Source organism: Mauremys reevesii, linkage group 3 (assembly GCF_016161935.1).
Source record: "Mauremys reevesii isolate NIE-2019 linkage group 3, ASM1616193v1, whole genome shotgun sequence".
NCBI classification, from domain to species: Eukaryota; Metazoa; Chordata; order Testudines; family Geoemydidae; genus Mauremys; species Mauremys reevesii.
Genome location: NC_052625.1, coordinates 15,654,369 through 15,798,547, shown reverse-complemented (window position 1 = coordinate 15,798,547; position 144,179 = coordinate 15,654,369). Strand labels below are relative to the sequence as shown.

The window sequence follows — 144,179 nt, the reverse complement described above, 5'->3', positions numbered from 1 at the left end:
AGCTGGGTTTTCGTCATATGCAGCTTTTGGGCTCACTTCAGCTGAGATTTTGGTTGTTAGGACCTGGTAAACATCTGTATTGGCAGTAGTTGGAGAAAACGCCAGTGTTTTCTGTGTGGTTATTTGCCAGTCTCGTTAGAGTTTCCCCTTTAGAATCAACAAACTCAAGATGATTTAGGAGACTCATTAGCATAGGCGCCGACTCTGTGGGTGCTCTGTGGCTGGAGAACCCAGGGGGAAAAATTAGTGGGTGTTCTCCATCCACTAACAGCCAAGGTCCCCTCACTCCTTGCCCCACCTCCTCCATCTCCCCTGAGTGCACCATATCCCTGCTCCTCCACCTACCTCCCAGCACTTCCCACCCGGCCCCCACCAAACAGCTGTTTGGCAGCGTTAGCACACTCCGGGAGGGAGGGGGAAGAGCGGGAACGTGGCGTGCTCAGGGGAGGAGGCAAGGAAGAGGCGGGACTGGGGTGGGGATTTGGGAAAGGAATTGGAATAGGGGCGGGGGGGTGGAGTTGTGGCGGGGACTTTGGGGAAGGGGTTGGAATGAGGGCAGGGAAGGGATGGGAAGGGATGGGGAAGGGCCTCATGCAAGGGGTGGACTGGAGGCGGGGCTGGGAGGGGGTCGAGCACCCACGGGAAAGTCAGCACCTGTGGGCATTAGCACAGTCCACACATTATTTATATGACATGCAGTGAAGTACACGCTCATTCACCGATGTGGCACAACAGGGATTGGTAATCGGCAGTCGGCTCTGCACTTTTCTCGCACTATGTAAAACAAAGACTTCGACTTGTTCACATGCTTGAAAATGGCCCCAAATCCAATGACGTAAGATTTCACATCTTTCATTTCTTCTGTAGCAGTAGCTGCTGAGAGCGGAACGTTAATCAGATGAGCAGGACAGGTAATACGTAGCAGCTCCTGTTTCTGGTTGAGCTTAATCTTCAGTGCAAACTTAGTCATGTAGGAAGCATAATCTGTGTTAGTTGTGGGTAGAGGGGGCTGGGCAGGGTCACCCCCCCCTCCCCAGATTTGCTGCTGAAGCTGGCTGCCCTCACTCTGCCCCCTCGCTATCAGCAGTCAAGGGTCACCTCCGGTTGTGGCCACATTTTCCCAAGTTAGTTGGTACATCTCAGACATGTCAGTTACTGTTGACTCAACAAAACGTACATCAGCAAAGGGGACGAATGTCACATCAGCACAAAACAATGGGGGTTTATTTGCTTTGAAATAAAAAAATGAAAACAAAAAGCCAACAGTCGGATGGTCCAAAGCATCAGGAGACTGTCAAAAATCAGACTAGCCACCACGTTCAGTTCAGATACTAAAGCAGTGCCATTTTCTTTCAGATACCCATGAGTGAGGTTATCTGCATTAGGAAGGTTTTTTGCTGCTGGACAGTATTGTCACACAAAGTCACCAATTAACAGTGGTTGTCCAGTGAAACAAAGAGTGGGCACAAATTCATTGACAATCATAGAATATCAGGGTTGGAGGGACCTCAGGAGGTCATCTAGTCCAACCCCCTACTCAAAGCAGGACCAATCCCCAAATAAATCATACCAGCCAGGACTTTGTCAAGCCTGACCTAAAAAACCCTAAGGAAGGAGATTCCACCACCTCCCTAGATAACCCATTCCAGTGCTTCACCACCCTCCTACTGAAAAAGTTTTTCCTAATATCCAACCTAAACCTCATCCACTGCAACTTGAGACCATTACTCCTTGTTCTGTCATCTGCCACCACTGAGAACAGTCTAGATCCATCCAGTGCCCTGTCTTCCAGTAAAGCCCTGCTGAAAGCTCCCAGTATTGACTGTTTATCCTGAAGCTCACTTTCTTCTTAGGTTCTTCTGTTGCTTGCTTTTGACATGCTCCTTTATTCTATCAGCACGAGCACCCACCTCAGTGTTGCAGTACTTGCAGTGCAATGCATCCTCCTCGCTCCTGTCTTTACTTTTCTTGAAAATTTCTAAGGGCTGGTTTTTCTGTTGGTATTCAGGCATAGATTTGCCTTTTTGCCCCAGGTTTACCTTATCTTTATCTGCCAAGGGCTGATTGCTTAAATTCAGCGCTGCACTAAACGGACACAAAGAAACAGGTGGGCAGCGTCTCCTTGTGAGCCAATCATAGCGCGATATTAACATTGTTTGATTTTCTGACCGGCACCATATGTGTATTCTACACTGTGGAACTGCTTCAATCATAGAGCTGCTGGATACAACTATCATGTAAAGTGTTAGTGTTTAAATAGAGAGAGAGAGAGAGAGAGAGAGAGAACTGATAAACGGGTGTAAATCAGTAAAAACTGAACTCCTTTAATAAAAAAGCCTGGTAATTTATCAGTAATAATCAGTAAAAACTGAAAACACAGAACACTAATAGGAAGTTAACATGGTTATTGGGAACATAGCTATGTGTGCTATTTCCTCGTATTCTTAATGTCATGCGGAGAGCTAACATTTTTGAAGAGGTAGAAGAATATTGGCCTGATCCTGAACTTTCATCACCTTCAATGGGAGCTCTTTGTGCAGAATCCTTGCAAGATGGGCCTTCTGACTGTAGCTAGCAAAACTTTTTGTTCGTCTAACTATTCTAATGGTGTCTGGTTTCTTTCACCATCTTAGAAAATGATTAGTTTCCCAAGGGGCATTGGCAGGTTAAAAATCCTGGGCCTAAGCCTGCTATCATTGACATAAATGAGCACTGATTTCCATGAGGATATGGCAGGACCCTATTTCTTAGAATTCTCACTTCAGTTTGTGTGTTACAATGGCTTGAGCTAACCGGAATGGACTCTTTTGCTCAGTTAAAAGCAAACTAAACAGAAATAGGATTTTTTTTTAACATGTAAAAATCCAAATTCATCATTCCTTTTCTCAAGTGATGCTTAGCTTACTTTTTACATTCAGCCAATGGACAGTGAAACGCCAGTGAGAGTTGGCTGGCCTGTTCTGTCAGTTGCTCCAAACCGGCCCCTCCTCCCCCGCACGCCGCGCTGCTTCTCTCCTCAAGCCTCTTCCTTCCACCTCTCTTCAAGCAAACACTAGCTGTGCATGTTCCAAAGGGAGCCCCCCTGCCTCTGCTCATTCACAGCAAACAGTAGCTGTGTTTGTTTTTTTGATAACCAGCTCCAGAGCCCGGAGTTCACAACAAAACAAAGAGAGTAACCTTCACTTAAAAGGATTATGGGAAGTTTCCAGAGGTCAGTCACAGCGTAGTAAGATTATTCCCTGTTTACACTGGCACCCCAGCGCTGCAGCAGCAGCGCTATACTCTATTCCTCTCGTGGAGGTGGAGTACAAGCAGCGCTGTAGCCAGGGAGATACAGCGCTGTATGTGCCTTGCCAGTGTGAACGGGGAGTGAGTTACAGCGCTATAAAGCCACCAACAGCGCTGTAACTCTCAAGTGTAGCCAAGGCCTGAGTGCTGGTGTTACTCCAGACTTACACCTCGGTAACTGAAGGCAAGATGTGGTCATTAAGGGCATGGCTACACTTGCAGATGTAGAGCGCTTTGAATTACACCAGCCTTTGGAGAGCGCAGTAGGGAAAGCGCTGCAGTCTGTCCACACTGACCGCTGCAAGCGCACTGGCGTGGCTGCATTCATGGCACTTGCAGCAGCATTGGGAGTGATGCATTATGGGAAACTATCCCACAGAGCACCTCTTCCCATTCTGGCACTGTGGCTTGTGGTAAGGGGTGGGGGTGCGGGGCATTCTGGGTCCTGTCCCAATGCCCCATGATGCATCGGTTCACATCCCAGCAATCCCTGTGCTTCCGTCCACATTTGGTGCCATCTTTCAACATTTTTTGTACTGCGCACTCTGTCTTCCCTTTCGGTCTGCAGGAATGGAGCCAAAACTGCTGAGGAATATGCTGATGAGTCTCACCAGCACATCATGTTTGGCAGTCAAGTTATTCCTTAAGATCCAAATTGACAGTAAGGACTCTGATGATGATATCGACTTGAGTAATGCATACAACACAAGATTGCTTGTGGCATTCACAGACATGCTCACCACCATGGAACGGCGCTTTTGGGCTCAGGAAACAAGCACTGAGTGGTGGGATCACATTGTCATGCAAGTCTGGGATGATGAGCAGTGGCTGCAGAACTTTCGGATGAGAAAAGCCACTTTCATGGGACTGTGTGATGAGCTCGCCCCCACCCTGCAGTGCAAGGACGTGAGATTGAGAGCTGCCCTGACGGTGGAGAAGTGGGTGGCTATTGCAATCTGGAAGCTGGCAACTCCAGACAGCTACCAACCGGTCGCTAACCAGTTTGGAGTGGGGAAGTCAACGGTTGGAATCGTGTTGATGGAAATTTGCAGGGCCATTAATCGCATCCTGCTTGGAAGAACCGTGACTCTGGGTAACGTGCAGGACATTGTGGCTGGCTTTGCACAAATGGGTTTCCCTAACTGCAGAGGGGCAATAGATGGGATGCATATTCCAATTCTAGCACCAGCCCACCTAGCCACTGAGTACGTTAATCTGAAGAGGTATTTCTCTATGGTCTTCTAGGCACTTGTGGATCACCCTGGGTGTTTCACTGACATTAACACAGGCTGGCCCGGAAAGGTGCATGACGCACGCATCTTTCGGAACACTGGCCTGTTCAGGAAGCTGCAAGCTGGGACTTCTTTCCCAGACCAGAAGATCACCGTAGGGGAAGTCGAAATGCCCATTGTGATCCTTGGAGACCCTGTTTACCCTTTAATGCCGTGGCTCATGAAACCCTACACAGGGAGCCTTGACAGCAGCAAGGAGCGGCTCAACAATAGGCTGAGCCAGTGCAGAATGACTGTGGAGTGTGCTTTTGGCTGTTTAAAGGGCCACTGGCGTTCTCTGTATGGGAAGCTGGATCTAGCCGATGACAGCATCCCTGCGGTTATATCCACGTGCTGTACCCTCCATAAACATTTGTGAAGAGAAGAGCGGAAGATTCACTCAGGCATGGAACTCAGAGGTTCAACACCTGGAGGCTGAATTTGAACAGCCAGAGTGCAGGGCTATTAGAGGGGCCCAGCGCGGGGCTGCAAGGATTAGGGATGCCTTGAGGGAGCAATTTGAGGCTGAAAGCCACCAGTAATGTGTGGTGCCCTGCACAGGAGTGAAGTGCAGTGGTTCTAATGTTAGTAGGAATCTGTGTTTGCTATGCTGACATGCAGTGCCTGTTGCTTTCCTGGGCTAAGGTATCTTTTACTTTATGCAATAATAAAGAATGTTTTCAAAGCCTAAAAATCCATTTATTGAAAAGAAACACAACTGCTTGGGAAAGAGGAAAGGCAATGGGGTGGGGAGGGGAATGGTACAATCACGGATTTGCATATGTCCTGTTATCATACTCAGCTGTCCTGTCTGGAGTGCTGTGCAATGAGCGCTGCACTTCAGGATGGCTATACTGCATGGTGATGGGGGTTGAGTGCAGCGGGTAAGGGTCGTAGTTTTCAGGGCTGGGTGGTGAAGCTACAGGTGTTGGAGGCAGCTGGTGGTGATAAAAACCCGGATGTTGGGGAAAGTGGGTTGGAGGTGACATGGGGACACAATGGAAAGTTTTGGGACAAGGGCTGCAGGGGGGCGGAGAGGGGGCGGGGTAGTGCTCCACGTGCATGTCTACGAGCACCTGAATCAAGTCTGCTTGGTGCTCCATGATGCTTATCAGCCGATCCGCACTTTGCTGCTGGAGCCTCCTTTCACTCTCCTGCCACTCCTGCACTTTTTGATTTTCATTAAGAGAGTGCTGCACGACTTCATGCAGCATGTCCTCTTTGCTTCTCCGTGGCCTCTTCCTGATTCTTTGCAGCCTCTCAACCGGTGATAACACAGACGGCGGAGATCTCAAGGTTGCATCTGTAAAGGCAAAATGCAACACTTAACAGAGGCAGCATTGTTCACACCAGACAGAGCAATTATTCCCCCGTACTTAAGGAGGCCAAGCACAGTCTACACAATAGCATAATTTGCCCATCCCAAAGCAAGCACACATAACCCACCAGAGCCTCAAAATGGTGAGTCAGCACAGGGTCAAGGGGGACTGATTTTTTCATGGCTGTACTGTCCTCTGGGTTTCTGTGCCTTGGGGAGAGCCAACAGCTGCAGGGGGCCCCTATACTGAACACTGTCCCCACATTTTCCACAGGCGTTCATCCTGGAAGATATCTCGCTGCTGAGGGTGACCTGGGAAGCAAGGGAGGGTCATCTACTACAATGCGGCTTCTGCCCTGGCCCATATGCAGCTTGCCTGTGTGCAGCAATGGTCCCCCCATCCCTCACGGCACAGTGGCGTGGACATGTTAGCCTGACTGGGACAAGGACCACAGTGACTCTCCCACGAAACCCGCGCAAGTGCACTGCCCAAGTTCTGGATGAGACCTTTGAAGAGATCACCGAGACCAATTACCTCAATGTGAGAGAGCACATCAATGCCCTATTCCACATCTAGGCATGCATGCAGCTCTAAGCCGCCTCACCCCAAGATCCAAAATAAAATAAATTAAATTTAAATTAAATAAAATCCGCTTACTGGGCACCTCCTCTGGTGTTGGTCCTTCCCCAAGCACTGGCTGCCGCGACTGGCTACCTTCCTCCTGGCTTGAGAACAGCTCCTGGCTGCATGCATCTAGGGATTCTGGGGTATCTTCCTCCTCCTCAGCACCCTCGCTCCCACTTTGCTCCTCCTCTTGCCTTGTTGAACTGGGCTCTGAAGTGTCCATGGTGGTACTCAGAGTGGAGGTGGGGTCACCCAAGTATCGCATCCAGCTCTTTGTAGAAACAGCAGGTCGCGGGCAGGGCTGGCTTTAAGCCGATTCACCCGATTCCCCCGAATCGAGCCCTGCACCGAAGAGGGCTCCGTGCCCAGACCTAAAGGGGCCCCGCTCTGGGGGTCTTCGGCGGCATTTCGGTGTGTGTGTGGGGGGGTCCTTCGGTGCTGCGGAAAACCCAGAGCAGACGCCCCGCCGCCCAGTATTCTAATCGAGCCCCACAGGTCATAAAGCCGGCCCTGGTCACGGGGGCAGCACGGTAGCAGCGGTTTGCCTCGCAGGCTTTGCGGTAGGCATTCTGCAGCTTCTTCACTTTAACCCTGCACTGCAATGCATCCCGGTCATGGCCCCTTTCCATCATGTCCCTTGATATCTGCCCGAAGGTATCGTAATTCCTATGGCTGGAGCGCAGCTGAGACTGGACAGCTTCCTCCCTCCAGACACTGATGAGGTCCAGCACCTCACCATTGCTCCATACTGGGGATCGCCTGGCACGTGGAGGCATGGTCACCTGGAAAGATTCGTAGAGAGCGCTCCACGCCTGGCTGAGCAAACAGGAAGGGGATTTTCAAAATTCCCAGAGAATTTAAAGGGTGGGTCTGACGGTTGGTCACCTGAGGGCAGGGCAGTAGAGTTCAAACTGATGACAGAGTGGCTAGAACAGGCATTGTGGGACACTTCTGGAGGCCGATCAGAGCGCATTTACAGACCAGGGCATCCACATTGGTGCCGCGGTGCTCCCGCGGGGGCGCATCAAACGTTATTCCACTAGCCGAGGTGGAGTACCAGGAGCGCTCTAGCCGCGGAGTCAGAGCGCTCTACGTGCCTTGCCAGTGTGGATGTGTTGTGAGTTAGAGCACACTGGGCTGCTTTAATGTGCTCTAACTCGCAAGCATAGCCATGCCTTAAGTAGCTGGGAATCAAGCTACTTTGGGTTGGGTTATATTCTGATTTGACATCAGGGAATTAAGAGTTGATCCTTTGAGATTTAGAGCTGGTCTACACTACAAAGTTAGGTCAGCTTAACTACATCGCTCAGGGCTGAGAATAATTTCATGCACTGTGTGATCTAGTTAAACCAACCTACACCCCAGTGTAGACACTGCTAGGTCAATGGTAGAATTCTTCTGTTGACCTACCACTGCCTCTTGGGCTGTCTCTACAGTGGCACAGCTGTTCCGCTAAAGCCTTGCTGCTGTAAGGCAGGCAGTGTAGCCGCTCTTTGCCGGAGGAGAAAGCTTTCCTGCCTAGAAAATGAAACCACTCCCAACAAGGGGCAGTGGCTTTGGTGGAAGATGCCCACTGACAAGCAGTAATGTACTTGTCCTGGATTTAGGATTTTTTGGCCACATACTCAAATCCTTTGTTAATAAAAGGAAAATTTTGACAAGCAATATGACATTTATTTAAACTTTAATCCCTGGAAAAGCATAAATTAAAAAAAGAACAGGAGTCCTTGTGGCACCTTAGAGACTAACAAATTTATTTGAGCATAAGCTTTCATGGGCTTATGCTTACGAAAAGCTTATGCTCAAATAAATTTGTTAGTCTCTAAGGTGCCACAAGGACTCCTGTTCTTTCTGGGGATACAGACTAACACAGCTGCTACTCTGAAACCTGTCAAATTAAAAAGAAAAAAAAGTTACCAGGCCTGATTCTGCTCTCACTTTCACCAGTGCGTCAGCCATTACTCCACTGACCTCTTTGAAAATTAGTCTGATAGTGACTGAACCACAGGATGGCAGATAAAGACAGTCAGCCGGATGTTAGCTGCAGGAGCAGGATGTAGAAGCTGCCCTGCAAGTACTTCAGACCTATTATCATTAACAAACAAGATCTGATTGTATCTGTCGTTCTGATGGCAGCAGCCGGTGCAGTTCAAACACAGATGCCACCGATCCCCATTCCTTTATACAAAGGAGCAGGGGAATAAATGCCTTTTGCAATTGCTGGAGCTTTAGAAGCAAGGTGAAGGGAAGACCAGGAAGGACTAAATTAAAATAATCTAGACAGGAGTTAACTATCCACTAATGTCCTTTTAAAGATGGCTAATAACTGAAGCAACATTTAGCAAAAGTACAGAAAGATCAGATAGACGGTAGCATCCAATCCTGTAAACACTTACACACTGCGTGCACCTCCAAAAGTAACGGAAGTCAAAGTACATGGACTTTTTGTCTGTAAGACAGTGAAGCAACTACTGTACGTTGCCTCCTTTCTAAAAGCCAGTGAAAATCAATTCCAACAATAGTTTACAGCTGACAGACTGAAATGTCAACTTGATTTTGGATGGCATGAAAGTTTCTGCATCCACCCACCCCTGCAAAAGGAGCATCATTCTTAAAGCTTAGAAACTGGGGATTTACTCAGCCTTAAGTTTTATTTAAACAGTTTTACAACAGCTTTGGCAACAAAGGTGCATGTCAGAAGCTGATAATAAAACAACCTAAAGTGGATTGAAAGGGATTAGATTGCAGCCAGATCCACCCAGCTGAGAGTTTCCTGCCTGTGTGTGGGGAGCTCTCAGATGGCAGAGCCAGCATACCCAGCTCTTGTGTCACCTTGTTCACCTGGTGTTGGGGGAGAGGGAGAGAAGCGGGAGGTTAACATCACATTCTGGCTAGATCCAGCTGGCATTCTGTCCCTTGGAAACCATTGCCAGCTGGCACAGGTTAGAGCACTCTCTGCTCTAGAGTATAGATCTGCTCTTAGAATCACACATTTAAGTGTCCCCATCTCCAGCTACTGTGCCAAGAGGAAACAGCTCAGCAGAGAATCTGGCCATTGTGCTTCTCATGAGCTTTTATACCACAGCTCCCTAACCCTAAACACCAAGAGATCTGTTTGCATGCACTGAACAATAGCAGGCTTATCAGGCACATCTTACATTCAGAGGCTTTATTTTGTCATGAAAGAGATCATCTTCCCTTCCTTAACATAATGTGAAGAAACGTGCACCAAGTGTGTCAGACAGCAAATAACTAGCAATTCACTCTTAAAGAGGTGATAAAAATCAAGCCAGTGGCACTCTTCAGGCAGCTAAAATGGAGGCAAAATCCTGCTCTCAGTGCAGCACTGACAACCGTATTTGCTCCAATCCCTCAGACAGAGATAAACACCTACAAGCATTCTTAAAACTACAATACCCACCTGCTGAAGTGAAAAAACAGATTGACAGAGCCAGAAGAGTACCCAGAAGCCACCTACTACAGGACAGGCCTAAAAAAGAAAATAACAGAACGCCACTAGCCATCACCTACAGCCCCCAACTAAAACCTCTCCAGCGCATCATCAAAGATCTACAACCTATCCTTAAAGATGATCCCTCACTCTCACAGATCTTGGGAGGCAGGCCAGTCCTCGCTTATAGACAGCCTCCCAACCTGAAGCTAATACTCACCAGCAACCGCACACCATACAACATAAACACTAACCCAGGAACCTATCCTTGCAACAAAGCCTGATGCCAGCTCTGTCCACATATCCATTCAAGTGACACCATCATAGGACCTAATCACATCAGACACGCCATCAGGGGTTCGTACACCTGCACATCTACGAACGTGATATATGCCATCATGTGCCAGCAATGCCCCTCTGCCATGTACATTGGCCAAACCGGACAGTCTCTACACAAAAGAATAAATGGACACAAATCTGACATCAGGAATCATAACATTCAAAAACCAGTGGGAGAACACTTCAACCTCTCTAACCACTCAGTGACAGACTTGAAGGTGGCAATTTTGCAACAAAAAAACTTCAAAAACAGACTCCAAAGAGAAACTGCTGAACTCGAATTAATATGCAAATTAGATACAATTAACTCTGACCTAAACAGAGACTGGGAATGGTTGGGTCATTACACCAATTGAATCTATTTCCCTATGTTAAGTTCTCATCACACCTTCTATGGGCCATCTTAATTATCACTTCAAAAAGTTTTTTTTCCTCCTGCTGATGATAGCTCATCTCAGTTGATTAGACTTTTCCTGTTGTTATGCATACTTCCACCTTTTCATGTTCTCTGTATGTATAAATATCTCCTGTCTGTGTGTTCCATTCTATGCATCCGAAGAAGTGAGCTGTAGCTCACGAAAGCTCATGCTTAAATAAATTTGTTAGTCTTTAAGGTGCCACAAGTACTCCTGTTCTTTTTGTAGCCATGAGATAAAGCTGCCTCCCTCACATTGCCACTGTGCCATATTCTGTAGGGGGCACCCAAGCAATTGCGTTCAGATCAGACACCTACAACGTGGCTTCTAATTAGCCAACACAGAATTGATTTCACTTGTCATTTAACTGGAGTTGGGCCAGGTCTTGAAAGCCTAGGGCTTGATTTTCAGAGGTGCTGAACGGTCAAGAGGCATTTCTGAAAACCAGGCCACCAGGACTTTAACATTTTCTGCCACCTGAACCTCACGTGCTCTCTCTCTCTCCTTTACTTTCTGGGCAATCCAGCACTTGGGTCAGATAGGAAGATCCCTCTATGATCCAGAGAGAGGTAGATACACACACTGTACTAAAGGACAAACCTCTAGTTTAGTCGTCAGGAGACCTAGTTTCCATTACCGGCTCTGCTACAGAGATGCATGTCGTTCTGGGGAAGTCACTTTGCCTCTCCATGTCTCACTTTTCCTGTCCGTACACTGTCTTCCACCCCATTGTACACACCACCCATAGCGCCCTCTTGTGTCAAGGGGTAACACTGCAAGGAGTCCTCATCTCCAGTGCCTCCCGTTGGCCATCTGCCTCTGACCAGGTCTTCCATAGCTCAGCCCCCTGAGCACCTCCCATGAAGTTCAGTCCCCTTCCAAGGCAACAAGAAGGTCCCACTGAAAGTTCATAAAAAGCTCAACGCAAGAGAGCCTTCAACATCCCCAGCTATTCCTCAGTCTATGCTTTGGGGTCAATCTTCAGCCACACCCTGGGCTTGATATTCCTTACAGCAGTCTTCCTCAGGGGCTAGTGGGGGAAATCCAGCCTATGCTCTACGCTGGGTTACAGACCAGGTGCCCTGTGTTAAGCAGCTAGATCTACTTCTTTGGACCTACTGGATTGTTTCTTCCAAGCCCCCTGGTGCTGCTTCCCCGCAACTTATGCTTAACACAGTCTCACTTTGGTTCCCAGACGTGTGCCCAGATCCTCCCGGCTACTCTTCTCTCTGATGGACTAACCACTCGTCCACGCTCCACTGAAGTGCTTTCACAGATCCTATTGTGGGGCCTTCCCCACAGCAGCCTAGCCCTACTCCCTGGGAAGCCTCCTACCTGGTTTCTTGCCATTTAAGCCCTATTTCAGGACTTCCCCCACCCAGCTGAGCCTGTGATCTCTAGGATCTCTTCACAGATAATTCCTGCCTCCTCCAGCTTCCTTATGAGGCCCAGGTACCTAATGAGCCTTACCTTGCTTCACCCCCTCTGGCTAAGGGGTAGTCCGCCAATCACAAGTGCACTAATTGACATTAACCCCTTGTCTAACAGGTGATGGGAGTAAGCCCCAACACATGGAGGTAACAATACCACCCCCAACCATGTAGAACACTTGGAGATCTATATACAAGAGCTAACTATTATGGGACTATGTTCATGTCCTTTTAGTGCCTTTCTATTTTGCATTTAAAATTAGTCGGTCTGAATAGTTTTACCACACTCACTGTGCTTCCCTCACTGCCTTTGGAAAGATTTTACTTTGGGTAAAAGGCCCTTGATAACATTTGTTTCTTATTACTCAGGTGGCAGCAGTTTGCATGCTCAGAGTTCTGTTTTCAATGTTCTGTGATGCTGTCAGAATCTGTCTATGTCAGAAAACAACCTCTTGGTGGTTTTAAATTCAGAAAATATAGCCTTTTCCCATATATATGCAATAAGCACTTCAAAGAATGAGAAGCAGCCTAGCTTTTACACATATGCAAATGAAAGACAAGCCAAAAGGAGCCCTCTGACAATATTTCACTAGCTGCTAGGGTTGTGCAAATGAGAAGGACCCTACTTCTTTTCATCAACATTGAGATCAGCAACACCTGCTTCAGGAACCACGTAGACCACATTAAATTATGTTCCATATTATTTCTGTTGTGTTGTATATGTGAACAAAATGAGAAAAGAAGGAAGTCATTCTGGATGGACTCTGAGCAGAAAAGCTTGCGCCATCTGTTACTCTTATCTTCCAGGGTACACGAGAGCAATTATGGTTGTGCAGAAAAGACATTCACCATTGGGATAAATTATATAAAATGCCTGGGGGGCAGGGGATTCCTTCACATAATAAGCCAGTGGGGGTATACTTCTGGGAGCGACATTCACTAACGAGAGAACTCTAGAAGCAATTGATGAGGTAAGACAAAGTCATCAAATAGCGATGAACAAGAGCTTTCCAATACTGTGGTCAGGGCTTCTTGTGAAATCTGGAAGTTAACTTTGCAAGCAGAGCTACTATCATTCCAGTTCCTTCATAAGTCAAAACTCCAGCAGGCAACATATTACTGATACCCCCAGAGGCAAGACTTCTGTGAGAAGAAATAATGAGAGAAGATTTTCTGAATGGCAAGGCTTTTCGCTGACACACTTGCAGTCTGAGGGCTTGTCAACACTACCAAGTTTTGTTGACAAAACTTATGTCAACACCCAAAAGTTGACAAAACAAAAATGGCCAAAGGGTGTTCACCCTTGCTCCCTCTGTTGACAGATCATGTCCACATTGGGGACGCCATCATAGATAGGGTGAGCAAAGCACCATGGGTATGTATCCCAGAGTGCAGTGTTGTGGGAAGGAAGAGCTGATCCTGCAGCCCCCTCAGCTGCAGGGAGCAGCATCAGGAGTTCTCTGCGAGCTCTCCGTGCTGAGGAATGGCAAAGCAGCACAGCGGTCTGCCCCCTGCAGCAGCAGTCTGCCTGCTGCTGTGTTCCTAGTGCCGGACAGAACAGGAGCATCCCAATGATTTGCTTCACGGATACTTCCCGGAGCTTTGAAAGGGGAGGGGCGCATGCCTGCAGGGCAGCAGAGATCAAAACACTGAGCAGAGCAATCAGGGCAGGCATTGTGGGATACTGGCGGAAGCCAGTCCTGGCGACAAAATAATCAGCAGTGTCTACACTGGCTCTTCGTCGACAATAAAGGGAGGGGGAAAGACAAAAGTCTCTCCTAGGGGTGGAAGTTTTTTGTTGCCAAAACTGGGCGTTTTTCACGACAAAAGTCCCATGGCAGTGCGTACGCTCTTGCTGGTTTGTCAACAAAGGCAGTTTCTGGCGACAAAACTTGCCAGTGTAGACAAGCCCTCAAGTGCTCTGTATTTCTTTGAGCCAATGGAGTCCATCTCAAGTGCTAGCTGATCACATGGCTTTCCACCATCCTTGCTTGCGCTTATTGAACTTCCAGAAGTGGGCAGGCGCCATCCTTGCTTGCAACTGAGACTCCTAGGCCACAGGATCCACTGCAGCCCATCAGAGAGTCAAAGATTTTAAGGCGAATTGGGGCTATTGGGACAATCTAGTCCAGGAGTGGGCAAACTTTTTGGCCCGAGGGCCACATCTGGGTGGGGAAATTGCAAGCAGGGCCATGAATGTAGGGCTGGGGCAGGGGGTTGGGGTGTGGGAGGGAGTGCGGGGTGTGCGGGAAGGGGCTCAGGGCAGGGGGTTGGGGCACAGGAGGGGGGCGGGGCGTATGAGGGGGCTCAGGGCAAGGGGTTGGGGCTCAGGCCGGGGAGCTGGGGTGCGAGGTGCGGCAGGGGGTTGGAGTGCAGGATGGGTGCGGCAGGGGGTTGGGATGCAGAAGGGGTGTAGGGTGCGGCAGGGGGCTCAGGGCAGGGGGTTGGGGTGTGGCAGGGATTTGGGGTGCAGGAAGGGTGCGGCAGGGGGCTCAGGGCAGGGTGTTAGGGGGCTCAGGGCAGGGGGTTGGGGTGTAGGGGGTGCAGAGTGCAGCAGGGGGCTCAGGGCCGGGGGTTGTGGTGCAGGGTGCAGGAGGGGTTTGGGATGCAGGCTCCGACCCAGTGCTGCTTACTTCAAGTGGCTCCGGGGTGGCAGCAGCGTGCAGCGTGCAGCGGGGCTCAGGCAGGCTCCCTGCCTGCCCTGGCCCCGCACCACTCCCAGAAGCGGCTGGCACCATGTCCCTGCAGCCCCTGGGGGAGGGGCAGGGAAGAGGGCTCTGTGTGCTGCCCTCGCCTGTGGGTATCTCCCCCAAAGCTCCCATTGGCCACAGTTTCCCATTCCTGGGCAATGGGAGCTGTGGAGGGCGGTGCCTGCAGGCAAGGGCAGTGCACGGAGCCCTCTGGCCCCCGGCCCCCTCCCTTCCGTAGGGGCTGCAGGGGTGTGGTGTCAGACCTGCCTTAGCTCAGGTAGTGGCAATCCCATGGGCTGGATCCAAAGCCCTTCTGGGCTGATCTAGTCTAACCTCTGTCATAAGACAGAGCAGAGATTTTCACCCAGTAATTCCTGTATCAAGCCCATAACACCTCGGTGACCTAGAGCGTAACTTTTAGAGAGCTAGCCAGTCTTTATCTCAATGATCCACCACATCTCTCCCCAGGGTTAATTACCTTCATGGCTAGACTGAAGAGCTCTCTACTCTCAGATATATTCTCACTGTGTAGGTACTTCTAGATGGTGATCTCACGACCTCTTACCCTTCACTTCAATAAGCAAAACAGACTGAGCTCTCTTAAATGCATTAATGCAGCTGCAAAATACCATTTAAACCCCCCACCCTCTCACCCAGCAATTTGACATATGTACTGTCAAAGAAAAACTCAGTTCTCACTTTTTGTTTGGATGCAGCAAAATCAAATACTTTATCATTTCTCCAGTAATTACCATGGAGGGAGAGAGTGCCATAGGACACAGGGTCCTGGACAGGTCTCTCAACTGGTAAACAATCACAGCAAGCCTTTATACCTTTTACAGACAATTTCTAGCAATAATACAGACAGTAAAAGCAACAAATACATTTTGTTTATACATAGCAAAAAGGCTTATCTTATTTGTCTCAATCCTAAGAAAAGCAAGCCTGCATTTTGGTTAGTGATTGCAAGGTCATAATAACTTTGTACACAGTTCCTGTCCTGTCGCCTCGCACTATCTTTGCTCCTACAAGTCTTACGTCATTAAGGTTACAGTATGGCCTGACTCTTGCTAACTAACATTCATTAAGATCTCTTCAAATCCTTGTTAATTATTTACTGGCTTCCACAGTACAAAAAGGCATCTGCAGCCACATGCTTCTATTCCAGGGATCGGCAACCTCTGGCACGCGGCTTGCCAGGGTAAGCACCCTGGCAGGCCGGGCCAGTTTGTTTTCCTGCTGCGTCGGCAGGTTCAGCCGACCGCAGCTCCCACTGGCCGCGGTTCGCCATCCCAGGCCAATGGGGGCGGCAGGAAGCAGCACGGGCGAGGGATGTGCTGGCCACGGCTTCCCGCCACCCACATTGGGAGCCACAATCGGCCAAACCTGCTGACACGGCAGGTAAACAAACTGGCCCGGCCTGCCAGGGTGCTTGCCCTGGTAAACTGCGTGCCAGAGGTTGCCGACCCCGTTCTACACAGTCATGCATTCTATTCAGTTTAATGGGAAGGACGAGAATCTCAGAGCTACAGTCATGCTTCTGTCTCACCCCTATGTATAACGGAAAGGCCTTGCATTGCTTTGATAACAATGGAATTTCCAAAGGACCAAGGATATGGCCGGGGGGAAATGGCTTCTTTTAATATAGAGAAGATTTGCTGGTGTCAAAAGGTTTTTTGATTGGTTTTATACTTCAGACATTATCTGAACTGATAGCTCAGGTGATTAGCGGTAGGAAGAAGACTCAAACCAGTCACCTCTTGGTCACTGATCTGAGTTCAGTGGGAGTTTTGAGTTCCTAAGAAATGCAAGACTGGACTCAATATTTAGGCCCTGTCTACACTGGCAAGTTTGTGAACAGTAAAGCAGCTTTGAGTGCTGTAACTCCTGAGGTGTACATGCTGCCAAGCCACTTGGTGCACAGAAACTGCGCAGATGCAGTGTTCTTAAAAAGAACACCCCGTTGAGAGGCGTACAGCTTTCTGTGCCTTGGCTACAGCGCCGCAGTGCCAGTGTAGACACCGTGGTGATTACAGCACTGCGACTGGCCTCCAGGAGGTGTCCCACAATGCCTGTTCTCACCTCTCTGGCCATCAGTTTGAACTCTACTGCCCTGCCCTCTGGTGCCCAACCGTCAGTCCCACCCCATACATTTCTTTGCAAATTTGAAAGTCCCCTTCCTGTTTGCTCGGTGATGAATGCAGGGGTCTCAGCGTATCTTTCTAGGTGCCCAGGCCTGCTCCACGCACCAGGCGATCCCCCACTTGGAGCAATGCTGAGCTGCTGGACCTCATCAGCATTTGGGAAGAGGAGGCAGTGCAGTCACAGCTGCACTCCAGCCATTGGAATTATGATACCTATGGACAGATTTCACAATGCATGACAGAAAGGGGCTATGACCAGGACACATTGCAGTGCAGGGTCAAAGTGAAGGAGCTGCAGAACACCTACCACAAGGCACGGGAGGCAAACAGCTATTCTGGTGCTGGGCCCATGAGCTGCTGGTTCTACACAGAGCTGGACGCAATACTCAGTGGTGACCCCACCTCCACTGCGAAGTCCCCTGTGGAGACTTTGTTGGCTCCATTGCCAGTTGAGAGTGGACCGAGCCAGGAGAAGGTAATCTTGGATGAAGAGGGATAGGGGGAACCAGATACAGAGGATGACTCAGAGACCAGAGATGCATGCAGTCAGGAGCTCTTTTCTACCCCAGAGGAGCTTAGCCAGCCACAGCAGTCAGATCTTGGCAAGAGGAGGCCCCTGGTAAGTGGATCTGATTTTGAGAATTGCTGAAGTGAGTTGTAGGGGGCAGGAGGGTTGCAGAAAGCAGACTTGTCTTCCACCTCATGCCTAGTTTCAGCAGCAGAACAGGCTGTTGATACACTCCCTCACTTCACGTGAATCTCCCTCAGAGAACTCCAGGAAACTCTCATGGAGATACTGGGCAATCTGCTCCCGCAGGTTCCTCGGCAGAGCTGCTTTGTTTCTTGTCCTATTAACGGTAACTTTCCATTCCCCCATCGCCCTCCCTGCTGATGAATTTTTTCGTTTGACTCTCTCCTCAGGTTGTTGTCTTTCAATAAAAGAATTGTGTCGGTTTGAAAACAATCTTTATTCTATTAAGTAAAAACAAAAAGAGCACTACCAAACAACATACAATTATGTTAAGACCCCTTCTTGCATCATGTGCACCAATCACCTCCTGGCATTACAAGCAATCTCGAGCATAGCAACAAATATTAGTGGCTTTGAGCTTCAAATTGCTGCCTCAAAGCATCCCTGATCCGTATGTGCCCCTCTAGTATCCCTTGTCTCCTGCTGTTCAGGCTCAGCCTCCAGGCACTGAGTCTCTGCGGTCCAGGCCTGAGTGAAGCTTTCACCCTTCCCTTCACAAATATTATGGAGCATACAGCACGTGGCTATAAACATAGGAATATTGTCATCGGCCATGTCCAGCTTCCCATACAGACATCGCCAGCGGGCTTTTAAACAGCCGAATGCACACTCCACAGTCATTCTGCACTTGCTCAGCCTGTTGTTGAACTGCTCCTTGTGGCTGTCAAGTTGCCCTGTGTATGACTTCATAAGCTGTGACGGAGCGATTCTGGCGGGACCCAACTGAGAGTGCCAAATCAGGACCAATTGCTTAAACTGGGCAGTTACAGCCCTAGGCTGGGGTTTTTCCACCTCTAAGGCAAACCAAACCAGCCAGACAAAAAGGACTTTGGTCTCACCCCACTGGCTAACCACAAGTCACACAAGCAATTTCCTTAGACACTCCAGTCTCCCAGCATCACCACCAGTGCACTCGTCCTGGGGATAAATGATTATGAAAACCAACACCCCAATAAAAGAAAAAGGTCCTCCCGATCGCAAAGGACCAAGCCCCAGACCCAGGTCAATATACACATCAGATCTTACCCACAAATCACGCTGTTGCCAATCCTTTAGAATCTAAAATCTAAAGGTTTATTTACAAAGGGAAAAAGGTAGAGAAGAGAGGTAGAATTGGTTAAATGGAATCAATTACATACAGTAATGGCAAAGTTCTTAGTTCAGGCTTGCAGCAGTCATGGCATAAACTGCAGGTTCAAGTTTAGTCTCTGGAACATCCCCCGCTGGGATGGGTCATTCAGTCCTTCGTGCAGAGCTTCAGTTTGTAGCAAAGTCCCTCCAGAGGTCAGAAGCAGGATTGAAGACCAAATGGAGATGAGGCATTAGCCTTATATAGACTTTTCCAGGTGTAAGAATCTCTTTGTCCTCACTGTGGAAAATTACAGCAAAATGGAGTCTGCAGTCACATGGACAAGTCTCTGCATACTTTGCTGAGTCACAAGGCGTGTCTGCCTTCTCTCCATGGGTCAATTGTGTAGCTGATGGTCCTTAATGGGCCATCAAGCCAGCTAGGCAGGGCTAACACCAGCTTGTCTGGGATATTTCCCAGAAGCCGAGCATAATACAAAATACAGACAGTACAGAGCCAATACTTACAGAGCCAATACTTAGAGACCATGTACGGACTTTGGAGGCCAGGGTGGCGGAACTGGAGGAGCTGAGAGAGGCAGAGAGGTATGTTGATGAGGCTTTCCGGGACACTGTAGAATTGTCCCACCTCCGCTTAGACAGCTCCTGTGCTGTTGAGGAGGAAGAAGGGCCCAGGGAAGTAGAGCAGTCAATGGGAGCAGAGGGAAACCTTCCCGTAGTTGGGACCCTCCTTCCAGATGGTGCTGGGGTTGCCTCTCGCACTGAGGTTGCCTCTCCGGGGGAGGGAACTCCAGTTTCTAGGAAAAGGCAGGTGTTAGTAATGGGAGATTCGATTATTAGAAATGTAGATAGCTGGGTCTGTGATGACCGGGAGAACCGTATGGTGACTTGCCTGCCTGGTGCGAAGGTTGCGGATCTCTCGAGGCATCTAGATAGACTTATGTGTAGTGCTGGGGAGGAGCCGGTGGTCGTGGTACACGTAGGTACCAATGACATAGGGAAGGGTAGGAGAGATGTCCTGGAAGCCAAATTTAGGCTGCTAGGGAAGAGACTGAAATCCAGGACCTCTATGGTGGCATTTTCAGAAATGCTCCCAGTTCCACGCGCAGGGCCAGGTAGGCAGGCAGAGCTTCAGAGTCTCAATGCGTGGATGAGACGATGGTGTAGAGAGGAGGGGTTCACGTTCATTAGGAACTGGGGAAACTTCTGGGATGGGAGGGGCCTATACAGGAGAGATGGGCTCCACCTAAACCAAAGTGGAACCAGACTGCTGGCACTAAACATTAAAAAGGTTGTAGAGCAGTTTTTAAACTAGGAGATGGGGGAAAGCCGACTGCTGCAGAGGAGCGTGTGGATCGGACACAGACTTCTCTTAGGGGAGAGTCTGATGATAGAGAATCTCCAGGTTATAGTCAGGAGCAGAGGAATGAGAAGTATAATGTAAGGGCTGGATCAGATGATAAACAGTCACATAAAAAAGAATCTGGCACATCAGAAAAAGGCAGGCTAAAAAACAGGGACAAGTTTTTAAAGTGCTTGTACACAAATGCCAGAAGTCTAAATAATAAGATGGGTGAACTAGAGTGCCTTGTGATAAAGGAGGATATAGATATAATAGGCATCACAGAAACCTGGTGGACTGAGAGCAATCAATGGGACACAATCATTCCGGGGTACAAAATATATCGGAAGGACAGGACAGGCCGTGCAGGGGGAGGAGTGGCACTATATGTTAAAGAAAGTGTAGATTCAAATGAAATAAAAATCTTAAGCGAATCCACAGGTTCCATAGAGTCTCTATGGATAGAAATTTCATGCTCTAGTAAAAATATAACAGTAGGGATCTATTATCGACCACCTGACCAGGACAGTAATAGTGATGATGAAATGCTAAGGGAAATTAGAGAGGCTATCAAAATTAAGAACCCAATAATAGTGGGGGATTTCAATTATCCCCATATTGACTGGGAACATTTCACTTCAGGACGAAATGCAGAGATAAAATTTCTTGATACTTTAAATGACTGCTTCATGGAGCAGCTGGTACGAACCCACAAGGGGAGAGGCGACTCTAGATTTAATCCTGAGTGGAGCGCAGGAGCTGGTCCAAGAGGTAACTATAGCAGGACCGCTTGGAAATAGTGACCATAATACAATAGCATTCAACATCCCTGTGGTGGGAAGAACATCTCAACTGCCCAACACTGTGGCCTTTAATTTCAAAAGGGGGAACTATACAAAAATGAGGGGGTTAGTTAGACACAAGTTACAAGGTACAGTGACTAAAGTGAAATCCCTGCAAGTTGCGTGGGCCCTTTTAAAGACACCATAATAGAGGCCCAATTTCAATGTATACCCCAAATTAAGAAAAACAGTAAAAGAACTAAAAAGAGCCACCGTGGCTTAACAACCATGTAAAAGAAGCAGTGAGAGATAAAAGACTTCCTTTAAAAAGTGGAAGTCAAATCCTAGTGAGGCAAATAGAAAGGAGCACAAACACTGCCAACTTAAGTGCAAGAGTGTAATAAGAAAAGCCAAAGAGGAGTTTGAAGAACGGCTAGCCAAAAACTCCAAAGGTAATAACAAAATGTTTTTTAAGTACATCAGAAGCAGGAAGCCTGCTAAACAACCAGTGGGGCCCTTGACGATGAAAATACAAAAGGAGCGCTTAAAGACGATAAAGTCATTGCGGAGAAACTAAATGGATTCTTTGCTTCAGTCTTCACGGCTGAGGATGTTAGGGAGATTCCCAAACCTGAGCTGGCTTTTGTAGGTGACAAATCTGAGGAACTGTCACAGATTGAAGTATCACTAGAGGAGGTTTTGGAATTAATTGATAAACTCAACATTAACAAGTCACCGGGACCAGATGGCATTCACCCAAGAGTTCTGAAAGAACTCAAATGTGAAGTTGCGGAACTATTAACCAACGTTTGTAACCTGTCCTTTAAATCGGCTTCGGTACCCAATGACTGGAAGTTAGCTAATGTAACGCCAATATTTAAAAAGGGCTCTAGGGGTGATCCCGGCAATTACAGACCGGTAAGTCTAACGTCGGTACCGGGCAAATTAGTTGAAACAATAGTAAAGAATAAAATTGTCAGACACATAGGAAAACATAAACTCTTGAGCAATAGTCAACATGGTTTCTGTAAAGGGAAATCGTGTCTTACTAATCTATTAGAGTTCTTTGAAGGGGTCAACAAACATGTGGACAAGGGGGATCCGGTGGACATAGTGTACTTAGATTTCCAGAAAGCCTTTGACAAGGTCCCTCACCAAAGTCTCTTACGTAAATTAAGCTGTCATGGGATAAAAGGAAAGGTCCTTTCATGGATTGAGAACTGGTTAAAGGACAGGGAACAAAGGGTAGGAAATAAATGGTAAATTCTCAGAATGGAGAGGGGTAACTAGTGGTGTTCCCCAAGGTTCAGTCCTGGGACCAATCCTATTCAATTTATTCATAAATGATCTGGAGAAAGGGGTAAACAGTGAGGTGGCAAAGTTTGCAGATGATACTAAACTACTCAAGATAGTTAAGACCAAAGCAGATTGTGAAGAACTTCAAAAAGATCTCACAAAACTAAGTGATTGGGCAACAAAATGGCAAATGAAATTTAATGTGGATAAATGTAAAGTAATGCACATTGGAAAAAATAACCCCAACTATACATACAACATGATGGGGGCAAATTTAGCTACAACGAGTCAGGAAAAAGATCTTGGAGTTATCGTGGATAGTTCTCTGAAGATGTCACGCAGTGTGCAGAGGCGGTCAAAAAGCAAACAGGATGTTAGGAATCATTAAAAAGGGGATAGAGAATAAGACTGAGACTATAGTAGTGCCCTTATATAAATCCATGGTCCGCCCACATCTCGACTACTGTGTACAGATGTGGTCTCTCACCTCAAAAAGATATTCTAGCACTAGAAAAGGTTCAGAAAAGAGCAACTAAAATGATTAGGGGTTTAGAGAGGGTCCCATATGAGGAAAGACTAAAGAGGCTAGGACTCTTCAGTTTGGAAAAGAGAAGACTAAGGGGGGACATGATAGAGGTATATAAAATCATGAGTGATGTTGAGAAAGTGGATAAGGAAAAGTTATTTACTTATTCCCATAATACAAGAACTAGGGGTCACCAAATGAAATTAATAGGCAGCAGGTTTAAAACAAATAAAAGGAAGTTCTTCTTCACGCAGCGCACAGTCAACTTGTGGAACTCCTTACCTGAGGAGGTTGTGAAGGCTAGGACTATAACAATGTTTAAAAGGGGACTGGATAAATTCATGGTGGCTAAGTCCATAAATGGCTATTAGCCAGGATGGGTAAGAATGGTGTCCCTAGCCTCTGTTCGTCAGAGGATGGAGATGGATGGCAGGAGAGAGATCACTTGATCATTGCCTGTTAGGTTCACTCCCTCAGGGGCACCTGGCATTGGCCACTGTCGGTAGACAGATACTGGGCTAGATGGACCTTTGGTCTGACCCGGTACGGCCTTTCTTATGTTCTTATGTTCTTATGTTATAACTTCAACTACAAAATGATACACAGACATACAGACAGCATAATCATAACCAGCAACCCCTAACCTGGTCTTAGACACCTTAGATGACCCCCTTTACCTAAGGTTTGGTGCCACTACAGGACCTTGGTTGCAACCCATGTTCTATATGGTCCCCATTTATATCAATAACGTCACATAAGCCACGGCATTAAGGGGTAGGCAGGGTCTCCCAGGATCACAATGGGCATTTCGACTTCCCCTATGGTGATCTTCTGGTCCGGGAAGAAAGTCCCGGCTTGCAGCTTCTTGAACAGGCCAGTGTTCCGAAAGATGCATGTGTCATGCACCTTTCTGGACCAGCCTGCATTAATGTCTGTGAAATGCCCTTGGTGATCCACAAGTGCCTGGAGAACCATTGAGAAATACCCCTTGCAATTAACGTACTCGGTGGCTGGTGCCAGAATTGGAATGTGCATACCATCTATCACCCCTCCGCAGTTAGGGAAGCCCATTTGTGCAAGGCCATCCACAATCTCACACCCAGAGTCACGGTCTTTCGGAGCAGGATGCGATTAATGGCCCTGCACACTTCCGTCAACATGAGTCCCAAATGTTTCCCACTCCAAACTGGTTAGTGACCAATTGGTGGCAGTCTGGAGTAGCCAGCGTCCACACTGCAATCGCCATGTGCTTCTCCAGCGATAGGGCAGCTCTCATTCTCGTGTCCTTGCGCCGCAGGGCTGGGTGAGCTCATCACACAGTCCCGTGAATGTGGCTTTCCTCATGCGAAAGTGCTGCAGCCACTGCTCATCATCCCAGATGTGCATCACGATGTGATCCCACCACTCAGTGCTTGTTTCCCGAGTCCAAAAGCAGCGTTCCACTGTGGTCAGTGAGCATTCTCATGTCATAGCTACTACGTGTGGCAAGATCAATGTCGCACTCCTCTTGCCTTTGTAGTTTAAGGAATAACTCCACTGCCATGTGTGACGTGTTGGTCAGTGTAAGCAGCATTCTTGTCAGCATACAGTCTGCCACTGCAACTAAATCAAATTTCTGTGAATGGGTTACATTCCTTAAAATAGGGGCCCAGTGAAAACATCGGCACAAACTTTTCTAACAGTATGTACACTACAAAGGGCCTTAAAGAATGTGTAAAGGAGGTTTTGCTTTATCCTCTCACTACACACAGCATCATGTAAGATCACATTGCAAACAACTGCCCAGACAGAGACTGCATTATTTATTAGAACAGGCTTCTGATCTTAAACAGGAGAAAAAACAAGGAAGATAGAAAGCAATGTTACTTAATTGTCAGAATAAAAGGACACAAGAAACAGGGAACAAACAATACCTCTAGAGAATTTACGCCTACAGGAAAGTCATAAGCTATAATTTGTTTTAAACACTTCCCTACTTTTTGATGGGGACGGGGGGAACCTTAGGCACACTGTTATTTAACATTTTATTTGTGAGTTAGAAATTTACGTAACCTACGTTTCATACATCCCGATATACAGATCACATAGAACCAGGAGCTCTGACAGCTGCTTTTTTTGGTGGGAGGGGAGAGGAGGAGAAGTGAGGGGGGGAGAAGGAAGCAATTGATTCTCTGCTTCCTCCCTTTTTTCAGATGCACAGGTCTGGATGCTGAGGGCTTTAGCTCGATTCTCCAGCATTTTTACTTGCTTCTTGTGCACTATACTTTGACTCACTCCATTATTAGATCCAGACACAGCCTGGTGCTTTATGAGACATTCCCTTCAAAATTCCAGTGATGGGCAAATTTGAAGAGGTTTGGAGATTCATTCCGGATGAACAGCAGAAAGTTTACAACCTTACTTACATCTAACTAAAATAGATTTGTTATCCTGAGGTTTCCTTAGGAGATAGTATGGTCTAATGCAGAGGTCCCCAAAGTCTGGGGCGCGCCCCTTGGGGGGCCTGGAGGAATGTCCAGGGAGGCGCAGCGGGTGCAGGGTGTGCCACCCAGCTCCTCCCTGCCCCCAGCTCTACTCTGATCCCACCCCCAGCCCTGTCCCCAGCTCCCAGCTCTGTGCCTGGCCCCGTCCCCAGCCTCAGTACAGCTCCACTCCTGGCCCCAGTCCCCGTCCCACCCCCAGCTGAGGCAGGGCCATCCTTAGCCATAGGCAGAACAGGCAGCCGCCTAGGGCACCACTAGGTCTGGGGGCACCAGCTCTGCTGGGAGCCCGGACAGACGGGAAGCAGTGGAGAATGTAAGAGCAGGGCTGCTGGGTCCTAGAGAGAGCCGAATGCAGCACAGTCTGAGGGAGGGGATTGGCTGCTGGGGTCTCTGGGAAGGGGTGGGGGAAGGAACTCACCTGTAGGGTGACCAGATGTCCCGATTTTATAGGGACAGTCCCGATTTTTGGGTCTTTTTCTTATATAGGCTCCTATTCCCCCCCACCCCGTCCCGATTTTTCACATTTGCTGTCTGGTCACCCTAGGTGGGGGTAATCGGTACCTATATAAGAAAAAGCCCCAAATAAATCGGAACTGGCCCTATACAATTAGGACATCTGGATCTGGTCACCCTAGATGGGGAGCGCGTCTCTCCCCCGGGCTGGCAGCGATCCATCTCATCCGGGGGGAGCTGCACAGGGCAGGATGAGCTGCAGTGGTTCCATGGGTGCCCCATCCCTGAGATCAGATGCTGTGCTAACTTCACCATGGTCGTTGCGCTGGCGGTGGTGCCCATTGGCGTGTGATCGGAGATGAGGGTTTGCTGCTGCTGTTGCCACTCTGCACCCCAAGAGGTGGATTTTGGGGTCCTGCAGTTTTCCACCTATCTCCTCCTCTACTGCAGCTGTTGGACCAGCAGGCTGGGGGGTGAGCCAAGCATGAAAGCAGTACTGAGTTGCCATTTAGATTGTCATTTAACAACTTGGTTTGCCAAAAGAGCTTGCTAACAATTCTGAATTAAATTTCAATTTAAAAAAAAAATCAATATCTTAGCCAAAAACAGAAAATTAAGTTGTTGACAATTATTTGTGACAAGTTTGGTATGGGGAAGGGAGTGGGCCAGTTTTCATCAGAGAAACAAAAAATGTTGACTGACTTTCCTATAGCCCTGTTACTCCTAAATAGAGCCCTCCAATAACTGTAATATGCTCATCTCCTTACTAATGTATAGCGCAGGGGTCGGCAACCTATGGCACACGTGCCAAAGGTGCCACGCTAGCTGATTTTCGATGGCACGCAGCGGCGGGCTGAGCGGCTCAGCCTGCCGCTGCTCTGGGGTTCTGGCTGCTGCCCCATTGCCACCCAGGGTCCCAGCCGCCGGTCCCACTCAGCACCCACTGCTGGCCTGGGGACCCCCAAGGAACCCCAGGCTGGCAGCGGGCTGAGCAGGCCGGCAGCTGAGACCCTGGCTGAGCCACTCAACCCGCTGTCGGCCTGGGGTTCCATTCACTTAGCTGGTAGTGGGCTGAGCAGGACTAAATTCAACGAAATAGGAAAACAAGAGCAACTAATGACAAAGTGCAAGAACCTAGAGCAGTGGTCCCCAACCTTTTACCGTGGCAGTGGACGAGCATCCGCTGAAATTCGGCGGCATTTCAGCGGCGACGCCTCTGGATGACGCTGCTTATCGGCGGCAAGCAGCGTCATCCAGAGGTGTCGCTGCCGAAATGCCGCCAAATTTTGGCGGCATTTCGGCGGATGCTCGTCTGCCAGCCAGTATGCAGGTGCACTGAGAGGCCCCTGCGGGCGCCATGGCACCCGCAGGCACCGCATTGTGGACCCCTGACCTAGAGAGCCTCCTGAAGCACGGCGATCGTTTTGATTTAAATGGACTTGAACTGTACGAAGAATTGAGTACACGGTCATCAATGTTGCCACATGCAAAATTGATAATGGACATTGTACAGTTTACTCATACCAGCAAACTTGTTGACATATATCCTAATGTGTACATTGCCACTCGTATTCTACTGACAATTCCTGTAACAGTAGCATCAGGAGAACGGAGTTTCTCAAAACTAAAGCTCATTAAAAACTATCTCCGCTCTACAAGGAGTCAGGAACACTTGACTGGTCTTGCAATTCTTGCAATCAAACAAGACAACACTTTGTCTTTGTCATACAATGACATCATTACTGATTTTGCAGCCAAAAAAGCCAGAAAGGTTGCTTTTAATTAAAAACTAATCCTTGTTTCAATACCTCGTCATATAAATTTCAAATAAAATGTTGACAAATTTAAAAAATTACATTATTTGCATCATTCTGTCAAATCAGAATTTTTTCTATAGTACTACTTCTTTAGTGCTAGTCCATCAGCACTACAGTGTGCTTCATTAAGTTAAACTGGTTTTAATAACATGCATGTGGCAAGTTTTCCAATAGTGTAAGCTTATGTTTGTGTTGCTAAGAGCAAGACAGGCACAGGGGCACCAGTTTAATAATCCTGCCTAGGGCACCATAAATCCTAAGGACGGCCCTGAGCTGAGGCACAAGCTTCGGCCCCCTTACCCCGTCCATGTTCCTCCAGCCCTCCCAACCCCCGGAGTCACGGCCCCACTCCCAGCCTCGGCTTCAGGGGTTGTGGGGGGGGCATGGGTAAGGGGGGCGCGCAAACATCAAAAGTTTGGGCATAGCTGGTCTATTTCAGTGGCTCTCAACCTTTCCAGACTACTGTACCCCTTTCAGGAGTCTGATTTGTATTGCGTACCCCAAGTTTCACTTCATTTAAATGTATCTGGAGGTAGATTGTGGGGAGTGGAAGGGAAAGTTTCAAGTATTAGCATTAGCATTTCAGTTATTTCAGTTATTTGCATAGCATTAGCTCCCACCCCATGGAAGCGCATAGGAGCTGATGGAGCCAGTTATTTTTGTAATTAGTTATTTTCGTTGTTATTGGGGCAGGGGGCAGGAGTTGTGAAATGTTTGGGTGGGTAAGGAACTACAAAATTGTCTTCTTGTGGGGTGGTGGGGTTGTCCATGTAGGGCTGAGGGCAAGGGGGTAAAAGCTGACATAGAAAGGAGAAGAAGGAGGAGAGATGGACAGATATCTGTACTTGGAGGTGAGCCAGTCTTGTGTGTTCCACAGAAGCCCCTCTCCACCCATGCCTCTCTCACCTGTGAATGTCAGAGTTAATTTTAGATGCTTTAAGAATCTAGATGCAGGTTACTGAGCTACTTGACTGGTGCTGGGGCTCCCTACTGACTATGAGCTCAGAGAAGGCTGAAGAAATCTGCTGGAGAGCTGCTCTGCTGAGCTGCAGCACTGTAATGAGTGGAGCTGAGGGAAATCATGCTGGAGCTGCTGAGCACTGCTTGAGCACTGTGCTAAGTGGGGGGCCTGGAAGAGCCTGTGCTGGAGCGGCAGTGAGCAGTTTGTGCAGCCACTGGGTGAGTGGCAGGAGCTGAGCCTGAGGATGGCCTGGAGTGGATCACAGGACAGCTGGTGGACCAGAGCAGAGTGGCAGAGTGAGCAGCCCAGCAAGAGCAGCTGAGGGAGAGCTGAGCTGTTGGGAAGCAGACCCCACAAAGAGGCAGGGCAGGCAGCAGGGTTGTTACGAAACACCCCCCTTGTGCCCCTGCCTAGGCTGGGCTGGGGACCTCTCTGCAAGAAAGACTCTTGAACTCTGGGGCTGCACTGAGACGGGACAGATTTGACTTTGGGGTGGTGGGACTGGGGGGGTTGATGGGGGGGCTGGGCCAAGGGGCCACAGAAGAAGAGAGAAGAACACAGCCTTGGTGGGTCTTGCTCACATTTTTGACCTATGAACTCTCTATGAGTATTTTGGTATTTTAATGCTTGTTGTTTGTTGTTTTATCTTATGTGATTAAACCTTACTAAGAGTCTGTCTGTGAGAGGAAGTATTGCCCCCCCTTTGAGCGCCAGTGTGTGTGTAAGATTTTTTCCTAGGTCACTGGGGGGGCTGAGCTGGTTTGCATTTACGTGTGGGGGAAGGGACCCTATTGAACCCCTGCCCTTTTGCTGCTATCATTTCAGCCTAGCAGAGGGGTTACATAAAAACAACTTGCTTACAAAATCAGGCATAAAAATACAACAGTGTCACAGCACGTTATTTCTGAAAAACTGCTTATTTCTCATTTTACCATATAATTACAAAATAAATCAACTGGAATATAAATATTGTACTAACATTTCCGTGTATAGAGCAAGTCATTGTCTGTAGGAAATTTTAGTTTGTACTGACTTTGCTAGGGCTTTTTATGTAGCCTGATGTAAAACTAGGCAAATATCCAGATGAGTTGATGTACCCCCTGGAAGATCTCTGAATACCCCCAGGGGTACACGTACCCCCTGGTTTTGAACCCCTGGTCTAGTGAGTAGAGAAAGGTGCTGGGAATTGGGAGACCTGGCTTATGGTGCTACAGCTCTGCTGCTGACATGCTGTTTGACTTTGAACAAGTTGCTGAACTGTTTTGGTTCCTTCACCAGGAAAACAGAAATAATGTCTATGGCCCCGTCCTACAAAGCATTTAAGCAGATGCTTCACTTTAAGCGCATGAGCTGTCCCACTGAAGACTTCTCACATGGTTAGAGGTAAACACATTGCTGGATTGGGGCCAACTTTGTAAAGTACTTTGATGAAAAGTGTTATGTAAGTGAAAACTCTTATTTGTATTAGGTGTTTACAAATTAAAGTCAATACATGATATTCAGTGAAACACAAGTATTCAGAACAAATACTCTGCCAGCAGAGGGGGTCATCTCCTGGCTGTGCTTAAAGCTCAGCCGTCCTCTGCAAACTCAGCTGATGGAGATTCTAGAACAGGGCTGAAAGATGCAATTTCCAGATTCCATCAATTCCTGACAGAATTCTGACAGCTTCAAAGTTTCATGGTGAATAGCACTGGCACTTTGCCCTGCATTGCGGCCACCTCTAGTGAGCAAAACAAATTTGGAGTTTCTAGACCAAAGTATTGTTTTCAATATGGCCACACATACGTGGAAAGGAAAACTTAAAAAAGTGAAAAATAATGGTCCCATATCTGAAAAGTGTCTTACACTATGGATCTCAAACTTCCCCTGAAAATTCTTCTCTGGTTAGAGAATACACAAGCAACATTTCAGCTACTTGGAGACACACAAGAAACATTTCAGCCGGACAGGAGGTTTTTAAAGCAAATTTGGGGAATAGATTTTAAAATCAAGCTTATAAGAGAAAATGAATTACCATCTTAATTACGGATTTGCTACTTCTGATGTTAGTGATTCATTAGATGGTATTATTCAGTTCAAGTCAGATCTGAACCAGTGGTCCAGCATTGTGCGTAAGGAGCGCTATGCAATTAGAGGTGCCTGATTCACATGAGAAAATGAAGTGAGTTTTTGGCCGCCTGTCAGCATTAAAGATCCCATAGCACTTTTGTCCTAGCCCCATTCCAGTTTGAGTAATTACATTCTGGCTGCCTATGTTTCCCCTGGAATTTCAATTGGATATCCTGGATGAAATCCTGTCCCCGTTGAAGTCAATGGGAGTTTTGCCATTGACTTGAATGGGACCACGATTTCAGCCCATATTGCCATCCTATATTGGTGTGTTTTATTTAAGTATCAGTAAGGTGCCAATCAACATAGCATTTAGGGCTTGATTCAACTTCCACAGAAGCCAATGGAAAGTTTTCTGTTGACTTCAGTGAGAGATGGATTAGGCCCTTAGACACCACTTTGGTACTCGTTTCTTGTTCTGAACTGTTCATTTTTGTTGCTGTGTGCTGCTAAAACAGCTGCCCATTCCACCCCAGAAGTGGCTGCCATTCGGTGATATGTGTGAAGAAGTTGCTATACCCACAATTTAAAAAGCCTTTGGGGATCCATCTGGATGCAAGGTATTATGCAACTGTAAGATGACATGAGTCTTAGATATTTTCTCACTTATTATGACTAAAACTTATTTAACCGGGGCCTGTCTTGTTTCAGAGGAGAATTTTCTATTTTTTCCCCTGTTGCACAGCAGATGTTATTGTCATACTGTTGTTTGTGTTGCTATGGGATTTGTATATGTGTGTGTGTGTCTGTGTGAGAATTCAACTGGTTAGTAACTATTATATTGTGCTATACATACTCATACCAGCAACTACAGGCATGTTACTATGGTGAATCATATAGTAATTTCATTTGATTGGTGGATTTCAGAAATAGGCCATGTGGTGGAGTTAATTATGATCAGATAAGTAAAGGGGAGATGGTAGGGGGAAAAGAACAGAAAAATAAACATAGGCATTTCATGCCATACCATTGTTATGACAGCAGCTGTAAAGATATTTTGAAAATGACAGCAAGGTCATGTTTTTTAAAATAACATACAAAATATATTAACTTGGCATGGGTATGTCTAAAATACATGATAGTGAACAGTGTGATATTTCATAACTCATTAATGTCAGAGTTGTGGTGTATAATGGGAAAAACCTTATGGACTGACAAAAATAACCAACAGTGAACTAGGATTGTTTCATGGTTAAATCACAGGCTTAGGAGCCAGAAGATCTGGAGTGTGTTCTTAGCTCTGACACAGACAAGTTACTTGTTTTCTCTGTTCCTCAGTTTCCATGTCTGTAAAATGGGGATAATTATACAGGCCTCACAGAAGTATTGCATCATCAGTTGGTTTCTTTCTTGGGTTTGTCTTGCAAGTTATACTGCAAGTTATACTGCAAGACAAACCCAAGAAAGAAACCAACAGGACTCCACTGGCCATCACATACAGTCCCCAGCTAAAACCCCTCCAGCGCATCATCAGGGATCTACAACCCATCCTGGAGAATGATCCCACACTTTCACAGGCCTTGGGTGGCAGGCCAGTCCTCGCCCACAGACAACCTGCCAACCTGAAGCATATTCTCACCAGTAACTGCACACCGCACCATAGTAACTCTAGCTCAGGAACCAACCCATGCAACAAACCTCGATGCCAACTCTGCCCACATATCTACACAAGCAACACCATCACAGGACCTAACCAGATCAGCCACACCATCACCGGTTCATTCACCTGCACGTCCACCAATGTAATATATGCCATCATATGCCAGCAATGCCCTCTGCTATGTACATCGCCAAACTGGACAGTCTCTAAGGAAAAGGATAAATGGACACAAATCAGATATTAGGAATGGCAATATACAAAAACCTGTAGGAGAACACTTCAACCTCCCTGGCCACACAATAGCAGATCTTAAGGTGGCCATCCTGCAGCAAAAAAACTTCAGGACCAGACTTCAAAGAGAAACTGCTGAGCTCCAGTTCATCTGCAAATTTGACACCATCAGCTCAGGATTAAACAAAGACTGTGAATGGCTTGCCAATTACAGAACCAGTTTCTCCTCCCTTGGTTTTCACACCTCAACTGCTAGAACAGAGCTTCATCCTCCTTGATTGAACTAACCTCGTTATCTCTAGCTTGCTTCTTGCTTGCATATATAAACCTGCCCCTGGAAATTTCCACCACTTGCATCCGAAGAAGTGGGTATTCACCCACGAAAGCTCATGCTGCAAAACGTCTATTAGTCTATAAGGTGCCACAGGATTCTTCGTTGCTTTTACAGGTCCAGACTAACACGGCTACCCCTCTGATATTATCTACTGGGCCACCTTCATCTCTAGGCTAATTCTGATCCATCCCTGGAGTTGAGTTCAGTGGGGTTACAACAGGGATGAGTCTGATCCAACTAGGGGGATAATAGTGTGAAACTATTTAGCTCATAGAACGTTGTGTGTAATAAATGTTTTTTTCTCTTTCCCGATAAGACGTACATTCATGAGAATCATTTTTCTTCCAGGGGATATTCATGTTTATTCCTTTTTCTCTTTACCTGGCTCCATTGACTCTGTCACAAGGTGACACTGGCCCTTTAAGAAGAGCAGGGGCAAGTGCATCTCTGCCTCATGAGCTCATTCCATTTGGACTTAAAAGAGGGCACTTGGGTACTGGACTTATTCCCTTTTAAAGGGCCGGGCTCCCTCTTAACGTGGCTTCTGAAAAGCGAGGAGGAGAGTCACAGTGTGACCCAGGGCCGGTTTATTATCAAACATAGTGCCAATCAGTCAGTAACCAAAAGTCACCAACATAGTCCATTTATGACCCCTATGCATGTAGTCCTTCAAACCCCACTCTTCCCAGCACTCTGCTGGGAGCGCATCCTGACCATACTCGGGTGTTCTCCTGCACACCGAGGCTCTGTCTCAGTCCTCTTCTGTCCCTCAGCCAGGACAGCCACCCCAGCCCTTCCAGCTGGAGCGAAATGCTGCTGTTTTGTCCAGTGGGAACTCCCACAGCCTCGCTGCTGCTGGGAGAGCATCCTCACCATGTTCTGACTTTGGAAAAGCCTCTGCTCCAAACTTTGGTTTACATTATCTGGGGATAATAATACCCGGCCCTTTTGTAAAGTGCTCTGAGAACTACAAATGATGTGCTACGTAGTACCAGCAGAGGCTACGTCCTGGTATCTAGGCACTGCCCAGAGTGGAGGCAAAGAGGAGTTCCACTGCCCCAGGAAGCACTCATGGAAGAATTGGGCCTGGTCCTGTCTGCTTTGTGGGCTGATGGGGAGCAATTGAGCAGAGCCATGGCCCCCTGTTCCTCCCTTCCCACTTTGGGATGACGTGTGCTCTTGGAGAAGCATGGAAGGAGAAGTCTCTGCTTCTACCTGAGGGCAGGGACTGCCCCTGGTCCTTGTGCTGGGGATGCACTGAGGGAGAGGCTGCGTGCTCTCATCTGAGCAAGTGCCCTGCACAATCTGACTCTTATTGTCAGACTGGTGCTGTCTGTATCTCTGAGTTTTGGCCCATTTGTGTCTGTTGGTGTGTAGCCAATAATAGAGATATGGTAGGTGTAAGTCTGTGACATGTGGAAAGAAATACCTTCCTACACTATGAACTTCCACCTTTCTTAAAGCTTGTTGGGGAAAATACCATAAACACTACTTGGGTTTGGTTGGGGTTCCTCCTTCCCCCCACCCCCCAGCCAGAAAATTATTCTCACTTCTGCACATCAGTTTGACTTTCAAATGGTGCTTGGTAAAAGCAGGTGCTCTCTGCACTGATCTCACTGCAAAGGTTTTTATATTTATGGTTTGTGTTACTTAGCATTTCAGATGCTTTGTCTCCGTTAGCGAGGGCTGAGTGCAGAAGGCAATGTGTGAATGAGTCGTGCAGGCGGGCAATTCTGAGCAGGCACCACCACTGGCTGTACCTTTTGTTACATGTAGGAGGTGATTCTCTAGACCAGCAACACCTCATGTGGGCGTGCTGAAGTTGTGACTGTCAAAAAAAAAAAATCCTCTGTATCTCAAAAAAGACATTAACAACAAGGAGTCCGGTGGCACCTTAAAGACTAACAGATTTCTTTTGTGGGTAAAAAACCTCACTTCTGAGAGCCAGATTTCATAGGGGGGAAATGGGCAAACATTCTGGTGAACAATGAGAAGTGGCCTGAACCTCCACTCAGATCTCTAACCAAACTGAACCCAAGATATTTTAGATTTGGGGGAGAAGGGGTGCTCAAAAGAGAGCCCTTCCATTGCTTCCTGACCCCGTACAGGCTGAATTCCATCTCAGGGCTGCTTATTTTTGTTTTGCTGGCTGCTCTCCTCAAATCTCATGAGTTTCAGGTTTTCAGAGACAGAGGGAGTGAGGTATAATGCATTTTGGAGCACCCCTAACTAAGGGAAGCCCTGGAGCAGATGAGGTTTGACTGAAGCAACTAGAGTTCAAAAGAGTAAATGCCAGAACTGAGACCCCTCTCCAAACCCTGCTGGATTCTCACCAAAGGTAGGGAGCTTGCAAGGACTGGGGAGAAGGAGATGGGAGTCAAGAAACAGGATGTTGGGAACTGGTCTGTAGAGGGGTCACTCCAGGAGCTGTTAGACAGCAGGAAGGGAGAACCTTGAGTTAAGGACAAGGAGAAAGTTCTTGGTGAGTTGGAAGGAAAGAGAGAAAATAAAACTGGATGTCGTGAGAGGAGAGGGAGCAGGGTAAAGAAAGGACCTCAGAAAATTTGGCAAGACTTAGGATGGGAGCAGAGGGGCAAGGAACCCAGCACGTGAACCTTTTTGAAGTCAGAAAAAACTTGTACCTAATGAACTGGGATGGAGGCATTCAACCTCCCACCCTAAGCAGGTGTTGGCATGTCCCCTCTTCGCTCACTCAGAATCCAGATCCCATCCTATCACTCCTAATATATAGCCACTCACACAACACAACTAATATTTACACCTCATCGCCAAGGATTCCAAGGAGTCACAACCCTTAACTAATCCCCACAACACTCCTGGGCAGGCGGTAAGTGTGATTATCTTCACATCACAAATAAGGAAACCAAGACACAGCAACTAAGCAGCGTGTTTAAAGTCACCCAGAAGATCAGGAGTGCTTGGTGTCCTGGCTGGTGCACTAAGAATACAGACACTTTCACCCAAGGACCTGATACCATTTTAAAAACAGTCAAACCTCAAACCACTTCACTGAGGTTACGGTAAGTAGGAGCCCCGAAACATTTCCCTGCTCTAACTACTACAGCATACTCCCTACTCGTGCAGAAGAAACTGAATAGGTGACATTCTACTTACCGTGGCATAAGGTGTCAGAGTTATCAGCCTGGTACACAAAACAGATGGATTACGCTGCTGACAAGTTCTCTGTCAAGAGAGAAATTGGGACAGAGGTATCATTCCACTGTTTGGGCAACAGAGAAGCTGAGAGCCTGTTGCATCCCCTACTTCAGTGAATATCAGAGCCTGAGACCCTGCCAACTTTCTGTCCTCAATTTCCCTTTCTCCTGCATTCTATTTGTGCCACAGCGAAGTCTGCACTTCTGATGTAAAGATGCCCACGCACATTCAAAGAGTTCTTTTTATGAGACTGTATTATAGAGTTATCTCTGCATCTATTAAGGACTAGACAAGTCTGTTGCCTTAACACCTGGAAAACAAGTCTTTAAGATCTAATTAACCAAATCATGAAAACTCTGCTTTAAGGATTTAGTAATCTGTAAAAGCAAACCGGATTCTGAAATCAAATGGCAAAAAATTAATCAGAGTCAGAACCTAAATGTTCTATTGAATGTGTTAGAATTTTTTTCTTAAATATCCTCCCCACTCTCAACAATATATTTGAGTCCTCAGGGCTTAAACTCACAAACAAACCATTAAATGGAAACAGCATTATTGATGGTTAGAAATGGAAGCTGGCAGTAAGGAGATGTAATGTACAGGAATTAATAAATTCATAGAGTCTAAGACCAGAAGGGACCATTGTGATAATCTAGTCTGACCTCCAGTATAACACAGGCTATAGAACTTCCCCAAAATAATAGAACATATTGTTTAGAAAAACATCTAATCCTGATTTTAAAATGGTCCATGATGGAGAATCCACCACAACCTTTGATAAATTGTTCCAATGATTAGTTACTCTCATCATTACAAATTTACAACTTATTTAGAATCTAAATTTGTCTAGCATAAGCTTCCAGCCATTAGATTGTGTTATACCTTTTCTACTAGATTGACCAGCCCATTGTTAAATATTTGTTCCCCATGTACGTACTCTTGCCTGTAATCACCCCTTAACCTTCTCTTTGTTAAGTAGAATAGATTGAGCTCATTCATTGAGTCTATCACTATAATAGGCATGTTTTCTAAATCACTTAATTTTTCTCAGAGCTCTTTGAACACTCTCAACGTCTTTCCAGAGCTGTGGACACCAGAACTGGACACAATATTCCAGCAGCGGTCACCCCAGCACCACATACAGAGGTAAAATAACCTCTCTGCTACTCAAGATTCTCCTGTGTATGCATCCCAGGATTGCATTAGCATTTTTGGCCACAGCATCACACTGGGAGCTCATGTTCAGCTGATTATCCACCATGACTCCCAAATCTTTTTCAGGGTCATTACTTCCCAGGATAGAGTCCCCCATCCTGTAAGTATGGCCTACAGTCTTTGTTCTCAGATGTATGCATTCATATGTAGCCGTATTAAAAGGCATATTGTTTGCTTGCACCCAGTTTACCAAGTGATCCAGATCGCTCTGAATCAATGACCTACCCTCTTCATTATTTACTACTCTCAATTTTGTGTTATCTGCAAACTTTATAAGTGATGATTTTATGTTTTCTTCCAGGTCATTGATAAAGATATTGTATAGCACAGGGCCAAGAACCACTCCCTGTAGTACCCCACTGGAAACGGAGCTGCTTGATGACAATTCCCCATTTACAGTTACATTTTAAGACCTATCAGTTGGGTAAATAGTTTTGGAACTCTCTAATGGCCCTCACTAGCTATGTTTACACTGCGCATTAAGCTGTCTGTCTGTGGGATCCAGGCTTGTGGATTTGGTGTTTCCAAGCTCATGCTTGAGCGTCCACACTGCATTGTAAACCTGGGTTTACAAGTGCTGGACCCAGGTCTCACAGTTGTGCTAATACATCCATACTGCACTACGCAGCCCTTCTGACTTGGGTCTGCAGCTTCAGCTGCGTCCACACTGCAAATTGACAGGGCTTGGACCCGAGTCTCAGTGGAACTTGGGCTCTGACCCCTCCCACCCAGCAGGTCCTAGTACCAGGCTCCTGAGTTCAGCTGACCCAAGACTGATTTGTATGTGGATGGAAGGGGAGCTTGGACTCAAACCTGATTCAGAGCCTGGGGCTTAGTGAGCAGTGTAGACGTATCCACCGTCTTCTTAGTTTTGGAAGCCATCAGAACCCTGCCCGAGCAGCAGTGTATACATGGAGCTAGGCTTCACATGGTTATTTGGATCCCACCATGCCTTTGTGATTCCTTTGTCTGATACAAGACACAACAGGAGACCTAGGTTCTATTTCCAGGTCTGTCCCAACGTACTCTGCGTTGTTAGGTCAAATAGAACCTGATTTTACAAAGATGCTGACCACATACAACCTTCATTGTAATTGGAGTTGTGGGTGCTGCTCAACTCTGAAAATCAGGCTCTTTGGCTCTCTAAGCCTAAGTTTTCAGATAGGTGCTTTTTTTAATGTAACAGCTCTCTTATTAATCAGTCATACATACGTTTACTAATGACTGAGGAATTAGTTCTGCCATCCCACTATAATTACATATATAAAAATCAAACTATCTACTCTTATGAGGGATTAAGCAGGCAATTTTTTTCCCCCTGAACATAGACTTTTCTAACTCTATTAAGATCTACATCCAGCAAAATGTAAACTGAACATTTTTGACACTTAAAATTGCACTGTAAAAAGCCTTTGGAGATCAAAGGTTTTTGAAGTTCCTTGAAGTTGTACTTGAAATAAACAACTTTAAAAAAAAATCCTGCATCTTATTTGAGGATCAATGGTAGCTGATAGACTGTTTATTCTTAGTTGCAATGTGGGGTGTTGTATGTGGGTTTTTTTTTATAATAAAAACAAGGTTCTTCTTAACCCCTTCACAGGCAGTTCTTGAGCAGCCTCGATGCAGCATTAGGATGGAACAAGATAGCTACCCAGGGCAGCACCAATGCTGTATGTTGCTCCCTGTCCCAGACACACGAGACAGCACTGAAATATAGGGTTGCCAACCCTCCAGGGTTGGCCTGGGGCCTCCTGGAATCAGCATTGATCTCCTGGTGACTAATGAAAGCAATCCAGGAGATTTTAATAGGATATGTTAAGAAAATGACATTATGTCATGTTGGGGAAAAAAAATCTCCCAGAATAGCTTCAGTCAGAGTTGGAAACCCTACTGAAATAGTCAATAAAAATACTCTACTATGCTTTTTTATGATTTATTTCCTTACGCTCTGAGGGCTACTCCCTCTCATGGCAGTCATTAACCTCAGTTTCTTTCAGTAGCTCATCCTCAGACTGTAGACTGGAAGCCCTTTGGGGCAGGGACTGTCACTTACTATAGGTCTGGACAGCACCTAGCCCAGTGGGGCTGCAACTTGCTTGGTCTCTAGGCACTACTGCAATATAAATGTAAAAGAACATTGTTAAGGTTGTAAAGTCAAGCACTCAAAAGTTAGGAAATGCCAGAAGTAAGGTTGCCACCATGCAACTTTAGTTTGGCCTCCTTTGTGTGTAAGCATTATTTTACAGTCTTTAATTACATGATCACATACTATTTTTTTCCATCCAACCCCTGTTGCAGACACTGCCAGGGGAAATTTCACCCCAAATGGTTTAAATTTGGCAAAGTTATAAGCAACTGAAAATAGCATATTGTTCTGAGAAGTACCAGACAACTTTAACCAAGGCAGCACTCTCAGCTCTGCCTATAACAATGATGATAAAAGTATATGGACAACATCATTTTCCAGGGACTTCTGATATGTACATGAACAGACACCTGTTTGTGTGTACCAGACCTCAGCTCCTGCAGACTCTTCAGCAAAGGGCACAATTTGCACATTCAAATATGGGTGTTTACCTGCACACAACATGGAGATTGTCTGTTTGAAAATTGGTGAAAACAAACCCTGCAAAGACAGAGCATACAATCTCTGCAGTACTCTACCACAGCAGGAGGCTATGACTGGCCGACAAACCTACCAGTGGGTTTCCTGCATGGTAGTACCGAGCACTAATAGGTCACTGAAATTCATTTAATAGCAGGGTGTCTTTCCTGGGTCATAAACGAGTGCTGGGGTTAAAATGACATCAAACCACCTGCAAAAAAATATGCCATGTTTACTGGATGTTGTTTGCAGTGTTTTAGGCACGTTGGTCCCAGAATATGAGAGAGGTGGGTGAGGTAATATCTTTTATTGGACCAACTTCTGTTGGTGGAAGGGACAAGTTTTTGAGCTTCACGGAGCTTCAGGTCTTGTCCATTCCACCAACAACAGTTGGTCAATAAAAGATATTACATCACCTACCTTGTCTCTCTCTTTGTTATTGAATGGCCAAGGAAGTGGCTTCACTGAGCTAACTGTAGGTTTCATTAATCCTTTGGCATCTTCCATTATCTTTTTGCCATCATTAGAGTTTCAAAGTGAAGAAGGGTTGGATCTGTCCCGCAGTTTGCCAGTGTTTACATAACAGTATTCTAAAATGTGAGCTTTGCCTTTTAGTATAGATTTTTCCATTTAGGGAAGAATCCATTAAAGTAATTATGTGATACTTTCTAAACCTCCATCTGCAAAGTCAAATAGTTAAGTGAGTGACATTTCTTAATACAATATATAATTACAATACCTATTTTTAAAATCATACATCCGGTGATACAGGAGGAATGGATCTTTAGAAAATATTCACACAGCTGGGAATTGAATGATTTCCTTCACTCTTGATAGGGACAGACACAGTTGTTTAGAAGCCGTAAGAACCTAAAAGCCATAAGAACAGTAAAAAACAATACCACTGCGGCCAAGACTACTATCCTACCTGAACTGCTAAGATTCTCAGGTGCTCCATTTTGGCTATTGCTAGGTTGGGCTACAATAGCACAATGCTGGCTGCTCTGTGGGGTTTGAAATCTAGCCACCAAAGCAGTTTCATGCTTCATTTTTAGCTGCAATTTTTTCTGTACTAAATATATTGAACATTTTTAAAAAGGCTTATTGTTTTCCTCTCGCTTCTCTCTTTCGTCACTATTCTCTTTGGCCTGATCTACTCACAGCTTTTGCCGCGGCATAGTTATTTCATTTAGGGGTTGTGGGTTTTCAATCAATATATTTACACTGGTACAACCCCGGTGTGGATGCCGTAACACCGGTATCAGCACTTTTATGCCAGTGTCACTGGTCCACCCAGCCGGAGTATACTGCTTTAATCAGATGGGTATAGTTAAAATGGTACAACTTTTGTGTGTAGGCAAGATCTTAGAAATTGTTCCTCCCATGAATCTGTTTTCCTTTGGAGTTTCTTATTGGTTCCCTCCCACCCCGCGCTTCTCTCCCCTTCCCATTCCCCATCCTGCCCCAACTCCTCCTCTTAGTGTTTTCATTTTAGCTCTTAATGAGAGATGAACTTGATCAAAACCCTCATTTCATCCCACTGGGAATTTGAACATGGAGCCATTCCATGTTTCACCTCTGACCCCTATCTGTATCATGGGCCAAACCGAAACCCAGGAGTCAAAAAAACCTCTCAATCTAGCTCTGGCCATCACAGACTGACTTCATCCTTACTCTGAATTGTATTGCTTGGCTGGTATACACAATATCTCAGTTCTAGACTGAGAGAGCAACATAGAAGGTTTGTGTTGGCGTCTGATGAACAAATGTGGTTTTGGTGGCTCTGAGGTGGTTGGTTTGAGCAGCTGGATAACCTAATGGGGCAGAAACAGTATGTCCCCAAAGGTGAGGTGGAAAAAAGCAAGATTAGCGGTGGGTGACTTCTGGCTAAGGTGATCACAGAGCAGGGAGTAAAGAGTGTGGAAAGGTGACCAGACTGGTCACTCCTGCAGTGAATGGTGCAGTGTGCGATAGCAGTGGGACAGCGCTGGTTCTGTTACCTCAGAGCTGGCTATCACCTCAGTGTGGCTTTGCTGCCACTGTGCAACCGTGAGGTGAAGATTCCTTCCCTCCCTGCCCCACCTTCTGGGAATGTCCCTGTGCCAAACCTGGGCTTGGCATGTGGGGCAGGATTTCGTCCTGAGGCCCTGACCCTCCACTCTGTATTACAATGTGAGTTTTGCTTGAACACAGAAGGGCCCACACACTTTGGCCCTTATCTGAACCAAACCTGAATTCCTTCCTTTTGAGGTTTGCCTTTCGCTAATTCTTAGCAATCCCGACTACCACAAAACACACTCTCCCAGAGTCCCACCCTGTTTGGGGTCAGTCAAGTCGACTGGTGTTGCAGATGTTCAGCCTCTCAGGCTTTAGCCCTACATAGACTATCTGGCTGCTGACACACACACACACATACACCCGCATTGTGGCTAGTGGAGGAAGAATACAGAGGCTGGTCTAGTTATTTTAAAGTGGGGAAGGGGGTGCTGATGGGGACCTGAAAGCTACATGGGGAGCTGCTTTTCTTGGAGGCCTTGGTGTCTCTGAGGTATCACCTCTATGAAACAGAGATGATTTGGTATGGGTCAGTAATTCATAGTGCACATAAAATAGGTGTAATGATATGGGGGAATGATGGGGGGACCATATCCTCTCTCTCTTTAAGGGGTCAATAGCAAGTTGGTTTCATTAAGACAATCACACAAAAGGAGCAAAAGATGCAAATGTGGGTTGAAAATGTTTTCTAATTCTCTCCTTTAAAATATCTGGGCGGGGTGGGGGGTGGCGGGAGAGGGAAAGAAGGGAGCTTGGATTGTGGCACTGGGGAAATTCTCATACACCAATCCAAAGGCAGAAAAACCCCCTTGGCAGGTAGGGTGTCTACTGCTTTTCCTCACTTGGGTTCTCAGCAGAAGGGCCTGGAAAAATGAACTCCTCTGCTAGAAGGCATGCACTAGTGGGGCTGCGGTTCTGGTGGGCAGCCGTGAGACTTCTCAGAGCCACACAGGAGAGACAAATAGGAGAGGTGACAGGCTATTAACAGAAAATATAATTAGCTCAGAATATATTAATAGTCATAGTTAAAGTTATTTGTTACTCAAAAATAACATGGTCTAGAGAAGACCATCAACCAGAAAAGGCAGTTTGGAATGTTCTGCAGTTGTAGGTTGGTTTAATAGCTCAGGGGGTCGTTCGTTCACCTGCACATCTACCAATATGATATATGCCATCATGTGCCAGCAATGCCCCTCTGCCATGTACATTGGCCAAACTGGACAGTCTCTATGCAAAAGAATAAATGGAATCAAATCTGCCATCAGGAATCATAACATTCAAAAACCAGTAGGAGAACACTTCAACCTCTCTGGCCACTCAGTAACAGATTTAAAGGTGACAATTTTGCAACAGAAAAGCTTCAAAAACAGACTCCAACGAGAAACTGTTGAACTTGAATTAATATGCAAACTAGATACTATCAATTTAGGCTTAAATAAAGACTGGGAATGGCTGAGCCATCACACATTGAATCTATTTCCCCATGTTAAGTATCCTCACACCTTCTTGTCAAACTGTCTGAAATGGGCTACCTTGATTATCACTACAAAAGGTTTTTTTCTCCTGCTGACAATAGCTCATCTTAATTAATTAGCCTCTTAGCGTTGGTAGGGGAACTCCCACCTTTTCATGTTCTCTGTAGGTATATATATCTCCTCACTATATGTTCCATTCTATGCTTCCGATTAAGTGGGCTGTAGCCCACGAAAGCTTATGCTCAAAAAAATTTGTTAGTTTCTAAGGTGCCACAAGTACTCCTGTTCTTTTTGCAGATACAGACTAACACGGCTGTTACTCTGAAACCTTTAATAGTATTGTGTCCCTAGCCTCTGTTTGTCAGTAACTGGGAATGATCGACAGGAAATGGATCATTTGATGATTACCTGTTCTGTTCATTCCCTCTGGGGCACTTGGCATTGGCCACTGTCAGAAAACAGAATACTGGGCTAGATGGACCTTTGCTCTGACCCAGTATAGCCATTCTTATATTCTTATTGCTTTGCTTTTTCAGGTAGAACTGTTGTGAAACAGTCTGTGGAGGGATAGAAATATTCATCTCCATTATGATTTCTACACATAAAGAGCAACTGTATTCTTTCAGCCTGGCTGACCAATTCTTTTCAGTAAACCAACAACAAAACAAGAAAGAACAAAAGTAGAGTCTCCATGACAGAGCATGCAGTGTTTGCATCTCCAGCATCTCTGTCAGCTACCACAGTAGCAGTGATGGAGCCCTCTCTCCATTTAAAGGTACAGGACCCAGAAAACAAGTCCTTATAGATACAAGATCGATGCATGAACAAAAATCCAAGAACAATTAGCTACTCACAGGACTGTGGGAGTCTCCTTCTGCAGCCTTGCTAGCCCAGAGGGTTAGTTTCAGATGGTGTTGAGGTGTATGCTAGGATGTGAAAACATGATCAGATTTGCCATCTGAGAAACCAAAATGCTAATTTCCTAAAGTGCTTAGTCACTTCTAACCACTTATTCATCAACTGTGCTGTGTGTTTATTAGTGAGTCATGCGAGGGGCACTATAGAAATGCTGAAGAAAAGAGCAGGGTGTTAAACAAAACTCAGATTTGCTGGCTAAATGAAGTTGGCACCTAGTAGGAGCCTGTGGTATGTAATAATTGCATTATATTTTAAATGATACGATATAATGATAACTGTTGGTGTAAAAGGCCAGTAAATGCTCATTCCTGCACCTCCTCAGCCTAACTAATGGCTCTGTCATTTTGTTAGAGTCCAGAATTTAATCAGCAGGTGAGTCGTCCTCGTCTTACTTTCCAGCCCACAGAAAACAGTCCTGTATAAGAAAGATGTGACTCCCAGCGGAGTGTAGTTCCAGCTCCCACAGACCCAGCCAAAGGGATGCTGCTTTGAGGCACTCTAGACCTAAATTAGACAGCAAGCCCCTCGATTTATGTGAGGGAGCTGCACTGAATTGTGTTGCGAGCTGGGAATTAGAAGGCAGCGTGAGCTAATCACAAAATCGTTTGGTAAGCTACAGTCTTAAGCAGTGTCAGATTAACACACAGGCCCATAGGGCCCATGTGCAGGGGTCCCGGCCAGTTTGGGGGGTCCTGCAGGAGCGCCGGAACCGGTGTAGAAGTGGGGAAGGGCACTGGTGCTGAACACTGGCCCTGCCCCCTGGCCAGGCCGGAAGCTGGAGCCCGGCCGCGGTAAGAGCCACCCAGGGAGCCTGGGCTGCTGTGGGGAGCACGGGACCCTCCACTTCCTCTGGGCCGGGGGGCCTGAGAGCAGCTCCCAACCCATGTCCCTGCCCCCCAGGATGTGCTGCTCAGAGCAGGTAGAGGCTCTGTGAAGAGGCTGATCAGCTTATCAGTTCTCCCCTCCCACCCCCGCCATGAAGTGCAGCCCTTGCCTTCGCCACTCTGTGCCCGCCTGAGGCTACGACATCCATGTTAAAACAGGGGCAGGCATGGCCCTCCTGCCTCCCCCTCTCCCCACCCCGAATGCCGGCACCCTTGGGCCCCTGGGGTGTGAGGGACCCAAATGTTCTTTGTGCCCAGAGCCTCTGATCTTAATCCCCACATAGGGGGCCTCCTAGGTAACACAGCCACATGAGCGTGTACACACTAGCGTTCTCTGTGCCGACATAGCATACCTAGGTTTCCAGAGAGTGCCATGAATGGGCTGGGACCTATGGGAGCTGCTCAGGGAGGATCTACGTTCACACAGCAGGCATTGCAATGGATGCAACTGGCATGCATGAGACTGTAAACATCTGACTAGAATACACAGCACCAATCCCATATCTACAGCATGCACAAGGCTATAGCCCACTTAAAGGACATGGCTCAGGTTGCAGCCCAAATTGCAAATTGGAATCATGTTGTAAGTGGGTCTTTGATTTCGTTGCAACTGTAGAATAGATGGGGCGGGGGGAAGGAGGGAGTCTTCATTAAAGAAGGATCACTTCACCAACCACTGAAATGCCACTACCTCTGAAAAGAAAACAAGTAGCTACCTATCCAAGCTCAGCAACACTACAGAATGGTTTGCGGAAGGAAGAGTGTTTCATGGAATAGAAAACATGGAGGGGAAAGTAGATAATGATTCAGTTTGAAGTTTGGCCAAAGCAGTGGGATTAAGACACCTTTATTGCTTTGTATTACTGTGTAGTAAAATAATACAACGGAGTGGGAAAAAAATCCTCAACTATTTGTTTGCTTTTTAAAATATGCAAGTGCTTCGCCGTGCTCATGGCCATCGTGTGTTCACTTTCTGCAAACGTTTTAGCAGGGCCGCCTTGGGGGGGAAGTCAAGTGGGGCAATTTGTCCCAGGCCCCACAGGGGCCCCGCGAGCCCTGGCCTGGCAGCGGTCCAGGTCTTTGGCCGGCATTTCGGTGGCAGGAGGCCCTTCAGTGCTGCCGAATATGCAGAGTGACTGAAGGGCCCCCCGCCACTGAAATGCCCCGTGAGCCCTGGCCTGGCAGCATTTCGGCGGCAGGGGGCCCTTCAGTGCTGCTGAAGATGCAGAGCGACTGAAGGGCCCCCCGCTGCCAAAATGCCGCTGAAGACCCGGACCGCTGCCAGGTGAGTACAAGCGCCGCAGCTCCCCCACTTTGCCCCAGGCCCCCTGAATCCTCTGGGTGCCCCTGTGTTTGAGTGAGTGTTTTACTGCAAGGAATATTTGAGAGAAGTGAGACACATGCACGAGTGATTGATGAAATCAAATTTTAAATTCACACAAGCAAGTATTTGTGCCAAAGGGCTTATATACTCCTCCACTCAAAAACCAGAAACAATAACCATGTGATTTCTCTGACCAGTATCAGCTAAACAAAAAGCTTTAATTTCACGTCAGCAACTGATCCAGAAGGTAAAAGGAAAAGATAGTTGAACACTGAGTATATGTGAGCAGCTGCAATCTGTTTGGAGATCTCCAAGCAGAAAGAGGCTAAAATTGACCAGCTTTTCATTGGGAATTATTTGTTCAGCTCTAAATGTTCATAATTTCAGATTCAGATTTTTTTTAGGCTTAGTTTATTTTATTCTTACAGTGCTCTTGGGAACTGTCTTAATCCCTACTGCTTTAGAATGGCATGTATCACTTTCCCCAAAAAAGATAGTTTCCACTGTCCCACTGCCTGAGAACCTGTGCATATTCCAGCATCCAGATTCTCCCACCTTGTATTTTTTCAGCGGAGGGAAGTGCAGCAATTGCATTTGAAGCTCAGTAGGATGGTCTGCACGTCTGCAGTCATCCTGAAGCTTGTTACCATATAATCTTGTATCTTTGAGAAGTTATGTAATGTGAAGGAATACATTGGGGAAAAACAGTCTGTACACCTGCTTGCCTGGTCTGTATACTGGGCAGGATGTTTGAAACTCTAAACAAAACAGAAACAAGGGTACACAGTTAACAGAGAAAGGAGGAGAGTTAGCACGAAGCTGGAGCGCAGCATGTAGGGTGAGGAGCATCATGTGTTGCACTCTATTTACCCCTCTGGCTGACTTCAAAACCATACAAATTGGCCCACCCCAACCTAACGCTTTTAGGAAGAGGGAAAATTAAAGGGCTGATTCGAATCCTCTGCACTGCAAGAAGAGAATACCCCAAGTTAGGGCAGGAATCTGTTGGCCTCCATAAATATTTGTGTGTTCAATACAAGGAATATCCACCATTTGATCATTTTTTACCCCTTCCCAGAGGTACAGCCCTCTCAGTCTGTACATGACACTGTTCTTGGGATTTTTGGAGGATCCCACTGTCATGACTCTAAGGTCACGGAGCTCTGCCCCTTTTAAGAATAGTTGAGGGTGAGAGATGTGATGGAAATTTATTATCCATTGTGACCATCGTTGCTGGCAGGGGGCCACACAGACTGCTCACTCGGGGCAAACTGCAAAGAGTGGAGCAGACAATCCCCAAAACAGAGGGTTTCTTCTTATAATTAGGTTCACCAATCTTCTCACAAAATAGCTTCTGTAATACCTTACTGGCTACCCCAAAACCCCCCAAATACAGTTTCCCTTAAGCAATCCAGCCTCAGGCTCCCACCCAGACAGCCAAGTCAAATATGGTGAGGATTACCTACAATTGTATTCACCATATATAAAGCTCTACCAATCCCAAGAGATCGGACACATAACCCACCAGGCCAATGACTATTTCAGATTTTACCCAAACACAGCCAATTCTTATTAACTAATCTAAGATTTATTTTAAAAGAAAAGGAAGCGTTACTGCAGTTAAAAGATCATTCTGCGTACAGATATAAATCAAGTTCTTAGATCAGTTTCATAGCAGAAATAATAAGCTGCTTTTTTTTTTTAAACTCTAGCTTTACCGACACAAAGGCAAGACAACAAACAAGTAGCTCAGAGGAATCATCATCTCCCACACTGGCCCAGTGATGCCACTGACTACAGCACAAAGGGAGAGACAAAAAGGAAGTGCAAAAAGTAAGTCGTGTAAATGATAGACCGTAATTGTAGATTTTTCCACAGTTGTTTCAATTGCTGTATTCAAGAGGTAGTAACAAAGTTACTAATATCTTTCTTTGAGACGATAACTGATTTTTTCAGACAAAAGAAGTGCAGTAGATCTAATCTACCTGGATTTCATAAGGCATTTGATGTAGTTCCACATGAGAAATTATTAGTTAATTGGAAGATGGGGATTAATATGAGACCTAAAGGATGGATAAGGAACTGATTAAAGGGGAGACTGCAACAGGTCACACTGAAAGGTGAACTGTCAGGCTGGAGGGAAGTTACTAGTGGAGTTCCTCAGGGATCAGTTTTGGGACTAATCTTATTGAACATTTTTATTACTGACCTTGGCACAAAAAGTGGGAGTGTGCTAATAAAATTTGCAGATGACACAAAGTTGGTAGGTATTGCCAATATGGAGGAGGACCAGAATATCATACAAGACGATCTGGATGACCTTGTAAACCGGAGTAATAGAAATAGATTAAATGTAATAATTCACCGTGCAAGGTCATGCATTTAGGAACTAACAAGAAGAATTTTTTCTATAAACTGGGGACTTATCAGTTGGAAGTGACAGAGAAGGAGAAAGACCTGGGTGTGTTGGTTGATCACAGGATGACTATGATGCGGCTGTGAAAAAGGCTAATGTGGTCCTGGGGTGCCTCAGGTGAAGTATTTCCAGTAGAGGCAGGGAAGTGTTAGTATTATTATACCAGGCACTGGTGAGACCTCATCTGGAACACTGTGTGCAGTTCTGGTCTCCCATGTTTAAGAAAGATGAATTCAAACTGGAACAGGTTGCAGAGAAAGGCTACTAGGATGATCCTCCTTATGAGAGGAGAGTCAAGGAGCTTGGCTTGTTTAGTCTAACCAAAAGAAGGCTGAAGAGAGATAGGGTTGCTCTCTATAAATACATCATTGGGCTAAATACCAGGGACCTACGTTCCCCCTAAGTTGCGTGGCTGCGCAGCTGCCTATTAAGCCCCGTGCAGGAGCTCAGTGCTGCGGCGGAGACAGATGCCTCTCCCCCAGCACAGACCGGCTGCGGCCAGGGGAGAGGAGCCCCTCGCCCAGCCCAGGCCTGTTGGAGCTGCTGGAGAGGGGAGCCCCTCCTCCTGCCCAGCCCCGCTGGAGCCCAGGGAGAGGCTCCCCGCCCCCGGCACCAAGCTGCTGCTGTGAGAGAAAGCTGGGAGGAGTCCTCTCTCCCCACCAGAGCCCCGAGGCAGCCTGCACCCCAAACCCCTAATCCCTGGCCCTACCCCAGAGTTTGCACCCCAAACCTCTGCCCCAGCCCCTTCCCGCACCCTGAACCCCTCATCCCCGGCCTCACCCCAGAGCCTTCACCCCTAGCTGGTGCCCTCACCCATAGGCGCTGACTTCTGCTGGTGCCGGTGGGTGCTCGACCCCCCCTCTGCCCCCGGCCCCACCCCAACTCCGCCCCTGAGCAGACTCGTTTTTTTATCTCTCTCTTTAAATGCTCTTGGTGCCACTAGATGAGACAGCACACCACAGCCAGAAGGTGTGTGGGTTACACAAGGTCATGGCTATCCCATGAGCAGGTGTGCCTGGTAGAAGAGAAGGCTACTTACACCTTGTCCCCCGCCACTCCCTTCCCTGCCTTGCCTAGCTAGCCATAATCTAGTGCATTGTATGCAGAAGCACTCTGAGATACCATCTCACCAACAGGATTCCTTGAGCTGCATTATTCGTGTGTGGCAAGAGCAGTGCCAGTTACCTTTGGAGCTAGCTCCTCCTTATAACCGTGCTTTTCAATGGTGCGCCTTTCCCACAACCACCACCCTTCCCCAAAACGAAACCTAGGCCCCTGCAATTGCACGTGTCTCATCTGAGGGCAGATTTCTGTTTTGCTTTTGTGTTTTGATAAGGCTGGAGGTGGGAGAGGAACTCAGAAAGAGTTGAAGTTATGGTGTAATTAAAATCAAGCACATAAATCAGCTGCCTGCCCTTGACTCTGAAAATGTTCCTCGTTTTTCTTTGGTGGAGGATGGGGGTGACTTTTCAAAGAAAATGCTTGTGACTGGGCATCTGGCCCTCACATTAAGTTTTGCAGACAGTGAGTTAAGTAGGAGATCCAGTGGGGTGGGAATTGAGGAGACCCTAGGTATTCTTTCTCTGTCCTGCCCAGGCCTGTTCAGCAAGGAAAAGGAGTCAGCAGCTCCTTTGACAGGCAGCTAGGAAGAAGTAGAACACCGACTCATCTTCTGTAGGTGCCTCTATATGGATTAAGATGCTTAACTCTAGGCACTCCAGTTTGAAAAGCCTACCCATTATGGTTAGACAATGTGAGCTGATGGGATATCCCTATAGGCCCAAGGTGGATGCAAGTGGCTAGTGCCGAGGGAAGAGTTCTGAATAAGACATTCCAATAATGTAGAATTTATGGCATGAGTGAAAGAGATGAAAAAATCTGGCTTTCAGCTGCCTCCATCTCCAACACTGCCTGTAATTTGCTAATCTAGCCTTCAATAAGCACTCTGGTGTCCAATAAAATCTGTTTAATATCTTAGGTTGGGGAAGGGGAGTGGAGTTTACAAGATGTTTCTATTTTCTAAGCAAGATTCTCAACTGCTCCTGTCTCACTCATTTACTCAAATATGAAAGCACTTAACATCTAGACACATCACCGCAACTTTTTCTAAACTAGAGAGCCCCAGGAAGCTGAGAGGTCCTAACTTAATAAATGTAATAATCAAAAACACTGGGCAGTGACTTTAATGCAAATAAGCTGCTTGACTTTGCCCTTGAAAGTTTATGGTGTTTAAAACAATTGTAAACATGTCAGTATACATGGATACCGTTTCCATAGCAGCATAGCAACAGTTAGGGGCTTGCTCCCAAACATATCCAAAAGAAAACTAAAAATAGTTTGTTGCATCAAAATATGTATATGTCTTCAGACAGTCCTACATGAAACAGGAGTGTGTGGACCGCCATCAACTTTCCTAAAAGGGCATCTGCAAATGGCTATTTTTATTAAATGCAACAACTTCAGAAGTAATGGGCCTGATTCTCTGCTGCCCAGTATTCCATGCAGTCATTTCAACCAGTGCAAAGGGTGGGTGTCAAATGCTACCAGGTCAGAGTGGGAGTGAGATTACACCCACTTTGCACTGGTGTAAATGACTTACGTAAAGTGCAAGGCAATGGAGAATCAGGCCCAATGTGTGCTGAATGCCTCCGAGGTCCAGGCCAAGAGGCGATTCCAATACATTATTAGCTTAAAACTACTCTTCCTCCATCCCTCCCCCTTACTTTGTCTCACAGTTTCTAATCTAAACCCACCATGGAACACTGGTTCCCACCTCAATTGACATTGTTATATGCTCTCCGTTGGTGACACCACATCAACCACAGACCTGAGCTGCAGACTAGAGCCAAACCAGAGGTAAAAACCGTGGGAGTTTTGCTCCTCTTCCGTGTGTGTGTGTGTTTTGGGGTGTGTGTGTGTGTGTATATATATGAGAAAAGCAAGGGGATGGGTTAAGGTTGTACGATTTTTTAAAATTTAAAATCGCTCGGTATTTGATACCCTTTGGATCAGAAATTAATTTGAAATGTTTTATTATTAGTAAAGTGCTTTATTGACATGGGATGACAGAAACAAAAAGATTCTAAGAGCTTTGTTACGCAGGATCTGATCCTGCTCTCATTGGCCAAATGCCCATTGACTCCAATGAGTCAGGCCTGACATGATTTTTTATAGTTATATATATAGTTGCTAAAGTTTATATATAGTGTGTGTGTGTGTGTGTGTGTGTGTGTGTGTGTGTGTGTGTGTGTGTGTGTGTGTGTAAAAACTCTTAAATTACAGAGGGCCTTGTGGTCTCCTCTTCCACATATAGCAGTGGGAGCAAAATAGAACAGCAAATTCTCCAGGTATACAGTGGAGGAAAGTGGGGCCAGCCGTGCTTCTGCAGTGTGTCCTCTCTAGCTCCAGAGGTTGTGCAAGCCCGTGTTTGTGGGAATTGTGCTGTCAGGGCTCTGTGGTTCTGGAGGGATTAGGGAATGGGCTGAGGCAGGAGGAGGTGAGACAAAGGAGACAGTCATTCTGCACTGCATCATCCCCATGAACTGAGCAGATGTTCCCCACTAAGATTATAATGACAAGGTCAGCATTAACTTGTCTCGGTTGTTTCTGCTGTGGTAAGAACTTCTCAGAAGGTGCTGCTGGTTGTGTTCAGAGGCAACTACAAATGAGTAGGCGGTGTTAGCCATGATGCTGAAGGTATGGGCTGGCAACTAATTACGAGGCATTATGGCCTCTGAATGGATAGCTGTTGACTGTTTTCTGTTCCCAAAATAACTGGCTGGTTGCCCTGTGGGTGGCAGGTGTGTGTGTGGGGGGGAGCTGGGAAAGTTCTCTCCTACCTTTGAAGCATCACTCAGACAATTTTCAGAAGCAGGTTATTGGATTAGTCAGTGCTGTGCAGGCACTCCCTTTGCTCCTACGCAATTTGTCCCACTGTACTAAGTTGCACAGCCAATTTCTAGAATAGGTTCCCTATCTGCCCCCCCAATGAGGTCACCACAATTGCCTGGGAGCCATGAGCCATCTTACACTCCCAAAACCAAGACATCCTTTGAAGCAGAGGGAACGGGATTAATGTGGTATTAAAGCAGGATAAAGGTCTGGGAATGTGACATGTGCTTACCAAGAGATCCTTTTTTAGACAAAAAAAATTCTGGGATTAAATAAAGGGTTTTGCAGTGACAACATCTTTTTGGCAACTGTACAAAGTCTGTTGCATTGGACAGTCATTCCTAAGAGATAACGTGTTGCATGATGTCACAATAAATAAATCACGCACGGCAATGGAGCAATGCAGCATGCACAATAGGCGATTTTTTGAACCTGTCACAAATAAAAGCATGGAGTTGTGGTGACAAGTTGGGTGAGGTAATATCTTCCTAGACTTGAAGAAGACCTCTGTATAAGCCTGAAAACTTGTGTCTCTCACTAACAGAAGTTGGTCCAATAATAGATATTACCTCACCCACTTTGGCTTTCAATATCCTGGGACCAATATGGCTACAACACTGCACATAATGGATGATATCAAATTTTGACTTGAGTCATATTGTTCATTTTTCATGCACATTCAGGGAACTGCTTGGTATTCAGGAAAATCTGTGGGAATGTTATAAATTCTAGGAAGAATTAAATCAGAAAATGTATACCTGAAGTGTTGTATTTATTCAGGATTTCCTTTTTAAAAAGTGTCAGTCCTCTGATCACAAAGCAGAAAAGATACAGTGAGACGTAAGTAACCAACTATTTTACCATGAATAATGGATAGCAAATGGTCAAAGTGCCATTCACAAACAAAGCTAAATCTGATAATAATTCATCTGAACTCCTTGGTAAATACTGAAATGACAATAAATACAGTCAAAGAAAATGAGGATCTATTCACAAAATATTCACTTGCTCCAATAAGGGGCTACATGCACCAGGGCCGCCCCCCCCCCGGGGGCGGGGCGGCAAGTGGGGCAGTTTGCCCCAGGCCCCCAGGAGAATATAGTATTCTATAATATTGCAACTTTTTTTGGAAGGGCCCCCCAGAATTGCTTTGCCCCAGGCCCCCTGAATCCTCTGGGTGGCCCTGACATGCACAAGCCATTATTCATAAAAAGTATCTCAACCAGCTCTACTTAGGCTAAAGATTTGCCACTTTGACTATGTAAAAATGCATTGTGGGGTAGGAATGAGTAAAAATCATATACATCTCCACCTATATTTTAGTCAGTGACATACTGCTGTAGTTAGAGAATAAATGGTCTCTGTTAGCAAAATCTGCACAGTGGATTTATTGTGGAAATTCATTTACAAAACAATATATAGTAAAGTAACATGTGAGGAAAAGATTTTCAATCATAACCAGTATTTGGGAAAATTGCTCACTAGTCAAGCTGAAATTATAGTACAATGTTCTTTCAAGCCTGTAGAGGATGATGATTGGGATCTCCCAGATAAGATTAACAAACATTACTTATTGTTGTGGCATCTTTAACTACAAATCAGCATCCGCCTACTTGTCCTGTCTTCTGCTTTTATTTGCAGTGTTAGCCCAGTATTCTGCTTTAACAAATATAATTGAAAGATTTATTTCCATGTTTTCTGCATAACAGTGTAACTAGTAAAATGAGAGTAGCAGCTTGTAAACAATAAAATAAACCATGAACGGGGTGGGAAGGAACCCTGAATCATAATATCTTACTATCTTTGTGTCTGTGATCTTACTGGAAATTTTTTCATAGTCTCCTTTTGTTGAGAGTAAATTGGATGGTAATGGGCCAGCTGGTCGTTCCTCTGGGCTAATCCATAGCCTGAGTAGGCTCATTACTATCCAGTATAAAGCTTCATTGGCTAACAGACAATGGGCTTGATTCTTCTCACACCAATTTCATGCCAATGTAACTCCATTAGCATTACTCCTAATTTACCGTCCTTTAGTTATTTGTTGTAATGTGGGTGCATGGAGCTCATGACTTGAATAACTACTTGGAGTTTCCAAATAAATCTTGGTTCATTTCTTTAAAAAATCAGGTCCCTAAATTAATTGGCAATAGGCAAACAACCAGCAAGCAGACCCTGCTCTGGGCTGTGTCCACTTAAAAAACCTTGTTGGCAGACATCCATGCAGGAATGGCCCTAGGCATTTTTTCTGCAGCCTCCCTGGAATGGTTGAGGCTGAAAAACAAAAGGCCCTGTAGCCATGGAAGGATCAGCCCAGACCAGATCCTCTGATGGCATAGAACTGGAGTAGAGGCGCCTGGGACACCATCTTCCTAGCTGCTGCTGTGGTCAGAGGTGAGGCTGGGGAAAGGGTGTGTTCTCATGCTTTCTGGCAATCCTCCATTCCTAAATCAGGCCCTCGGGGAGTAGGGACACTTGGCAGCTGGCCCTGGGTGGTGTCCAGAAAGAGATCTCTTCCTCCCTGAAGCTGACATTAACTACAGTGCTTACCATCAGACTTGGATCTGCTGCTTAAGTCTCTTTGGAAGATCCTGCCTGAAAAGAGCACAGTTTACTCAGAGATTATTTAAAGAAGATGGTTCTATATCTGACATCTAGGAGTCACAGTTTTAATGAAGGTTGATGTTAGACGTCAGCATCAAAGTGATTAATATAATCAATAGGGCAGAGAAATGGCAACATTGTGGTGTAAACAGGACACACACACAGCCAGAGAGGAGAGAGAGTCAGAGAGAGAGGGGGCCCTCCTCCCTATCAATCAGCAACAAGCAAGGTCAAGCAAGTTCAGCTGCTGAAAAACAGGTAGCAAAAATTAGAATCAGCTGAGCAGAGGGAGGAGGCTGAGGGTTAGGATCAGCAGCTTACTGACAACTTGCTGCTGCCTTTTTTTTTCCTTTAAGGGGGGAAGGGGAGGAAGGGAAAGAGAGAAGAGAGAGAAAGGCCAGGCTACCCAGAGAGCAAAGAGCAGCAGCCCAGGCAGCAGAGCAGGACACTCCTACACAACAGGTAAAAAAAATACTTTAATTAAGACTGGTGAGAAGACAGGGGACAGACTTCCCCTGAGTCCTAAGGGGGACTGCATTACCCTAGCCAGTCTCACCAGAGCTAAAAACAGCAGAGGCTGGGGAGACTGAGACGGGACTTTGCCACAATAGCTGTGACCCAGCAGTCCCATGGCAAAGGGTCCCCTTTTCTGTACAAACAAATCTCACCACAGACCTGACAAACTCACTACACCAAACACATATCTTGAAGGGTATTTATGCATAAGAGGTGAGCTTTCTGTAAATACCTTATAATCAGTGTGAAATGTATATATGGGTAATATTTAAGGAATAATGTGACTATTGAAAGTGTGCTTTATGGTCTTAGAATAAAAGTTGGTCACCAGGGAATAATAGGTCTCTGTGATGACCCATTCAAGCAGAAGGGAGTTGTCACCCCTCCCTGGTTATCTGGTCATGCAATACAAGGCTCAGTTGCATGGGTGGCGGGTGGATCCCCCCTTCGGGGAGGCTAGCCCCCCAGCTCCACCCCTTCCACCTGCGACCCACTGCTCCCCCTGCAGCTGGAATTCTGAGACCCCCCTCCCCCACAGCCAGAACCACAAGCCCTGCCCCGCCCTCCCCCACTGCCTGGAGAAGCCACAAGTGCCCCCCACACTTGGCCAGAGGAGCCCCAGGATGGCCGAAGCCCTGAGCCCCGCCCCTACCTGCCTGGAGGAGCCCGGGCCAGCTGCAGCCGCACTGCCCATCCCCTCCCCAGACCCCAAGCCACCCTGGGGGAAAGCATCTCTTCCTGAAGATGCCTTTGATATGCTCCATGCAGGTTCCAGGGTGGCTGAGGAGGCGGTATTTGCTACTCAGCTTCCTGGGTTCACCAGTAATCTCTCTGGAGTTTTCAAGGAGATTACTGATGTACCCAAGAAGCTGAATAGCACATACCGCCTCCTCAGACACCCCAGAACCTTCATGGAGCATAATAAATCCAAAACTTCACTGCCAAACCCCTCAACCGGGAGTCTGGCGGCTGCCAATATTATACCCACCATCCATGCTTAGTTGTCTAGCTTTGCTTCATCCCAAGATTATTAATAGAAAGCCATTGGAGACAACTGCAAACAGTAAAAACCATTTGTATGTAAAAAGGGAACACTACAGCAGACAGGAGATCGTCCTGTCTGTGAACAGAGAAAATAGAGTGTTTCAGTATAACAAGAGGGAGAAGCAGTCTTTATACATTCACTGAGGAAACATCTTGTGGAATGGGGGTGTTTTCATAGAAGTTTGGCTCCTGGTTCCTGCGAAGCCAGCCAGCTCTGCAACAGACTTATCTTTTTTTGTGGGTTGGGTGGGGTGCGGGGGAGAGATACTTTGTTAGACAAGAAAGATAACTCTTAATAACAGTAGGCCCTAGTTCATGACTTGTGATTTTCGTTTGATATTGTAGCCATTTGTTTCCATCACTCTTATTTCTAGTAGAATCTCTATTCTTTCTTAAATAAACCTACTTTTGTTTTATTGTAAATGCTCTGTGTTACACAGGAGCAGTGATTGAAGGTAAAACTGGTGAACTGGGACACACTGATCATTTGGGAACAGAGGAGCTGGGATTTCTATGAGTAGCCCATGTCAAGGGCTGGATATCACAGGGGATCACTTCCAGGAGATTATGGTGCACCTCTTGTTAACCTGCAAGGCAAACACAGGATTGGCTCAACCCAGAGAAGAGTGCATGAGTGGCTAAAAGGCTGCTGGTGGTAGGGAGCTAACACCTAGCTACCGCAGGCAAGGCTCCCTCTCACAAGAGGCAGGAAGTAACATGGTAACTCACAGTCCTTATCCCAAGAACTGTCACAACGGCCAATAGAAAAATCCCTCTGACCTGGGGAACAACTGAGGTATTTTCAGTGGACTGGACTGGGAACAGGCTACTTCCTTACAGTCTCTGCATGTCTTGATTCACTGGTTGGTTGGTTGTTTTTTCTTGCATGAATGCTCTTCTCTGGTGCCGTCTCTGAGGGTGTAAGGCTGGGGCCTTTTCCTGCAGCCATATTGTGAAGTCTGAGGCCCTTTTCTGCAGCCATATTAGGAGAGCAGCAGCCATGAGCCAAGAAGAAGGAAGTCGCATCCTCATATTCCATCTAAATTGCATTAAAACAATGTAATATCGGGCTGTTCAGAGGGTGATCCTATTGTAATACCAGATAAAGAAACAGATCTTAAGATGGTTAAAGAAAACTTAGTTTGATAGCATTCTGTCTGGCAAGAAACCATTGATCAACAGTTATGGTTGTGAAATCCCTGCTTCTTTCTTGTTTTCTATTTATGGTCCCCACTTCTCTATTGTTTATCTGTAGGGTCTCTGTGGTTCTGTCATTGTTTCTGTCTGTTACATAATTAATTTTGCTAGGTGTAAATCAACTATGGTGGTGGGATCTGATTGGTTAAAGAACTGTTTCATAATGAGCTAGAATGGGTGAAAAATACTGGTTTGTAGGACTTTAGTTTACAATGATTGGTTAAGGCACAGCTAAGCAGGACTCAAGTTTCACTATATAAACTGGGGTCCAAAAGGAAGTTCTTTGGAACCAACTCCAGGACACAGCCCCAAGATCAGAGCTGCCAGAGCTCAACACCCTGCCAATCATTCCAGGCAGAAGCTGGAGTCCCTGCATGACCTGATCCTGACTGGCCAGCAGGAAAAGTTCATCTGCCTTATTGGGAGTGGTGAGAATTGTATGCTTAGCACGTGCATTCTGTTTTGGTGATTGCTAATAAATAGAGGTTAAGTAGGATATTACTGTGTAAGGCTCTTTCACTGGTAAAAGACCCCCATAAACCTGCAGAAGATTACACCCTGAGCCCTTGGAACTAGGTATGGGTGTTATATCCTGAGCCCACAGAGGAGTAAACCCCTGAGCCCACAGTGGAGTAGAGCCCGGTGCCCACAGAGGAGTAAAGTTGGGTGCCTTATACCCATATCCCTAGGAACTGGGAACGGGTGGGGGTGCCTAAATTAACAGGGTTATGGCTTAAGCTCACAGAAAGGTAAAGGTGGGTGCCCTAGGGAGTGTGCAGGTAACAAGCGCTGCTTTTCAGTGTTTTGGCAATCGCTCTTCCAAGGCGGGGTTATTTGCTTCTTTTCTGGTGCTACTGGGGCGGGGATGTGTTTTCCATGAGGTGAAATGGGTTCACTTAACAGGAACAGCGAATAACAAGGATTTCCTGAGGAGAAAAGTTCACAGATGCTACATGAGGTTTCTCTCTTCCCTCACCCCCCTTCTTTTATGACTACAGTAAGATTTCTCAACTCTACTAATTATACTGTCATCCTGATAGACTCCCGCCTCCCCCCCAAAATCCTGGCAGCAGAGCTATACATCTTTCAGTGTGAATTAGTTTGTACACATTTTCTATCTTGAATGTATGATAAAAATCAGCTAAAAGACTTCATATCAGTGCTTTTCTGGGGCCTCCTAAAGCCCACAGAAATATGTGGGAGATTTTCAGTGAGTTTTGAATCAGCCTCCCAAGGCCTTTTATTATGGCCGTGCAGTGGGACAATGTGAGAGAAGCTTGACTTGTATGCTGGGTGAGAGAAAGAGAAGGAAAAAATGGCCTGAACGCACAGCTAGGAACCAGGAGTTTTGGCTTCTGAATCCTAATTCTGATGCTGTGACCTTGAACAAGTCACTTTATCTCACTTTTTTCCAATCCATAAAATGAGAATGAAAACATTTAGCTTTCTCCCTGACGGGGTGTTGTGAAGATTAATATTTCTCACGTGCTTTGAAAACAGCCAAGTATTGTTGTTATTACATAACAACTGTTGCTAGGTAGGGAAAACTTATGCTGACCAGATTCTGACTCAGAGACTGGGCCTACGTTTGATGTCTTTTGACAGGTCAAAGTGATTCTAGCACTGATATAGAAAGATCCCAATTTTGCATTCTCTGCCTCTTTATTTATATGCATTTTTTATTTTCCTGTACAACCATTTGTATGGTAGGACATAGCATGCAGCCAGCTGTACATACAAGATACGCAGTGTACCAGCTAGAATGTGGCCATCTGTGTGCTTGAGTGCAGATTTCAAATAGGAGAATCCTCCCAATGCCCAGCACTTGCTGTCTGTAATCATCTTCAAAGCACTGTACAGACATTAACTAATTAGTTCTCAAAACACCCCTTTGAAGTTAGTAAGTGTTCTCTTTCTTCAAGAGCTCCTACTCCAATCCCGTGTGCAGGTCGCCACCCACACACCTCACTTTTTTGGGAACATGTCAGTTCAGACTCCTTCAGGCTGCTAAGCAACCGAAGTGACAGCTTCCACCAGTGGTAGTGCCCGGGAAGTAGCTAGTTTCACTGTATAGGAGGCCTGCTTCAGCAGTTTGTAGATGCTGATATTCCCTGTGAGGCCACTTCATGGGCCGTGAAAGAGGCCCCATCTGCACTGGGAAGTTTGGCTGTATTCAGAAACTGTTTTCGACATCCAGTCTTGAAGACTTTTTCAGCTCATATAGTTGAGCCAGAAAGGGCAAATCAACCTAATCTAGATAGTTTCTTTTGCCATCTGAATGCCTCACAAACAGCTCATGGGTGGGGTGGGAGGGCGGTTAATTTCTCTCCCCCCTTTCCTCACAGTTGGGACTATGGTTTTTTAAAAAATGATAATTTTTCCCTCTGTTTTTGTCTGTTTCCTTCAGTTTTGTCTTCTCCATCTCTCTTCACTCTTGGCTTCATCCCTTTCTCTATTTCTAAGGGTTATGGATTAAGATGAGCATTTAACAGAGGCAGATTTTGCTACATGTGCTGCCTTGCACCTCCCTTGGAAGCATCTGGTGTTGGCAACTATCCTGGTGGAGACAGGACATTAGACTAGCTGGCTCCTGGATCTGGTCCAGTATGGCAATACCTCTGTTCCCATGGCTATGTCTACACTGCAGAATTTTGTCGCCAAAAGTTATGCCCCTTTAATTAAAGCATTTTAATTAAACTGCTGTTGTATGTCCACACTATGCGAATCTCTTGTACAATTTCGAATTTAATATCTCAATTTGTTTGTGGATCTAAATACAATAATCGAAATTTGTGTATCCATTCTAAATATTACAAAATCGAACTACTGAATGCGTCGAATTTGGGGGACATTACTCCGCATTGCTGCGCAGAAGGAAATTGTTTCCCCATTGCACTTCCCAATCCCGCTGGGGGGATGATGTCCTGATCATGCTGGCTGGCTTCTCCCCGCTGGCTTCTGGAATCATGGTCGCGCCCGCCCGCCTCCCTTTGCCCCTCGCGCGCCCGCCCGCCGCGCTTCGCTGTCTGTTCGCTGGAGTCTACAGCATCGCACCCCGCTCACGCTTCAGCGCCTGTGCGCTGGCACCGCGGCCCACAGTCACTCCTCGAGACGTCGCGGCGACCTAGGCACAGTCAGCTGCGCTGAGATGCTGGCATGGCTCTCGAGGAAGCACACAATGCGAGGGTGTGGACAGGCAGACAGGGAGTGCACAGCGGAGGTGAGGGCAGTGGTGATCATGGTGGGCAGCATGGTGCAGTGCACAGACTGGGTGGGAGCAGAGCAGGATGACTGCAGGTGCTGGATGAGTGGGGTGCTGTGGGATGCCTGAGACACAGGTGCTGACTTGCTGGATGCAGCCCGGGCACTTTCCACAGACTGTGTGACGCCAGGACACCAGGATGCGAGCAGCCCTGAGTGTCCAGGAAACTGGCCGAGCGTGAGCCCTCTGGCGTGGCCCCTGCAGCACTTGCTGAATTGAGCCAAGATGCGTGCAGCGTGGAGTTGACTACCGTGGCGTGGAGGTGTCATCGATGTCAGCCGGTGATGAGCTCAGAAAACCCCCATCGACAGCTGCTGCTGGCCAACGAGGGACCGAGGCCCATCTGGTCATGGCTGAGGTGGAGCTATAGTCCAGGCCACCATACCATGAACACCAAATTGCCAGCCAGTACATGGACTCCTCAGTCGTTTGCATCAAGCCAACAGCCCTGGCGGCAGGGATGGGCCAGCTGTGGTGACCTGGATGGGTGGCCAGCACCGTGTGGGGCTGCCCAGGAGGCAAGGGGCGCTCCCTTCACAAGCGAGGGGTGTTCAGGGCACTCTGTTCTGTGGTTGGGGAGCTGGGGGGGCGCTTGCAGATGCCGGGTGGCTGACTGTTCAGGGATGCCTCGCGTCTGGGACTGCCTGCCAGTACAGCCCCTGCTGGGGCAACAGTGTGCCCAATGGTGGCTCACAGTGAATGAAGACTGGTGGAGGCGTGTGAGGTGCCTCGGCAGGCAAGCTCATGAGGCCAGGCTGCTCCTCTGATTCTCAAGGTGGTGTGTGACAGCAGACTCTGTGAGGCTGAGGTGGCGAGCTGCTTGGACCGCGTGCCTGTTGCTTGTGGCTGCTGTTGCAATCAGTGATTGCTGCTTGCTGTGCTCAGCCAATATCAGCTGAGAGCAGGCGGGCCCCTGCACCTTGTGTGCGATCACAGGCAAGAGCGAGCTGAGAGCAGGGTAGCGCTGAAAGATCAGTCCAGAGAAGATGATTTCCCCCACACAGCAGGCTGAGCTTGTCCAGAAGACGCAATTTAGTCGATTTTACTAAATCTTTGTGTTTCCACTGCTGATTTCTTTTTAAAAAATTTTTTCTAAAAAAGTAATTAATCTTAACTGGTTTTGCATTTCTCTTAAGGACGTTTTTTAATAATTAATATCTTCAGTTGCTTTGATGTTGCATTTCTGCAGGTGTTGGTGTTGTGCTGGTGGGAAGAGGAGGGTGGGGGATGGGGGATGAGTAGGGGTTGGGGAGGGGTTGTGGGGAGGGGTGAGGGAGGGGGGAAGAAGGTGAGGGGAAGGGATGGTGAAGTCTCTTGGGGAAGCCCAGAGGGGAGAGGCGTGGGGGAGGTCCAGGTCTGCGGATGGAGAAGCCTGCCCAAGCCTGGGGATGGCAGGGGAGGCCAGCTGACTGACAGACAACTACACAAAGCACCCTGCACCTGACCTGCAATACAGCACCACCCCAGTCAGTTGTGACTGCAGCCTGCAGCCCTGGTGCAGTGTGTCAGCTGCCTCAGTAAACTCTGTGCAGCCAACTGGCTAGCTAGTGACAGCAGAACCTGCCCCACCCACCACAGAAACACAGTAAAACACAGAAAGAAGTGAAACAGTCAGAAACACAAAACACAGAAAACTAAACACTAAACATGTAGTACAGAGGGGACTGAAACTTGGGTTGACAAAACTGGAGTTTTGACTAAGGAAAGAGCTTGGTTTGGTTGTGCTTGTAGTCTTTTTCCTCCTCACGGTGTGCTTGCGGGCGGTCAGTGCAGTTGGGTCAGCCCACTCTTCTTGGCACTGGTTGTGAGGCAGCAGGACTTCTCTGCGGGGAGGCGGTTGCAGATGCACTGCAGTTCTCTCTCACATCTTGCTCCTCTCTCAGATCATCTGGGCTCTCTCCGGAAGCGGTGCGTCCCTCCTCGTGTCCTGCTGCTCCTCATTAGACCCTGGCTCTGACTGCGCTGCTCTTCCCTCCCTCTGCCCTCCCTCTGCGCTCCTGGTGTGTGCTGCTCTGCTGACCTCTGCTCTCTCTGCCGCGCTCCTCCTGCTCTGCTCTGTGCCTCTCTGCCTTAGCCTTCCTCTTGTCTTTTTTCCTTTGTCTTCTCTGTCTAAGCCTTCTGCTGGATGGCGCGAGGCGGGCGGGCGAAAAGGAGCCGTGAAGTGATGAACAAAAGTAAGAGATTTCCTTGAACAAATACATGTTTGCCAACAGTACACACAGTCTAGTCAGTTTCAGAGAAGAAGAAGTAGTCCAGGAAAAGTCTCAAGATAGTCTCAGGAGAGGAGAGAGACAACTAGTTGCTCATTGCGCGCGAGCCTAGCGCTGCGCGCTGGCTCTGCAGAGAGCGGCCAAGCAGTACACAGAGCAGTACCTATCTGACTTTACAGAGTGCAGTACTCTTACTGATCAGCTGTGCTGCTGCTGAGCTCTGTGCTGGCAATGCGAGGCAGCAGAAGAGATGCGCAAATCCTCCCGCCCAGCGTGCTCCTGCAAGTCATGCTGGCCTCTGTCCTCCTCAGCCTGCAACTGTTTATGCAAAGCAGCAAGTCAAATTAAAAAAAAAAAATTCTTATGCAAGTCAAAATCATCTTTATGCAAGTAAAACTCTGCAAACATTAGTATGCAATGCAGTGTAGTAACAGTACAGTAACTATATTACTAAATATCACTAATACTATTACCAACAGCACTACACACACATCACCCTGACCTTGTCAGGCACACAGCAGAACAGCAGCAGAACACAAGCTGACCACACAGATGCCATGACCGCGATGACCGCTGGGTAGGAGCCTGAGCCTTGGCCTGGCCTGGGATGGATGGCCTGAAAGAGGACCCAATTCAACGGCACACCCAGCCTCTCTCCCAAGAAACAGCTGCTCTCTGCTTTTGAGGCTTTTTTCAGCTTTGCTCTGAGCTACTTTTGCTCCATTGTTGCTGACTTGCTGTTGCTGCTGTGTATAGTTATTGTTTGTTATATAGTATATATATATATATTATTATATAATATATATATTTTTGTTAAAAATAAAAATTTATGTGTTCCTGTTGCCTGATCCTTCCTGATTCCTTCTCTGGTCCGAGTCGCGGGGCGGGGGCCGGGGGCGGGGGTGATGATGAGATAGAAGAGATGAAGAGATGGAGAGTGCGGGGGAGTGTTCGTGGGGTCGTCCTCGCCGCGCCCTCAACCCCCCCTTCCTCTTCCTCCTCCCCACAGAGGGAGAAGGAGGGAACTGTGACTGTCCTTCCCGTCACTCAGGTCACCGTCACTGGGTCCACACCACCTATGGCACTGTGCAGTGCCTGTGCAGTGGGCATGGGGTGGGGCTGTGGGGGGGCTGGTCCAGGCGTCGCGCTTTTGACTCCGCTTTGACTTTGTGCTCTGGGTCTTCACTTCACACTCGGCACTGCATCGCGGCTCCTCTGTATCCTATGTCTTTCATCTTGAGAGACCTTCGAAGGTCTCTTAGCTTCGCTTGTTGCGCTGCGCTTGAGAGACGCTCCACAGAGCACCACACGATCAGATCTCAGGCGATTCACTTCCGGTCACCCATGCTGGATTCTGGGATTCTCTTCGGATTGCCCTGACTCTGACTGGAGGCTCTGTCTGTGCAGGTGCTGGGTGCTGCGAGCGGTGCACAACAGACCGTCGAATTCAAACGATTCAACAAAAAAATGAAAAAAATGAAAAAAAATTTTTCTGGTCATTGCTGTGTCTGTGGCAAGGAGAAGAATGCTGCCAATGCTCGTCAGAGCAGCAAACTGAGTGTGAAACTCCGGGCTAGCTCCCGGAGCTGCTTAGCATCACCACACCAAATTCGAGAGAGCAAGTGCGAATTTGGCGTTACTCTCCTGCCGGGGTGGGTGGGAAACCGAATTCAAGAGCCCTCTAGTTTCGAATTAAATGGCTTCTTGTGTGGACGGTTGGTTGGTTAGTTAGAATTACGCGCTGAAAATCGAATTAAAGTCCTAGTGTAGACCAGGCCTATGTTCCTTGTGTCAGCAGAGCACATCCACACTAGCAGCTTTTGCATCAACACAGAGACCAATGCACTGTGGGTAGCTATCCCACTGAGCAACTGGCCACAGAGTGCTTTGGGAAGGGTTTGCAATGCTTTGTGGGGCAGGTACAGCGTCACATGATGCAGGTTTCTCAATCCCATCGTTAGATGGGCATCCTATTAGATTGCCAGCCACTTTTCAACTGAAGTGGGGGCGGGAAGAGTGTGACAGGGAGCATGTGTAGGGGGGAGAGATAAAGTGTGTGTTGGGGGAGCGTGAGAGTGTTGGCATGCTGTCTCTAAGTTCAGACAGTGTCCAAAAGAAGCCAGTCCTGAGGCAGGGCAGAGGAAGGGGAACACACTAACATCAGCCCCTGGCTCCGCACAGCAAAGCAATCTCTCTCATAGACACACATTCACCCCTGCCTGCCTCTGTGTGTTCCTAGTGCGGAGAGAGTGGGAGCATTCTACACTGATGATTTGCTCTTGGTTTCCTGAGCAGAGCCACATGCACAGCTGTTGGAGCTTTGAAAGGGGAGAGGCGCATGCCTGCATGGCAGCCGAGTTCAAAACAGTGAGCAGAGTGGTCATGGCGGGCATTGTGGGATATTGCGGGAGGCCAGTTCTGGCGATATAACGAATGGAAATGTCTACACCAGGGGTCGGCAACCTTTCAGAAGTGGTGTGCCGAGTCTTCATTTATTCACTCTGATTTAAGGTTTCGCGTGCCAGTAATACATTTTAACATTTTTAGAAGGTCTCTTTCTATACGTCTATAATATATAACTAAACTATTGTTGTATGTAAAGTAAATAAGGTTTTTTAAAAGTTTAAGAAGCTTCATTTAAAATTAAATTCAAATGTAGAGCCCTACAGACCGGTGGCCAGGACCCGGGCAGTGTGAGTGCCACTGAAAATCAGCTTGCGTGCCGCCTTTGACATGCATGCCATAGGTTGCCTATCCCTGGTCTATACTGACGCTTTGTCATTTTAACTTTGCTGCAAAAAGCCCTATGTCTCTTGTTGAGGTGGTTTTATTTTCTCGCCAAACCTGAAGAGTTTTGTTGCCAAAAATGGCATTGCAGAGTGTACATTTCAACTGTTTTGCCGCCATAAGCTGCCTTTTGCAAAACTCTGCAGTGTAGACAAGGCCTATATCACTTCATTTTACCCAGTTTCAGTGTCTGCCTGCTGTCCTTCATCCAAGTGGCGATCTCAGACAAGCTGGGAGATGGCATTGCTTGCATTAGAAGTACAGGAGAGGTAGAGCTGGGTGCCATCTGTGTACAGCTGACATTTGAGGCCCTGGCGTCCCACAATCCATACCCCCAAAAGTCTCATGCTTAAAAAATTAGCATGATAAACAATTAACATGGCACCCATTAAATGAACTTAAGACAGGGTAACTGATAGGTCTCAAAATGTAATTGGAACTGGGGAATTGTCATTTAGCAGGAGTATTTCCAATGCGGTCCCACAGGGATCGGTTTTTGGCCCTATGCTATTTTTATTTTTATCAATGACCTGGAAGAAAAAATAAAATCATCACTGATAAAAGTTTGCAGATGACACACAAACTGGGGGGAGTGGTGAATCATGAAGAGGACTGGTCACTGATTCAGAATGATCTGGATTGCTTTGTAAACTGGGTGGAAGCACACAATATGCATTTTAATATGGCTAAATGTAAATACATCTAGGGACAAAGAATGTAAACCATACATACAGAATGAGGGATTCTATCCTGGGAAGCAGAGACTCTGAAAAAGATTTGGGGGTAATTGTAGATAATCAGCTGAACATGAGTTCCCAATACAATGCTGTGGCCAAAAGAGCTAATGCAATCCTGGGATGCATAAACAGGGGAACCTTGAGTATTTTACCTCTGTATTTGGCACTGGTGTGAGTGCTGCTGGAATATTGCATCCAGTTCTGGTGCCCACAGTTCAAGAAGGATGTTGATAGATTGGAGAGGGTTCAGAGAAGAGCCACGAGAATGATTATGGGATTAGAAAACATGCCTTATAGCAGGGGTTGGCAACCTATGGCACACGTGCCAAAGGCGGCCTGCGAGCTGATTTTCAGTGGCACTCTGCAGCTGGCCTGGGGTTCCGTCCACCGGCCCAGCTCAGCCTGCTGCCAGTCTGAGCAGGGCTGGCAGCGGGAACCCCAGGTTGGCAGGGGCCGGCGGATGAGCCGCTCAGCCCTCTGCCGGTCTGGGATTCCGTCCACCGGCCCCCACTGCCAGTCTGGGATCCCATTCACCGGCCCCGCTCAGCCCACTGCCAGTCTGGGGTTCTGTCCACCGGCCCCTGTAAATGTAAAATCTATTACTGGCACACGAAACCTCAAATTACAGTGACTTGGCACACCACTTCTGAAAGGTTGCTGACCCCTGCCTTATAGTGATAGACTGAAGGAGCTCGATCTATTTAACTTAACAAAGAGAAGGTTAAGGGGTGACTTGATTATTGTCTCTAAGTATCTACATGAGGAAACAAATATTTAATAATGGGCTCGTCAGTGTAGCAGGGAAAGGTATAACACTATCCAATGGCTAGAAGTTGAAGCTAGACATATTCAGGCTGGAAATAAGGTGTACATTTTTGACAATGAGGGTAATTAACCTTTGGAAGATGGGTAATGGTGGATTCTCCATCATTGAACATTTTAAATCAAGATTGCGTATTTTGCTAAAATATCTGCTCTAGGATTTATTTGGGTGAAATTCTATGGCCTGTTTTATACAGGAATTCAGACTAGATGATCACAATGGTCCCTTCTGGACTTAAAATCTGTGTATGTAGATAGGTGTTAAAATGTTGGTGAGAGAATCAAGCCTTGTGGTATCCCACAAGCAAAGGCGCAGCTAGTTACCCATCACCAGTCACTGAAAGCATCCTGAGAGAAAGGACTGAACCAATTTCAGAGCTTTCTCATTAGTCCCTGCTACAAGTATTATTATTCTTTATTTGTATTTCAGTAGCACCTGGAGGTCTTGATTGCAATCAGGGCCTGATTGTGTTAGGCACTGTACAAATACTTAGTAACATTCCTTGACATAAAGAGCTTCCAATGTACACAGATCAGACTTACATAGGATGGAAGGGGAAAGAAAGGCAGAGAGAAAGGAAATAACTTGCCCAGGGTCACAGAGCAGGTTAGTTCATAGCTGGAGATTGACTTGGTTTTCTTAAATCTAAAGCTTGCATTTGCAAATTGGTGCAAACTCCTCATTTAGGGCCTGATCCAAAGCCTATCGAAGTCAATGGGAATCTTTCCATTCTGCTCTAAATTACACCTGTGTAACTCTGTCAAAACACCCCAACCACATGTAAGCCAACTCGTGGAATCATTGAACCTCAATGAAAAGCTATGGAACTCAATCCCAAGTGGGACTGCACAGGTTTGACTGAGGGCAGAATTTGTCCATTATGGTATAATCCCATAGGCCTGATCTAAAGCCTATTGAAGTCAATGGAAGCTCCTCACATAGAACTGCAAGATCAGTCCAGTACTTGAAGTCATTCCTATTTTCCTTCGAGCTGTTCACATGCCACCAGTGTCATCCCAACCAAATAAGCACTAAGAGCCTGATCCGAAAACCAGGGAAGTCAATTATTTCATTGGGCTTTGAATCAGGGACAAAGTGGAAAAACTCCCGTGACTCTTGATTTTATGTTTTTGGCAAGAGAGCCCATTTTTGCTGGAAAAGGAGAAATGCATCCTTATTGGGACATAGATTCTATAGAACAGAGCCCTACGTCTTTGAGGCATTAAGGTTTAGCTGTCTTATCAGAGCAACCTTCTTCAGGACACTTAAACATGAGTATTTTAAATGCTTTCCCTTCCCTCCCACCAATCCACCCTATTGCCTTTGCTCTGACAAGAAAAAGAGAGCTCTGAAGGCTCCCAGCCCCCTCAGCTGAACTAAACTTGCAGTATTTGGTGGGAATTTGAAAGCCCCATTTTCTGAAGTAACATGATCAGTTAAGACTCTCAGCTTTCTTTCTTTCTTTTTTTTTTTTTAAAGTATATTTTTAGCCTCCATGGTTCAGAGAAAAGTTTGGAAATGTGAACTCTCCCACCTCAAGAACCAGAAGACAAAAAAAAAAAAGAAAGAAAAAGAAATGAAGCCAACATGTATTATTTTCAAATCTCATGATTGTTAAGCAAATCTCTTAAGTTTTAGGGCCTGCTCATGATTTATGAACCTTTGGCAAAGCTGTCAAATGAGCACTAAAAAGCCATGGGATGTGATGTAGTCAGCTGCTGATACCCTTCTCAGTTTACCACAAGCCAGAATTTCAACCAAGCAGCTAGCTCATTCCTTTTCTGCTTTGCCAACCAAAGAAATGCAATGATTCTGTTTATCCGGATTTAAGTAAACTAATTCTTTTTTGAGAAACCCATTATTGGCCTCCTTGTCTTTAACTACTTTCATTGCGATAGCACCTCCTTCCCCTTTGTAAATTCAACCAGCCAGAGGATGCCGTGTTAGTCATATTTTTGAGTGAAAAAAGAGTATCACTCTGTTACTGTTCAGCGAACTCACATGGCTTAAATCATAGTTTTAATAGGCCTTCTGCCATATGAGGTCTCAGGCTGAGTGTACAAGGTTTTTTCCAAAACATGAAGAAAAAAATATCGTTGGCAGCTTGTAAATTGAATGCAAACAAAAAACATGTAGAACTCTGATTTCATGTTCTTTCTTGGGATTCTAGAACTCAAAAGCAGCTTTGTTTCTTTAACTTTGCACAGAGTGGGCTCCATTATTGTGACACTCTGTACCTCCAAGTAGCACCCTGGAACCTCCATTTTCACCACTGTGATATGATTATGATATGTTTTGTCAGGAGCGGCGCCAGAGCTTCTGGCGCCCTAGGCAGAATTCGGGGGGTGGCATTTTGTGCGCGCCCCACGGGGCGCGCGGGAGCTTCCAGTTCTGCTCCCATTGCGCCGCCGAAGAAGGACCCTCCACCGAAATGCCGCAGGCGACAGCGGCAGTCATTGAGCTGCTCAATTGCCTGCCGCTGTTTTCCGCGGCACGTCGGCAGAAGGTCCTTCTTCAGCGGCGCAATGGGAGCAGAACTGGAAGCTCCCGCACGCCCCGTGGGGAGCGCACAAAATGCCGCCCCCCTGAATTCTGCCGCCCTAGGCGACCGCCTAGGGTTGCCTAATGGAAGCGCCAGCCCTGTGTTTTGTACAAAGTATGCCCTGTGAAGTAACATTTTGTAAATCTTGATCTATTGAACAATAATCTGTTGGATTGTATGTGCTATCACTGTATGGGAAGTTATGAAGTATTGCTATACGTGTTACTGAAATATGTTGTGAGTTTAGGAACAATCCAGAACCAGCCTTTCAGATACAACAAAGGAGTAGCCATCTATAGCAGGACAATCATTAATGGCTCATCAACAAACAATCCACTATCCCAGAGGCTTCTTGGAAAAGGCACGTACACAATGGAGACTGCTTGACCAATGGGGACTGCCTGACCTCCACCTCACAGCAAGGATCTTTCTAGCAGCTGGAAGAAGGTATCAAAAGGCCAAGTGATGATTTCACTGTCTCTCTATCTTCGCCCCCACCCCAATCTTAACACCTGGAAGAAGGTCTGGAAGAAAAAGACTTTGAACTGAGGGAGTTTGGTCCCAGGCTGGAAAAGGGTTCAATCTGTGTACTGAAGAACTGTAAGCTTCTTGTACCATCTGTTGGGGTGAAGAAACTGTTTGATTCAGCTCTTGCTTAGTCTAAAAGTTTAGGATTTAGAATGTGTGGTTATTTTTTATTTTCTTAAGGTAACCTTTATGCCTACCACTTATAATCACTTAAAATCTATCTTTCTGTAGTTGTTAAACTTATTTTAATGTTTTGTCCTTACCAGTGAGTTTGTCTAAAGTGCTCAGGAAATCTGTGACGGTTACAAAGGCTGGTGCATGTCCACTTTCCTTTGACGAAGTGGCGAACTAGGTAATGAACTTACACTGGCCAGGCTTCTGGGGTGCAAGACTGGGGAGCCAAGGGGAATTGGCTGGAGCCTCCCTATTGATGGTTCATGAGTGGCTGGGAGTTCATTCATGCGACTCAGTTGGGTGTGTCCCTGCCTGTGGATGTCTGTGTGAGTGCAGTGCCTGTCAAGGCTTGTCGCTTGACATCGGCATCACAGTGTGAGAGGCAGCCCAGGTGGGTGAGTTTGGAGGGCTCAGCTGTCCGACAGTCCAGGTTGCACCCCAGGGATGCTGTCACCATTATATTAACAATGGACCAGTGTCTCAGCTTAAATTCATATGGCTTCCTCAACTTCAATGAAGCTACTGCAATTTATATCAGGTGAAGATCAGTCCCCCCTCCACCGCCTTTTATTTTGCTATTTTCAAAAACTGAAGGATAAGCAGAATGAAGATTAAAAATCATCCATACTGTGTACACAGCCCAAATGTCTTCATTAATTTTCATAACATTTTAAAATACAGATAATACACAGCCTCATGACTAATTCATGACAGAGGCATGCCTAGTCATCTGAACAGAGGAATAGGATCCAGGATCTCCTATATTCTTATCACTCACTGTGTGGTATTGGGCTAAGTCATTTCACTTCTGTGTGCCTCGGTTTTCCCATCTCTGAAAAAGAGAGAATTCTTGCTGAATGTATACTTCATATAGGTATGGTGAGGATTCATTAGGTAATGTTTATGAAGTGACGATTATAAGTGCTAACTATTATTACATAACACAGCAGGCTGATATGGTAACTCAAAGGCATAATATGTGGCTTTTATTTCACCTATTATACTTTTTAAGTATGACTTATTGAAGTCACATCTGCCCCTTCCACTCTGCCTGGGGTGAGTGAGAACAGTATCAGCATGTCCTCATCTCCTGTGGCTCATTCTCTGAGGGAGGATGTGTGGGAGTGCAGTAAGCCAACTCCGCACATTCAAAAGTCATGAGTCAGGCCACCCAGAAACCTAAGACTGGCTTAAAAATTAACAAAATTTAAAAGAAATAACCACCCCTGCCCCCATTTATTATTTGCTTTCAGGTATTTTGAACCTTTAGTGTTTACATTTTCAAGCTTTTCTCTGCAATCTTGAGGACTAGAAACGTACTTTTAAAAAAACGCTGTCTCTCCTGGAATCACATGACTCCAGGAGCTGGGTCCTTAGAAAAACACCAAATCTGGCAGGACTCTCAATAAAATCATGAGTTGGCAACACTGTTTGGTCTGTCTCTAAAGACATGTTCTGTTCCTAGGCCTGCCTTTGAGACTCTTACAACACAAAAGTTCCTTCTCTTGAACTCTGAGATGTACCTAAGATATGTTCATCAGTGGATTCCTCTGCTCTTGCTGTATGTACATGATGCTCACCTACTATTCACATGCAAATTATCCCTCCTGGCAGCTAGGTGTTATAGAATCTACACTAGGCATTACGTCACCCAGGTGACTTGCATACTGACACTCTAACTGGGGAGGCTAATTGTGGCTTGTCATGGCCTGCGGCACACGTGCAGTTCGCCCAGCGCATGCCAGTGAGGTGATTGATGGCTAAGCTCCACCCCATTCTGAATCATTTTTATATTGTAATGAGTGTAACATACAGATGGTATGAGGCATGCTGACTGTGTGTGATGAGACAGCTGGTTAGGGATAAGATGCAGTCCGTTGCAAGAAAGTGTGACCCTTGAATAAACTTTAGATCTGTGCCCACGTGCTGAGAAGACAATGAAATGTACACACAGGCCTTTGAGGGCATACTGCCTGTGGCAGCGAGCCTCCCAACCCAGACTGGGGCTTGTGTTTTTGTACTAAAAAGAGCTGTGTAGACAGCACTTTTCGGTTGCGGCTCGGGCTGAGACTCAGACGCTGAAGCTCACCTCCACCTTCCCAGGTGTCAGAGCCCGAGCTGCAACATCGACACAGCAATTTTTAGCATGAGCAATGTGAGCCTGAGTCTGTGGACCCAGGCGCGGCGGCTCACTGCCATGGGCTGTGTAAATATACTGCAGTCTGCAAAGGGGCAACCAACATGCCCATTTTTCTATGCACTCCCAGGTGAAATTCATCTCTCTGCACAACGCCGAATAACCATTTACGCCCTACTTGGCCCCTATTTCGAAGTGGAAGAAGGCAGCCACTGCGTAGCTGCACAGAGTCACAATTATTCCTGGGAACTTGTCTCTACTTGGAGTAAACTCAGCTGGTACAAATTGCGGCTTTCCAGGACTATGGTTGAGTGTGCATCAGTACACAGACACTGTTTGCTGGCCACCAAGGACTGAATCCCAGGTATAGGCAAAGGCTTAATTCAACCTGCTGTGACACCCAGGAAGATTTCAAAATAAAAATCCACCCCCACCCGAAGGGAGCAAGGTGTGGGAAGTGTGGCCCCCAACTCTTCTTTGCGGCTCTGTCCCTACCTCCTTCCCTTTCCTCTGGATGTGAAGCCTTGAGTACAGAGCGGAGCTTCCAGGGTGCCTGGGCTGAGTGAAGGGAACACAGAGGAGCCACAGCACTCCACACTCAACGGTTTTGGGGAAGCATCTACCTCAGTTTGCTCCCTCCCCATCACACGGAGTGTAGGCCTTCATGTGTGTGTTTTTGTGAGTGGTTTATGACATTGCCCAGTACTGTGAGAGCCCAGGCTAGAGGCTCCAATGTGTTGCAAAATTAACCCACTCACTGTACTTTGCAACTGTGTGTGAGTTACAGCCAAAGGCCAGTCTTGGTGTTTTTCAAGGAAAAAGATGAGTATTTGACTTATCCAGTGTGGGTAACATTTTCAAGAGCACCTAAGTCCCATTTTCAAAAGTGATTTAGGCAGTCAGGAGCCTAAGGCTAATTGAAAATCAATACGACTTAGATGCCGAAGTACCTAAGGGCCAAATATTTAAAGGTATTTAGGCACCTAGTGGGATTTTTAAAAGCTCCTAGGTTCCTAACTCCCTTTGATTTCAGTGGGGGTTAGGTGCCCGAGAAAATCCCAATAGGAATCTCTTACAGGCTGGTGTGGCCAGCTAACCCTGCTCTATGGCACGGCCCCTTTAAGGAATAGGTGTTTAGGAGAGCAACAGACAAGTTGGTGAATGGGGTCAGGCGTTAAGCACTGAGCTAGCTCCTGAACGGGGTAAAAACTCTGAGGAGAGAGAAGGGAGGCTCTGTGAAGCAGGGCTGGAACGTGGCTACTGCTGGGCTGGAAAAGCTGGCTTCAAGCAGTACACAGCCCCAAAAGGGAAGGCTGTGAAATATCTTGACCGGGTGAAGGGTCTGGGCCTGAGAGGCCACAGGAGACTGCATTGTTGTAGAGAGTTTAATAAATGGGACCCCAGGCAGGGGAATATTACTTTGGGCTGGGAACAAATCAGTTGAGAGAGGCAAGAGGGAATGGAGGGTACTGTGCCTGCAGGGCCATGTTGTGCCATGAGGAGGCATGCTCTGGGTTAGCACCCTGCTACAGCACCAATCAAATAACTTTAAAAATCTGACGCTCGGGCACTTTTGAAAATGTGATTCATCCCCACCTCCATTTTTATTTTTCCTTGAAAGTGTTTTGGAAGCACTGTGGTAATGATGAGCAGGCACAGCCAGCGGAAATGACAGGCACTATCTCCACATGCTACAGTGATGGGTGCTATGTAAAATGCTTAAACAGCAGATGTTTCCCACTTCTGCCTTTTCCTCTAAGGCCCTATCCTGGGGAGGAAATGGGAGCCATTGTTATGGGGATCCAATATATTCACATAAAATAAATTAACAGTGCCATCGAATGTAGGGATTCTTGCAACAGAATCTGGTCCCGTCGTGCTGCGCAGTACATGGGATCCTGAATTAAGTCTTCAGGATCATGCCCCAACTTTCTGACTAATGTACATTGAAATGGCTAAAGTATTATTCACCCAGCAAACTTACAGTTTCCAATGCAAATGCCCTCACAACTGTAGCTAACTGCTACTGATGGCACAACAGCAGAATATACTTGCATTGCTCTCTCAATCATTGCAATTTTCCATCATAAAGTTCCCTTTGAATTCATATCTCTGCAAATAGACCTCAAGATGTTGGATGTTTGCTTATTAATTTACAGCAAATTACACTTCTCAGAAGTTGAGAAGAACGTAATTTAATCCTCGTTTGTGACCAGACTGGTTGATTGCAATGATTACACATCCACCTACTTACCCTGTCTGAACACTGCCACAGGTGCAGTACACATCCACGTCTGCTAAAAAGTAATGGTAAAGATGCGATTGACTCGTTGGTTTGGTGTGATTTCTAGTTAGGAAGTTGAACTGTGAAGGGACCAAATACTCTTTTGGATTTCTGAGTCAGGAAGTATCATATTTTTAAACCAAATATTTGATAATCATCATAATTTCTGTGCTCCTTAGCTAGCCTTTTGTTACAAAGCTGCAACCTTACACCAGCAAATTGTACCGTAAATATTGACTTGCATGATGACGCCTCTATTAAAGAGTTCATCTTGGACTCGCAAAGTAAAATATTTTCTTGCATCTGAACTCTGACTAATGATTTAATTACAGATCACCATGTAGAACTGGGGTGATTATCTAGTTAAGCATGAACTGCAGAACATCACTGTAACGGGAGCAGCTGTCCACTACGCCAGAATATTTTGGTGTTAAAGTTTCAGCTCCTCACAAAATGTTTTCTGTAAAGTTGGTTTAGATTTGTGCTGTTTTAAATAGAAAATCAATGAATATAAAATACAGCGGGCAACTCAAAGCTCCCCTTTGGCGCTGCAGGGGTCCCGTTTGCAGTGGAAAGGGTATGTTTGCACAGCACAAGGCGGAGGCTGGATTGAGGGAGCTGCGGGAGGGTCTGTGTACTCCCAGGGCAGTGTGAAGTTCAGTTCTACAAGAATGACCGGTATACCATTGCCCAGGGGGTGAATAGGGGCTGCGCCAGGGAAGAAGTGGGAGATACATGATCTGGGCAGTGAAGTGGAGATGTGTTGAGGCCATACATGATTACTTCAGCCCTTAAACTGAATTAGTCTCCAAAGTGTTGCTGTGGAACCACTTAGGGTATGTCTACACAGGGATGATAAACCGTGACAGACCCATGTCAGATGACTAGGGCTCTCGGGGCTTGGACTCCAGGGATTAAAAATCGCTTTCTACACATTTGGGAGGATGGGAGGATCCCAGACCTCAGGCTCCAGCCCCAAGCCCAAATGTCTACACGGTGAATTTTAACCATGCCACAGGTCTTTTATCCCCATGTAGACGTACCCTAAGTGGTATGTCTAATACTGCAATTAGACATCCCAGTCCCCACCTTGCAGAGTTCTAGAGCCTGGGCATCGGCCTGAGCCTGAATGTCTACACTGCAATTAAACTGCCCCACAGCCTGAGCCCAAGTCAACTGGCACAGGCCAGACCCGAGTTTTTAAGTGCTGTGTAGACATACCCTTAGTGACCTGAGGTGAGGACTCCTTTCCTCTAGCCCCTTCTGGCATCCTGTGCCTGGCCTACTACTCAGAGTGTGTGCTGGGTCCCAGATTCTGGGTTGCAAAGCAGTTTAGAAATAATATCATAATATCTGAACAATAGCCCTTACTGCTTTTTACTCACCCTCTGTAGCTGCAGAAAGATCATAGAAACATATGTTCTTTCCTGGGAACAATAGAGGCTTCCATGTGTCATTTTATGTTGCCTCTGACTCAGAAAGCCTGTTAGACACAAATGCCAGAACAGTATGTGGCTGTCAGAAAACAGAAACTGTTCATTTAAATATCAAAGACAATTTCAGCGCAGTGTTTTCCCATGTAACAACTTTATATTCCAATGCTGTGAGGCAAACGGGTCTCAAATGAAATGGCTCAGCAGACACAGTATTCCATATAAGAGAGCTGGTCTAAAATTAGACCCACAGAACCAACTTTATTTTGGCTCTGGGTGTGCTCATCTTGTCTGTTTTGTTCCTGGACAAGAAAGATTCTTATATATTATGGCACCATGCTGTCTAGCCAGAGTGGAATAGACTGGGGGGATGTGAAATGTACCACGATTACAGAGAAAATCAGCCGCGGGGTGGGAAGGAAGTGGGGCAGTTTGCCCCAGGCCCCACAGGGGCCCCCATGAGAATATAGTATTCTATAGTATTGCAACTTTTTTTTTTATGAAAAGGGCCCCCAAAATTGCTTTGCCCCAGGCCCCCTGAATCCTCTGGGTGGCCCTGAAGCCCCCTAGGCGTATTGCTGGCAGGTAGCTCAGTTAAGAAGCCTGGACTTTAGCAGTGGCTTTCATTGAACTTAGTGGTAGTTTACCATGGACTGCAAGCGTCTCTTTCAGGGGGAAGTTGTTAGGTGTTTTTCATGGTTAGGGAGACGTCTTTAAAAAAATGAAAGAAACCCCATTTTGGGGCTGCCAAACTTGACTATATCCTCAGTTTCTTTTAATCCTTGATAGAAAAACCTTTTGAGGATTAGGACTGAAACTGTTCCTGTTAGAACAAGAAAAGTTCTGGAGAGTTGACTGGTTCTTAAGAAAAGGAATAAGCAAATTGCCAGGACAAATGGAATCAAACTGATGAATGAGCAAGGGGTATTTTTAGGCTGATGCAAAGGCAAAGGAAAGGTAGCAGTGATGAAGTGCCCCTAAAACTTAACAACCCCCCTCACCCCTGCTCCAGCACTCAGCCACAGCCAGCCAGCAGAAGGTTTATTTAGATGACAGGACAGACATACACAGGCAGGTATAACAGGCACAGCAGGATCAGATCCCCCCCTCCCCCCTGCCCACAGGGGCCCGGGCCCCCCTCGGAGCTCAGCCTCCTCTCCCCTCCTCCCCTTTCTCCCTCCAGTCTCCACTCCCCCCCCCCCCCCTCCCCTCTCTCCTCCTCTTCTTTCCGGCTAGGGGGTCACCTGACCCCCTTTGTCTGTCTCCTTTACCTTTACCTTTGCAGGGAGGGGCCGGGCCATCCGTTGCTAGGAGACAGAACTTCAGGCATTTGGCTGCATGACCTTTTGCTGCTAGATACTTAGGATCTGTACCCAGCCCCCAGTACGAACAGTCCCACTTCGTCACATTAACCATAAACTATTCATTATCTAATAGGGAATTGGGCCCACAACAGAACTGTGAGCCATATGATCCTGTGGCTCGTAGACTGAAAACATAGCAGCAGTTACTACAAACCCTGTCCCAAAATTCTATGCACAAGAAGATCATTTTTACTTGGTCTGGCTGCTAAAGCAACTTTCGACATAAAACTGACCCCATCCAGAAAATCAGAAAACTCTCCAAAAAGGGATGTGATTTAAATAAAATGTGCGGGGAGTCTAGCAAAGGCCAAAGTGCCGCTCTGATAAAAACACATCAATTACTACAGAAAAGTGACAGCAAATTAGGGATGCTCTGAGCAACAGCGTGCAGTCAAAATCCACACTCACTGTGGCAAGATATCGGTAATTAATTCGGTGGATATCTAAGCATGCAGGGGCCATTTGACAATGGTGTGTGTATAGGGGTGCAAACATCACAGATTGGAAGGCTCAAGGAAAAGCTCTGTCCCCTTACTATAAACAGTACATGCTGGATCTCCCCCCACAGACAGTGAGCAGGTTTCTTTAAATCTCTTCCATGGTTGAGATGCTACTTATTATAGCATCTCAACTGCTAGTTACTATATGGTCTAGTAGACTGAGCACAGGACTGGAATCTGGGATCTCCTTAATTCTTGCTAAGGTCCTGCCCCTGAATTGCCTAGGGATGGTTTTCAGCTCTCTTTGCCTCAGTTTCCCCTGCATAAACTGGGGGTGATAATACTATATGTTCACCTATCTACTTCACAGATATATGGTGAATGATTCATTATTTAAGGTATGTGCAGTGCTTTGGATTCAAAGCATTATATAAGTGCTAAGTATTATGAATGATTATTATAACAACACAAGCATTATTTTCCCATGATGCATACTAACTTATTCAGCAGATTTTTGCAACTTCTAATCCTTTCCTTACCTTTTTACCACAGAGAGAAGCACATAGCCCAATGTAAAGAATGGGGGAAGTTGTCTACTTAATATTTTGCAACTGCCCACTTTTTCCTGTCCCGGCAGGACAGCACCTAATACAACAATCTCCCCCCCAACCCCCACCCCCAGCCTCACTGCAATCATCAGATCTGATGTCACACGGGCACACACATGCGTTCATTCAGTTAGTCACATACATTTTGTTCTTCCTCAGTTGCACATGTGTCTCTCCCTGACAAAACAGAGAGGCATGTTCACCATGGAGTTAATGGGAGTTTTGTCACAGACTTCGCTGGGAACTGGGAACTGGTCCCATAAAAACAGGAAGTGAGCCCTGTGGAAGATATGGAAGTATATCATTTCCAGGTCTCTCAGCCTCTCTTTCAAAAATCCAACACAAAGTAAATTCAAGGTCACAATTATTAGGACTGTGTCTACATTAGCTTATGTCCTGAAATATGATCCACAAATGCTAACTCCGGTGGTAGCAAAATAGGAGTACTAGTACAGAGAAGACACCAGCGATCTTAGGTGTTTTCAATACCATGGGATCAGTCCTGCAAGGTGCTGAGTAAACTGGCTCAATCCAGCCAAGCATATAAGCATATGCTTAACTTTAAAGGGACTAATCAAGTGCAGAACATTAAGCATGTGCTTAAGTACCTTGTTGGATCAGAGCCAGACTGCTCAAACCAAAGAGCCCCACTGACTTTTATGGGCGTGGGTCTAATGTCATCTAATCCTTCTGGTCAGTTCTACACAATATGGTGGTAAAAATATATGTGGACACCATCACCATGTCAATACCAGCCCTCTGCTGCTGCTACATCAATGCTAGCAAAGATGGGACATTTTTTAGGAAAAAGCCCACCATAGACAAGGCCCATGATAAAAGGAACACCTGTATATTTTTTCCCATGTACAGTACCAAATGCACAGTTAGTTTCACTGTGTAACTCACATTTATTAAATCATAATTTAGTATACAATATATTACATATTATATACTATATTAATTATTAATTGTGGTAGCACCTAGGAACCCCAGTCATGGACCAGAACCCATTTGTGCTATAACACAGGGTGGTAAATATGTAGTTGGGTGATAAATAGGTGCTGTATACTGTTTAATTCCCCCCCCACACACACACACATGCCCCCCTTCAATTAGTCCATCAGGAGTTTCCTTCAGACAAAATAAAATATATTATTTGAAATTAATTATAAAACAAAATGTTCCAAGGGATTTTATTTTTTTTTAATTCAGATTTTGGTGGTGGTTTTCTACACAGGAAAAAAATCTGGTTCATTGACATTTATTTATGTATGTTTAAATATATACAAGAAAGAGAAAATAAGATCAGAGGCCACATTCAGGTCATGATTTCCCGTAAGCTGGGGGAAAAAATAGAACCAAGTAAACTGATGTGTTCTTTTTTTCCATCACCACAAGGGTACTTCAGGTGAAATAGTACTCTAGTCATTCAGAGTATGTATTTTGCCCAGACCAAGTGATCTATGAAAACTGATATAATAATCATCAGCAATAATGCTAGAGTAGTGCTGTGATATACAAAGGCAGAGATCTTTAACCTCTCTCTCTCTCTCTCTCTGTATTTTCTATATGTATGTCTCTGCGTATATACACACACACACATATACACAGACGGATTTGGCAGCCTGCCATGGTTATGATATCCACCATTATTCATTTCACTCATGAAAAGAAGTAAGATTGGGAAAATACAAAACTACAAGCCCCAGTTCATTGTGTCTTAACATGAAATGAGTTAAGCTTTTCATTTTTCATAGTAGTTGCTCTGTTCAGTGTGTAGATTTGATTCACAAAATGAACTCTTAACTCTACTACATAACACCGGTTAGGAAAAGGTGAGGAAAGTATGTATATTTATATGGTCATAAGGAAACACTCCCTAATTGTCTATGCAAGGCTCTAGTGAACATTTTAATGTAGAATCCATGCAATTTTGTACACAGTAACATCAGTGAAACAAAAGCTCTGCCATGTAAATAGTCCACAGAAATCAGAACCTCCCCCACTAACCTAACCAATGCATACCACAAAGTAGGGTGTAGCATCTGAAATCTAAAGATTTTCACCAACTTTATCAGTCTGGGTCTGTCAGCCACCCTCACAGTCTCCAGCCCTCACCCTGACTTCAAATATATCTGCCATATGTAATCCAAGTTCCTCCTCTGCATCTGTAGCAACATGCTGGAGTCCTCTCTCGTCCTCCCATCTTTGGGATGAGAGTAAACCAGAGGTCATAACTGTTTATGGTAATTAAAGATCCTAAGGCACTTTTTACACAAAAGAGAGGTGTTAACCTCAACCAAATTGCAGCTTGGGTAAGGATAGTCTTCCTACCTACATTTCCCCCTGCAGTTTCAAATGGATAAAATATCCTTCTCTTCTCTCCCAAACTGCTCTGTAGTGTAACGCGGTGCTTTGGCACAGTTGACATATTTCATCTGGGAGATAATTATATTTAATTGGTGGAAGAAGTGATTCCTATATATGGCGTGTACCAGTTCAGTTCAGTTTGCTCTGGGATGAAAAATGCTATATAAATAGAGGTTAAAGTATAAGGGAATGGGGAAAAAATGCTTCCCCACTCACTGTGTGTTTGTACAGCATCTAGTACAATGAGATCTCAACTGGGCACGCTGGGTGCTACTGTAATATATGTAATTATTAATAATTGATATTCATACATCACTAGTTGGTACGTACATATTTGTGAGTATGTATCATCATCGCCGCTACAATGAGCAGTTACTTGTCATGTCATACCACCATCTCAGGTGTATCTCATGAGAATTCTCATACATCATTGAATAATCATTTAATAATTTCACTGTCTCTGTTTAAATATGTAAGTCTCTGAAGCTGTTGTCGATGAATCACAGCTGGTGCCTTTTGGATCTGAGTCAATTCTTTTCCTGCCTTCTATTTCCAATATATCTTTCATTGCTTCACTGTAGGGTGCCTAACCCATGTAATGCTGAAGGGTCTATTAGTAGCACTCCAGGAGCCAAAGAATCACGCCTAATTTTTATATACATATGCATCCATTTAAACCAATTACAGATACACACAATTGTTGTATTTATTTGTATCTTTCTTGATGGAAAAAGGGAAAAGTTAGTTGTTTATGTTCGCCAGGAATAAAAATCTGGAGTTGATCAGCTTTTTATTTTCCCTCTACAAGTATAGGGAGATGAGAGTCGTGGTGGGATGTATTTTAAGAATTCATAGACCACACAGGGCCCTTGGGATGCACATTGTGTCTCTGATTAACTGGATGGGGGAAGGAACCTACAAAATCTAATCATAATATTTTGCACTTATATAGGGTCTTTTGTCTGAGATCTCCAAGCTCAAACGTTTACTAAGCCTCATGACCCCACTGTCAGGCGGGAGGTTGTTCTCCCCAGCTGTGGGTGAATTGTGGCACAGATAAATTAGATGACCTGCTGCTGTTCTGGACGGTTTTCTCTGGAATTGTCCTCATTTCAGCAAAGCAACCCAGGACTCAACAGAGTCCTAAAATTACTTTTGAGTCACACAACATCATCATCATCACACGATTAAGTTTGTATCATAGGGTGGCATTTACCTCAGATGTGACTAGGTTGGTTTACATCCAATCCTTGCGGCTCAGCAGTTGGATTCGTAGCTCTGCCATGGACTTGTTGTATGACTTTGGACAAGTCAGTCTCTCTGTCCCTGTTTCCCACTCTGTAAAATAGGCATCAGAGCAATAATACCCACATCCAGGGCTAAGGTGACCACCTTCCTTTCAAGGAAATGAATTACAATTGCACAAAAATATGAACCTGCCCCTCTCTGAGGCCAGCCCTCACCCCTGAATTATTTACTTATTTTAAATATGATTATTAAGTCAATCGTAATTTTTTTTAGGCTTGTCTTTTTAGGCGATTTTCGAGCGCTTGAGTTTGGCAATGCTGCTCCAGTCAGGCATCCCCAACTGGTAGTTGCTTCAGAGTGCATTGCCCTGAGACTCCCGTGGGCAGATGCACTCAGCTAGTGTGGCATCAGGCTTCCCAACCCATTGCCCTGGCTTCCCTGGGCAGATGCGGGTTGGATACAAACAAGAGGAAAAAGAACAGGAGTACTTGTGGCACCTTAAAGACTAACAAATTTATTGTAGCATGTAGCTATGCATCCGAAGAAGTGAGCTGTAGCTCACGAAAGCTCATGCTACAATAAATTTGTTAGTCTTTAAGGTGCCACAAGTACTCCTGTTCTTTTTGCGGATACAGACTAACACGGCTGCTACTCTGAAACAAGAGGAAGTCTCCTTTTTCATCCAGGGTACAACTAACCCACGGAACACATTTCCATGCAATGTTCAGAAGTGGATTAGGGATTTGTGGGGCCCTGGGTCAGAGCAAGTGGGGTCCGCCTGCAATCCCCCCCCCAGCCCACCTGTTGGGGAAATGGGGTCAAAACGCAGGGGCTTTCCCCGCCCCATCCCCTCACCCGGCGCTCCGGTTGGGGAGTGGGGTTGGAGTGCGGGGTGCTTTCCCTGCTCCCCAGCAGGAGCACGGGGCAGGCAGAGCTGGTCACAGGGGCACCCATTTTTCCAGGGGCCCCCAATTGGCCGGGACCCCTGGCACCGGGCCCCGTTGGCCCAGTGGCTAATCCGCCACTGGTTGTCATGGCCAAAAAGTATAACTGGGTTCAGAAAAGAATGAGCTACGTTCACAGAGGATAGGTCCACCAAGAGCTATTATGGGGCGGGACACACCCCACGCAGGGGGGCTGGGGAGGCGCCTCTGACTGCCAGCAGCGGGGGGGAGAGTGGAAGACGGGGCGGATCACCCCCTCGCTGCCCTGTTCTGTAGCCTTTCCTGAAGCTCTGGCACTGGCCAGGGTGGGAGCCAGGCCAGGGTGGGCTGGAGTCCGGCTGCTCCTGCACCCGCCACCCAAAGGGCTGGGAACCTCCTCTGGCAAAATCAACCCCCCCAGCGAGGGCAGATTAACCCCCCAGCGCCCGCGGGAGGGAGAAAGAACTACAACTCCCATCATTCCCCGCGCGATGGCGCGGAGTGATGAGGTCACCGAGCCCCGCCCACCCGGTGGGGTGTTGGAGCCACCGCTGCCGCCGCTGCCGACCCAGAGCGCTGGAAGCTCGCTGGCGGTTGGCAGCTCGCGCTCGCGCCCGCTTCGATCCCGGCCACAAAGGGAGCTTCCGGATCCCTGCCGGCTGAGCGGGAGGCGCTCTGGGCTCCGCGCCCCAGCCCGGAACTTCTTCCCCCTTCCCCCTTGCGGGGGGGTCTGGACCCATAGCGGCGGGGGCGCGTCTCCGGCCGCGGGGCTCGAGCCGCAAGGAATCGCGACGGCGGGCGCCAGGTGAGTGTCGGGACTCTGGGACGGTACCTGTTACCCGGGGGGGGCGGGGGCAGAAATCCCCTCTGGTGCACCCCGCTGTCCCGGGCTGCGCCGCCCCCCCCCCCCTTGGCAGGGTGGCGGGTGCGTGGGTTTGTGCCCACACCCGCCTCGCTGGGTAGCGCTGTTCGCCCCGGTCCTCACCGGGGAAATTCCCCAGCCGCCCCCACGCGCAGCCCCCTCTTCCCCGGCCGAGCGGAGTGTGCCGCTGAGCCCGGCCCTGGCCCGTGGGGTTGCCGCTGAGAACGCTCCCCTGGCTTCGTTTGATTCCTTTCAAACTTCAGTTAGTTTTTGTCCCCCAAACAAGCTGCGTCTCCCGAGCTCTGACTTCATTTCCTTTTGGCACAAATCCCTCTTTGAACCCGGCTAGCGGAGTGGCCTGGGAGCAGACGGGTAAAAACAAAACAAAGGGGGATTTTGTTTGCGCGTGTTAAGCTGCAAGTCTTTATTTTCCTGTATGACAAAATATTTTGCCGCTGTTTACTTGGGAAGGACTCCCATAACCGATAAGGAAGCTGAATTTTTATTCTGTTCTTTCTATTTTTAAGCTTCCTTAGAATTACAATGTGCAGACCTATTTTTCTGTGCCCCTCTCCTGTGTGTTATGGCTCGTTTACAAAGGATCTGTGATCCAGCACAGCTTTAGTTTGCCAGAAGAAACAAAATTTGTGCAGCCTACCTCCCCACACGCTTTACAGGGTTAAGCAGTGTATTTGCAGAAGTAAAATATCAACTGGGAGACGCTATTATAAAAAAGGAGATGAATTTAAAAGGCAGAGAGGAAGAACAGCTGTATTTTCAGACGTGATTCCTTCCCATCCCCCCACCCCAAAAATCTCTTTTAACAGGAAGAGTGGCCAGTACTTTTATACTGGTAACTTTCAGCTTTCTTGTAAGTAAGTGTGACCAAAATATGCAGTTATCTTGATCTCTGCTACACATAGTCCCTTACTTATATACATGCCTGCTGTAGTTTAACAGTAGTACTTTTTTCATATTACTTTCAAAGGCCTTGCATTTGTTTTTCAGTTGGACTGACAGTTTAAAATCTACTGCTGTGTAATATTTTACAATTTTAGTTGGTAATAGACTGAACTGAAAAAGATTGTTCCTGAACATGCTCAGCAAAATGATGATTTCCCTCCCACCCTCCCATCTTGAATTTGCAAGGTGGAGGGTGGGAAGAAGGTTGAGGTTTTTTTGTGAACATAAAATGTTGCAAAATAGGAAAGATGTAATGTCCTGTTAAGATGACTGGATTTAGCACTTTGTACGCTGTAAATGTGTTTTACGTAACCTACACTGAAGGTTTCCTATGCACGTTTCCTGAATTATTTGTTTTGAGGAGTAGAACGTGGTTAAGAATTTTTTTTTAAAAAATGTAATTTTGTTTGTAAATGTGACTAGTGATTGTGGTTGTCTCAGTTTTTGGGTGCCAAACAGATGTTTTTTTTTAAAAGGTCCAATTTTCAAAAATTGCTGAGTACTCAGTCTGAAAATCAAGCCTCTTTGAGGCTCTCAAATTGGACATCTAAAATCGCTAGTTATTCTTGACCAAAGCATATAATATGGTTGTTAATGAATTTTAATAATCTAGAATTAGCTAGCAAAGAGACTTAGTTTTTATGTGCCAGTTTTTAAACTAATTTTATTTTAGAAGATATAGAATATTGTTACTGTTTTTGGGAAGTGCTTAATTGGGGGGTATTGGTCAGATATAACTTGATTTGATATCTTCCTCATGCAGCTAAAGTATTCGGGTCTAGGAGGTTCAGCAAGTCAATAGTCTAGGAATTATTTCAGGGAAGTTCTGTCGCCTGTGTTATATAGGAGGTTAAATTAGATCACAATGGTCCCTTCTGGCTTTGGACTCTATGAATTGCACTAGCATTTTACCTCTGAGATCAGAGTTCAAAAATAATTACTGAGGTTCCAAATGAAAATGAGTTTGTTTAGTCTTCTCATAATCCTGATTTCAGTATATTAGGAAACCATTGTACAGTTCAGCATCAGTGTTATTTGCTTCTCCTGTCAAGAAGCCCAAAACTGAAAACAGGACTGTTTAATGTCAGGGTTGAGGTACAGTGGTACAGCTGTGTAGGACAACTGAGCACAGCATCTGCCTCAGGCCAACAATATTTGTATCTCCCTTTTGTGAGTAGTAAATCTAGTCCTAATATTTTTTCTATAAAAGAAGAAAAAAGCCTTGTTTAAAAAGAATTGTGGAATACAACAATTAAGCTAGTTTGAAAATAAAGGCCATGTCTAAACTACAAAATTATGTCGACCTAACTTACATTGGTTGCTAAATCACTTCTGTGGGGACTTCTTGTTTTGGTGGTGCGTGTCCTCATTAGGAGCACTTGTATCGATTGTATTGTTGGTGAGGGGTATTGTGGGACAGCTCCTGAAAGCCAGTAACAGTTGATGTAATCAGCGCAGTGTCACTCTACGTCTGCATCAACCTAATTACATTGACCGTGACTGTACGCCACTCGGGGACGTAGTGTTACTAAATTGGCATAGAGAGCTGCTTACGTCGGTGGGAGCCAGATTTAAGGGAAGACACTTCCACAGCTAGATTGACACAAGGCAGCATACGTTGACCTAACCCAGTATCGTAGACTAGCCCTAAAGCTGTTTGCAGATACTGATCTCTTTATTGATTGAAAAGTGGGATGGAGAGTTGACATTGATTTCTCTAGTTAGGAGCAGTGTCAGAAATCAAAATCCAAACATTCATTTCAGAGTGCAGTAAAGTAGTATTCAGCAGTTGCTTCAAGGCTGAAGCCTTTTGCCGCATATCAGCTATTATGAAGTACTGGGCTGTTAGTGCCAGAGTAGCCTCTTTGTACAGTGTACCCTATTGCTTAGATCACAATACCATCTACAGTCAGAGAACTTTTAACAGAGAGAGCCCAGATTGTTTGTTTCCAAACTTTCATTCCTTAATCTCTAGATTCACAACTGCATTGACAAGCTGTCTAAGGAAATGACAGTGAAGAGTTGGTGTAGGAACTAGGTCAAGCACTGCTAAATACTGCTGAGCCAGTTTCAGTGGAACAAAGTGAGCATGTTTCCATCTGATCTAGTTTGTTTCATTTCAATTTACTTGTCAGAGGATGTGTGTGTATATTGCATGCTGCAGCCAGAGGCCATTAGTTTCACTAACATTGGTGTTGCACCCTTGATTTGGTACTTACAGTGTATCTGGGTAGACAGAGTAATGGTGAGGGAGGTAAGACAAATGCAAAAAACTCTTAAGGGCCTAATCCTAAGAAATTCCAAGCACCCACAACTCCCATCAAAGTCAGTCAGAGTTGAGTGTACTCAGCATCATGCAGACTTGGACCATATGTTCCTTCCTTTTCGTTTCCTCTGTGCTGCCACTACCTTTCTTAATGTTACTAGATTCTGAGGTAGTTGCGGGGAGGAGTGAGAGGGACAGGGATTTGGCAAATACACACACCACTCTCATGTTTTCACTCCACCACAAAACAAAATTTATTGGTATCCTAGATTTCGCTAACATTCTTCCAATAGACCTGACATAATTCATCAGCACAAATTGCTTTAAAACAGTGTTTCTAGTTTAACATACAGCTAGTAATGAAGCATTCAGAAATCATATCGTCTTGTGTTTTTATTCTATCTTTGTACTTTTGTTTTTTACTGGAAATTCCTGACGAAACTAAAACTCCTTTGACATGCCCAAAATAACATTAAAAAAACTTCAAATGTAATTATAAAAACTGAATCTTGGCCTGTTGCATTTTTCACTTTAAATGCAGTAAGAATCCTATGTTTCCAACATAGAAAAATGATGGTCTTGAATGAACCCCTGGCAGTTTCAGAAAAGAACATATTAAATGTAATTTGAAAATTATTAAATGTATAGTAAATCACTTTCAAAAACTCTGTATGCTATGATGGATCCCACTGGTAGAGAGACATATGCCACCTGCATTCTAGACATCTTCCCTTCTGCTTCACCTGTCTCAAATCTGAATATGATTGGCCTGTGAGGAAGAGAGTATTTAAGAGTCACTGTCTTGTTGGCTTTATAAAGTCCTACCAACCCTTTGATAGAACTGTTGTAGGGAAAAGTAGTAATCTCTATTACAACCCAGCATTTTTCTGTATGACCTCCAATAGTGCACAGCCAAATCAGGCCCTTGCTCTCAGTGGGAATGGTGCACCCCAGCCTCACAATGAGGTGTAGTGATGTGATACCCTTCTCAAGGGCACAGTTTACATACACACCTGTGATCTCTGATCCCATGCCAATATCTAGCATGTGGCCAGCTATCTGAGGTGAACCACAAACACTCCCGCTCTGCTCTCTAGTGGAGCAGGCTGCAGCAAATTTCAGCTATGCATCCCACAGAGGCCGATGAGACTCTTGGTATGCCCCTCTGCATATTGGAAGTTCAGCAATATCAGCCAAGTTGTGTTTTGTCAAAGTACTAATATTTAGGCCTGTAATTCATTAATCACATAACCCTCTCTTTGATAAGATGGAGGTTTAAGAGGTGACTTGATCATGGTCTGTTAGTACTGACATTTCTGATAGTAGAGAGCTATTTAACCTAGCAAACAAAGGCATAACAAAATCCGGTGTCTGAAGTTAGATAAATTCAAGCTAGAATTGAGGAGCAAATTCTTAATAGTGAAGGTAATGGACTATTGGGACAGTTTACCTAGGGAAGTCTTTAAATCAAGATTGAGCGTCTTTCTAAAATGATATTCTCTAGTTCAGTGGTCCCCAACCTTTTTTGTCTGGCGCCAGGCAACGAGCCATGGAGGTCCGTGGTGGCGGATGAGCATCCGCCGAAATTCCACAGACAAGCAGCAACGTCAATAGGCATCGCCGCCGAAATGCCGCCGACAAGCAGCGTCACCCAGGGGCATCGCTGCCGAAATACCACCGAAAATCGGCAGCATGATGGCGGCAACGCCTCTGGATGACACAGCTTTTCAGCGGCATTTCAGCAGATGCTCTTCCGCCAGCCAGTAAGCGGGCGCACGCGTTGGGGACTCCTGCTCTAGTTCCACCACAGGGTGGTATGGCTTTGATATAGGAATTGCTGGGTGAAATTCTATGGCCTGTGTTTAGGAGGTCAGACCAGATGATCATAATGATCCCTTCTGGCCTTAAAATCTATTAATCTGTAATGATCCTTCCTAATCAAACTTGTCCCTTTAAGCAGTTCACCATAAATGATTATAGTCTCCCTTATGCACTAATTCTTCCACTTGGCCATATTTAGCCCTTAGTCTTTCAAGTATAGTTTTGCAATTATGTATCACTTTGTTCATCTTCAGAATGCTTTACAAACATTAAAAATCCCCCCCTTTCCCTTGAGCTAGGATAGGCACCCCCATTTTACACACAAAGAGGAGTGGAAACTGAGGCACAAAGAATAGGGGCCTAGTATTGCATTCATTAAAATCAGTATGTGCTTCCCCATTAATGTGGGGGGGACAGGTATAGGCCTTAAGTGCTTTACCTCAGGACAATCATTAAATTGGTGCCAGAACCATTATTAGAATTTAAGGAACCAGAAACTCTAGATCTTGTGTTTACATCACACCTCTCTGTTGAAGCCTGTAAATTTGCACCATCTGTGACTGTTTTTTCTCCACCCTGAATCACAGATCACTGTGTTCATTGGTCATCAGTAGGCCCCTACCAAATTTGTGATCCATTTTGGTCAATTTCATGGTCATAGGATTTTAAAAATAGTAAATGTCATGATTCTAGCTATTTAAATCTGAAATTTCATGGTGTTTTAACTGTAGGGGTCCTGACCCAAAACGGGGTTCTCGGGTTCACAAAGTTACTGTAGGGGGGTTGCAGTATTGCCACCCTTGTTTCTGCACTGTTGGTGGCAGCAGCACTGACTTCATAATTGGGCAGCCAGAAAGTGGTGGCTGCTGAAAGCAGATCTGTCACCAGCAGCTGCGCAGAAGTAAGGATGGCATAGTATGGTATTGCCACCATTACTTCTCCACTGCTGCTGGCATGGTGCTGCCTTCAGAGCTGGGTGCCTGGCCAGCAGCTGCCACTCTCTGACCACCCAACTCTTAAGGCAGCGCAGAAGTAAGGGTGGCAATACTGCAGTGCCCCTACAAAAGCTTTGTGACTTCCCACCCTCCCATAATCTCCCTTTGGGTCCAGACCCCCAGTTTGAGAGAGACTGATCTCCCCTGTGAAATCTGTGTAGAATAGGGCAAGAGTACAGAGAAGAGCAGATTTCACGGTCCGTGACATGTTTTTCAAGGCTGTGAATTTGGTAGTGCCCTAGTCATCAGCAGTGTTAAACAACTTAAATGGTGGGTTTGTAGCCAATATAGTTGTAAACTTGTCTGAGCACTTCACTTAGATCCTCTGCATTTTAAAAAAAAAATCATATTAAATTATAAAAGTGGCGGCCTCTAAGGAAGTCTCAAGAAGGGTTGTGGGCCTTATTTCTGTTAGTGCACTTTCAGAGTCTCTCTGCACATTGATTGCTACTCTATTGTATCAGTAATGCTACCTTAATACACTCTTTCCATTTTTCTAATGTTTTTACATTTCACTATGCCATTTATGGAAGTATGTGGATTGCTTTAACAGTGTTTTAACACAAGGTTCAACTGGGAAAATATGACAACAGAACTGTCACTTCATGTAGCTAAACCAAATGCCTGGTATGTGGTTAGGAATCTTTTTAAAATGCATCACACATGTGGCTTACTATAGAGTAATTCACTTCCTTTCAAAGAACTTGTAGCTTGTTTTCCTTCTATTATGCACCTCTTGGGATAAGCTGCTAATTCTAAAAATATGTCAGTTCTGCTGTTTCCCATCATTGCTGTAACTTTTTTTTTTCTTCTCCTTCATTTGGCATTAGTTTGCTTTTTCCCTGAACTGCTTTAAATACTCTAAGGAATGCTTAAACATGGTAGAAAATGAAATGCAGCTAGTAATTCAAGTTGTGGTGATTGGATCATTGTTATATTTCATTGGATAATCAAAGGTAACTTTAAATGTGCATTGCTAAATGTGGGAGTGTACATGTTTAGTGCACTAAACATTACTTAACTTAAATGAGGTATATTTTTGGTTCATTTTTTAAATGGACTACGCAATACCTTTTTTGGAAGTCTAGGGCTTGACACTTGTTTCTGAGTTGGGGGAAGAGATTGTTGTCAAAAACCACATGAGATTTTTTTAAATCTGTAGCATTTGTTGTCGTATGGAAGAAAAGCCTTGCATTTCCATGTGTGAAACCAGAATCCAATATCCAGTGAGCCATTGGTTCTGCGTTAGTGTTACTGAGTCAACCATCATTGTAATTCAACTGCAGTTTTAGAAAGCAAACACCACAAAATACATACAGCTTTCCCAAATCTGTGTCGTTATTGCATGGGCCAAACTTGTTGGTTGCATATTGACTTAGAAGGTAGTCTTCCTATCTCAGAAAATGAATATAGTCTGGCATTCTTTCTTCTGTAATTTATTGAGTGGTAGGTAGCCTGGCCTTAATCCTAGACTACAGCCTCATGCACCTATCCCATTTTCTGCCATGAGTGATGTGTAATTAAGGGAGTTTTGTGTTTGGATGAAGGGTGGGTTAAGAGGGAATAATGAATCTCAACCTCTGGTGAAACCTCTAGAGTACATGTGCTCATGCTTGCTGTGCCACCTTGAATAAATACGCCTGTAAAGTGACATTTGAAGTGCTTTTGCCCCCTTTATTGCTTCATAAGAGTATAAAGAAAACCTCACACACAAGGCCTTGTTTTTCCAGCGAAGTTATTTTCAACTTGCTTTTTGCGTGAGAAATAATAGGTATTATCTACTCAGTTTTTGAGAGAGGATTGGATTATTGGAGAACTAGTGAGATTATTACATCACTAGTGGTGGAAAACCGAGCAATTCAGACAGGAAGGGATAGTAGCCAAACCAGTTAAAATCTTTTTAATACCTGTAAATAAAACTTCTGAAATACATCTGGGAGGAAATACATTTGTTAACGATTCACCCAGGCTCCTTCAGTGAAGGGCTAGCAGATATTCTCTGGTCCTCCAAGGAGCCCTCCAGCAAAAACAGTGCTGACAATTTAACGTTCTCCATATATTTCTAAGATAAGATCTTTCAGCCCTTTTTTTAAGTAGGTATGAAATATCATTGACAAGTCTTATGTTACCTATTCTTCCAGCGTGGGTCATACAGGAGATCAAAATTCTTGAGCTGCCATAAAATGGGCTTGCAGAAAGAATGAATTTGCTTATCTGAACTATGTAGATAGGAGCCTCACCCTTTTCCTACCTCCGTCCCTTCCTTCCTGAATAATAATTTCAGCAATCATGCGATTAGAATGCTCACACTTATTGGATAATGACAGTGTTTTATGCCCAGTGTCGTGTTTCTGAACATGCTAATATAAGTAAGCTCATTGTCATATGTAATTGTTCTTTTTATATTCTGGAGCTGGTAGAACAAGTTACATAATGTGTTCGAATCTATAATAAAATCCTAGACAAACAACTGATCACTCATTTCTTTCCCTAGTTTCTGCCCACAGCTTTCTGAGTAGCAGATGTGAAACAGAGTAGATTCTTGTAAACATCACACTGTTGCTGGGGAAAACTATAGGGACTTCATGAAGACAATCTAGTCTGCTTCAGTAAATGTGTTTAAAAGTAACTTTACCTGCTGCACCTGTTTCTGAGTCCTGCTGCCAATATTTGCAGTTTCGTAATTGTATTTTTCCTATTTATAATATTTCCTTGCTGCTCTGAAAGACCCACACATTCAGCAGGGGAAACCCCTGACTATACAGGGGAAATGGTCTGTAAAAATAGAGAAATAATATCCTTCTCTGATCTTTCAGTTACTGAAATCTTGAGTTTTGGAGAGGAGAGCTGATTTAAGTTGGCAGTGTCTCTATGAACAGCAGCAGAAATAGGTATCTGATCCAAGATGGTGAAGGGAGAGTTAACCCTTGCCTTTTCTTACAGCCAGGAGAGGCTGGGAAGAAGAGTAGACATGCATGTGTGGTAGGGAGAGGCAAAGAGCTAATATTTTCCCACAGGCCATGTGAACACTAACACTCTGTGGCCTTAAAGGGCCAGGTTGTGTCTGGGTTTGCAAGGAGAGGGGATGGTTCAAAAAGCATCCTGTCTTGCATCTCTCCCGCGCTGGCCAGGTACAATCACAGGCCCTGGTCTAAGCTAGAAAGTTAGGTTGCCCCAGCTACATTGCTAACGGATGTGAAATCCACACCCCGAGTGATGTAGTTAAGCCAGCCTAACCCCCAATGTAGATAGTGCTAGGTCAATGGAAGAATTCTTACATCAACCTAGCTACCACTTGTTGAGGAGGTAGGTTACCTATGACCATAGGAGAACCTGTCCTGTCAGCTTAGGTAGTGTGTACACTGAAGTGCTACAGTGGTGCTGCTGTAGCTGTCTCCTGTAGTGTTTCAACTGTAGAGAAGCTCAGAGTCTACTCACTTCTAGCACCTCCTGGGGAGCAAGCTACCCCAAAAGGAGATGTGGCCATGATATTTCCTGCACTAGCTTACGTTGGCCATGGTGAGAGTGTGGACATGCTCCACCCTGACTCCCTGGGAGCGGATGGATTGTTTGCTCCATTCCTGTGTAAGCCACAACGGAGACTGCAGTGCAGAGTGACTAGGTTGCCTTGCTGTGTGATGACTTAGGATTTGTCTACAGCAGGGCTAGGCAACCTATGGCACACGTGCCAAAGGCGGCACACAAGCGGATTTTCAGTGGCACTCAGACTGCCCGGGTCCTGGCCACTGGTCTGGGGGGCTCTGCATTATAATTTCATTTTAAATGAAGATTCTTAAACATTTTAAAAAACCTTATTTACTTTACATACAACAATAGTTTTGTTATATATTATAGACTTATAGAAAGACCTTTTAAAATGTTAAAATGTATTACTGGCATGCAAAACCTTAAATTAGAGTGAATAAATGAAGACTTGGCACACCACTTCTGAAAGGCTGCTGACCCCTGGTCTACATTTAGAACGGTTAATGCTTCGGAGTAGATTCTATCTACGCCAATGGGAGAATTCTTCCATCAGTGTAGGTAGTCTACCTCTCAGAGAGGCAGTAGCTAGGTCGACAAAATAATTCTTCCATGGCATTGTCTATGCTGGGGGTTAGGTCAGGACTGAGGTATGTAAACTGAGGTACAGATGCGTGAAGCATGATATATGAACTGATAAAGCACTTTAATTGAGTGTCTCTGGCTGTGTCTATACTGCCACTTTCAGCGCTAAAACTTTAGTCGTTCACGGGTGTCTAAGTGACAGAAGTTTTAGCACTGAAAAGCACCAGTACGGACAGAGCTTTATAAAGCTACCACTGCTCGTTTGGGGTGGGTTTTTTTATTGCCAGGAGAGCTCTCCCCTGGCGATATAGTGTGACTACACTGCTCACGTCACAGCGCTGGACACAACATGGGCAGTGTAGACATATCCTTACATTCCAACTATCTTTGTTTGCTCTGTTTTTCTTTTATATGCAGTACTAAACAATTGGTGGAATTTGTGTAAGTGGGAGTGCGAACTAGAGGCAGGTCAAAGGAAGGCACTGAGCTTCTGTTGAATATCGGCCTGACGTTGGGAGGGAAACTGCATTTGTAATACAGTGAAGTTTAACATCTGTATATATAAACTTTGTCACTAGGGGAATGGATTATAAAATGGCAGGCGTTGATTCCCTTCCAATCGTCATCTATTCATTACAGCATTTACTAAAGCATGCCAGTTAGTTCGAATGCAGTCAGGCCTTCAGAAGGATCACCTTGATTTAATTTTTTTTAAAGTGCATTGAATGGAAACAGAGATGCTATTTGTTCTTCAAAGCCTAAGTGCTGTATTTCTAGCTCTTGGCAGACATTGTCCACAAGTACTTCATGTGCCACTGGATTTATGCCAGAAACATACTGCATGTACTGAAAGCATCAAAACCAGACCTCCTTTAATTTTAGACTCTGCAGCTAACATTGACTTTTCTTAGAATTCCTACATCCTAACTACTATCATTTTAAATAGTCTTTCCTTGGAAGACTTTGGGAATGTTCTGTCAACCCTTACTCATGTGACTTGCTCCATAGAAGTCAGTGGGACTACTCCTGTAAGTAATAGCTGCAGGATTGGGTACCAAATTACCTGCTTCTCAATTTGTAAAGTTAAATGAACACAGTGAATTATTTTATTTAACTCCTGTCTCTCATGATGAAGCTGGGTGCTGTGTGACTAAAGATAGTCCTGAAGACATAAGCCCCTCAGCTATCCTGCATTCTGAAAATCTTGAGGGACCGTTCTGATTACTTAATCTGACCCCTTTTTTCATTATTTTTATTTATGATATGGTAGTGCCTAGGAGAGAACCAAGAACGGGGCTCTGGGGTGGTACAAATGTATAACGAGAGCCCCTGTCCCAAAGAGCTTGCAATCTAGATAGACAGGAGAAAGGGATAGCACATACAAATGGAGTGAACAGGGATTATGATGGGAGGAGATTAGCTGGATGGACAGCCAACGGTTTTTCCAATCCTGCTACCCTTCCCTAGACAGCCAGTCAGTGCCAGAGGTGAAATGTTCTGAGTGAGAACTGCAGTCATTCTCTGTGACTACTGGTCCCTGCTTCTCCAGCTGCTACTGCCAGTTGTAATCTCTGACCAGTTCATCCCCACAGTTTCATTCCGGAGGCCATGTGGCTGGGGGAAGTGGGGATGCCACCTGGCTCCTAGTGCCCCCAGGAGCAGCGGTTCTCCCTTCCACAGTTCCAGGTCTGTGGGGCTGTGGAGAGAAGTGGCTCTAACTTGACCCCATTTTACAATGATCCCTCAGTGCAGCAATAATGTACTCGGAGCTGCTGTGCACCTTCAACTCTCACTGATGGAAAATGAGGGTGCACAGCATCTCCTATGAGCAAGCCTTCAAAGAGGAGGCAGTTCAGTTTCTCAGTTCAGTGGCGGCCACAGGCCTGAGGATCCTACGGGCCTTATTAACACTAGTTATTCCAATTAAAGGGCGTGGGACTGTATTGGCAGGAGTAAAGGATTGCAATTTGGCCCCCAAGAGTTGTTACAGTGTACCATAGAATATCAGGTTGGAAGGGACCTCAGGAGATCATCTAGTCCAGCCCCCTGCTCAAAGCAGGACCAATCCCCAGACAGATTTTTGCCCCAGATCCCTAAATGGCCCCCTCAAAGATTGAGCTCACAACCCTGGGTTTAGCAGGCTTCTTTTAAGCTATGCGGCAGTTTTATTAAGCTAACTAGAAAAAGTTCCTACTATGACAGGTTTGTTAATGTTAGTGGACAAATTCAGCTTAGACCAGTTTTCACAATTATTAGCCTCCAAATAATTTCCAGAAGTTATTTGTCCCCCTAAAAAACAGAATTGCTGCTGCAAGGTTTCAGAACTGAGTAGGCTGAAAATGATTGTTTGCTTCTTCCCTCTTTCCCTTCCAACTCCTAAATCAGAAGTGGGCAAACTACAGCCCGCGGGCCACATATGGCCCGTGGGACCCTCCTGCCCAACCCTGAACTCTTGGCCTGGGAGGCTTGCCCCCGGCCCCTCCCCTGCTGTTCCCCCTCCCTCACAGCCTCAGCTCACTGCACCACCGGAGCAATGCTCTGGGCGGCGAGGCTGCGAGCTCCTGCCTGTCCTGGCACTTCAGGTGGTGTGGCTGTAGTGCTGCCAGACACCAGTGCTCCAGGCAGCACAGTAAGAGGGCAGGGAGCAGAGGGGGGAGGGTTGAATAGAGGGCAGGGGAGTTTGGGGTAGTGGTCAGGGGGTGTGGATAGGGGTCAGGGCAGTCAGAGGGTGGGGAACAGGAGGATTGAATGGGGGCAGGGGTCCGGGGGGGGCAGTCAGGGAGGAGAGGGGGTGTTGGATGGGGTGGCAGGGGGCAGTCTGGAGCAGAGGTTCCAGGGACAGGTAGGGGACAGGGAGAAGGGGTAGTTAGATGGGGCAGGGGTCCTGGGGGGGCTGTCAGGTGGTGAGAAGCAGGGGAGGTCGGATAGGGGGCAGGGCCTGGGCCACGCCTGCTGTTTGGGGAGGCACAGCCTCCCCTAACCGGCCCTCCATTCAATTTCAGAAACCCGATGTGGCCCTCAGGCCTGCCCCTGTTCTAAATTGAGATTTCCTTCAGAGCATCTAGTTATCCTGAGCATGGCAAAATTTAACAGACTAATTAGCATATGGAAAAGCTTATAGCATATGTCTGAAATCTGCGGACAGCAGACTAAGAGTCAAGACGCAACAAATTCTGCATTTTGGCTGGGAGTTAGACTAGATGACCCTTGCTTGTCCCTTCTAACCCTATGGTTCTGTGATCCTAAGAGAACATTGTGATTCCACTGCTGTAACCTAGAAACTGAACTCAAGATTTTAGTTTACTGCAATACTTGAGCATCTGTTTTGTTTGTTTAATTTTAACACCTTAATCCTTCAGGTAAACTACATATTAATCTTGGTATGCATCTGACAGGGTCTTTTAGCTAAGTTCTTTTAGTTACTTGTTAAACTGCCAATAGAATATTTGTTTGTACAATGAAGCAAGTAAAAGTAAATTAGAGTTAAGTTTACAGGCACAGCCTTAACTCTGTCCCCTTGTATGCAGACTTGACAGCAAGGTTTGTAATTACACGTTATTTCTCAAATAATGCAATAGAATATGTATGTCCTTGCACTGTGTGTTACCCGCATACATTTTAAAGTCCAAAACCAAAATGTTAAAAATATTTGATTGCAAAGTCAAGCAATTAAAAGTTGGAAATGTCAGATTTATGGTTGCACAGAGAGAGAGAGAGAGGGAAATAGAGACTGTTAAGAATCACTATCTCTGCCAAACATGAACAGAATTTCATAGTACAAAGAAAAGGCACTATTCCCCTGCCAAGAATGGAAAACTTCTCCCCTGAAATGTTTTGTTTTTTGTCTTGTTTGGGGTTTGGTTATAATGGAAAGTGTTGAGCAAGCTAGGTATAAGACCTTATCTAAAGACAAAAGTTGCACTGATTTAATTAATGGTTAAATTTGAACAAAAGTCGTATTTGAACAAGGCCTTGGGGCACGGTGCACGCAGGCGCCATGGCACCCGCCGGGGCATCTATGTGCACCCACGTACTGGCTGGCGGACAAGCATCTGCCGAAAAGCGGCATCATCAAGAGGCGTCGCCACCGAAAAGCGGCGGCATTTCGGCGGAGACCCCTCTTGATGTTGCCGCTTCTCGGTGGCATTTCGGCAAATGCTTGTCCGCCAGCCACAGTCCTTGGTGGTGCCTGCCACCCGGAAAAGGTTGGGGACCACTGCCTTGGGGTCACTACCAGCTCCCTCTATAATGCCAGACCAACTCAAATATGTTTGCTAACACTACTGTCACAGTTGCAATTTATAGAATGTATAAGCATTACTACTACACAAGAAGGGATGCTTTCCATGTGACCAGCATTCATTCCCACCCCAGTTGTCCAGCACCTTGATGCTGTCATATTTCCGTTGTGTGCCAAGCTTCTGTCAGGCCTGTGTATTGAACCTGGATCTCTCGCATGGCCTTGCAAAAGCATTAGGCTATTGATTCTGCTGACAATATTTTAATTGTAATAATTTTGTTGCACTTTCACGTGTGAAACTTTAACATGCCACTATTTCCCATCTTTGAAGACCTAATACTTATTGTGGAAACTGGAGTAGAGTGGACTTAGTTACCCAGCATTATTAGGATTGGCAATCATTTTATGGTAGGGTTTGGAAGTTCCAGAAGTCTGTTTGTAAATTGTTAGCATGTTGAAACTGTTTAGTCAGTTGAACTATTTTGGGTAACTGAGCATTTGAGTTTGTAGAATACCACTGCACTAGAATATTGATCGAACACAAAGCATACACCATGTTGGAAAAGACAAAGTACCAAAATGATGAGTTTATTTTCGAAGTCATTTTTTGTGTTTTTGTTGGAATAATGCAGCTGTAGACAGTCAGCCTTCGATTTTGGGAAATCTTAGGCCCCAGCTACACTTAAGAGAACAGCTCCTTGCTCACAGTTTTGAACAACAGGCACCCCTAGCTGGTGGTACTCTCAACTGGTGGTTCTGTTTAGCTGCTAGAGTGGATGGGCATAACAGCGCTTCTTGTCATGGTGTTGAAAATTACTTTCTCCTGTCTACACTAACAACTAAACTGAACTCCGCAATAGAGGGGACCTATAGTTCAAATTTTTATCAGCAACACGCCATTTTCCCAAAGCAGATGGGGTGTCAATCACATACCCTAGATCCAAGTGGAAGTGCAATCTCCAGTCATGTTGGTTTTGGACATAGTGAGTTTACATTCCCATGCAGCCTAGCAGCGTGTGGTGCTATAACATGTCAGCTAGCACCCACGCTTTTAATCTTTTTCTTCATTCGGGTTTTTAGTTTCATGTGATAGACGTTATTGTATTCATCCAAGATCAACAGTTTTGTCCATTAACTGCTGTCCAAGTACATATTAGAAACAATTCTCTCTGATTAAATGCACTCCTACAACTCTGTTGGCAACAAGTCTTTCAATTACTTCCTAGGATTTTAATTGAGATGGTATCATTTGTATACCAGTATAAGTGTTAGATCTACATGTATTTGTATTGCCTTATTACTTGCGGTCTTTAACCATACTTAATGCTGGGCAAATATTATAGTCCTGTATGAAAGGAGGGTGGGTGGGGAAAACTAAATGGAGAAGCCAGGGGAAGTATCATTAAAGTTTATTCCTTTAAACTTAGAAAGCTAGTATAATACAGCAGCTTCTATAAAGCATACAGTGTGCCTGCAAGTGGAACACCCCCCATGCTGATCTACCCAAAAGATGAAAAGGGGAAGCATACTATGCTGAATAGGACTGACAACCCTCTGCTGCCCTCCTTCGTGCTTTGATAATGGACTGCCACCTAAATCTCCTACGCTGGTTGACTATGCAGTGGATCCCCTTTGCCAACCATATTAGGTTCAAACTTCTTGCTTGCCCTTGCCTTCAAGGCTCTGTGAATCTCTGCCCCTGTCTGCATCTCTGCTTTCATTTCTTCTGATATCACTCTGACCTCTTTGCTCTGCCAGTGATGCCAGCCTTCGCATCCCCTCTATCCCATCTGTTGGCTTATAACTGCTCCACTTGCTGTGGTATCTGAGAGCCTCCCAAGAGGGAACTAAAATCCCAGTTGGTCTTGGGCCTAATCTGCGTCCTTAATTCCACTGTGGAAGTTGAGGTTACGTGGTAGTTTTGCCACCCTACATGTGGAACTTGGCTCCAGTCTACCAGACTCCTTTTTCTCATTATTCAAATCACTCCTAAAGAGTCACTTCTTTTTCAAAGCCCACAAACCGTAACCCATGTCAGTCAAAGAAGGAAGCAATAAGAGACATGCAGATGAGAGAAAAAATTACCCTAGTGGAACCATCATGGTAGGAACACAACAACTTTAATCAGTGTGATCCTTTTATTAACCCAATCCTTTGCTTTCACTGTCCCTTTACCTTCTCTCCATCATTCTTTGCTCTTGCACAAAATAAGCTCCTTGGAGAAGGAGCAGCATGTAAAGCACTTACCATGTTTTTGGTAATGTACAAGTAATAGGACAGGGCCAAATTGTGCCCTGGGTTTCTCTGGTTTTACATCAGTGTAACTGAAATCAGAATTTGGTTCACAGTGATCAGGTTAAATACTGTGGGCCAGATTTTGCTATCCTTACTCATGAGTAGGATCTTACTCAACGAGTAGTCGCATTGCTCAGGGTAAAGAAGGGTATTAGAATCTGGCTCTTACTTATAAATGCAAAAACTTAAGACACTATCCTTCAAAGTCCAAGAAACTTAGTTATGGCTGGAACTCTCCGTTCACCCCTCTTTTACTCACTATGCACTATTACCTCAAGTTCCTATTGAAATAAATGAGTTGTCTAGTAAGAACTCAATACATGCTGTCACCCATTATTTTTAATATGGCTCTCCCCCTTAAGAGGCTTCTGCAAACCGCACTTTCCCAATTCATGTTCCATCCCCTACCCTTATGCCTCTCCAGATAATCATTTAATTTAGGTCAATTGTGATTAAACATTAATTGATCAAACAAATAAAAAGATGTGGGACGAACAAAACAAGTGTCATGTGTACCTTGCATGTTCTCTTTGTTGCATATTGCATCCTTTCTCTGCTTTCTTTGGTACATTTAGGACCTGATCCTGCAAGTTCCTGCTGGTGTGAGTATTCTGACTTAAGTCAGTCCTTGTGTGAGTAAGGACTGCTCGTCTAAGTAAGGGCTTGCAGGACTGGAGCAATGAGCTTGTCTGTGAAGCTGTATGTACACCAGTGACCCTGGATAAATGATACTGTAATAAGATGCTTCATGAGAATTATGAAGGGTGGAGTTTTATGCCTAACTATAAATTTCTCTGCTAAAATGGCCCCACCTCCCTGTTTCTAGAACACCCTCAGGGCTGTGCTCTCAACATGACCCAGGTCCTGCCTAAAGCTCAGGCACAGCCAATAAAAGGAAGATGGGGTAATGTCAGGAGCACATGCTGGGTACAGAGATGCCTCCTTAGGGTGGCATAACTGGAGGCTTTGCAAATGTGGTTATAAATGAGAGGCCAGGGGCTCACTGGGAAGGGTGGGGTATCTTCCTGTGCTTTATAGGGACAAGGGTAAGGTGGCAGAGCCTGTGTTGGAGTACACGACTCAGGCACTGAAGATGAGTGTAGCTGTTTTCAGTATTGGAAGGATTTAGTTATGTTCCAAACCCTTCTCCCTCCCATTCTGTGGGCATGCAGAGCTCACATGGCAGCAGAGTTGTTGCTGCCCTTCTGCAGAGTGCTGTCTCTGAATCCCAGATATGGAGGGTTGCACTGTGCACCGTGTGGAGCTGTGCTTCCTGTCATCTCCTTCGGTGGTAGCTCTGAGGGGGGTGGCTTGGTGGGTGGACCTATGAATCAGTGACAGTCTGGTTCCACTGGCTACATGCTCATACACAGAGGCTACTGCAACTGTTGAGCATTCCAACTGCTCCAGCTTGGAGGGGGGCGATAGGATTTCATCACCAACTCTTGTGGAGAATTTCACCCACCCAGGGTTTGGGGAGGTTGAGAGGCTTTGGACCTACTAGAAAACAGGAGTAGACTGAATTTCAGATACCTCTCAGACTAAGAGTTAGTGGTCAGTTTTGTCTCCTGAAACCTAGGGAAACCACTGAAAAGTTGGTGAGGGGACCAGGTAGTGACATCAGGCCCAATTCTGATTTCATTAGTGTGACACTGTTGAAGTGTTAGTGTGATCAGCGTAAGGCTTATCAGCTACCCTAGGAGAAACATGGAAATCAATGGGTTGGAGGTCAGGTTAGGGAGGTAAAAATCCTTTTAATGCATTATTTAAAGTTTTTATTTTTGGCACCAAGTTCACGGAAAGGGATATCGTGAGAGTGCTGAATTCTCTTCTCTTGAACTACTTTTTTACACTTGATTAATATTAATGAAAGTGAGAGAAGAATGATGCCCATTGTATTTGATCTCTTCATCTAGGGTTGAAAATCTGTTTTGGGACACAATTTTGGAAACATGTTTTTGTTGATAGTGGTTTCTTTTAAATATCAGTGGACTAGAGCTGATAGGACCCATAGGAGTGATTCAGATGAATTCTGAAAACCATCAGCTCTAATAATAATCTTTATCGATGTTGGAGTTTTTCCCTATTAGCCTTGGGGCGGGAGGAGGAGTGCAAGTATGTAACACATAGTATGGATTGTTTTTAAATTTGTATTTTTTTTAACTTTTAGTCTTAAATTGCCCCTTAATTGACATATGTTGTACAACTGTCTGTGAACCTTACGTCTTGAAATGTTGTTGCAAAATACATAGCCCTCTGGTTTCTAAGTCTTTTTGAACAAGATGTGAACAAAATAAAATAGTGGGAACTGACATCAGAGAATCCTCTGTGGTTGCACTGTAATTATTTCTAAAGTGTCTACCTTATCCTAAACCACAGTGGTTAGTTAAATTATATGTATTGCCCAAATCTGTCCCAGTGCAACCTCCCTGAAGTCAAGTGGCCAGATAGTGATCTCACTTAAGGTACGTCTACACTACCCGCCGGATCGTGTAGATGCAATAAATGGATCCCTGATCGCTCTCCCGTTGACTGCTGAACTCCAGCTCGGCGAGAGGCGGAAGCAAAGTCGATGGGGGAGCGTCGGCCATCAATCCCACACCGTGAGGATGCAATAAATGGATCCCTGATCGCTCTCCCGTTGACTGCTGAACTCCAGCTCGGCGAGAGGCGGAAGCAAAGTCGATGGGGGAGCGTCGGCCATCAATCCCACACCGTGAGGATGCAATAAATGGATCCCTGATCGCTCTCCCGTTGACTGCTGAACTCCAGCTCGGCGAGAGGCGGAAGCAAAGTCGATGGGGGAGCGTCGGCCATCAATCCCACACCGTGAGGATGCAAAGTATGTGATTTTAAGTTGAACTAAGCTACATCGACTTCAGCTACGCTATTCTCGTAGCTGAAGTTGCGTATCTTAGATCGATTTCCACTCCCACCCCCCAGTGTAGACCAAGCCTTAATCACTTAATTCTATTGAATTCATTGAAATTAACTTCAGAATTATACCAATTTGGCTCAGTGAGGTTGCAAGAACTTGACCTGTAACACACTCTCCCTAGTCCAATATGATTTTACTTGAGAATTTATTGGACAGTATCCCTACAAACGTAGACCCATCACCGGCTGATCACATGGTCTACAAACCCCTCAGGTCTGGTTTTCATAACAGTAAGTCCAAAAAACCCTCAGCACTCCACTACATTACTCCACCAAGAAATGCTCCTTCTCCAGCTGGTTCCATGGCTAGTCCAGCAATAGTGAGATGTAGTTTGCTTTTTAACAATGGCTTTATTTATATTATTCAGTTAAATAAAGTATGCCAAATCCATTAAAGAGCCCCAGAAAAAGGGAAATTTCACTGCAGCATTTCTGTCTAAGTTAACTTTTATAGGGTGTGAATAAACATTTTATGGAACATTTTCAGTGTGTGCCAGAGCTACATTCACATCTTTGGAAACATGATTACAAATAACTATTCCAAAAGGCTGGGGTTCTATGGAAGGATGCGATCTTGGCAACATATTAGCTGTTTTAAATTATTCTGTGCTTTACTGGTAGTAAAACGATTGCACATTACATCTAGTTCCCAAAGAGGCCTTATTTGTGATCCTTGATTTCTATCAGCTGTGGCATGAATGGGGACTTTAATTTTAAACTTTTGTTGCGTCTTTATATTCGTCTATCTGTAGCTGCATTTGCTTAATTTTGGTAAGGGTCAGTCTGTGGCCAGGTCTACACAACCACTTACTTTAGTATAACCTCAAGGGTGTGACTAAGCCACCCCCTGAGCAACATGAATTACACCGACCTAAGCATCAGTGTGGACAGTGCTATGTCGGTGGCTGACATAGCTACCACCTCTTGAGGAAGTGGATTTGTTATGTCAATGGGAACTAGTTTTGGAACTCAGCCTTTGTGCATCTCGGGTAGAATGTTTATACGCTACCTTTCAGGTACTAAAGCTGGATATGAAATAATCCAATGACTATGATTTAAGAGCGGCAAAGAGTCCTGTGGCACTTTATAGACTAACAGAAGTATTGGAACATAAGCTTTCGTAGGTAAATACCCACTTCATCAGATGCATGTGGTGGAAATTTCCAGAGGCAGGTATAAATGTGAAGGCAAGAATCAGTCTAGAGATAACAAGGTTAGTTCAATCAGGGAGGATGAGGCCCTATTCTAGCAGCTGAGGTGTGAACACTTAGGGAGGAGAAACTGCTTTTGTAGTTGGCAAGCCATTCACAGTCTTTGTTTAATCCTGAGCTGATGGTGTCAAATTTGCAAATGAACTGAAGTTCAGCAGTTTCTCTTTTGGATTCTGGTCCTGATTTAAGACAATCACATGGTGGTTCGGGGCCAGATTTATGGGGGAGGGGTTGTTTGTGTGTTTTGTTTGAAGCCTTGGGTTTGGCAATTCTGTTTAAATTTTAAAAAAAAGCCTTCATTCTGATCCCATTTAGTTCAGATTTACAACCATGGAATGCCATTAACTTCAATCTAGTTAGTCCAATTTGCACCGGTGTAACTAAGACCAAATTTGGCCTCAAGAGTTACTACTAGCACTAAATCTCATTCTGGGCATTAAATGAAACATGATTAATGATTTATTTCATACCCGAGCTGACAACTGTTCTACAACTTTTTCCATGCTGTGGATCACTACCTAAACATAGGTCCTTTGTGGAGTATCTCCCTACCCAATCCTATACTGATCCCCACACCTTTCTTGTGGCCACTATAAAACCTGTTTATGAACAAAAAGTAATGTTTACATGGTCTGAAGGCCAGACAGAAGGAAGATAAACTTGTTTTAATGTGACTGTGTTTACAGTACTGCAGTTCCCCTGGTAACCTCTGCAGTCCCCACTGCTCTAATCTCTCTGGATCACTCAACAGTTTAGTTCTGCTCTTGTTTATTTTCTACCTCTGCAGTTTGTGTCTTCTTTACATTGAAATGTACACAGAAGAAAAGCAACGAAGCCAGGAGCACCAGATAGCATGCAGAGAGGTGCTGTGGGTTTGTTTTGATTTTTAAAAGCTTTTGTGGGAAAACAGGAATCCTGGACTGGGCTCCAAGTATCAGGAAGCACCCTGTTTGAGGACCTGACTGTTCATTTTCCATTGTAGCAGAAGCAGCTCAGTGGGCCACTATTGTTCCATAGACCACAGCTTTGAGAGCCACCGTTTTTAAACCAGAGTGAGTTTTCTGAGTTAGTGGTATGTCTGGAAATTGCTCTAGTTGTTGCCGCTTTGTTCAACAAAGTACAGGGCAATATATATCATGCTCTAATTTAGTTACTGTACTTGGAACAAAACCTCCCCCGCCCCCCAAACCATTTTTGTGAGGAGGAGAGGTGGAAGGATTTGCAAACCTGAAAATGCCTGCCATTATAGTCAAATTGCTTGCAACGAAGGCTTTGTCTACCCACAAGGTTCCTGGTGTAGGTAAAGCGGAATATGTGTTTATCTGTAACGTTTATTCCCCGTACAGAAGGGGAATAAACTACACCAGTATAAGGGACGCTTGTATCAGGATAACTACATCAACAATATAGTTATACCACTATAATTATACCATTTAAGAAAAAAATCATTTTAACCAAATTTGTTTTTACCAGTGCAAACACTGTGTGTAGACTAGGTCTCAGTATGAATGGTTTTTACTCCTATTTTTTTTCCCATGCCATAATTTAAATGTGCTGTACTGCACTCATTTTAAAAAAAAAAACCACCCAAACTTATTCAGGGCTTTTGATTAATCACAATTAATTCACGTTAACTAAAACATTAATCCTAATTAATTGCACTGTTAAACAATAGAATATCAGTTGAAGTGTATTAAATATTTGTGGTTTTTCTACATTTTGAAATTTATTGATTTCAGTTACAACACAGAATACAAAGTGTACAGTGTTCACTTTATATTTTCAATTACAAATATTTGCTCCGTAAAAATGATAAAAGAAATTGTATTTTTCAGTTCACCTCATACAAGTCTTGTAGTGCAATCTCTTTTTATTGTGAAAGTGTAACTTACAAATAATTGTTAGATATGTTTATGGAGGATAGGTTCATCAATGGCTACTAGCGAAGTTGGTCTGAGATGCAGCCCCATGGTCTGGTTGTCCATAGTTCTGAGTGGCAGAAGCTGGGAGTGGATGATGGGATGGATCACTCGATAATTGTCCTGTTCTATTCATTCCCTCTCAAGCACCTAGCATTTGCCACTGTAGAAGACAAGATACCGGGCTAGATGGTTTATTGGTCTGAGCTAGTATGGCAGTTCTTATGTTTTTATGAGTGAATATTAGTTTTCATAAGAGTAGACATTTTGTGAACAGTTTTGCACAAATGTTTGTGAATAGTGAATAAAGATGCAAATGTGTTCAGAGTGAACAGCTGTTAGTATTTAGAAATGTTTTCATTTCAATTTACATATCATTCAACCAGCAATGATGCTAAATTATCCCTGACAGAGGTGGTTTATCAAAATTTATTCCTCAAGAGCCTGTTTCTTGTCCTTGGAGTGGATCAGATTGCAATAAATGGCTGACTTTTTATATAAAAAAAAAAAGTGAATTAATTCCTAGGAGGAGAAACCTCCCCCAAACTACCCTACAAGATCTACTCCCCAGCCTTTCCAGGTATACAACTTGGAAACCCTGCTGTTCTATCAATTTATACTTAGTGCAATTTTCAGAAGCATAGTGTAATCATGTCCGTCAAAGCACCTTAATGTTTGCCTAGTGGTGTTGCCTGGTCCTTGGTGAGGGGAATGTATAGATTTCCCAGTCATTGGCAACCCCCTACCCCCAGCAAAAGTCTCCCTAGGACACTGAGCTCTATCACCAGCAAAGAGGGAAATAGTGGCAGCAATCCCTTGTGCTACCAATATTTTAACATCACTGGGCCTGATGTAGTGTTGACAAGTGCTCCACAAACTTCATCACGCATCTCTGCTGATAAACTGCAGTCCTAATCTGTAATATGCCTTGGCCTCACTTTTTGTGATACAAGTGGATATTCATCAGGGCTGTCAAATTTAGCCACCTTGTGACTTAAATCATGTCTCAGTGGACCAATAGCCTAGTGTGAACTATCCTTAGGTAGATAAGAATTTGATTTTTAATTTTTATAATTTTGATGGATGATATGAATTTATATTTTTAAGCATTTTTTTCTATTTTTATCTATGTAAACTTTCACAGTTGTGCAAAATTATGGTGGTGTGGGGTGTCAGACTACAATTATTTCAAGACAGTAGACACTAAGATAAAAAAGGTTAAAGCTTTATAACTGTTAATACAAAATGTCAACATCACATGTCAAACTATACTAAGTAAATATCCTTAAATCAAGCTCTGTTCTCAAGCCATATTTTTCTATTTGTGTATATTTATTATTATTATAGATGGAAATATTTTTGCAGTTTGTGTGTGGGGTGAAATTGATGCTGACCAATATTTACCAATTAAAAATCAAATCCTTCCAAGTTTAACTATTCACTAGTGCCACACCTGAAAACTTTCTATGGGTAACATAATTTATAACCTATGGTGGTGTGAAGTGTCATGTATCAGATGTTTGAAAAAGGTATTTATTTGATCACTGCAACACTTTTTTTTATTCTGAGGGCCAAGGTGAGGTGGAGGAAGCATTTGGACAAACCTGTTTGCGTTAGGTTCTTCACTGGGACTACATTTGCAACATGATCAGCTATTCTCATGAAAAGGACTGAATTCAAGCTCTTGAATTCTTAAAATTTACTGGCGTCTAGGTCAAATCTTGGAATCTTCACTAAGGGGAAACTCCCAGTAAGTTCAGTGGACTGAGTAGGGACTTCATTATTTTCAAAGAGAAAAATCCTGATGTTAAATGACTGTTTGAAAATGCTAAGGGCCAAATTCTGTTCTCATTTTGGATTTATGCAGTGTAATGCTTTCTATTTACATTGGTAATGGGAGCAGAATTTGGGGCTCATTAGGAAAAGAGTGCTCTAATACAGTGGACCTGAACATCATAGTGTACTGTTGCCTAAAATGTCCCTCCATCTTAACATTCTATAGTAAGCATTTTCTGACTTGCTCTCCCCACCCACACATCCATGAAGACAGCAATGAGATTAGTGGATTTTGAGAACATGATTATTTAAAAAAGAAAAAACATGTAATTTTGTTGGATTAAAAAATACTCACTTTTGATGATTGCATTATTCCACTGTAAATGAAATGAGTACTCTTCAGACAGTAATGGGTAAACAAACCTTTGAAAACAGGAAAGCATCTGGAGAGGCCTTCCCACCAACTACACAAACACAGGGACCCGGGCTCCATGGATGGTCGGTGGGGAACCTGGAGTATCTGGTCATGGAATGTTGGGTGTTTTTATCAGCTGTCCCATACACTTCTGGGATAAGTCTAGATTTGTGCCTTAGTGGTTTGGTGGCTTGAATTGCATGTGGAAGGTAACCATGCATTTTTTTTTCTAGCATTGACTGTAATTGGAGATGGAGGACTGGTGTCTGATCTGTATATGGGTGAAGGGGGATCCTGAGTGGGGCCAGTGCTGTCTCCTCACTTGGTTGCTGCCTCTTGGGTTCTGGCTGCAAGTGAACAGGGGGAGCAGCAAGAGAATCAGATGTCTACTTGGCAAACATCACTGCACCGCTGATGGCCCGGAGGATGAATTGCGCAGGGAATCATTGTTGGATGCATGAGACCCTAGCTGGGATATGGCCTGGCATAATTGGAGCGCTGTGTCTCATTTGAGTAGCTGGTCACTTCACTTGGCATCCCCGAGTAAAAGTTCACAGTATAAGAAAAACATGGATTGTCAATTCCCACTTGAAACCCTAAATTCAGTTGTAAAAGTGCATAAAAAGTTGTATGTAACTGGTTTAAACAAGAAAATTTCGTATTTAGTTTTCAGAACTGGATTCCATTCCCATAGCTGTTTGATGCTAGAAGATTTGCACCCTATGCAAGCAGTATTTGTTGTGCTCATTTTTCATTCTAAGTGGCTGTTACTGCAGAAAAGTTTGAAAATATTAAAAAATTTGAATTGTTTAAGCTTGGCTGCACTAAAGCATTAGGGGAGTGGGACCCAACTCTACATTACTGAATCTCAATTTGCATCTGAAAACAAGACTGGATTTTTGTCCTGAGTGTATAATATAATTTAGGGTTAGAATCCTCTGTTAAGATTTTCTTGCTACTGTTTGGTAATTGTTTAGTATTTTTTTTCTTATGTTTGGATATGGCTAGACGTTGTGTATAGGTGAACAAGTGGTTGCCACATGCTCTAGAATGCAGTGGTCTATAAATTCCTATAGGTAGCAAACTTCTTATCCAAAACAGATTAGAAGGGTGGGAATTAGTGTCATTTTTCTATTCATCTGGTACATATAATTCTGTTGCCCATAAGGCAATAGAGGTAAAGGACAGATGAGATTACAGAATCAGAGGCACAATAGTTCTTTAACCCTTAATAGAAAGGGAGAAGATAAATAATTGAGGGAAACATTTAAAATATAGGTACAGTGCTGTTTTGTAATCTGTTGGAGTCAATGGGTTGCCATGGAATGGTGGTCTGTTAACGTGGTAACTTCAATATGCAGTTTAGTCTTCACTAGTTAAATAATTGTGCATTATATAGACACAGTGGATGCTGTACTAGAGACCGTCCTTGTTAGGTAATGTCCTGCCTCGAGAGACAAATACTTTATCAGAAGGCCACCTCTGTTAAGAAGTCCATTTTTATTGCTCTCTGGAGGCATTGCTTAAGACATACTTCTGTGTGTGTACATGCACACAGTGTTAGAACAGCCTTAAAAATATATGAATGGTAGACTATTAAATATGCAAATATTCAAAGAAATGTGAACAACAGTTTTAGCTCTGCATTCAGACCTCTCCACACTGTGACCCAGTTATATAGGATGTAACCTACATATGGATAGCTAGTAGCAATAGAAACATATTTACCTTCTGTAGAGAACTGGGCACTCCGTGGCAGTCAAGATCATGGTATATATCGGGAGTTTATATGTATAAATGGGTCCTTCACTTGCATGTGAGGGGTGAATGAGTAAGTATGCCAATAGTTTGTACAGAAAGGGTGGGTGGTGGTTTGGATTATATGTAGAAGGTTAATGGAGAAATGTTGCCTGTTGCCGAAGGGGGGATTGAGGAGAACGGTTCTTTGGTTTACATACTGGGGGGAGATGTATGTTTGTAGCCATCTCACAAAAGGAGAGTGTATTGGAGGAGGGTATGTGGTTGGTGAGTGTTTCATGTAGTGAACTGATAGTCTCCCACTTTAGATACTAATGTATGAACTGAGTGGTGGGATAGCTGGCTCCTACTGGAAATACACTTTCTCTCTCACTGTAGTTTTTTGGTAAGGAGAATCTCCAGGGTGCCTACTCCATAAGCAGTCAGACCATCTGAGCTCTTTGAGGGTGCCCAAACAGCCATGGATGTTTCTAAGACAGAAGTATCAAACACGTTCAGTGGAGAGGGCCATACTCCATTTTTAGCTATGATCTGGGGGTGGGGTATAACTTAGGATGAAACACTAGCTTTGATCTATAGAAGCATCTCCACTGGTGTCACTGGGAGGAGTGCACAAAGAGCAAGGGTGGAGCAGGACTTTATGTAGCAATTAAAGGTGGGACTTCAAGAAGTTCTGACTAAGGGTATGGCTACACTTACGAGTTGCAGCGCTGGTAGTTTGCAGCGCTGGTCATCCAGCTGTGTAGGAACAACGCTGGTGTGTGGCCACACTCACAGCTACCAGCGCTGGTGTGTGGCCACATTTGCAGCATTTGCAGCACTGTTGGGAGTGATGCATTATGGGCAGCTATCCCAGCGTTCAAGTGGCAGCAACGTGCTTTTCAAAAGAGGGGAGTGGGGTGGGGTGTAGTGTGACAGGGAGCGTGGGGAGAGAGAGTAGATTTTTGGAGCCAACACTGTGTGTTAGCTTCCTGCCTTGCAAAATCAGAAAATGTTTCCGACCCCTTAGTCTTAACTCTTAATTGCAAACTGCCTGCATCTTCTCTGTCAAGCAAACACTCACTCCCTGCCTGCCTCATTCAAAGGGGTTATCTCATTTGGTTGATCACAGCAAACAGGAGCTGTGTTGGTTTTTTAGATAAGCAGCTCCGGTAGCAACTAGCCGGAGCTCCGAGCTCACAACAAAACAAAGAGAGGCTGCATAACAAAACAAAGAGAGTAATTTAGTTAAAAGCATTCTGGGATATTTGCTAATACCCTGGAGGCCAATAACAGCGCTGGTGCGTGTCCACACTTGATGAGCAGCGCTGGATCACCAGCGCTGCAATGCTTATTCCCCATGCAGACCCAGCCAGGGATGTGCCCTGCAGGTGTGGACACTTACTAATTGCAGCGCTGGAAAGCCTCCACCAGCGCTGCAAATCTCAAGTGTAGCCATACCCTAAGTGTTGGCCTAACTCTGCAAGACTACAATCATTGGCTTCAATGGGAGTTTTGCCATTGGCTTCAGTGCATACAGGGTAAGTGCACGGAGCTGTAGAAAATCACATCCTAAACTTGAGTCATTTATGGTTATTTCTGTACCTTATTTTCGCACTCAGTATCACTCAATGTGAACGTGTTCTCCTTCAGGGCCAGTGCAAATTCTGCCCTTTCTTTCATTTCCTTCTCCATTCTCATTCCTGTAACATCTCCCCCACCCCCCTTCCTTCTCTATTTCCTTATCTGCAGCAACTCCCAATTCCTGCCCCCTGGGCTTTGTTCCACTCCTTGTCCATCCATCTGCTAACATGCTCAGCAGTGAAATAGTTTATCATTGGGTTTTAGAGTTAATATCTCAATGAGATTAATGGTGGGATAAGTAGAGTTCATACCTCTTGGAACTATTGTTTTCCTGCTGTCTGCACACGAGGGGAGATAACTGTATTGGTTTGCCCTTGGTTCAGATATTCAAGATTTTCTTACGACCATGATGGCTAGAAACTTGCTACTCATAAAATGAAAGCTCCTATTCTGAATTGGTCACACAAATCACAAAAGCAAATTTAAAAAAATAAAAATTCAACCTGAGCCAGGTGGCAAAGCAATGGAGTCAGAACAGCAAGGGTGTATATCTGGGAGAACTATTCAGTGTCCAGGTAAGACCCTGTCTCTGTAGTTAAGATCCACTCCACAGAAATGGCAGAGAGATCTTGTGGGGAGATTCTCCATTGTCCACATTGCAAACCATTCACAGATTCTGGCCCAATTAGCAGCATCTCTGCTCAGGGAAAGGTTCAGAATGTAAACAGGACAGGAGTGTGAATAGTGAGGGCTGGTATTATCTGTGGGGAGTGGAGTTGCACAACAGAATTGCACTATGCTTGGCTCCAACTAGTGCTGCAAATGGCTATGTGAATGCGGCTTTGTAGTCAGGAGCACTCTCCTGCCGAATAAGCTAACAACGCTCACCCGGCTGGAAGTATTTTGTTGGCAAAAGTGCCGACAAAGAGCGTTTACACATGCTGACTTTTTTAGCGACAAGGCTGACAGAGCCTTGTCGCTAAAATCTGCGTGGTGTAGACAAACCCTAAGAGATGAGATCAGAACCTGGCCTGACATACTGTGGGAGTGAGCCCGTAAGAAGCAGCTGGCTGGCAGTGTCTGATGTCTGAAAGTGGATAGACACAAGTGGCATCTATAGGTGTGTTTAGAGCAGGTAAAGGTCCAAATGTATCTAGTTTAAAACAGGATTGTCAATGCCTACAGGCTGGTCTACACTGCAAAATTAGGTCAACTTAACTACATTGCTGAGGGCTATGGAAAGTTTCAGGCCCTGTGTGATGTAATTAAGACGGCCAAAGCCCAGAGTAGACACCACTAGATAGGCGGTAGCTAGGTCGACAGAAGAAATCTTTTGTCTAACTCCTTCCGTAGCTGTAGCATCTAAACTACAGTGGTACAGCTGCCATGATTCTGGTGTAGATGTACCCTGAGCTCAGAGTATGCATTGTTGCTATCTTAGTAGGTACTGTATTAGGGAATTGTTTTAGATGTGGGAAGTGAGGAAAGCTAATTTGGTTAATAAGTACTAGTATAAAAAACAAAACCCACACTGAAGGCTGTATCGATACAGTTATGTAAGACTGAGAAGAAATAGAACAGTCTCTGAGGCGCCAATACCGAAGAATTGCTAGGGATCAGGCTTGTGTTTAAAATCTATTCTACACCTTCTACTTCCTTTTCTTCCTTTTGGGGCCACAAATTAACTTGTAGAGGGGTAAGTGAGATGTGAGCTCTGATTTCAGCCAATGGTGTGTTGGCAGTGGAGTGTTTCCCTAGATTGCGTAGCTCTGAGCCAGCCCCCGTTTCAGTCGGCAGGCATTACCAAGTGCTTAAGTAACCGAACACACAGCAGAGGCAGTCAGAGCCTACGAGTTGCTGCGGTTTGAAGGATACTCTTGAACTCTGTGGATTTCATCTTTATTTTAAAAAGACTGGCTTTTTTCACCCCCTTGCTCCCCTTGTATGCCGTGTGGAAATACAGGAAGAATAAAGAGGTACTGGTAAGTGCCTGGATGTAGTAGTGCCTTTTGTTTCAATATCCTGTTTCTCTGTCTTGTTGGACTTAATAGGCATGTGTTGATTTTTTTTTTTAAACAAGATTAACAAATAAGTGAGTTTCCTTCTGTGAGTAGCTGGAGAATAATTCAAAGTATTTTATATAACGTTTTTTGTTCTAATTGATGTGAGGAAATCTGAGATAATAGGCAGTGTGGTGTTTGTAGGCAGGCTCCTCTCCCACCCAAAATGAGTGGCTTTCAAAGTGGAGGTTATACACTGTGTGTCTTGTGTTTTGAAAATAGCTTAAGATGATTTTGGGGCATCTTGATCTACAACTTAGGAATGAGATGTGATTGAAGCAGTCAGTGTGTCTAATCAAATGTCTACAAACTGCAGTCTCTTACCAAATTCTGAATATTGAGCTTCTTTATCCTGTGCATTGATCTAACCAACAGTTTAAATTCATATTAAAGGTGCTCTGAATATGTCCTATTGCTATTAGAACATCTGTTGTCTAAACAATCTTATATGTTGCCATGTTAATTGTCAGAAAGCTTGTCAAAAATCAAAGCTTTCTGGTCCAAATCTGCACAACAAGCTTTCAGAGGTGGTTTTGTAGTGGGGCAGGATCTGTCTTTCTCTATCTATTTTAGCTAAAGGTGCATTATATGGTAGATACCCCTTCCCCCCAATGTGCTCAGTCACAAAAACACTGGAATCTCCCTGCAATATGAAAATACTTTGATAAATGGTCCTTAAAAAATAAAAATGTATACATCTATATTTTTGGCAAGTGTTTTAATAAACATGGCCAAAACGCTTGTGTACTAGAAGAGGCTTCTGTCAATGACACACAAACTGAAGATTTTTTTCAGGTGATATACTTTACTTTCTTGGGTGCTTTTCTCTTGCCTCAACGCAGAAGACTCAAAGGTGGCTATAAAAGGCATTATCCTGCATAGTATGGAGCTCTTCCTGGTCTCTACCTCTTGGACAACCAGTCCCTAACTGTCAGTTTGTGCAAATGGAAAAACTCTACTTTTTAGCTGCTAGCTTTCTGCCTAGGGTAAGGATATGTTAATATCTTTATAAGCATGCCACCCGATACGTTTTTATTTAAAACATTCATATGGGATCATATATTTGTCTCACTTTCACAAGTTAAATTAAGTCTGTTGGGTAACTGGTGCAAAGGAGAGAGCTTCCTATTTTTTTGAAATTGTATGAACTAGATTACATTACAAGTGCAACCAAGGACTGATGCAGAAAGCTGCAAGTTAAGAACCTGATCCCATGCTCTTTACCTTCACAAGTCATTCGTGAGTAATTTTTACTCTTGTGAGTAGTCCGACTGAATAAGGTTTGCAGTATTTGGTTGCAGAAAAAGCTCCATAGCCAACTTGTGGGCTTTGTGCAAAGGTTGTGTGGTTTGTCATTATTTTATCTTGAGACTTAGGCCGTGTCTACACTAGCAACCTTACAGCGGCACAGCTCTCCCACTGACATAGCACTTGTCCACACCGGCGCTTCTGTCAGTGTAACTTGTGTTGCTCAGGGGGCTTTGTGTGTCACTCGGTGTGAAAAAAGTTATACACCTCTACCCTGCTATAACACAGTTGTGGGGAGCCAAAAATCCCTACCGTATTATAGCTGAAACCCCATTATATCGGGGTAGGGGCAGCAGGGCTCTGGCGGTGATTTAAAGAGCTCTGGGCTCCAGCCGCTGCAGGGAACCCCAGGCCTTTTAAATCGCTGGTGGAGCCCCGCTGCCACAGCCCTGGGGTAGCGGCAGCGGGGTTGCAACGATGATTTAAAGGGCCTTGGGCTCCCCACAGTAGCCCTGGACCCTTTAAAGTGCCGCCCGAGCTCCACTGCTGCAGCCCCGGGGTAGCGGTGGCAGGGCTCCAGTGGTGATTTAAAGGGCCCGGGGCTCCCTGCAGCAGCTGGAGCCCCGGACCCTTTAAAGCGCTGCTGGAGTCCTGCTGCTACCGCGCTATACGCGAACCCGTGTTATATCGGGTCACGTTATAGCGGGGTAGAGGTGTACCAACAAAAGTGGTGGAGTAGACATGGTCTTATTTAATGGGCATGGGAAAGGAGGGGTAAATTGCATGTGAATATACCACCTTGCGAGTGGCTAAGACTTTTCCTAATTAATGAGGTTAGATGGCAATATCAAAGTTGCAGCTTTAAAATAGCCATCGTGTGCTAAAAGATAATGTTCTCAGCTTCCCACACAGTGTCTCTGAATTACATCACTTATCTGTGGGAGGACATCATGGTTTCCTCAGAGGAGGATCAGCTGTTACTTTTCATAACAGAAAAATATGCTGGATTTTTTTAATTATTGCAGGGACTATTATGTAACTTTTTTTCCTCCTGAGTGTAGCGTTCACATAGTTGATCAGGTTCTGATCTCAGCGTAAATGCAGAGTAGTGCTGATATGATTGTGAGCAGAATCTGACCCAGTGTGCTTAACCATCTTTTGAAGAGAAATGATACTTGTACATCTCATAAGCAAGGTGCAGAATTTTTTAAAACTAGTTAGTTTGTAATTCACATCTGCTAAAATGTTTGTCTTGTTCATCAGACAAAGATGTTTTGTTCTTTATGCTGTGGTTCCTAAGGCCTCAAAGGGAATATCTGAACTGCAATAAAACAGCCTGCAGCCCCAACGGGGAAGGGTCTCAGAGCCCTAATACCTACACAGCAATTTTTAACCCTGCAGCCCGAGCCCCGCGAGTCCAAGTCCTCTAACTCAGGCCATGGGTCTTAGTGCAGTGTAGATGTACCCAAAGACACTGATTGGCATTTATACAAATGGAACAAATTGTGGGACTACGGTACAGATTTGTCAACTCTATGGAAATTAACGTTTAAACTGGAGAAGTCAGATGTTCTGATCAAAACCAAGACAATAAGTTTACTCTTATGTGTAAAGCTACTTGTCTTTGAGTTTGGAGGTTTGGAGCCTTTGTTTGTGATTTGACCTTTTGTACCATAGTTTCAAGGCTAACAATCGACTAATAAATCTGTTTTACCGAAGATATTTTAGATTTGCTACTCTAATAAATGGGATTGTAGTAAAGAGTTTCAGGGCACAGAAACTGACAGGTCTTGCTAATATATGTTATGTTTGGTGGCCTGTGTAGGAAGGACTACATGCTGCCTAAGTTTGGCCTTGTGGTTTTTTTTTTTAAGGTTACTAATATTAAAATGTTTGAAACTAAAACTGAAATCTCTCCTGTGTGTACAATGGATAGTTAAGCTTTTTTAGTGCCTCAAGGGGAAGGGAATATGTAGCACAGACTTTGAGAAAGGGGATTAACTATTTGAAGGAAAAAGACTATCAATGACTTTAAAAGGTGTACACCAAACTTTGGAGCTATGTTAGGTATTAAAAAGAAAATCAACATTTCCATAGAGAGAAGAATGAAATATTCTTCCTTTAGAACAGTAAAATCATGCTACCAGTGATGTCACTTCACACTTAACACCCCCATCTTTACTCCGTAATTACCCAATACAATCTCCAATGGTACTCCCTAACTACCCAATACAATCCCCTTTATACCATCCCCGATGGGCTTTGTGCTTTACAGACATTGCTGCCTCAAGGAGCTTTGTAGTTTAGGGGCCTGATTCTTCTGTCACTTACACCAGTGTAGATCAGGAGTAACATTATTAACTTTCATGATCAGGTTTGTGATATAAAACAAACTGTCATCCTCATGAAGCAAAGCATCAGATGAAAAGATAAGTCTGTCAAAAACTGGAATTCATTTTTTTTAAATGAATGCATGGTATCATAGATGGCGTTGTGCCTTCTACAATAAATATATGCTGACAATCTCAGTCGCATGATCCAGTCCTTTCGTGTGTGTATAATAGGAAGTTATACTACACACACCCTCCCCTCCTCTCCAACCCACTCATTGGATCCAGCAAATTGACAGAAAAAGCCCATCAGTCTATCAGGAAGGCAGGTAGTCTGCAGGGAATTAAATTTTTCATCTCACTAGGCCTGCTTACTACTTTCTCTGCCTCTCTTCCTCCTAGATTTCACATTAAAAAATGTCTTTCTGCTGAAAAAAGGCCCATGGTAGCATAGGGAAAAAAACTCACTTGGAATCTTAATCCAGGTACATGGGCAGGAGAGTAATAGCCAGTCATTTTTAAATCCAGAAAACAGGACTGCTGCTTCTGTGATTAGGGATGAGGACATGAGGGCAAACACTATATTGGACTCCTTCATAAGAATTACCGCGGAAATGTGGAGTCCCGATCCTACAAACTTTGTGCACACGAGTAGTCTTGTTAAAGTCAATGGGACTGTCCATGAATTTAAAGTTAAGCATGTGTGTAAGTGTTTGTTTTGTTTGCAAAATTGGGGCCTGATTATGGGGTTTTTCTAGTCATGCAACCACATCACTGAACATGGAATTCCCTCTGTATTAGAAGACCCTTTGTATTTTGGGACTGAGTAATTTTGTTTACTAAAAAGTAAAATATTAACTTGAGCAAGATTGCGGTCTCATTTATTTTATACTACTGAAACTCCGTTAATTTCCATGTAATTGTCACCATTGTGACAGAACAGAATCAGACTGGGAAGTGTATAATTCACCAGTTCAGTTTCAATTTAACTGGGTTTGCTGCTTGTAAATGAACCAGGATACCCAAACTGATTGACTGGCCTGTTGTCCTGTTGTAAATGAATGAGAAGAATGGAATATGTAAGGGCTGCATGGTTTCCAGATACAGAATTAACATTGCACAGAATTTATGGTGCTTGTCAATTGCAAGGTCTGTGGCGCTTTGTTTCATCTTTTTAGTGGGTAGAAATAAAGATTTAGAGCTTGTAGGTAGAACGTGAAGAGGAAAATATTGCAATGCTGAGTGACATCAGTTAAAATATTCTGCTTTTGCTTCTGAATCAGCATATATATTTTTTTAAAGAAACCTCTGTCAATGAATATATTGTGTGTGGTGGTTTTTTAATCGCAGTATTTTAGAAAAGCCTAGTCTGGCATGAACTACAGTTGCTAACAGCCCATAATGCTAGCTCTGTGTTTAGAAAATGATGGTAATTTACTACAAAGAGACTTTTATTCTAGTATTTTTAGCTCACAGCAGAGTATTTAATGAATCTCTGCTTGGGCTCATTGAACTCACCATTTTTTCCCCGCACGTTAACCATTAAGATGCTGCCAGTTTAATTTGCATGTCAGAAAGCTGAGTTTTGAGTTAGTAGTTCAGTAGACTTCATTAATTTACTCCTCAAGGTGCTCTGTACCAATCAGTTCTCCCTCTGGTGTCAGAATAAACCAAAAAATCCCAGGCAGGATCTATAGACTTAGAATAGCAGTCACAGGCAAGACTAATGTATACATGGTCCCATTAGATCAGAAAATACTGAGAGAATCATGTGGCTGAGAACTGGACATCAAAGTACAACTGGTAGAAAAACCTCAACACTTGGCTGTGCTTTTTCCCCAACAAATCTGAGTTTTCAAATAAAAACGTCAAATTTGGCAGCCTTCAGCCAGCTCCCCTTCAAAGCATGAAAAAGCGTTTGTTGTATTACTTACATTACAGCCAAATTCTGCTCTCAGTAGAAACGTAGTCAGTGAAGATGTTGCAGGTTTCCATTGGTGTTTGCTTCTTGCATATATATTGCTTGTTCCCACAACGTGTATCAAACCATAAGTGTGTTGGTCCTTATGTGGTTTGAAGTATTTCTAAGGGCATGCATTGTCTAATTAACAGAAGAGGTGTGGAAATAACCTCTTCCCCTGTCCCTGAGCCTAAGTATAACCAATAATCTATGGGGACAAAGTGGGTGAGGTAAGATTTTTATCAGACTAACTTCTGAACACCAACAGAAGTTCGTTCTCTCTCCCTCTCTTCCCCCCACCCCCTCCCTGACTCCAAGAGGTGTTAGTCTAATAAAAGCTACCTTGTTTCTGTAGTATCCTGGGACCAATACATCTACAACAACATTGCATATGAAACTCTCTCTCTCTGTCACGGCAAGAGACAAACATTTCCATGATTGAGATGAAGACGTAAAGAAGGGGAGGGGGAGAGAACTCTTAGGAAAGGAAACTTTTTGTCTTTTCTAGACTACATTTAAAAATATTCCAGTTTTGAACTTGGTCTGTTTGACAGCTTTTGGGGCATGAGGTCCACAAAATACATACAAAATCTTTCCACGATATACATACACCCTGGACAGCAGCAGTGAAAACTACCCAACCCTCCTGGCTCTTCCCTGCTCTGGAGAGACCAGTTCTAAGGGTGAAAGTATCCTCCATTCACCATGACTGTTCAGTAGTTAGGTTTCTCTGCTGAGACTGCCAATAAGGATGCAAATTAGTATCCATTGTGATGATATCTTTTGTGGTAGTAACAGCTGTCCTTTAAGAGCTGACTTAGATCACCAGCTCATTACATGTAAATCACCAAACAGCCATAGAATAATGGTTTTCAGCCACTGCGAGCCTAGCTAATACTTATGCATGAGTCACTTTGCTTATATGAATAATCACATTGAGTTTAATGGAACTACTCACAAGCATAGGAGTATGCACGATTTGGCCCCTTTGCTGTATCTGAAGCAATGATCTTGAGGTGAAGGACATGTACCCTGTTCCCAGTGCTCTGAGTTGTCAAGTCCTCTTCCCTTCCGATCTTGCAAAAATGTAAATAAACAAGGCTTTTGTTTTTGGAGTAAAAATTGTATTTATGTTTGAGATCCAAGTTCTGCAACTGAGGAAGCAGCATGGCTGGTGAGGAAGACGCTAAGAATTTAAAAGTAGCTTGACATTTGTATGGTATCTAACACAATGGAGTTGAACCAGCCTTTAGGTACTACTGCGTTATAAATGGTTAGCTTTCACGTAAATCCTTCAACTCGGAGATTGGCTGGCCTAGTGGATTCTGTCCTAAGACAGTGGAGCTCCACCTTTTTCAGACTACTGTACCCCCTTTCTCTTGCCTACCCCGCAATCTCACCTCCCTTTAAAACGTCTTGCTAACAAAATCAGACATAAATACAAAAGTGTCGCAGCACACTATTACTGAAAAATTGCTTCCTTTCGCCGTATAATTGTAAAATAAATCAATTGAAATATAAATATTGTACTTGTATTTCACTGTATAGTATATAGAGCAGCATAAACAAGTCATTGTATGAAATTTTAGTTTGTACTGACTTTGCTAGTTCCTTTTATGTAACCTGTTGTAAAACTAGGCAAATATCTAGATCATTGTTGTACCCCCTGGAAATCCTCTGCATGCTTCCAGGGGTACATGTACCCCTGGTTGAGAACCACTGCCCTGAGAGCTGTGTATAGCATATGTCCTGATGATGCCTTCTTTTCAAAGGAGGAAACACTAGGAGACTTTGAGAAGAGGGTTCAGCTAGGAAAGCTTCATAACGTTCTCTTTCCGGTCTGATTAGTTGTTGAGCGTTTGAGAGACTAGATCACCTCACAAGAACCTTTACAAGCTTAGAAAATAGAAAATCACTTTCAGTTTCTTATTGAACTGTTCTAGATGGTAAAACTGAAGAAAGTTTTCCTGACATGGAAAAATTACTGACAAGGTAATAGGGGCAGGAGATCTGATAACTACTGAGTTTTCAGCTGCCTGTGCTGAAGATCTTGACTGTCATTGTGCCAAGATAATTGATCTTTTAGATGTGAGATTTCAAGGAGACTACTGAATTGTATCTCTTACATTAACCTTGTTTGACTCTTAAAGACTTACTTGTCGTCGTATGAAAGATTAAAAAGGCACATTATACGATCATAGAAATGCAGGAAATCAAGAAAGAAAAGACTTATTAGATAAATCCAGCCTATCCTGCCAGATCAGGAAGGTTTCCTACAGTAAATCCTTAAGCACTTTGTCCAGTTCTAAATGATTGATGCAAATAAGCCTCCACCACTTCCCTAGAAGACTCTGTATAATGAGTGTAATTTTCAATTTTTGTGAAATTCCAGTAAGACTGCTTAGAAATTTCATTGGAAGACTTTCTTTAGACATGATTAAGGTTCTTGCAGTTCTTGGTGTGGAGTCCACAAAAGGTCAGGGTAAAGGATTTCTTTTTAAAAAGTCATAGATGATTTTAAGAAAACATGATTGTCTATAACACTAAAAACAAAGACAAACCTGACAAAGGCTTTGTCTATACTTTTCAGCCATTGGTGCAAACCCTCAGTGTAGAAATGACTTGCACTAGTGTGAATCATGCTAGAGGACAGTAGGGGCTTAAACCAATATGGCTGAAATTCCAGTGTAGAGCATGCCCAGGTTTCATTGCAAAGGTTGCAGGGAAGAGACATATTCGGAGCTGATATAAATGGTGGTGTCATTTAAAAAAATTGAGTGTAATTACATGTCAAGGGGATAGTGTCACAAGAAATGCAACTAACAGGCAGTGAGAAGGTGCACGAGGAGGCTGAAGGCCTCCCCCTTGGCTTCCTTAGCATGAGTTACACCCACTTACACTGACTTACCCATGTGTAACGTATGTCAACATGTATGCCACCTCTGAATTTGTCACTGAGGGCCTGAGCTTTGTAGGTACTTGACTTTGATTGGAGTTGTTGGTGCTCAGTACTTCTGAAAATCAGACCTTCCATGTGCGATTGACAAAAGCGTATACGCTTGAATTTAGCATAAAAAGCTGGAGGATTTTAGTTCAAAAACATTCATGCAAATTACTGCCTTCCCCTGGCAGTGGAGGAACAGTTGTTCCCGTGATCACAATAATTGGATTTGTAATTCCTGAATTTTCCCTGGGGGAATAAAATCTTAATATGGTTGTGTACCCACAAAGTCAGTTTGGTTTGGATTCCTCTTAGCTTAACAAAAATGAACTAGGGCATGTTTTTCGATTTAGGTGTGAACAAAATCTTTTTGTATTGTGGCTTCCAAGTTAAAAAAGAACTTTCTTTAGCAGTCTGAAGTGATGCATCAAAAGAGGCTGTTGTCCTGGCTGAACTGGTGTTTAACATGAAACGTGGTCCACCATTTTGGTCAATGGTAGGAGTCTCTTTGGTCTCTGTTCTGTAGCGCTCTTCTCCAGAAAGAGGTTGCTTGGCCATCTGTTTAGGTAATTCTTTAAAGAGGTTTATTCTCCTCTCAGTGTGCATGTGTAATTCCCATTACAGCTAGTGGAAGGCAGAGGGTCAGAAGCTGACCTTGGGGCTAGCAGCTGCATTTTTCCAGAGCACTCCACAGAACAAATAATTTATGACCTGAAAAATAGCAAGGGGAGAACATTCCAGACCTCTTCACACCAAAACCAAAACTGCTCTCTCTCAGATCTTTTCCCATATCCTCTGGTCCTGCCAGCATGAGGCAGCTTTAAGTGTACTGCTCAGTACTCTTACAAGTAAGCAAGGCACAATACCATTAAAACCTTATTTACCACCCCATTTTATTTACCAGTCTAATAATTTTCACTAATGGGCAGTACTGCAGATTCCATGGCAGTTAAATGACTGAGGAGCAATTGTCAAGATTTTAATGACTTCCAATGAGCACTTCAGAAGAAAAAATGCAAAGTGCAGACTATGAAATGTTATCGCTAAGGCAAAAGTGGCAGTATGCAGAGAAGACTGAACTTTGATCTCTTCTGCAGCCTCTGTTCTTCCTATCTGCATTTTACAAATGGGTTAATCATTAAAGAGAAGACTAGAAATGTAGGGGTGTCGTTTTTGACTTTTAAAGGCGACGAATAGTTGCTTGTAACATGCTTTTGCCCAGAGCAACATGGAGGTAAATCCATTTTTATATTGAGCAATCCTTCAGTGTACTTGCACAGAGAAACACGAGAGAAAGCAAAACAGGAAATGCTGTTACTGCAGTTATGGCTAACAAAGATGATGGTGACAGGCTGTTGTCGTAAACCCATGTGTTTCAAGGCACCCAATACAGGCCCAAACCTACAAGCTCGGAGTGCATAGGCTGTATCTTGCTAGTGAGCCCCATCATAGGGGAAGATGTGGCCCCAAGGATTCCTCGGTAGTTGGTCTCCAGTGGAAGTGTGCTGCCAGGGTGTGAGAGCAATCCCACTGGAGAGCAGAGCTGGTGTGTAGGCACAGTGTCTCTCCATGGTGTTGGCTTTTGCATTCCTGGACTCAGTTCACCCTGGATGGTGTGGGGGGCTGGTGATCTGGCTTGTTGATGTGATGTTTAGGTAAGTACTGTTCAGTGAGTAAGGGTTTCAGGACTGAGCCCTAAAGTTGTAGGTTATTTTAAAAAGAAATCTTCCTTTTAATCTTTTGAGATAACAAACACTCCCGACATGCCTGTACTAACTTTGATCATCAAACCAGCAGGCAAGTTTTCTTTCTGGGTTTTGACTTCATTGCATAGGAATTCCTAAGGCATTGTGGCCAATAGGCTCAAACCTACGTGCCTAAAGTTAGCTCCTAAATCCATGCTTAGGCTCCTAAATAAAAGTGCCCTGATTTTCAAAAGGTGCTGCGCACCTGTAGCTCCTGTTGAAGCTAATGAGAGCTGCTGGTGGTGCAAATTACTTAAGCATTTAAATTTGAAATGTTTTTTGCCCTAAATTCTTTGGTCTCCATAATTGGAGGATTGACTCTTTCAGTATATTACTAGATATGACCCCGTGTTACTGGGCTGTGTGCAGGCAAAAATCAAGTAATGGATTTATAACCTTACCTTTTAATATTTTTCAATTATTTGTATATATGGAGAAATGGACTGACTTTAATTTGACTTCTTACTCCTACCCCCAAAATAAATAAATAAATACTGGATACATTTCTCAATCCCAATTACCTGTAACATAACTTATGACAAATAGCAACAGGTGACTTGTGGGACTAGGGTAATTGGTCTTAATATCAAGGGCATCTAAATATTTGCCAGTAAACTGTGAAGGGCACTCAAAGCTTTGTTTGGTTAGGGCCCAATCCTGCATTGCTGAGCATCTCCTGTTAAGTGCTGAACACCTGACTCCCATTCAGGGTTCATGGTGTTTTGCAAGAGACACTAAATGGCTACTGTGAGTGTGTTCAAACAAGTCTTTAATTTAGCTGGATTTGTAGCTACTATGTATGTATGTTCTACTTTGGGTCAGTTTTCCACCCTGTGTTTCAGATTAAATATTCTGTCATTTAAAATGTTTGCTTTCCTTAGTATTTTTTTCAAGTGAAAGATTTAGGGTCTCACCTGGGTCAGCTTAAAGACAGTGTGGTCTAGTGGCTGGAACATGGGACTGTGAACTGGAACACATGGGTTCTACACCCAGCTGTGCTGATGACTGGCTGAATGGCTTTCTGCAAGTCATTTAATCCACTCTGCCGGAGTTTCCCCATCTGTTAAATGCAGATAACGGTTCCCTATCTCAGGAATGTGAGGATTGATTTAGGGTTTGTAAGGAGCTTTTAAACATGTGAAATCCTGTGCAAGTACCAGGGATCCTATGTGCTACAGTAAGGCAAATAATTAATAATAAATAAAATAAATGATTAACACTAAGTTGTTTTGCTGGGATGGGAAGATAAAAGAGGTTGTTGCTTGCACAAACACCTACATCAAGTGCGTGAGTTGTTGCGTTGAGCTAGCATAGGTTAGTGGATTGAGTTTAGCATGCGGAACTCTTGAGTTCAGATCCTTCTTCTGTCACTCACTTTCAGTGGGGCAAGTCACTTAACCTGTCTATTTCCTTAGACGTCCGAGACCTGTACTACTGGAAATGATTCTTACTAACAGATGTGGGAGAGTACACAATTCAGGGCATTTTCTGCAAGTAACAGGCTGTTCGCTGTGTCTCCATTCATATCCCCAGTGTGTTCTGTCCAGAAGTAGCTCTAGTGAATAAGTTTACTGGAAGGGAAATTTGCAAAAACACATTTTAAGGTAATTTTAGAGAATCCATGGTAAAACAGTTGTGAAATTTTAATCACTGGTAGTTACACCGGAAGTCAGGTTCTAAGAATTAAACTCATCCAGTCTGAAGACAGCAGCAATACCAGGTGACCTGTGTCCAATCAAAACTCACTGTAGTGTCAAATACTTGCCCTTAACTGCTCACAATCAACAGCGCAAGAATTATTATTCAGCAAATAATTTTGACTCTCAAATATATTTGATAAAACTTATGTGCTTACGGACAATTAATGATCAGAAAATATGTTCTTTAAATTCTTTAAATATATTCTTCATTCTAGTCTTCTTACTAGTCAACCTCCTTTCTTGAGGGTCTACCCCAAAGTATCACCAAGCATATCTAGCGCAGTGCCTCACCACTTATGTTAAATAATCAGGAGAGGTAAATGAAAACTATTGCAGATCCATTCTGCCATGGCAACATTAGACCCTATTACCACACTTAAATTAGCCTCTTTATAGGCTGTATTTTGGTGATTTCAGGAGTTACTTGAAGGCAGTCTAACTGGAATTAGTGTGCGCTCTTTTATATACTGTACATGGCAGAAGCAATTATTCAAGACAAACTGAAACATTGGAAAACAGTGTATACGAAAAGATTCCGCTACTGCAGCAGGTCAGGCAGACCAAAAGATAGACACGTGGTATATGGTTATACTGGATGTGCAGGTTCACTTAAGCCATTGTGTATAGCTGCTTTGCAGACAGTAACTAATTTCTTTGCCATCTTGCTAATATGTTTTACCTTTATTATTTTACAGGAAATAATGAAAAAAGTCTGCTAAGGCTCTTGATCAGAGAACTGGAATCTGAGAAGAAGTCACTAACTAAGCTCATGTTTTCTCCTGATCAAGAAAATCATCCATCTAAAACACCAGTAAAATATGGTGAACTGATTGTATTAGGGTAAGTGTCTTGTTTAGCAATGAGCGCATAGGAGCGAGGTCAAATGTTAGATTACTGCAGTGCTTCTGCAATGAAAAATAAGCCAATCGTGTGCGGCTTTGCTAGGGCTTTGAACTGTTGTGTGAAAGGTCTGGGTTTGATTTCCAGGCCAGGCGAGCTATGTGGCATTAAACCCCCAGCATACTAATGACCCCTTCAGAGATCCCCGTCTGTGGCTGGAAAGACAGGATCTTTGATAACACAGAAGGAAATCCTCCTTTTTAAAGTCTTGTCTAGACTAGGATAAACAGGGTTTTATTAAAAACACACTAGCTAACATATTTTAGAATCCTAGTGCAGACTAGGCAAATTGTGCTATAACAGAGCTGATCTGTGGGGGCTGCTCCTGTCCACAGTAGGGTGTTAAAACATGTTAACAAACACACCTTATGAAAACATTTTTTTTCTCCTAGTCTAGGTAAGCCCTAAGTAGAGGATAAAGGGTGTTTGTTATTTATCTGAGATCACCTATGGAGAAAATAGTCCTTTTGCAGTGAATGTTTCTCATCAGAGCCTGCTTCTATTATACAAGCAAATTATTGAAGATAAAGCTACTTGCAACCATAAATCTTACACATTTAGCAGTTTAGGGCCTGCTCCTGCTCCCTTTGAAGTTGGTGTGAGCAGGATTGGGCCCTAAATGTGCATGCGTGGTTTTCTCCATCTGTTTTTCCGACTGCACCCTTTAATTCTGGTATCAGAAGAGTAGCAGTGTTAGTCTGGATCTGTAAAAGCAGCAAAGAGGCCTGTGGCACCTTATAGACTAATAGACGTATTGGAGCATGAGCTTTGCATCCGACGAAGTGGGTATTCACCCACGAAAGCTCATGCTCCAATACGTCTGGTAGTCTATAAGGTGCCACAGGCCTCTTTGCTGCTTTAATTCTGTACACCCAGAGAGATGTCTGTATACCATAGTCATCTGTTCTCAGGCTTATAGTTCTGTGCACCTTTCCAGCTGCTTCTTTTTTTCATAATACATTAGTTAATTTCCACAAAGATTGTTGACAGTGAAACTTGGTTTTTAGATCTACAACACAATAATTGTTTAGCGATCGGTCCAAATGAATTTTAAAACCATTATTTATTTCTTCATATATTTTATCTTACATAATGGCTTTTTTCACAGGTATAATGGCTCTCTGCCAAATGGAGATCGAGGAAGAAGGAAAAGTAGGTTTGCTTTATTTAAAAGACCCAAGGCAAATGGGGTGAAACCTAGCACTGTGCATATTGCCTGCACTCCTCAAGCAGCAAAGGTAAGTTGGACAGCTTGTTAGTTGTAGGCCAGATTCTGCTCTGACTCCAGTGTAAATCTCCTGAGTTCAGTGTAATTACCCAGACATCGGAAGCATCAGGCCCTGTGTGGGAAACAGTTGGGAGGTGTCTATCCCAGGCCGTTGGTGCCTTTCACTTAATGAAAAAGAAACCATTTAACACAAACAAATCCAGTGCCCAGTCCTTACCACATAACACAAATAACTACTAAGAGTTAAAAAACACTTTGTTTGGTCTTCCTCCAGAGCATGCTACCAAGGTGTACTTCAGATTTCCTGTTTTCTCAGGCTGTGTAACTAGAGCTAGGTCTGTGCTTCACGTGGAGCTGTGCTTGCCACACTCCCTCACTAGAGCACTCAGAGTACACTTGCTACTCAGTCCGCTGGTGGTGGTGGTTGGCCACAGATGGGGCAAGGGGTGAAAGGAGCTGTGTTTCACAAAAAGCATTGCAAGGGGCTTAAAATCAAGTGCAAGATTTTCCCCTCTCTCCCTCCTAGGGAGAGCTTTAAACCCAGGAACGAGCACCGATGAAGCTTAAAGTGTAAAAGGTGATTCTGACTGGAGCTGATGACTACCGTGTCTGGGCTCCGGGCACACTTGCACTGGAACCAATCCTGCTAGATGCGGAATATTTTCAGTGAGCTGCCAAGTGTCTGCAGCTCCCACTGAAATCTATGGGAACTGAGGATGCTCAACAGTCTTGCAGGAGGTATTTGGCACATTTCAGATTCAGGCCCATGACTAAACAAATTGGAGCCAATGCGGTCACACGCTCAGGTGTGAGGGCTATAGGATCTGACTCTGGTAATGTCTCTAAATGCTCTGACAATGGGAACTACCAGTTCATACACCTTTAGCTCAGGGAATTGCATCAAATAGCTGAGTGCTTTTTTAATTTGTGAGAAGTATAGAAGAGGGGTTTGGTTCTGATGCTGTAATTCAGTTGATGTGCTCACAGCTCCTAGTCTGAGTTCACTATTTCTCCAGCTTCACAAGTACTTCGTTCATAAGCAGACTATGAAGACATACTTGTTCAGTTATAGACAACTAGCCATTGTTTTGCAAATCAAAAATGACACACACCTCCAAAAGCCCCACAGCCCTGACTGACAAACTGAAAGTTAATGTATTTTGCTAGATAGCTTGCATCCTGTGTTGAGTAAATTTCCATTTCCTTGCTTTGCTAGCAGTACTTACTGCTTTTCGTCCAGGTAGCTTACTAATCACCCCATGATAGCACAGTGACTAAAAGGGCTGTTAAAATAAAATCTGCTTTTTTTCCCTTTTGCTGTTACAAAAGGTCAGAATGGGGAGGTTTTTACTAGCAATGCATTTGTATTTTTAGCCTTTGCCATGCTTAATCATTCTTTGCATCTTTTGTGTCTAGGCCAAAGTGTGTCTAACACTAGCCATGACTAATGTGTCTGTCACATAACACGTTTCTTGTTGCAGTGTGGTGAAGGGACCAGTTGGGTGTGTTTATTTTTTAACTCCAGTGTCTGAACAGGTTTATCACTGCAGTGACACACCTTTAGCAGACTTGCACCTGTGAGTTTGTGCAGTCATCGAGCACAACAGAAGGCTGGCTATATTCCTAGACCTGAGCATAGTGTTTGTATCCTGCCCACCAATGAGGGCCGTGCCAAGCTGCAGCAGGAAATCCTGGAGGGGTTGGGACTCAGAGGCACCACCCCTTCTAAAGTTCTGTAGATGTGCAGGAGGCATGTACGCCATGTGCCATTCTCCATCGTGGATTGTTCCCCCCCAGGGCTGCTAGGAGGGAGCAGTCTTGCGATTCCCAGATTGCAGTGACTGACTGGAACTTGAGAGGTGTGGGGGTACATGGTAAAGAGTGCTTTGAACCCTCACTCTGCACCCTCCACACAAGAGCCTGGCATAATGTTTGTTGTAAGCTACATAGCTTATTTGCTATCTCTACAGTAGAGCTCTATTGCAAGGTGTTGCAGAATTACTAATCTGCTGGGGGAGCACCTCCTTAGAGGAGAGGATAGTATGTACTTTCTTCTGCACTTGGCTAACTCCACTAGATGAAGTGGAGGAGAAGGATCAGGGCCCCAACACTTGTAGCAGTAGTAACAAGGGACTGCAACTGTCAGCGGCCATTGAGAGGAAGAATTAAATAGGGAAGGCTCCTTCCACACTCATGTCTGTACATACCCCCGGAAGTCTGCCCCAGAGATATTGATGTTGGTGTCTTGCATAGCCATGTACTGAGGAGAGCATTTACCTAATGTCTTATTTTGATTACAGTAACTCCTCGCTTAACGTAGTTACGTTCCTGAAAAATGTGACTTTAAGCAAAACAATGTTAAGCAACTCCAATTTCCCCATAAGAATTATTGTAAATGGGGAGGGGGGCGGTGTTAGGTTCCAGGGAAATTTTTTTCACCAGACAAAAGACTAATTTTATTATACACACACACATACACATACACACACACACACAGTATAAGTTTTAAACAATTTAATACTGTACACCACAATGATGGTTGAGGTGGTGGAGGCAGAGAGTAGAAGAGGGTGGGATATTTCCCAGGGAATGCCTTACTGCTAAATTATGAACTAGCACTCAAGGGTTAACAGATTGTTGTTAATGTAGCCTCACACTCTACAAGGCAGTACAAATGGAGGGAGGAGACAGCATGGCAGACAGACACACCCTGTGTGTTAGGGAGTTGTGCATTGCCCCTTTAAGTACGCTGACCCTACTCTAAGTACGTTGCCTTTTTAAGTAGATCAGCAAGTTGAAACAGCAGCTGCTGCCAGCAAGCTCTCTCCGTCCTGAGCCCTGTGGTGCCCTCTTCCCTCCCCCCCCCCCCCACCATGGAGATGGGGTAAGTGCAGGGACGGCTCTAGACATTTCGCTGCCCCAAGCATGGTGGCACGCCGCGCGGGGGCGCTCTGCCGGTCGCCGGGAGGGCGGCAGGCGGCTCCGGTGGACCTCCCGCAGACATGCCTGTGGTGGGTCCGCTGGTCCCGTGGTCCACTGGTCCCACGGCTTTGGTGGACCTCCCACAGGCACGCCTGCCGCCCTCCCGGCGACCGGCAGAGCGCCCCCTGCAGCATGCTGCCCCAAGCACACGCTTGGCGTGCTGGGGCCTGGAGCCGCCCCTGGGTAAGTGGGAGGGCAGGAGCAGGGGGAAGGGGACGCACTGACATTAGCCCCTCTCTGCCCCCAACAAGGAGGCAGCTCCTGGGAGCAGCTCCAAAGCAGAGGGCAGGAGCAGCACATGGCAGTGAGGGGGGGGACAGCTGAACTGCCAGCAGTTGATAGCCCGCTGGGCGACTGCTGCACAGGGAACTTAGGGGAGCGGGGGGCTGCTGATCCACCCTGGTTCCAAGCCCTCACCAGCCAGCTGCAACAGGCTGGTCTTTCTGGAAGCAGTGGATAAAGCAGGCAGCTGCCAAACAATGTTATAAGGGAGCATTGTGCAACTTTAAATGAGCCTGTTCCGTAATTGATCAGCAACATCATAACATTAACTGGGATGACTTTTAAGTGAGGAGTTACTGTACTCCGCACTCTTGATCATGGCTTGAATAAATCTCAACTCTTTGTTCCAAAGCTGAATGGTATTTGAAATAATAACTAAGTGAGTTGCTGGTGATAGTTTTAAAAAAAAAAAAAAAAAACTTCAAATTTTCTAGTTTGGGGGCCATATTCAGCTCCCATGGATTTAGTCTGCATTCTGTGAGCAGCACTGATGCTTTCCATACTCCACTCACATTCTTTTTAGGGTGCCAGGTCTGGGAAATCTGAGTTCTGCAGTTTTTACCAAGATATCCTTGATACCTTTTTAAAATGCAAAACCTCTGGATTGCTAAATCCAGACCATTAAATTAAGACTCTGATGGTATACTGTGAGAGTGTCATGTTTAAAATCTGTATCTGTCTACAGCTAAGCCACATAATTTTTGTGCCTTTTTCTTGCAATCTTTAAACTTACAAAATCACATGAGCATTGACTTGTCACTACTGTAAGTCTACTATGTTTAACTTGGGTTGTTCCTCTTTGTCAATTGACTAGTGTTTGTTTTCCTTTGTAATGCTCAAATTATTCTTTATTTTTAATATATTTTAATTTTCTATAGGCAATAAGCAACAAGGACCAACATAGCATATCGTATACCTTGTCTCGGGCCCAGACAGTGGTGGTTGAATATACACATGACAGCAACACTGATATGTTTCAGGTATGTAAAGCATGTGCAGTATATATTTCTTTCCATTGTAAGAAAATAGCACAAGACATGCTCTTGCTCAATATTTTTTTAAGTGTTTGAAAGTGAAACGTGTTTGTGACTAATCTACCAGGACAAGGAGCAGGATTCTACTCTTCATTCTGCCACAGACATCCTTTGTCTGTGACCACTCACTTAACTCATCTGTCTTCTATAAAATGGAGAGTAAGGGATAACTGTCTCTCGGGGGAGCCTGAAGCTAAGTTCATGCTTATAAAGTGCTTTGCGAATCAGCCACTAGTAGGTGCAATGGAAATGCAAGTGTGTTATGAAAAAACAGCACAAACTTTTTCAAGGAAGTCTAGTAATATTTAAGAGTGAATTCTGTACTGTGAAATGTTGGCATATAGGGCCCACTTCTGATACACTGTTGTAAATCCGAAGTCAGTCCATTGCCTTTAGTGGAGTCTGCATATACAAGCAGAATTGGGCCCACAACATACTTCTCATATCTCTTATAGCTTTCCTCAAAAGGAAAGGGTTTGTTCCTTCTCATTTCCAGTGACTGAATCCTGTGTTGAAGTTAAACTAATTTGCCACGACTGAGCTACCAAAAATGGTTGTATTAGAACATAAGTGCAGCCATACTAGATCAGACCAAAGGGCCGTCCAGCCCAGTATCCTGTCTTCTGACAGTGGCCAATGCCAGGTGCCCCAGAGGGAATGAACAGAACAGGTAAACATCAAGTGATTCATCCCCTGTCGTCCATTCCCAACTTCTCACAAATAGAGGTGAGGGACACCATCCCTGCCCATCCTAGATAATAGCCATTGGTAGATCTATCCTCCATGAATTTATCTAGTTCTTTTTTAAACCCTGTTATAGTCTTGGCCTTCACAACATCTTCTGGCAAGGAGTTCCACAGGTTGACTGGGCGTTGTGCGAAAAAATACTTCCTTTTGTTTGTGTTAAATCTGCTGCCTTTTAATTTTATTTGGTGGCCCCTGGTTCTCGTGTTATGAGGAGTATATAACATTCTCCACACCAGTCATGATTTTATAGACCTCTATCATATTCCCCCTTAGTCGTCTCTTTTCCAAGCTGAAAAGTCCCAGTCTTATTAATCTCTCCTCATACGGCAGCTGTTCCATAACCCTAATCATTTTTGTTGCCCTTTTCTGAACCTTTCCCAAGTCCAATATATCTTTTTTTTGAGATGGGGCGACCACATCTGAACACAATATTCAAGATGTGAGCGTACCATGGATTTATATAGAGGCAACGTGATATTTTCTGTCTTATTGTCTATCCCTTTCTTAATGATTCCCAACACAGAATCATAGAAATGTAAGGCTAGAAAGGACCTCCAGAGGTCATCTAGTCCATCCCTTTGTGCTGAGGCAGGACCAAGAACCATCCCTGACAGGTGTTTATCTAACCTGTTCTTAAACCTCGAATGACAGGGATTCTGCAACCTTCCGACTCTAGTCCAGTGTTTGACTATCTTCACAGTTAGGTTAGACATTAGGAAAAAACTTTAACTTTCCCTTGCTGCTGCAGATTAAGCCCATTACTTCTTGTCCTACCTTCAGTGCACGTGGAGAACGATTGATCATCATCCTCTTTATAACGGCTCTTAATGTTTGAAGACTGTTCTCAGCTCCCCCTTCGTTTGTCTTTTCTCAAGCTAAACGTGCTCAGTTTTTTAACCTTTCCTCGCAGGTCGTGTTTTCTAAATCCTTCGTCATTTTTGTTGCTCTCCTGTTGATTCTTTCTAGTTTGTTCACATCTTAAAGTATGGTTCCCAAAACTGAACACAGTACTGCAGCTGAGGCATGACCAGTGCTGAGTAGAGAGGAACAATTACCCTCAGTATCTTAGATATAACATTCCTGTTAATACCTCCCAGAATATTAGCCTTTTTTGTGACTGCATCACATTGTTGATTTGTATTCCATTTCTGACCCGCTATAACCCGCAGATCCTTTTCTGCAGTATTACTGCCTAGCCAGTTATTCCTCATCTTGTATTTATGCATTTGATTATTTTCCTTCCTACCTTTCTTCTTTGCACTTGTGTTTCTTGAATTTCATCTTGTTGGTTTGAGACCACTTCTCCAAGGGCATTTTGAATTCTAATCCTGGCTTGCAATCCCTTCCAGCGTGGTGCCATCCACCGATTTTATAAGCATACTCTCCTCTCCATTATCCAAATCATTAGTGAAAATATTGAATAGTGCGGGACCCCACTAGACACAGCCTCTCTGTTTGATAGTGAACCATCCATAACTACTGAGTGTGATTTTCTTTTTTTTTTTTCCAACTAGATACCTTATAGTAACTTCACCTAGAGCACATTTCCCTTGTTTGCTTATGAGACTGTCATTTGGGACTCTAAAAAGCCTTACTAAAATCAAGGAATATCATGTCTACACCTCCCCCCTCCACTAGGCCAGTAGCCCTGTTGAAGAAGGAAATTGGGTCAATTTGGCATGATTTGTTCTTGACAAATCCATGTTGGCTGTGACTTATCACCCTATGATCCTCTGGATGCTTGAAAATTGATTGTTTAATTTGTTCCAGTATCTTTCTGGAATTGAAGTTAGTCTGATTGATTGATCTATAATTCCCCAGATCCTCTAAAGAGGGGGAACAAATAAGCTATCTTGGTAAAAATGTTCTTCAGGCAGGCTTCTTTCAAATCACCTGTGGCAGTCCATGTGGACTGATGGGTTATCCTGCCTAGAAAGCAGAGTAAATGTGATAGAAATATATTGACACCCCACATCCCCTACAGCAAACCCCTCCCTCTCCCACAAAAAAATACTCAGAGTGCTTAGTCTCCTTTCTCTCACTTTTGCAGTGTCGTTCTGCATAGCAGTAAATTAGATATAGTATAATCCACTATACCATGAAAATTGGGGCAGAAGGATTGTCTGTCAGTTCCATAAATGGGTATGGAATTGGAGAGCTCAGGCAGCAAGTTGTTGAATTCAGTAGCACCCCAGTCATTTAGATCTGGCTATCTGAATGTCCTGGATGGAATGGGTAAAAACTTCCCTGTACGCTCTTCAAGCATTGTAACAAGTCCAGCTGACAGGGCAATCAGTTTTATGCAACCCCACTATAGTCAGGCATGTTGAATGGGTCTGCACTGAAGGCATAATTCAGCCAATTGTTTGCAATCAGAAGAGGGGGAACTACCTTGTCAGCAAATGCACTGAAGGTAGATGTGAACTCCCACATTAAAATAAGACAAAAGCGCCGTATCACCTGTGGGCAAACGCTTTTCATAAAGCAGTCACTTCATATCTGACCTCTCAGTCCTCATCCTCAGAGGAAACTTGCACACCTTCAAAAGGCAAGCCTGGGAATTTAAATTCATAACTGTGCTAGACGCTAAGATCCATGGATTCCGAGACACTGCTTTACAACCATTTGTAACACACCCCACTGCCTGCCAACCCTTAATCGCCTACTTCTTTTTAAGTGGTCATCTATAGCATGTGTGAATCCATTATGCTTAACAGTCTGCTCCAACTTGTATTTCGGTTAGCCACTTCTGTTACCTTCCCTAGAACTGAAGATGAGTTCTGTGAAGCTCAAACTCTTGTAGTCTGCACTAACAGAAGCTGGTCCAATGAAAGATATTACCTCACCTACATTGGTCCCACTTTGAGAGACACGATATGGCTACAACAACGCTACAATAAAATAAGAGGTGGAATAACTTACCAGTTCAGAGGGGGGTAGGGTCTCAGGTGGTAAAATGCCTTTAGTCTCTGAAAGGTCATGGTTTCTTCTTGACCACTTTAAAATGTTAAGTTTAAATATTTTGTACTGTAGCTTCTAAGTCATGTGTGTTCTTCCCTCCTCAGATTGGCCGGTCAACAGAAAGCCCTATCGACTTCGTAGTGACAGATACGGTTCCTGGAAGTCAGAGTAATTCAGATACACAGTCTGTACAGAGCACTATATCACGGTTTGCTTGCAGAATCATATGTGAACGGAACCCTCCTTTTACAGCAAGAATATACGCTGCAGGATTTGACTCCTCAAAAAACATCTTTCTTGGGGTAAAGAGACACTTTCTCTTCCCAGCTCACTGCAGGCTTATATTTAAACTAGTTTATACCTCAGAATTTCAGATGAATGGAAGTTCTGTCATTGTCATTCCTCATAGGAAAAAGCTGCCAAATGGAAGACATCCGATGGACAGATGGATGGGTTAACCACAAATGGAGTTCTTGTTATGCATCCGCGCAATGGATTTACTGAAGACTCCAAACCAGGGGTGTGGAGGGAGATATCTGTGTGTGGGAATGTGTTCAGCCTCCGTGAAACCAGATCAGCTCAGCAGAGGGGAAAAATGGTAAGTGTAGTGAATAGCACTTTATGCTGCGTGTTTGATACAGGTACATTTTTTTAAGGCTGTACCTAGGGCTACATAAGGGCCAGAATGCTTGAGTGACTTAAACAGTATAGCGCCTTACTTTTTATTTAGTCACATTCATTTTAGTCAGTGCTCATGGAGTAAAATGCTACCCAACCTGAGTAAGACTGAACGACTTCGGGCCAGATTCTGCCATTTATTGCATGTTTACACTGCTGTGCTAAACTTAGTGGCCCAGTCTAGCATGTTGGTCTGTGAGCAGTGGAAGCTTTGCTACATCATGATGTGGGCTTTTTAAAAGTTTTTAAAATTATTTCCTAACCCTCCCTTTTCACTTGCATCTTTCTTCAAGGTTTTCTCATGGGGGGGGCGGGGGGAGAGAATTCCCACAGTTCTTTGGCTGTAATGTAAACCTTGCTCTAGAAAGATTCATGAGATATAAAACCAGACTTGTCTTGATATGACTTTTTCCTGAGTAAACATTTTTTTTTAAATCAGATGTTTTACTTGTTTTAAGTTGTGGCGCATTGGTTTGGGAAGGATGGTGCGCTGCTCTGTGTGTGTGTGTGTGTGTGTGTGCATACATTACTACTAACTTAAGACTAATGTTGCTTGCTCCCATGGCAAACTAATGTTCTTTCTTTAATTGACTTAGCTGGATACATGATCAGGAAGGAGCTGATGATGATTAGGCATATGGGTGCTTTTGGTGGCTTCAGTTTTAGGGTCCCAAACTTGAGACATAGTTAAAGGTGCCTGATTTTCAAAAAAATTCTGAGCACCCACCCTCTAAATATCAAGCTCTTTCATGCATCTCAGATTGAGCACCCAGAATCACTGCTAGTTGAAACTCTTGGCTGGAGCTCCCTAGCAGGGTTTTACAGTTGTTTTCTTCAAAATCTTATACAGTCAGTTTGAGTAACTTTGATCTCTATGCATTTCCATCCCAGGTTGAGAATGAAACCAACCAACTCCAAGATGGCTCATTAATCGATCTGTGTGGAGCAACGATGCTGTGGCGTACTGCCGAAGGCCTTTCACGCACTCCTACGGTGAAGCACTTGGAAGCTCTAAGACAGGAAATAAATGCCGCCAGGCCTCAGTGCCCTGTAGGGTTTAACACATTAGCATTTCCTAGTATGAAGAGGAAAGATGTTGTCGATGAAAAGCAACCATGGGTGTATCTCAACTGTGGCCACGTACATGGCTATCACAACTGGGGAAACAAAGAGGAAAGAGACGGGAAGGATCGAGAATGTCCCATGTGCCGCTCTGTTGGCCCCTATGTGCCTCTGTGGCTTGGATGTGAAGCTGGATTTTATGTAGATGCAGGACCTCCGACTCATGCATTCAGCCCCTGTGGACACGTGTGCTCAGAAAAAACAACTGCATATTGGTCCCAAATTCCTCTTCCTCATGGTACTCACACTTTTCATGCAGCCTGTCCGTTCTGTGCACATCAGCTGGCTGGCGAACAGGGTTACATCAGACTCATTTTCCAAGGACCTCTTGACTAATACACGTGTCACCAAGGACTTCATTAAATTTATAAGCTAAGCAATTCTGATTTTAAACAAACTGTCTATTTCATATTCTCTGGGCTTTGACAGTTTGCATTAAAATGAAGATCTTTTTTTTGTTTTGTTACAGCAGCTAAATCCCTTTCTAGATGAGGAAAAGCCTGGAAGCAACAAGATAGATTATGAGGAGGAAAGGGAAAGTTCCCGTCTTTGTTTAGTGTCTGCTTTTGGAGAGGGGAAGGGAATTTATGCATAGTGAAATTCAATGCCTTCAATTTAATATTTTTGAATGACATGCCCTTGGTGTTTAAAAGTTGCTTTTTTGTATAACTGAGGATAAATATGGTCAGTTCAAAGGACATTAGTTTACAGCTTGGATGCAAACATTGTAAAATATAGCAACATGTATATTAACTTTTTCTATTTATCTTTATTATTGAAATTATCTTATGGCATTTTGATAGAGGAGCAGCATGGTGGTAGTGTGTTAAATCCATTGACTGGATGCATAGAATAGTTCCTGATGGGGAAGGTTAGAAGAAAACTGTAGAAGTACCTTTTTAAAATCTAGAGTACTATTGAGTTCTTAGAGTAGCTGAATGCTTTTTAAACAAAATTAATGCAAATTACAGTGGTGTAAAAATATGCTTTAACCTCTCAAAAGATCATTATGATGGACTTTTTCAAATGTCTGTCCGTTGGGTAGGACTATAATAAAAGAACTGGTCACAGGAAAACATTTACCTGATTCTTTGAATATGCAATTTTAAACTAGGTTAAGGATTTGTCTCCTTCTGTTAACTACTCTCTTGTTTACCATTAGCAACGTTTGAGGGTTTTTTATTTATTTAAACAACAAAAAATGAGCAGCCAAGACTCACCTGTTCTTCACTGTTAGAAAAAAGCTGTGAATTAGCCAGAAAGCTGAGTGTTCAATTTTAAAGAAAATTATTCGTTCTGCTTTTAATCTAACCCCTTAACCTGTATGCGGGATGGGTAGGTGGCACACTGGCTCCATACGCTTTGCCTTTCAGCTCCACAGAGCTGGGGACAAATATGCATTTAGGTGACAAATGAAGACGTTGCAGCCTTGGAGCTAAGATGTTTGCCCACATCCCCAAACCATCGTGTAAATTGGCACAATTGGCAGGCTGTGCTCAGGACAAGCTCAGATTGAGATTGAGTTGTATTCATGGCACTTGAGGTGGAGGAAGCTTGCAGAGAAGTTGTTCACACCATGGCTGATTTTAAGTCGGCTTTTAGTCTCTCTTTCAATATCCCTGCCCACAAATGCTCCCCTTTCTTTGCCCCTCCGTCCCCCCCAACCAATCCCTTACCAGAAAAGGCCAATGCATTACATGGAGCCTGAGGCTAATCCACCATGCTTTGTGACAAATGTTCAAATAATCCTTTTAGGATCGAGGTAAGCTTTTTTTAAAAAAAAACTAGCTTTTTAAACTGGTTTCTCTACTTTGGATTGGAAATATGTACTGTATAAACTTATAGTATCAAATTCCTGTACTCTGTAGCATAGCTTTAATTTATCCTATCACAAAGCTGTTCTGAACTTTCCTTGGTAAAAACAAACTGAATTGTGTTCTTTAGAAGTCATGAATTATTTACTTCAACTGTCAAGAATTCTTTCTCCATTTAAAAAATATATATATATATTGTTTGGTTCACTCAGGAAATGTATGCGTCAGGAAACCTGTATTATACGTTCAATTAGCTGTCATGTATACGTAACTGCTGTTACTCCATTTCAAAGAAATATAATTGATTTTTGACATTTTTCAGGTTTCATGCATTAAGTAATGAGATTTCTGCAACAAGGAATCCCTGTATTGTAGTTGTTCTAATCATTTATATTCAGACTATATATACTGTAGTTTAATTTTTATTTTCAAATTAACTTATTCAAACTATGTGAGTAAACACTTTTCAAAAATAAAAATGACAGAGTTGCCTATTGCTCTGTTAGATTTGGTTCTGCTCATATGGAAAAGATTTAACGAAGATGGAAAGGTTATGGTACTTTTTAAAATGACTGTTCAGAAAATATCTCCTTCACTTTAAGCATGTTAGTTTCACTTGTGTTGAGAGCAGAGAGAGATGATGAGATGACCATCAGGGGTTTGAGATTTGGCATGTTCATGGCTTGGCTAGCCCCCACCCTGTGGAGGGGGTCTCCTTCCAAATTTTTGGCAAGGAGGGGAAAGAGTGATGATTACTCACCATCTTCCCTCCTTGGCACTTAATTCAGAAGAGGACAGTATGGGCGGTACAGCTTGGAGTCTGGGTGTAGCGCAAAAGTGGAAATCCAGGCAGAGGTAAAACAGCGTACCTCCCTCTGCATCTCCTTTTTGAGGCTGATAATTCTGACAGCTCCAGTGCCTGTGCTAGTTGGAGCTGCTTCAGTATCACCTGAGGGGGATGAGGTGATCTCTTGGGTAGTCATGGTCCAAACATCACATGGTGTTAGAGATCAAAAGCAGCCCCTGAAATGTCTAACTTGCAGCCAGTGTAGGTTGTTGTGCACAGTTGACATGAAGCACCAATCAGTGATCCTGCAGCCACATTCTGTGCAGGCGTAAGATTGAGGGACCTTAAGGTATAGCCTGATCCCAAAGCCCATTGAAGTCAGTAAGCTCCTGTTGACCTCAGGCCTTTAGCGTGCATTATGATAGTCTGATCTCAAAGTGACAGAGCCAGGGATGGGTAGGGCAAGATCTGCATCTAACCGATGTAGTTACATTCTCCTGAATCCTGACTGTTGCTGCTCCCTGGGCATGTCTGACTGCTTCTTACTTACCCAATGTGGTCCGAGTAAAAACTAAAATAAAGCCTAATTACAGCAAAACCAGCTTTTAAAATAAAACTGTGATGGGTTCCACCTGTTCCTCCAGCCTGGGCTCCCTTATACTGTCCTGCTGAGCCAGGCCCTCAAGCTTCCTCCAGCACACTCACAGGTAGAGAGACACCCAGCTTCAGAAAGACACACACTGAAATCAGCTCTGCATAGGAAGGCTTCAGCTAAGGAACTGCCCAGATACTCAAGTGCACCACCCCGCCCCTGAGTGGAAACCCAAAATTGCATCGTCTTGCACTTTGTTTTCCAGTACTATGTCGTCCCCCCACCCCCCCCCGACCCTGTGGAAAAATACTGGCATTCTATCATGGAGTCCAGTACCAGGTGACATGATCACATGACCCTGCAGTGCCAAAAGCCATTTGTAGTATCCCAGGAAGGTGGGAGATTAGCATCTTCAAAGACCTATTGTTCTCTCTAATGGTCCATTGACTGATCCCCAGCTAGTCAGCCAGACTGATTGCATTCTGTCTGCACCTGGGGAAAGCCCACCAAACACTTTTGTAGTACAGCTGTATAGTCCATATTCTTAACTTCAGATACAGAAATGATGCATGCATGCATACAGATAGGTTATGATTTGCTGAATATGATTATCCTTTCCAATGATCTCTCATGACTTATGCACAAATCATAGTTTTGCTATAATCCTATTATAACAACATTTCTATGAAGAATATGGTGTGTAGTGTCACAACAACAAAACTCTCATTTCCCACACAATCAAGAAGGCTGATTGTTCCCTCTAGTCTTGATTCTGGTGCTGGCAGTGAGGATATGAAAATCGGAGAAGGAAACTATTAAAACAGGAACATTAATAATTTGAAGACGTTTGATATTAAATCCCTTTGCATAGGTACCTTTTTCAAAATACATTCCAAACCTTCCTATAAAGGGAGCTGAGGGTGACATGTTCACCTTTGGTGGTGTCTACACTTGCAGCAGCGTGGAGGATATGTGTAGCTATATGCTGCAGTGAAAAGCAGGCAGTAGCCACACTGGTATGTAGCTACACATGGCAGTGGGGAAAGGCTTCTGCTGGGAAAGGCTCCAGCCATGGGACACTACACTGCTAAATATAGCAGTGTGGACAAGAGAGGCACTGCTTGGATGTGGAGAGAGCCCTGTGGTTCTGGCATGTCTTTACTTGCCTGACCAGTGCCTCCCCATCTATGCTGCCATTTATACCTCTGCTAGCTAAGTGTGCAGTGTCTGTGCTCTATATGCTGCCATAAGCATCAGCATAGCCTTTGTGTTGAGACAGCAGCAGGTTTCTGGGAGAGAAGCTGGCAGTGGGGGCGTTCACGATCACAGTAACGCTTACATATGCAATGAACTTTAATGTGTTTTGTTTGGTGCCATGAATGTTACACGTTGGCAGCAGCTTAGTTATGCCGATAGCTTTAAGAAGATCACATTTTTATCCACACTGCTCGTCTGGTCTTGGGAGAAAATACTTCCGAACGAGGATGAGAACTGCAGCCTGGGTAGAAAAAACGCTTGCAGTGCAGCCTTATATTAAATCTATCGGAGACCCTGCAATAAGTTGCATGCTCTTTCCAACCTCCAAGAGTGTGTTGGCTTTTGCCACTCCTGTTCATATAAGCAGGCAACGTATTGACATGTGTCCTGTTCTAACACAGGATTCTTGTATGCTTCAGAACAATGAAGCAGATGATGCAGTGCCCTAAATCTCATGCCTGTGAACCAAAACCTAGTTGGTTGCTCTAATTTTAGATGGAGGAGCCTTGACTGGTCTCTCTTTAGAGTCCTTTCAGAAGGCTTCACATTGTCCTTTTGAAATCAATTTCTTAAGGTTTCACGTGCTGTGTAATCAAGTTGTAAAATGAATGTGGAATTAGACCTGATTCATTGGGGGTAAGAGTTTCATAATATATATATGGAGATATACCTATCTCATAGAACTGGAAGGGACCTTGAAAGGTCATTGTGTCCAGTCGCCTGCCTTCACAGCAGGCCCAAGTACCGTCCCTGACAGATTTTTGCCCCAGATCCCTAAATGGCCC

The 144,179-nt window shown here is 44.6% G+C and overlaps 1 protein-coding gene and 1 long non-coding RNA gene across 3 annotated transcripts; one reads left to right on the top strand and one right to left on the bottom strand.

Annotated features, from left to right (window-relative positions):
• Window positions 1-71,784: 71,784 nt before the first annotated feature.
• LOC120402175 lies at window positions 71,785-84,986 on the bottom strand. Of its 2 annotated transcripts, none has more exons than XR_005597039.1 (4): window positions 84,923-84,986; window positions 82,983-83,104; window positions 76,937-77,034; window positions 71,785-71,962 (listed from the first exon to the last, which is right to left on the bottom strand). It is a non-coding gene; the product is annotated as an uncharacterized LOC120402175 (long non-coding RNA). The 2 variants fall into 2 exon arrangements; XR_005597038.1 differs by lacking the exon at window positions 84,923-84,986 and adding an exon at window positions 84,770-84,837.
• Window positions 84,497-140,022, top strand: PELI1 (pellino E3 ubiquitin protein ligase 1). Its single transcript, XM_039532616.1, has 7 exons — window positions 84,497-84,742; window positions 127,706-127,850; window positions 129,019-129,148; window positions 133,281-133,382; window positions 137,249-137,446; window positions 137,554-137,742; window positions 138,714-140,022. Exons 2-7 carry the CDS (start codon window positions 127,780-127,782, stop codon window positions 139,278-139,280), a joined length of 1,257 nt encoding a protein of 418 aa, XP_039388550.1. The 5' UTR covers window positions 84,497-84,742; window positions 127,706-127,779; the 3' UTR covers window positions 139,281-140,022.
• The last annotated feature ends 4,157 nt before the right edge of the window (window positions 140,023-144,179 follow it).

Coding starts and splice junctions, on each gene's coding strand:
- PELI1 (XM_039532616.1), top strand. CDS start 127,780: ATGTTTTCTCCTGATCAAGAAAATCATCCATCTAAAACACCAGTAAAA. Junction 129,149..133,280: donor GCACTCCTCAAGCAGCAAAG/GTAAGTTGGACA, acceptor AATTTTCTATAG/GCAATAAGCAACAAGGACCA. Junction 133,383..137,248: donor GCAACACTGATATGTTTCAG/GTATGTAAAGCA, acceptor TTCCCTCCTCAG/ATTGGCCGGTCAACAGAAAG.